Here is a 103,737-nt window from a genome sequence, read left to right as displayed (position 1 = left end):
AAGCGGGCACGCGGCTCAAGCCCGTCGGTCAAGTCGTGGCTTTTGCTCCTTTGATGGTTGCTGTACTTGTCTCGGGGATCGCCGACTTGGCGGAAGTCCCACCTTCCAGCTCGTTGACCGACCCGACCGCCTAAGAGGGGGGCCAGGTCTTTTCTCTTCTGTTGGGAGACTGGCGTTTGAGCCCAGCGTAGATTGGACACTTCCGCTCGGTGGTATTTGACAGACGGCCATATGTTGCTCGCATTTTGCTATGCGACCTTCCCAGTCCGGTATCTGTAGCGCAATTTTCTTCCAATCGTCGACGTCTTTCTGAAGCTGCTTGATACGCTGGTGAGCTTCATGTAGATTTTGATCCTTGATGTAGCTTTTCTAAGCCTGTCACCAAGTTGTCATCCGCCTTCGTCCAACGAACATGTTCAACTTCGATCTGCTTAAGAAGTTCGAACCACTTGGGGCGGGGGGTATGATCCGTCTGCGGTATCCACTGGTTGCGCACGAATTGATAGTTGTCTGGAGGCGGAAAGGCAGCGAAAGAAGGGTCGGTCTCCGCGCTCTGTGAAGTCATGGCTGTGGCTGATATCTGCTGTGCGGAGATGGTGAAGAAAAATGGCATAGGCATTGAAATCTACCTCCGGGTCTTCTTGCCCTTAAATATCCTGTAGATAACTTGGCCAGCTATATCAAGAGATGCCGAGCAGATAGATCGTCGTGATGTATTGGCCGGGCGACCCAGGAAGTGTTTCAGCGGTTCCTTGGGACCACTGAATAGATTCGCAGTAAGAAGCTGCTTGGGACAGAAGTCTACACGTGAAACCATAGTATCCGCCCCAAAGACACCTCGCCTGGATCCCCGAAACCACAACCCTGGTTCTGGGATCTTCAGTGAGCGTCCTAGGAGCGCTACAGCTCCCAGAACCGGTCAAGATGATCCTCGCACCTACCAAACCTTACATGGGATAGGTCTTTGGTGGTCTGCGACTGATTTTGGTTCACCAAGTCTCCATCTTGCTTTGTACGCTAGGCCTTACTGTTGCTTATCACTTCCATCTCGTCACTTGAAATTATAAATTCATGGTCCTTCCCCCTGCGCTCCGATCTCAAAAACCACCGCTGCACTAAGTGTGGAAGCTGAAATGACTACCAAAACCTATGATTGTGTGGAATTGCCTCCGCTGGACCTGGCTGTAGAGAAATCCACATATTTCGGCTGCGTCAGTCGCCCAAGCCAATCTTCGCCAGTATCATCTAATCTAATCTATGCCTCCAGGCGTTTTTTCCTCCATGTGAATCCAAGCTCGACGAAAATACATACGGGGATCGATGGATCAGATTAGAGACAGGTGATTTGCACAAACTCTCTTTGGCATTCACCACTCTGCCTGACCAGTCCCTTCAGTGGCTGCTGGAAATCGGAGTGACCATACGCTATCAAATTCCCCTCACCCAGCATCAAATAGCTATGAGCCTTTGTGGACCGCCTTCCTTCTTGATCTGTCCCCTTTTTGAAATTGCCTGTGCTGGCGAGGTTTTGTCCCAGCCTCCAATATACCTGCAGTCACCTCTTCGCGCCAATAAGGACATGAAATACGAGAATCCGCAGTGAATTAGATTTGCTGGGGGCTCGAACAGCTCCACTTTCCATGTGGGAGAGACCAAGTTCTTCAGAAAGCTCGTGAATGCCCCTGGGAAATATTTGCGCCCCTAGCTCTTTATGCATCCAGATTGGTTCGGTTTCATCTCTCTTGCCTTGATAAATTGGAAAAGATTCTGGTTTTCGATCGGCATGTCTGTACCAATGAAAAGTGTGAAAATCGGACTTTTACGTTCTTATAATGTGAGTCCCGAAAAGCAGCATAGACAAACATCAGGTATAGAACTATAGTCATTGGGCGCCACTTGAACTTTCAGCTCAGTAGATCAACATAAAAGGCTCTCTGGATCTGACGACTAGCAGTGACCTAAGCCCGGCTTATGGTGTCAATCATCGATGTGTGTTGTCCCGGACGAGTCAAAGTAAGAGCCGTATTACTACAGTCAATTGGCATGGCTGCATTCTATTCAGTGGAAATCTCTTTAGTGGGCGATGGCTTAGACCCTGAAAAATCGATCATCAACGAATGAGGCCACTTCCTCAGAACACAGCATGATCGTCGGCCTCTATTTTGAATAAACAGCCAATGCTGAAGTTCAGATGATGGGGATAAAAGCACATGCTGTCGCAGTGGAGCGATGATCGCTGCCCACCGTTTCAACTGTTGAAAGTACGGTCGTTGAGACAAGGTTGAACGTTGATCAACGCTCTTCAGACAAATGATAATTAAATATGAAATTATTTTATTTTAATAATTTATTATTATTTTCAAATTCCAGAAATTGACTTGAGGGCATAACTCACCCTGACCATGACCGTTCATTTTTCACCGGCCTGCACTTGGATATTCTCTCGCCCGTCACCTCCATAAGTCGAGGTTCAACAAGCCTGACTTTGCACAGGCAACTTCGATGCCCCCGAAAACAATAGCCCTCCAGAAATCGACAGATCAAAAAGATTTCACCGCGGTAGTACAAGCGGGCGGCAACAAGGCCTGTCAAGAGACCTATAAATATGGCCTCCTTCCCACATTCTCTGTCAAAATAATTATCTTCCTTACCATATCTGACGAGTTCCTCCAAGCTGAAACCAAGGCGCCCTGCTACAGCAGATGATGGGTCACTTTTCTTTGACTCCAAGCATTCGCTGTGACTGACATCCTCGGTGTACACAAAAGCCACCAAGTCACCTGCCTCTCCCTTCCCACTGGTGGTTCACTCCACTGTGCCGGTCTTCGTGCCTGCGGGCCAGAGCTTGGGCCTTGACTGGCGACAATCCTTTGGTGAGTGCTGTACTCATGTGCCTTGTCGAGTTGAGCTAATAGTGTGACTTCTGACTAGCTTCTTGACCACAAGAGTGCAAGCGAGGCATCCCGCAGGTAAGTCCCCTGTCAGCCCCATACCCGTTGGCCAGTGCTAAAACTCCCCATGTTACGACCATTCAGGTCTATACCACAGCCCCAAGTCAGCACTCCAAGGTTATACAACTACTTGCCAGTCACACCGATAACAATCATCATGAGACCAACTTTGGTTCCACTGCTGTCATGTGCTTGTCGAACAGTGCCTCTAGCGAGATCATCTGCGAGACCTTTGAGTATCGAACACCGCCATCATTAAGCCCTTTCCGTGCACATGTCGCCGTTATCCTGAATGTTTGATGTTCTGATAGTGTCTCAAGCAAGACTACTCGTGCACTTCATCGCGGTCACAGGTCTCATGCGGCTGGATGTGTGTTGAAATATGTACGCCTGTTCGGTGCTTCTGCCCCATCACCACCCGTTCATCGTCAGCCATGATCGTGGCTGGGTACAGACAGACCAAACCGACCTCATGGACCTAAAAGAGGGAACATGCGTTGGGTCGGTTGGAGTTGGGACTTGTCTCCCCAAGACGACCCTTTTACTGTCTCGGCAGTGTCGTCCGTCGTTGGTGCAGGGTGAGACGAGATAACAAGACCGTGAGTGAGCCCACATTATGAGACACATGCTGACTATCTTGCAGAGTCACTAGTCAAGACGCTGCGAGACATGTCATGCAGCTGAACGAGCCTTGCACCGTCGCCACCTTCCATGAAGCGATGTATCTCGCTTTGGAAAATGTGCCGAAGTGAAGAAGTCGACATGAATTAGGCTTGCCCGATCACTCCACTCTTTCGCCTCACCCACTGATGCCCCCTTTTTGAGAACATCACTCTATATCTCTGGGAAGTTGAGGCAGCCATGCGACCAATGTACCGGCCGCCAACACACGGTGCATGGTAAGGTGATGAAGCCTCAGTCTGTGGATTTCGAGGAACCCTTTCACGGTGGGACCGGCTTCCTCACCTGCGGAGGGTGCGAGTCAGAAGAATGCGGGAAGTCCATCCGATGGGTGGACAGATCTTGCTTTTCGGGATAGACGTCAATCGCCATGGACCAGTCCAAGAAGAAGGCCATGGAGCAACCAGACCTGCCACAAGGCTTGTCGCTTTCTGCTTTGCTCCTCCCCCTGCCAATCTGGTGGAAGCCATTGTCACCAGAGGTTAGAGTCATCGCTTTCGACGACAGTGATTCTTTCGAAGAGATATGCGGCTGTCTGCAACAGCAGATCGCAGGCATATCGTTCATCAATCTTGTGCAGAGCCAGCGACAGAGCCTGGTTTTTGCGGCCCAGCAACGAATGAAGCGACCATCGCCCCCGCTAACCAATCGTTGCGTTCCCTTCTGCCTCTTACAACTGCGCGAGACGTCTCCATTGGTAGCTCGCCAGATTTATGCCTCCTGAGCGCATCACAAGTCGTGATCCATTGTGCATGTGTTGCCCTACTGGGTGCTACCACTGGGCCAGGAAAGTCATTCGAACCGTTCTGCGTGGCGTAATAGAAGCGGCTTTGGGCAGACTCGTCGATACAGCGCTCGTCATCGCCGCGGGAGGAATGGGCACGACCTGGATTTGCGAGCCTGTATCTTGACCATAGCATCATATGCGGACAGACCGCTCTATTTTCACAGGCCCCTGATTCCAAGATAAGCTCCAGTCCTTTGATCTTCGGTGTTGGTGCTCACTGCTCACTGACACGGATCATACACCTCCCGAACGATGAAATCATCCAACTCCGTCACGCTGTTGATATCGCCATCACTCGTGCCTATCAGCTAGGGTCAAAGTCACAAATCTCAACCGCATCACCATATCCCGCACGTTTGACACCTATGAACCTGGCCACCAAGCCGACCAAACTTTGCCTCTCCTGGCTTCTTTCAAATATGACAGCATGAAAACTTTGTCTTGTGCAGCTATGTCCCGGCCAGCCCAATACCACACGAGACTGCGCTGAACACCGAACTTGCGGCCAGCCCAATCCATACTCAACCGCCTCAGGTTAACACTACAAGGGTGGTACAACTGTCAGCCCGGTCCTGGAAAGGTGAGTCAGAAGTCGTTTCCTGATCCAGTCACTAATACCGTGCCCAGTGGGACATGCCTACAGGCACACGTCGAGCAAATGATCCATGCTTCAGGCTACGACAGACTGCCACCTTGCAGCCCATCTTTTATCAATGCACACTCGGCCAATATTTCGCGATTTGAGAATCGAATCAGGGTGCCAGACAAGTCTACAAACCCATTCCGCCGTGGACAAAGAGGTATGGTGGAGCAATTTATGTACGGGCTGAAGAGTTGAGGTCCAAGATGATAAATTGTGAGTGGTCCCATATCGCCGGATGTATACTGACATCTTTGGAACAGTTTTTGAACAGTCACTCGTCAAGTGCGTTACATTGTAACGACACAATGTGCACATACTCGCTATCCTCGAATAACGCATCCTTCCCGCGGGGAAGATCATCACTCGACATGAACATAGCAGTGGCAGACGAAAGTCTGTGGCATTAGGCTGCTCGGAAATCGGCGCGACTGCAGGACGCTTGATCAGCACGATCAGCGTAGCAATCTCTTCGATGAATCCGATAATGCGGCCAGCCCATTTGGCGAGAGACATGGGCTCCTCGTTTGAGCATACCGTGTGACGGGTATGTCGTCTCAACATTGACACGCGAGCTCGGCGGCATGTAATCAACTGCAGTGAAGTGGCAATTCCCCTATCGCCTCAAGGTCAAATGCCGACACCGAGTATCCCTCGCCAATCCCGACAACTGGGGGGTATCAGTGACCAACTTTCAACCGAGATGCCAATTATGAAGACCGCATTCACACTACAAATGGCTGGCCGGGTGATCAATGGCGTCCAATCTATATCCTAGGCACTCTTGGAGCCCTTGATTTTCCCGCAAACCACATGAGCAGCTTTCATCATGTAGAGTGAAGCGGGGTTCATCACGAATATAGTCTGCCCTCAAGCCCAAATATTGAGCATTCGGTCTTTTGCCAGGCCAGGCTTTCCAAAGGATCACCTTGACGATTGGGCAGTCCCAAGATGAGATTTTTCACTTTGGGATTCTGCACTCGTCACCCATTCTCCAATCGCCCGTCAAAACGCTGATCCGTCATCGGATAAATGTGAGTCAAAAGTCCCTTTCCTGATCTGTGAGCTAAGTTATCCCCAACAGAATTTGTCCCGGTGAAACCCAAAGCACGCCATCACCGCCGCAGGCATTTGACTGCCTTATTTCGGAATGCAGCTCATTTCAAAGTACACGTTGTCGGTTTCTCAAACGAAAGTGCATGCTGAGCGACATTCTCACGAAGGACTGACCGCCACGGTTGGCTGGTTCAAGTCAGTGCCATGGCTGGACTTGGTCGGTCTTAAGTCAGCTTTGTGGGAGTTTGCTTGTGGGAGTTTGCTTGTGGGAGTTTGCTTGTGGGAATGGGCTCGTGGGAGTTTTCTTGTGGGAGTTGGCTTGTGGGAGTTTTCTTGTGGGAGTTGGCTTGTGGGAGTTGGCTTGTGGGAGTTGGCTCGTGGGCATCGATTTGTGGGAATCGACTTGTGGAAGTTAGCTTGTGGGCATCGGTACGAGAAAAGCGGCTCGTGGGAGTGGGCTCGTGGGTATTGATATGTGGGATTCGGCTCGTGGAAGTGGTTCGACTAGGACTAGGGGGGAAGATACCTCTGCTCGAGGTATGCTTCATAGCCTTTCTTGTCGGCTACAGCTCTGATATCAACTAAGAGAAAGAGAGAGAGGCCCAGCGCGATCTTGAAAGATTGACTAGAGCGAGCATTGGTCGAGTCCAAATTTGGACACCAGCAGAGCCACTGCGTGGTCTGTGTTATCTACCGGGCTTCATCAGAGGGATCAAACATAATATAAAGTCGAGTATTACAAGCGGTGAGGAGATCCGATGTCGACTGACTTATTTCAAACGGCCACTGTCATGTGCAGACCAACTCCGCCGGACGTCGCGTAAACAACACTGCACCGAGCGTCTGGGACGGCCTCACCGCCTTTGTCGTCGCGTCAGACTGTGGACGGGAACGCCAGTCCAACCTCTCTCGCTTTGGAGACATCAGGCTGATTTCCATCCATGAGGGTGCGAGTGCCGACACCATTCGACATTCTTGCTCGACAAGCAGCTCAGCTTGCGAATGTTTATCATTCTTGGCGACCCTGCCTCCCTGCTGCGCGACCGACTTTTACCGATCTACGTACACTGCAGTAGTCGAGCGAATATGCATTCCAGGCTGATCCAGTCGGCATTTGCGGTGACATGCAAGCAGATGCCGTCGCCATGTCCTCGGTCCGGTCGAGAGAAGACGATACTCGAAACTTGAGTAAAGGTTCAACACAGGGATTCATTTCATGCAATAAGAATCTTGATGGATGTACTCTCTTCATGGGCTGATTGGACGTGACTATCAAGCGGCACGTATGACATTGCGCCCGCTGGTACTTGATCTTTTGTCGGTGGAGCGACATGTCCAAGGGTGGGTGAGATGAAGCCACATCTGCCCAGCTATGCAGTGCAGTCTGCGAGCTCGGCAACTTTGGCTCAACCCAAGCCCTTCAGAAGCCTTCCGTACTGATCTTGTCAGTCGTTCTGAGGTCTGGGAGGTCTCAGATAACCAAATTCCGCCGTCCCTCGCAGTATCGGTCAAATTGCGGTTCTGCTCGAGCTATTCAAAGTGATTGGAGGTCTCGAAATGCTTGTGTCCTCTCAAACGGCTTTGTCACGTGACACGTGCTACGGCCCCGATGCTGCTGAAGAGAAGTCGATTTGAGCTTCCAAAAATGCATGCCCATTTTATTGGCGAATCGAAAATAACGGAGAATTCCGTACTCGGTTATATCGGTTTTGCCCAGGAATTCAGTCTGCTAGGTGTGGGGATCTATGAAGAGGAAGCTATCATTGTGTAAGGCTACCCGTCGAACTGCCATGGCAGAACAAAGAAGGGGTCTTGCGCATTGGTGCTTGATATCTAGCTCCGTTGCCTGTCATTGAGGTACAACAGTGGGAGTTGCGCTACAGTGATGTGGTGTGAGATGCGAGCTCGCCGTCTCTACGTTGCATCATGACGGCACGCGTCCACATCGCAGTCTTGAGCATCTAATCATGTAGCTATCTCTTTCATCCCGATGGGCAGCTTTGCGTCGCTGTGTAGCTGATGTCTTGCGATGCATTGCTCCCACAAGGCTTCGAATCACGCGTGAGCTGCTGACTCACGAAGCAAGACTGCAAGGCTCTTTCGTGGCATTCTCAAGTGCTTTCATCTAGTTCTAAGACGAGTGCTCGTCATGCTGGGCAAAGTCTAGGCCGGTGATGCAGGGCTCATTATGCTTTCGTCCTGCATGCTGCTTTTTCAACCGCCTGCGTAATTCCCTGATAACACTCGATAATGTATCCTTTTCGTAGACTGATGACTGCTGCTTGTGGAACACATGCGGTATATCATAGCGTTCGATGGCCGGGATGGTAGCCTTGTCAGTGTGTGGGACAGGGGAAGCTCGCAACGTAGACGTACACAAAGGATGTGAATGGTGTCATTTCATCGGATCTAGGGCTCACGCGCAGTGATGTGGGACTCAACGGTCGGGCTGCTGAGCATTAGTTTCATGTTTGTATCATACGTGGTCGACTTTGAATCAACTTGATCCCAATTGTCTCATGATGTGTCGCAGTCGTACTCAGAGGAGACTGGTGTAGTAGACTTATTGGTCATATTTTTGTGAGACCGCTAGAAATCCCAGTCACGCATGCGATTTAGATGTCATACAGTAGTATACGTAGTGCTAAAAAAAATGTTGTTCGTTCATTGGAGGTGTCATATACTGTACACATGTGGTATATATATCGGGAAGTTTGAGCCGAGTGGATTCTTGGTGTAGATTACTGGGATTTTTGACGTGATGTAGCTTTCCGTATGGAATATAATTATCGACCGTATGTCAAAACTCTGTTACTTGTCCGGGAGGACTTGACAACCACTGTTGGCCTATGAGAGAAATACAGTGCTGTGGGCGGGATCTTCCTCCAAGTCGGACGGAGCGTGCGCGAGGGAAGACACACCGCCTGAGCGCCTCACCCCGTTTGACAACTCCAGACTCAGCTTTTTTGCCCGACGACGCATCGGCACCGTCATCATCGACAAATTGTCTTCAGTGCTGGCCACTATTTTCCAGGCTGGTCACGGTTTCAAGCTGGTCACCATTTCAAGCTGGTCACCATTTCAAGCTGGTCACGGTTTCAAGCTGGTCACTGTTCATGAAGTCGTGCTCGATTGTTTACCAACGCTCATTCAACTGTTTGCATAGCATTTTAACTGTTAAAAAGCCGGTGAACTGTTTGGAAAGCCGGTCAACTGTTGAGGAAGCCGTTTAACCGTTTAGACAGCCGGCTCAACTGTTTACCAGAGCAGACTCAACTGTCTACACACGCTCATTCAACTGTTGATGAGAACAGTTCAACTATTTACCAGGCCCGGCTCAACTATTTATCAGAGCAGACTCAACTATTTACGCACGCTCATGCAACGGTTCACGACGCTCAGTCAACTATCACCGAAGCAGGCTTGTTGCCACCATGGACTATTGATCACCGCATCTACCCGTCACCACCAAAGCCAACCTCAACAGTCATCATGGGTTTCCTGACCTCTGAGACAGACGTGAGTAATGCGTTCTTGCCCAAGTATAATGATTTTTGAGCGACCGATCAGCCTGGACGTGTGTGTATACATCCTTTACGTGTGTATACATTTCGTGAGACCAGATTCTGGACATGATACTACAATGCACGGCGAATTCGGTAACAGCAAAATGCTGGGTTTATTCGTTCTCTATACAACGCTATCTTGGAGTGAAAATAGGCCCTGGAATGCGCTCTCATGGCCCTACTGCCAGTCTCTTCGCCCGTGGTCCGAGCCTACACAAGTGAACTATCGATGTTGGCGCAGGTCTTGGCTTCTTCAACTGTAGAGCGAGAGTTGAATACTGGTCTCTAGCACCACGTAGAGGTGCCTGCGCTTTGCTAGAGTTGCTTGTTCTCGCAGCACCCCCCTGCGAGGCTTATTGATGACGCAGACCTATCCTGCGGGGTAGTCTTGATCTCGCAGCACCCCCCTGCGAGGCTTATTGATAACGCAGACCTATCCTGCGGGGTGGACTTGTTCTCGCAGCGCCCTCCTGCGAGGCATATTGATAACGCAGACCTATCCTGCGGGGTAGTCTTGATCTCGCAGCACCCCCCTGCGAGGCTTATTGATAACGCAGACCTATCCTGCGGGGTGGACTTGTTCTCGCAGCGCCCTCCTGCGAGGCATATTGATAACGCAGACCTATCCTGCGGGGTAGTCTTGATCTCGCAGCACCCCCCTGCGAGGCTTATTGATAACGCAGACCTATCCTGCGGGGTGGACTTGTTCTCGCAGCGCCCTCCTGCGAGGCATATTGATGACGCAGACCTATCCTGCGGGGTAGTCTTGATCTCGCAGCACCCCCCTGCGAGGCTTATTGATAACGCAGACCTATCCTGCGGGGTGGACTTGTTCTCGCAGCGCCCTCCTGCGAGGCATATTGATCACGCAGACCTATCCTGCGAAGCATGTTTGATAACGCAGAGCTTATACTGCGGAGCCGTGGCCATGGAGACTCTCAAGCCTGCAGACAAGAGATGGAAACCATGACACGGGAGTGTGAGGAGGAAAGTCCTGATTTGTTTTGGGCCGGAAATCTCGCGCCTTTTATGTCAAGTCGGCTACGTCTCTTCACAGAAACCCCCTGCGCAAATCCATAGCAACGGCCACTGATTTGGGAGGGCATTGGAAAAGTTACATGGAAATCTTTGGCCAGGAGACACCCCCCCCTTGATCCGTGGTTGGCCTCATGTTGCCAGGGGTAACTAGCCCTTGGTTCCATCACACCGATCATATAGACTGTTCATTTCTCGCGATGGGTTACATTGGCGACTGGGTACCAGAATTGATGCAATGGATTCCATGGATACGATCGCTGTGGCAATGAAATTGCGTTACATTGCAAGTTGCGACAGATGTATTACAATATAGCATTCAAAGAGGGCTAAACGCAATGGCCGCAAGTGCAGTCATGGGTACTATTGCGATTAGTGTCGCGCATCGATCATGAGCAGCTGCAGCGCACGTTGTCCTTGTTTTCGCCAGACTCTGAGAAACCAAACAGTGGTATTCAGCAAGATGCACGAAGGACTGGACCTTAGACCAACCCACGTGCTATTTAAGGTTTAAGGTGCCGGCCGATCATTTCGATCTCGCCGTCCCACTTTCCACCTCTCATATGCACTTTCTTCCTGACAATGCTTTGGCCATTGGTAAACTCCTGATGAGAAGGTAAACTTCTGATAAGGTCAATTAATTGCTAGGAATGCTATAAAGTATCGTCTTGCTTATCTCTGTAGTTGACGCGCGTGGTAGGGCAAAACCCGAGACTTCACGAGTACTTTGTAAGTACCCTGGTAAGTACGCGGACAAGACTTGGGCTGATCTACGGGCCCTGCTCCTACCGCTCAAACTTACCGGCCACGGACCCGCTGCGCTCCTGTTTCCAACAACCTTGATTAGTGAGGCATCTGCAGTCCATCATGACTCACAACCCCACCGCGCCTGACCAACCAAACGCTAGCCTGTCCTCTGGAAAGGCATCGATCACTTTCTAGAATTTCCATGTGGCGCAAGACCCACTATTGATGTTACATCCTGGACCACGAGCCATAGAACTACATCCTTGACCGGACTTACACGCTAGCTCTAGAACCTTGTCTCTCTCTAAATTTGATCATAACAGCGAGCTCGTGTACGCATGCTGCTCATAACATGTTCTCTGAAAGCGCATAGATAAGACACCTGATAGTCGGGAATAAAATTACACCTCAAGAACATTCTCGATTGCTAATGCGTCATGGCCTGTCTGACTTAAACCTCTATCGCATCATTGCCCTTCGCACATATTTGGAGCAGGGATGTGACTTGCATCGTGGCACGCGGGTTTAAGGGAACCGAGGTTTGACGGTCGCAAATTGCCTTCTGACCTCACTCGAGCCAACGGAGTGATTCCATCAACACCTGACATTGTTTATTCAAACGAAGCCGAGTAACCCGATCAGCTCGGTATTGGAAGTCTTCGTGGCATGTAAAAGGACAGATTGACCCCTTGATCTCGATCGACCCTAACTTTGGACCTCGAGAGCAGACACTCGTGGATCTTGACGTTGTTAGGCTGATCGCATGCATGAAGCTTCGCAGCCAACATGAGGGGCGTCTCCCCCCGATGATCGGGACAATCGACATCAATCAGCTCCTCTCTGGCAAGGCTTGCGACAGCATGAAGGTCTCCGTAGATGACAGCCAGGTGCAGGATGGTTTGGCCGCGGTGATTCTTCTCATTGATCTTGGCCCGAGGATCCCGCAAGAGCATTTCCAAAATCTCATACTGTTGATATTCTAAAGCCACTAGGAGTGGCTGCTGGAATTTCTGATCTTGACTGTAGAACTCAATGTCTTTGCGGCTGAGCAGCTGCCGTACGATTGAAACACTGCCCTGTGTGATGGCCATCGACAGCGCAGTCTGACCGTAGGCATTGCATCGAGAAGCACGAAGATCATCATACTTTAATAGCAGATCGATAGCCGCGTGATCTCTGGCTTGCACGGCCAGCATCAAGGGCGTGTGTCTTCCATGTATCTTGTTGATATCCGTGGTGCACGTGCAGAGGTACTTCTGGAGCGCATCAGGCTGGGAGAATTGTTGCTCCAGTGGAGGGCTAGGGTAGGATAAAGCGGGTGACATGGTGGTGGTGAAGATGGATGTATTGGACAAGATATGAGGGATCAGGTATTGTTAGATTGATAAAGGTGGTATCAAGATCTGGATGGTGGTTTATATATGCTTGCAAGGACATCCACCAGATCGTTGAAAAGCAGTCCATATATTCAAACATAGTCGGCTGCATTCTTGAACAGATATGTCGAGTCGGGATGCACAGAATGAACGCTGTGTTCTGCATTCGTTCGATGAATTCCACCTAGAATTCCGATGGTACCCTGCAAAACTGACCATGACGATAATGTTTGGTGGCCAAGAGCATAGTACATATTGGTGCTAGAAGGTGATATTTTGAAAAAAAAAGCAGATCTGGCCCCAGGATCTAGCCCTGTGCTCCGAAAACCATACATGACATCATCTGGGATCTGAGGCTATGATCCCAAAAGGAAGATGCTCTGCCAGCCCTTGCCTCGAATGGGGTGGCACTAGTTGGGTTCTAGAGATCATGCAACGACTGGCTCGTGGCAAAGAATTCCGCACACATCGCAAATGCTTTTTCTTTACCGTGAAATGTCTATACAGACTATGCTCTCCACAAATTATTTGTACCCTAAGGACGCATTATCCGCAAGGAAAAGAAGAGGTTGGATCATACTCACTCAAACCATACGATTTTAATAGGCAGATATCTTGAAAACAATGTCGGACCTACGACTGAAGTTGCACCATACTAATGAAAACAGCCGGTCCTTTTCATAACCCAATTATGCTTTGAAGGGCTTGCTTGTCTTGCTGACCCAAATAAGGCGAAGCACGGGTAAAAATTAACACTCTGTTGAGTCGTCATAAGCCATCCTTTTCTTGTCGAATCCCGGACCAATTTCTCGAGAAAGATCCAAAATTGAGGCCAATCTCGAAATCTCATCGCCCGTATCAAAAATTGTTTGTTGCCAATATTACCATAGTGAGGCACAGTTCAGCACAAGAAAAATCCAGTGTGGATCATTATCTTGTTCTTTTTTTTCGACATTTGGCCCATTTGGAAGGGCATTCGCAGCCACTTATACCAAATTGGCTGACCATTTTTTGACTGCAGACTTTTCAGCTAATACCTAGCCTTGAGTCTGGGGTATATAAATCATGAGAAATCTTGATTCCCTTCATTACACCTACCAGCCTTTTCCTTTTCAGCCAAGAAGTCCCCAAGCCTCCATCAAATCCGACAGTCATTTATCTCCTTGAAATGGCTCCAAGAACTCGCTCGTGTAAGCACCAAGAAGACAGGAACGATCCTGAACGGGTGACTCTTCTGGGTGATACTTGCGACTCCCCAAAGAGAACGGCTTCCCTTCGGCATGGGCGAGATGCTTCCGGTGTTTCCCGACGGATCAGAATCCGGGACGCAGCAAAGATGACTATTCGAATGCGGATTCGGAGCCAAGCCCGTGAGCAACAATTTTCGCTCCTAGTCGGACGGCCGGACATTGACCGAATTGGTCCCACCAGGAATGATCGATCGAAAGAAGAGACGACCACCCCGGAAGCTCTGAGACTAGACTGGATGCGCAGACTCCGCCCCAAACCGCATCGTCGTGTCTAGTTACTGGAAAGAGGAGAACAAATGGGAGAGATGACGGGATATACACCCAGGAATAGCGAAGGCCGTATATCTTTGTCCTTTGCAGCAATGCATGGGAAATGTTTTTGCAGTGGCTTTTGATCAAACTAGTCTAATCAATGAATGATTTTTATTGCCCTTGCTTGTCATTATCATTCAAGAGCTGCGGAAAATTGATCATTCACAAACTGTGAAGTAAATGTAGATGCGTTTGAAAATTATAAACATAATACTTCTCCAACAAACAAAGTCTCTTGATACCAGATGTCTCCCCAACATGTGCGTCCAGCGTTGCCAAATAGGTTCCAAGGTTGACCCAAGAAGAGGATAATACAACCAGTTAGACTGGTTTAATTCTTACTTTCCAAGACTGTGAAGGGCCATAATATTGAGACAATTTGTATGCAGATCTCTAATAGAGATCGCAGTCCTCCAGCAACCACGAAAAGCCCCGATCGTAATCGAACCCTTCTCCTCAAAGCCCACTGTCATTGGAATCACATCTCCAGACAACAAACTTCATGAGCCGTACCGCTCACACAACTAATCTGTCGAGTGATGCCCAGATGAAAACGGTGATCAGCTGAGTCTATCTCTTGTCAGCTTCACAGCCATTTGCAGGACCAGCGAACTTACCTCAAGTGCGATTATCCACGATACCCGCAGAATGCCGACGATTGCAATGACCAGTAATATCAGAGTCAGACCCGCTAAGTAATACGTGATTCGCCTGAAGGTGGTCTGGCCTTCGTTCTCGTGCTGAAGGAGCCACCAATACCACATCGCCGCTGCAAAATAGTCCACACAGAGAATGAAAAGACCGCCTTGGTGAATAGATTCTTGAACGAACGCTCCCACAAGTGCGACTGCCAGTGTGGCCACGGTAGAGCATATGACGAGCAATCGGGCCAGGATAAGGAGCATTCGCGGTGCCCCTTTATATGGCCGTGGCTGAGAGTTGATTCGAAGGAACTGTAACGCATTAGCTCCGAAGGCATTCTCAAAGGTCCATGTAACACGTACTACTTGAAGTGGTGGCAGGATGGTCGAAAACCAAAGCAGGACTCGACTTCACACCGGAGATCGTTCGGTCCAGAAGAGGCCTAGAAGGACAGCAAAGAGGTTGCAGGACGTCGTACCCACCGCATAATCGATCTTGTAAGCGGACCACTTGGATCCAAAACGATACAAAATAAGTAATCTGATGAGACTGAGAAGGAGAATCACCGCCATCAAAACAGTTGGGACATTCTGCTTGGAGATCATATTCACGGTTGCGGACGATTACGAATCTTGATTTTCTCCTAGCACGCGAGAGCCTTTATGTACCTGAGAAGTGGACACACGGATGCTCCTTCATTATAGTCCCCAGGAATTTGACTTTTCACTTTCATGAGGCTTTCTAGCTTCTTGGTGTGTTTCTGCGTATTGGCAAAAAATTCAAAGTAAGACCGGTACCTGAAATGTGGCCTCCGAAAAAAAAAAATCAGGGCTCAGTTTGCTGACTGCAGCGGCGCAGCGGAATTTTTTAAATTTTTTTAAAGTGTTGTCGGAAGGAACACTTTCTGACATTCCTGTGCCACGTATTCTGAGCTTAAAATTACTGTAAGACAGGATTTGAAGACAAGACGAGAGAGGACACATTTGTGCTAAATAGCCTAGACGTGCATGGAAAATTGATAGTGCGCAGAGTCAAGCCATTTGATTGGCAACCCAGGGTTGATCAGAAAGAGCAGGGTATTAAATTGAATAAGACGAGATTTCATTCACGAGCGATGAGGATAATATCAATAATTGGCCATAGGATGTACTGTATAACTGAAAATTGTGTCAAACAGACAAATTTAAGCCCGGATTTGATTTATTTGATTTGAGAGCAGCGCTGATCTCTCGTTAATTGTTCCTCTTTATATTAAGATCCTTAGATAGATTGAATAAATCCATCAAAACCCTCACATGCAGAATATCAACCCTGGTGTTTGGATCGCGTTTCTGCATATGTCTAGCTGTCATTACGCAAAATATCTGCTGCAATCTTCTCCGCAACAGCATCTAATAATAAGATAAGTTAGAAAACTGAAAATTTTTGCAGGAGAAGAGTCCTATCGTCATTAAAACTTACAAACTGTTGCCATTGGATGACCGGGTGGTAGGAATGGAAAGATGGAAGCATCAACAATTCTGAGGCTACTCACACCATAGACCTTGCCTTGGGTATCAACGACAGCCATGGTGTTATTCCGACGTCCCATAGCGCAAGTGCAAGCCGCATGATATATGGTGTTAAAGGATTTCTTTATGATGTCTTCAATTTGTGCATCAGTCGATACATTCAGGCCTGGGAACGCCTCGCTACTTTCAACGCGGAACGGTTTCAATATGGAAGAACTCCAAAATTGACGCAACCGTTTATAGCCAGCAATAGCAACCTCAATGTCTGCTTGGTCGCTGAAGTAGTTAGGGTTGATCTGCGGGTGTACTGAATTATCTGCTGCTGTAATTGTGAGGTTCCCTCGCGAGCGAGGCATACAAATCGCGGCAGCCAGCGTGGCATAGTTAAACCCGTCATTAGGATCACTACCACGCGACTGAGATTGGTAGCCAAGGTAGGCACTAATGCTGAGATATTCAAGTTCGGGCCAGTCAGCAGGGTAACGGTCCAAGGTGCGTAGAGTCTTAGTAGATACAGTGCTCCGAAGTGGCTCAGGGACTTTCTCCCACCCAATGACATCGGTGGTGGGATTTGTGTACATCCCAACAGCTAGCTTGTTGAATTTTTGAGCTGCTTCTGCAGCGAAATTGGGGTCCTGGAGCGCAGACATTGTCTGTGCATTCACTCTATACGATGGACCGAAATATACATGATCTTGCATATTCTGACCAACACCTGGGCGATCAGCGATCACCTCAATCCCGAGTCGACGTAAAATCGCAGCCGGTCCTATACCAGATACCATGAGAAGCTGTGGTGAACCAAATACACCTGCTGAGACTATGACCTCTTTCTTTGCTAGCAGAGTATATCTTATACCTTGGGTATCGAGTAAGACTCCCGTAGCAGTTTTATTTGTTCCAAAGAGGATTTTCTTCGCCATCGTCGATTGATACACTGTATAATTGGGATATTTTAGTGCTTTTCGCAGGAATGAGGTCTCAGACGACTCCCTGGTCATAGTCGTAGCGTTGATGGTAAACATGGAGTACGACTGGCCAAGTAGTGAACCACTCTGGAAACCATTAATAATCGGGATCCCGATGGCGAGGAGGCCCTCAGTCACCCAGGACCCAAAGGCTTGTGCGTAATTCGGAAATGTAACCGATAATGGACCCTTGCCATTGCCCATGACGGCGGCATCATACTTTGGAGTCGAGTTTTTGAAGCGTAGCTGCATATTTGGCGGTGTGAAGTGAAGGCTATTTTCGAAGAAGGGCAGTAGTTGGTCCAATGCATAGCTTTGATCCCCAACTTCATCAGCCCACTGCTGATATGACGAAATGGTGCCGCGCTGATAGACCATATAGTTTCTTGCCGAAGAGCCGCCTAAGCATTTTCCACGAGGATAATGCAATTCAGCCCCATAGGCATGCTATAAAACGCGATTAGAGGAAGCCTTCACACCTTGCTCGACCTATTAGACTAACCTCTTGAGGAGTCGTCATGAATCCCCAGTCAACAAGGGGTTGCCAGTCATTCTTTCCTTTACTATCAAAGACACCGTCATATGCTGGTACTTCGCTGAGGTTTCCATTGGAGATCTCATAGAAACTGCCTGCCTCGATGACTGCCACGTTCACACTCCGCTTTTCTGCTAGCCGGGCTGCAATCGCAAGACCGGCATTTCCACCCCCAACCACAATGTAGTCGAACGTAGCATTATCGCCAGGAATTCCAAACGATGACCCCAGCAGCTGACGAGCCTTCAAGTGGAAGGGCGATTCGTAGTTAGCCACTGCAAACGTGGCGAAACTTGCGACACAGGCGCAAAAGGATATTAAATTCATCGAAAGCACCCCTAACCCGTACCTGGTGATGTAAGATTGTGAGATGTATATTAAGGTGGGTGGCAGATAATTTACTTTTAACAACAAGATTATACCCTGCTCCCTGAATTATGATGGTCCCCTGTACGCCAGCTCCTGACTGTTATCGGGGCCCGCTCTGATACCGCCAGCGGCTAATTAGAGCCTGCGCGGCGAGATTGCATTCTCCAATTACATTCCTCGTCAGTGGCGGTGTGCCGTGCAGTCAAAGTTAACGAGCCAACGCAAAATTCGCGACATTCCTCCTCCCTAGCCGGCTCTGGTTGGCATTCGACACCAATGCTCAGCCAGAGCGCCATTAGCTACTGAATCTAAATGGGAGTCCAAGTTCCACTTCAAGCGAGACTAACTATATAGGCTTAGCGGCAGACTAAAATTTGCGAACTGAGGACCCAGCCGATCGAAGCTAGGTGTGATCTGATCGTCATGCCGTAGCTTTGAGCTCAAGCGGCTTCCAGTAGCGAGTTGATTCGTGGACAGCAATATGAATAGTCGCTGAATTACGGCTACAGAAGAGGATATTCCAGCCGTTCAATAGTAACCCATTGATAATAACTTTGTATTACGGTAGCTAGAAGACCATGAGGGTCACTTCTGGTAGCACGTTGCACTCTACAACTGGTTCTACAAATGGTTAGACTTAGGGCATATTTTTTCCACCCTCATGTGATTAGCCAGGGATCCACAAAAGCTCACTCGTAGAAGTCGTTCAGCTGGTTTCTAATAAACTCGATTTTGACCATTCCACGTTAGTAGAAGAATGGCCGGGACGATATCGGCGTATGTGAAGCAAGATTTTATGGGCTAGAATGGAAAGATTTCGAACAGAAAGAGTAGAGATTGCGACATGTATCAACTAGCGACGTCACAATTTCTAACTCACGGTGTAACTTGTGAAGATAATGGCTATCAGCGGCGCGGGAGATGTGGGCCCTCTGAAAACGTCCTCGTAATCCACTTTGCATGCATGAGGGTAGCTCAATCTCCGCGAGTGGTTGAGCAACGGCCCTTTTATTCACACTACATCGGCACACACCCTGAAGATCTTCGGAATCTGTTGGAGCACCTGTATTTATGGTATTGTCCTATCACCCTGATACGCACTACTCATGCATTAGGGTTGACCTGTATCTATAGTATTGGGTCGGGACCCACAGAACTCCACAACAATACAACTACAACTACCATACACATGCAACAACAGAATGACAAAGCCGAGCAGCACCCGGCCGCATTCGGAGAGAAGGCGGACGCAGAGTGCCAAGTCCATTACGTATTGACTAATATGTACCCTTTTCCTCTTTCAATGTATGCAATTGAACAGATTTTACAATATTCCTCCAATTTTTCTTCAAAATGCTCATCACTATAATAGGCGCGGGATGGAACGGCTGTCACTTAGCCTGTGAGCTCTCTGAACTTGGATACCAAATCATTCTTATAGATCGTGAGAGCCAAATCTTCGCCGGTACTTCTGGGTTATTTGGCATTCGTCTCCATCGAGGTATTCCATAGACCTCTCACAAAGGTTACCCAAGAGCACTAAATTAACGCAGATAACAGGGCCACACTACCCTCGTTCCAAGGCAACTCGTGTTAACTGTCAGAAGAGGTAAATTCTTGTTTAATGTAACAATTTAGGAGCGACACTAAGAACAAATAGCTTCGACCATTTCCGCGAGAAATACCGCGGCCTTGTTTTTGAACACGAGTTTTCAATTTATGCCAACGGACTTGTTGACTCAGAGAACTTCCCGTCCAAGGTCTCCGATGATACTTTTCACAAAGTTTGTATGGAATATCGCGGATGTAAAAAGGTCGACCCCGCTGTGCATTGTTTAGACGGGATAAGTTCCGCCTATGAGCTTGATGAACCGAGTGTTGCAATCGGATCATGCGCGCGGAGCTGGTTTGAAAACAAACTGGAGAAGGCCAGGGTATCTGTCATCTTGGATACAACTGTTTTACACATTAAGCAAGCTGCTATCCCCAACAAGACAAAGCCAACCATCAGCATCACCATTCAACAAAATAAGACTGCTGGTGAGAAGACGAAAGTAAGGCACTCCACCTTCCTAACCGATGTCGCGATAAATTGCACTGGGTTCCACGAGTTCGTCCCTAAAGCCATATCCGATCCTACATCCCCCATTTACTTTGAGTATACATACCAAGTATGTCTGGCTCTAAGGTTCAGGGATAATAGGCCAACTTCCAATAAACCCGTTTCGTTCACCTGTATGGATGGCTGGTTTCCGTGTCTTATGCCTGCTATATCCGACACTAAAGACAGTATGAAGCCCCAGCGAGACTACATCCTTACTCACGGTGCCTATACAATCTTGGGCTCCTTTAGCACCTTAGACAAAGCCCATCACCTTCTCTCCAACACGCTTACAGATGAAATTGTTGCAGCGAATATCTGTGGTCCGGCTGAAAGCGAGATGCGGCGGTTCTGGCCTGAATTCTCTTGTCGTTTTACCTATGAAGGCTGGTATGGCACTGTTCTGGCTAAACCAAAGTGCCCAACTGAATTTCGGAGTGGCTTTACCTTCGAACACCAGGGTGTTATCCATGTTTTCCCCGGAAAGGTTAGCAATGTCATTGATGTTTTCAATGAAGTCATAACCTTGTTACGAACGAAGGATGTCACGAGTGTCTCGAGTGACCTCATTTTACAAGACCGTGGATTCCGTTTCCTTGCTGGCGGCGTTTTCCATAACGGCCTAAGTGAGTTGCAAAAGAGAGCTCTGAAAAACGACCGCAGCACGAGCAGCTTGCAGACATTGGACCGCATTTTAGGACGTGTACAAGAAGAGTAGCTTTGGAAAAATTAAGGGTCAATGATTGAGGTAGGAAGTGAAGTGTTTATGAATGGAATGTTGTTGACGCATTTTTATTAGTTTGACAGCATTTCTCTTGATGTGTTCTTTTGAGGACTTTTTCACTAGCGTTAAGAGGCGAGTAACGCATTTCACCCCTGAATGGGTCAACATTCCGCGAGTCACCCGAGAGACCAAATTGCCTTCACCAAATAAATATTCAGTAAATATCCAAATTAATTAAAAATTAAGTTCCTTTATGTAAAATGCATTTGTTTTTTGAATGATCTGAGATTCTACAGATAGAGCAGCGTCATGGCGTCCGTTTCCTTGGTCGTCCTACATCACCAGGCGGTTCTGCTGTGCCTTGTTCTCGTGTAAGTTGTCCTGAAAGTGGTATGAATTAGTTTTAAATAGGTCGGTGCCTTCTTCAATGGTTAATCCAGTATCATGATATATTCTGCGCCGGGATCTACTGGATTTTTGCATTCTCGTTGCCACCGGCGGTTACAGCGAGCTTTTTTTATCCCACGACAGCGAATCGCTTCAAGCCTCACTCGGAATGGTGAATTCGTACGAAAATAACTCGAAATTGGTTTAACCAACAAATATATGATGACTGTTTTCTTGTCCCGTTGCCGAGACATGAGTTTAGAAACTTTTTATAGAGTTGTCTGCTTTTTACTGAGGGCTGCTGTAAGTTGCTGGTTGTGGAAAACGTGAAAGTTACTGTATAGTACGTTGCGAAAGTAGTACAACTACTCCACTCTCCGATTGACTTTTTTGGTCCTTATGCAAAAACCCACTAGTCTATATTTGGAATTCTTTCGGGAGGTACATATGTATTCCTTCGTACGTAGCTTACAGAATAATTTCAGGCATGTATACTCTTGTAAATTCAATATATTGGTCTCCTCCCTGCCCCTCTTCTGAAGCCGGTTTCCCCAGGAGGCACCGTTTCACGATGAATCACAAGTGGTCTAACCAGCAATGGCTCCAAATCTAGCTTCTTCCAAGCTTGAACTTATCTATGATATGAGATATAGTGGCGAACTATCTATAAACAAGATGGTATAGGCCGCTGGTTGCAACAAGAGCACAATCTCGAGAATCTTGTCTAATATAAGAATTTTTGGTAGCGTCAAAGCACTACCCATTAAAGGTGGACGAACCCGTAATTTCACTCTAGTTATGCTTGAGGCTTTATGTGATCATCTGATTGAAAAGCCTGCCCTATATTTGGACGAATTCGCACTTTATTCGCACTTTAAGCTACGAAATGGAGCATCAGTCGTGCCCTTATGTCTAAAGGCTGGTCTGAAAAGACTGCTCGTGTTAAGGCCTAAGAAAGTAACCTCGACCTTTGGGACGAATACTGTTATTTTATCTTAGACTTTAAGTCTTACTATCTTATCTATGTCGATGGATCTGGATGTGATAAAAGGATAGGCTTCCGGCGAATGGGCTGGTCCCTAAGAGGAAAGCCAAGAATTGGGGCAGGAGATCCGCTAGATAGGTTTCTCCAAATTATCTCATCGAGTCTGCCCTGCCCGAAACTCCGACTATGAACAAGGCGTTTTCGAGCCCGCCAGGTGGAATGCCGTCAACTTTCCGAGGATCCCAGGCACCTCGGGCTAAATCCTCTGGATATTTTTGGAAGGGAAAAAGACACTCTGCTCCACAACCTCCACGTCCAAAGCACCAAGACTGAAAATTATCTAGACGGAAACCATGAATACAAACCTCGGGCCCAACTCAGCCAAAAGAACCGCCGATCTTCGATGCCCTACATCTCGTGCGACGACGTCAGCCCTGAAAGAGCGAAATTCCTCGAACGGATTCGCGCTGCTGTGAAGTTCCGCTTCAAGAAAAGCAAGAGTACCGACAGATTCAAAGCGTGTTGTACAGCGAATCTGCGAAGCGGGATACTATGCTGGCGGAGGCGAACGTGCTTGAAGAAGAGATCTGGTATCTCAAAAACCAGGTTTTGAGCATGTAACAACATGTGACTACCAGCAGATCAGCATTCAACTCGGGCTGATGGCCTAAGATAAGGTGCTTGGAGCAGGCGCCAACGCAAGACAACGCCCATCGACGTTTTCGGTTACTACGAGGTCCGACGGGTCGGCGGGTGGGAAAAGTAGTGGGATCGAGTCACAGGCCCTTCCAATTGCTGATGATCCTGAGCACGGGGATTTCCCAGACAGTAAATTTGATGGCTTCATTTACGTGGCATATGCGTAGCACGTCTTCCACTCAAAAGAAGCGCCGAGCGTGGACTCGGACGATTGAGAAGGCTAAAGCACTGCATTGGAAACAGTTCCTAGATGAAGCGGGTGAAGGGAAGCTCTGGAAAGCTGCGACCTATATGAAGCCGCGAGAGACCTGGGGCTGCGTCCCAGCACTACGAGTTGGCTCAGAGGAGCTCACCCAGAACGAAGATAAAGCGAAGGCCTTTCTTGAAGCGTTCTTTCCCGCAATGAACACACCCGATCCTAGCCGACCAATGTCACCACAGCAGGACCTTCAGTGGTCCCCGATCACCGAACTTGAGATTGAACGATCATTGAAAGCAGCAAAAGGGACGACCGCGCCAGGGGAGGACAACCTGCCGATGCTGGTTTGGAAGAAGTTATGGGTATATTTGAAGACCTTTATCACGAGTATCTTCGCAGCGTGCATAGACTTAGGACACCACCCAAAACCATGGCGGAGCGCGAAAATCATTGTTTTATTGGTGACCTCACGCAGTCAAGAGGAGCAAGAAGAGTTTAGTTTGGCCGCAACGGGTTACTTGTCGCTGCGGTCGTAGACCGTGGCGTCAGATAGGCCCCGTCCGCGCTCCCTTGAAGGGAGGCAATGTGTCTGTATTGTAGTGGATTCTATATACAGAGGGAAGGTGGGAGGGACAAAATTGACACTTGACTGCCTGAGAGATGACGAGCTACCCGCAGAGGCCATCAACTGACTCTCGTGAGGCAGTTGTAGGAGGAAGAGGCCCTCGGAAATGTCGGTGTAGATATCACGTGAGGCTACAGACATGGTGAGGCTACAGACATGGTGAGGCTACAGGCATTGTGAGGCAACCCCAATAAAACCACTCCCTTTATTGGTGACCTCACGCAGTCAAGAGGAGCAAGAAGAGTTTAGTTTGGCCGCAACGGGTTACCTGTCGCTGCGGTCGTAGACCGTGGCGTCAGATAGGCCCAAATGACCCGGGCCAAACTAGGATGGTGGAGGGGACGGTGGTGGAAGCAGCAGAGACAGCGGGGCCGGGGAGCCTGTCTGGAACTGGTGGTTGAGCTTGTAAAGGACTGACGCATTCGTCGTAAAATAGACCCTGAATGCCTCCGAGGTCCATCTCCCTAGCATCTGAATCTGGTCGTCGAGTATCCCACTATCGTGCGCATGCTGAGCCGCACCCTTCCGAAAGCTGTGACCTGAATATCCGTGTGTCGGTATCCCAAGTGCTCTTAGCTTAGTAGATAAGGTCGAGAGGAAGTTGTTGCGGCCAAATGGTCTTCTGCCGAAGGAGAACAATGGGGCGTCGGGCCCTTTGGGGTCGAGAAGTAGCAGTTTCCGAAGGGCGTCAACTGGGCATGCGCCGTCTCCCGTCTTTGCAAGAATAATTTGCACCCCTTCGTGACGGCGGTCCGTCTTACTGCGCTTGAGTGTGAGTTGCGCGTGGTCTAACGAGGGCGAGAGTCTGACGTCTGAGCGCGTTAACTTTGTGGCGGAGAAGATAGAACGTGTGCGGAGGTCTTCAGTCTTATAGGTAAATTCTCCGAGGCGGAGAAACCCAGCAAATGCTACCCGACACGCGGTTGCGAAGTTCAGGTCGTCTAGGAGGTTCGCAGTCATCTCTAAGGGACGTAACGGGAGTGTGGCGAGGCCTGCGGATAGTTTCGTGATAGTGTCACGCGAAATCGGTTTTCTGAGCCGTATTTTTGTCATGGGATTGAGTCTACTCGCGCCGTCTATAAGACGTCGGAAATGCTTGTTATCAAAGAGTTTATCGTCAAGGAAGTTGTCGATATGGTAGGCTCGGAGAGCGGCTAGGTCGGCGAGTGCGGTATCAGGCTTGACGGCCTTTTGACTAGCGTTACCAAGAAGTCGTGCGCTTAGCCATGAGGTCAATGAATGCCTTGAAACTGGCCACGCGGATAGATTCTGTAGCGCGCAGTGCTTTTCGTAATTACGCTGAACGGAGAGGTAAACGGAACGTGTGTTAGCGCTGAGTCCGTTCCAGAGCAGTTTCAGGTGGCCTGCATTGAGCTGAGGAGCTCGTGAAGAGAACCACGCAGGCGGTTCAATACCGAGAGGTCCTGCCAGTGGGGACAAATGTTAGCAATGTCTTCAAGATTATTACGTGAGAGCGCATCTGCTAATGTATTTTCCCGGGAGGGGAGCCAGTGTGGCACGATGTGGATGTCTCTCGCCGCCGCTAGGATAAGTAGGCTCTTTAGAGGTGCGTTAGGCGGACCATGAAGGAAGCCTTTCTTGAGTCCCATGTGCGCTGTGGAGCTATCCGTGTGGATAACGAGAGTATGATGGAGCCAATGGTGGCTGAAGAGTAGGAAGCCTTGGAGGATGGCGTCTACTTCTTGAGTATTGATGTGCGCGTGTGCGTCTTGAGCAAGGGCCAATGTGGCAGCATTGCTTTGATGAAGCTGGTGACAATGGGCCAGCCAGCAGTCTAATGTAGACTTGGATGAGAAGAAGAAGAGCCCCTGGCCTATACTAGAAGCATCTGTGTAGAGATGCGTGATAGTGCGGCGGCAAGGGTCAATCAGGAGTACGCCGTTGAAGAGAGACAAGGAGTCCCTCCACCATTCCAAATCGTCACGTACCTCGTAGGGGATACGGCGGCGCGCGCTACTCCCATGTGGGAAAGCGGCTTGGAAGGAGTATAGAGACTGTAGCCTTGTTCTCCCTAGCCGGACAACTCTTGAACAGAAGGCTAATAAGCCTGCGAGGCGCTCTGTTTGCTTGAGTGAGAGACTCACTGCCGTCAGACAAGTTGCGGCGTCCAATGTGGCGCTGCACAACTTTTCTGGTGGCAGACGAGCTTCCATTGCAATAGAGTCGATCTGGATACCTAGGACTGTAACACAGGTCCCTTGCTGGTCCTTTTTGGTATTGCGGGGGATACGTAGGTAGTCGGTGACCCTGTTGTAAACCTCGTCGAAGGGACCCGTAGGCTCGGACACCGAGGGAGACCGGGCAATGACGATGAAGTCGTCTAGGTAATGATTGATATGGAATGCAGGTAGGTGGCATTGGAGTATCCAATGGAATGCCTCGGCGAAGAGATTGAACAGAAATGGGGCCGTTGCGAGGCCAAAGGGGAGACAGCATTCGACGTAAGTCGAGTCATTCCACTGGAAGGCAAGGAGATGTTGGTTATCCTCGGCAACGGGGACTATTCGGAAGGCGTCCTTGATATCCCTCTTGATGATTGTGCAACCCCGGCCAGCTTGTATGACCTGCTCGTAGATATGATCAATTGTCATATATTCGATCGCTGACCAGGAGTCCGGTATGCCCTGGTTAAGGCCCTGTCCAGGCGGCCAAGATAGGTCACGGATGCGGCGCCATCCCCCATCGTGCTTAGGAACCAACCCAAGCGGTGAAACAAAGGAGGGCCTAGAGGCTAGTCTAACACGGCCGAGGTTGAGGTCTTCTGCTAGTTGGGCCGTGATTATGCCGGGTTCGTGTATGTGATGGTTAGAGGAATAGCGAAACTGCTTCTTGCCCCTATAGCCAACCTGGGCACCGTAGGTCAGAATCCCAGCGATAGTGGAGCCCAGATCGCCTGGATAGTAGCGCAGAAGATTGCTCCAGCCTTTCGCATTGAGTGGTGACGGAGAGGATTGTAATCTTGGGAGCTCTGGGTTGAACACGGGATATTGAATAGCAGTGTTTGGTCTAGGTGGTTGCCCCTGCGGTGTGAGGCTTAGGGACAAGGGGTTAAGAACAACGTTGCCGGTCTCACTAGTGCAGTTCTCAAGGGCTATCGCTTGCTACTTCTTCTTGCGGCAGGAGGAGGCACCATGCTCGCTTAGGCCGCATGCCGTGCACTCATGACGTCTCTTGCAGCCTTCCCAGGAGCACCCTATCGTATTGAACTTATCGCAAACCTCTGTCTCATTATTCGAAGACCTGGTATTCCTGGCTTGACGAGGCCGGGCTGGAGGATTTGTTGGTGACTTCGCAGGTAGGGTGAGATTGTGGCGGAGGTATTTCTCGCGAAATGGGCCTGTGACCAGGTAGTTGTCCGTCGATAGCTCTCCTTTATCCAGTATGTATTGGTGGAAATTAAGGGCAAGTGGGAGAACTGCCTCCGACCACTGATAAGTCTGAGCGAAGTCCAGGATCTGCCTCATAAACATGAGGAGGTTGGGAATTGCCTTAGGATGGTTCTCGCCGAAGAGGTACCCTACAACGGCCAGATAGGCAAGAAAGCAAGTCGTCCATATCTGAGGGTTAGGGCCCCAGTCCTTAAGCGACGCTGCTGCCTTCTTGAAGCCCACTGTGCCTCCCGATTCGGTCATTTTGAAGACTCTATCCTCCTGATCTAGCTCGGTGACTGACTTCTCTTTGAAGCGTGTAAGTTCAGTCGCCTTCAACTTCCTCTCGAAGACGCGGATAAGAAGGGCGGCGGAGACACCCGGAAATATGTCGATGAGTGATTTGACCTCAGGGGGAGGCTCACGGTTTTCTTCGAGATTATCGTCATCTTGCAGGTCCACATGAGGTCTTCTGCGGCGTAGATCGGTCTCTGCTACATCCAATTCAAGGCGTCTAGCCCTGTCTTTCTGTATCTGCCCTAACCAACTGGCACGGTCTGCCGCACCCATAGTCTCCCAAATGTGGCCCGGTGGCCAAGCGGAGTCGAGCGGGGCAGGAGTGACACTGCTAGACTGGCTGAATGTCATGGTGGAGAGAGATATAGTCAAGGCTTATCGGTGCTGTTGCCGTAGGGAAGGACGTGAAACACAAAATTGACACTTGACTGCCTGAGAGATGACGAGCTACCCGCAGAGGCCATCAACTGACTCTCGTGAGGCAGTTGTAGGAGGAAGAGGCCCTCGGAAATGTCGGTGTAGATATCACGTGAGGCTACAGACATGGTGAGGCTACAGGCATTGTGAGGCAACCCCAATAAAACCACTCCCATTAGGTCGTTTTACTCCTTTTCGTACATTTGTTGACCCTTCTTGTAATTACACGGAAAGAGTCGTCGCAAAGTATCAAAGACTGGCTTTCAAATAATCCTGACGCAAGAAAAGCCTGAGTTGAGACTGTAATACGGCTACAGATCAGACAAGATTCGACACGTGTGGTGACCTAGAAGCCGCCTTCGGATATTTTCTGCCGAACCCATTTTTGGTGATGAGAACTCGGGCCCCCACCAGCCAGCTGATCACCCTGCCAGGATCGTCTATCATTGACGAGCGTTTCTCCTGAGAGCCGCCTGGTCTGCGACGGGATGTTGCGCGTGTTTGATGAGGAAGCGGGCGTCCAAGCGGGCCCCGGGTCGGGAACAGTCTCGGACGAAATTGGTTCGAGCGGATCATCGTTTGTCCACCACAGGCAAGAAGGTTCCACATCCAAGTCAATCAGCCGGAGGTGACCACTTGCTCTGGTGTGAACGATATGACGTACAGCTGCACGTATTGGATCGCCTGCGCATACTACGATCAATCAGCGTTAGCGTAGCCTCAACAGGTACATGCTGGTGGCGACTTACCTGACACTGCGGTCATTCCGCCAGTATTATCCGGCAGGCGCGCCAAGTCCTTGGCAACGTCAATAGCTTCAAAACGGTACTTCAAACGCGTGCGGTTGCGATAACGAAGTTGATCCACTGGTCGCGCGCCAAGGATGTGTGTGGTGAATTGCAGGATCTGCATTTGGGTTAGCCCCACCCCTCACTCATATCATCAACACGGAAGGCGTCACTCACATCAAATCCTCGGTCATCCCGATGACCATGTTCGGGACAATCGTCTCGGTCAAACATCCGGTCGAGTTCCAGGATCTGTGTGATTTCATCGCCGACCCAGCGAGGATGGTCTTTGTGGTCAGCACAACAACGGGCAGTGTGTGAAAGGATAGGGCACTCACTAAAATCTTCCAGCTCCACTTGCCACAGAACTTCTAGCCGTCGCACGGAGTTTCGCCGACTTCGGCTTTCGTGAACGAGATGCCGAATGAAAGGCAGCACACGGAACAGCCCAATGCCTTCCAATACAAAGATCACGGTTCCATATTCGCCCAGGGGAGGCGAGTGTCCGTAAGGACCCAGCACGCATATCGGAAAATGAATTGTCTCATGCGCGCGATCCGCAGCTTGTGCGATTCGTTTTGTCATGCCTAGTCGAGGCTGGGTGACTATGCGTATTACGCGGGTTGTTCGCGCTACTGACGTGCTTTCCACGGTATCCACCGACGCCACGTAGAATGCAGGAAGCTGCAAGCATGCTCTGAATCCCCAATGCGGTGCCCAGAGCTGTACGTACTGCCCTGGACGCGCCGCCCACTCCACTGGCACCGTAATGTCAAGCCATAGGAGCCGATTTGAAGACCGCGCCACGGCTTGTCGAGAGGTGATTCGCCACGACCTGTGGTGCCACATGGCATGCAGACACGTCGCGATAGTCCAGATCAATCCAGCGCAGATACATCGCAGCAGGATCCAACGGTAAAAAGACCCCCGGTCAATCAAATGATACATCAAAGCGCCCATGACAATTCCGGCGAGGATATGGTGGATTTTGAGGCCTAGTTGTGGCCAGCGTCGTACCATCGCAGCCAGCGTCCAAGGTAAGATCAAGACGAGACTGGATCCGGCCTGTGTCAGACAAGTCAGTCCCAGTCAGACAAGCTGCGGGGAATGTGGGAGGCTGCCGTTGTGGCCCGTTTCACGTACCAGGAGTGGAATGATGAGAGAAGTTCCAAGGGCAGCATCGCGGGCAACTGTGCCCACGATAGACCCATGAAGCAGGCAATGTAGCACGCACATGCGACCCAGCCACCGATGGGCCCATTGGAAGGTGGTGCGTTCGACACGGTAGACGTGGGCGGGGAGATCGATGCTAAAACCGGAGCAGAGGGGAACAAGATGGGTCACTGCTAAGCATCCCGCTCGCTTCTGCACGTCCGCCCATTCCTGAGTATGAAGGCTGATCGCAATGAAGTTGGCGATCACCAGGGCTGCAAGCGCGGCGCCGTGCACGTATGTCGGAATATCCAGCCACTGGAGCACGGTTGGCGTTGGCGCCTGAAAGAAGCGTCTCCACGACACTACGCGATACAATCGGAAGGGTACATGGCCGAAGCGGCGGCTGAAGCTGTAGCAGACCCAGCATATCACTGCAAGGAGCCCACACAGCGCGAATCTGTCCGATATGGAAGTCTTGGCCAGCCATTCCGTGAAGTTTGACGCAGGGTGCGACATGCTTTGATGCAGACAGTACCGGGTATCGCAGATCTATTTGATTCACTCCCTGGCAGCCTGAACAACGCCAAGCTGAGACTGTTGGGTGGTCCAAAGTACGCTGTGAGAATGGTGCTGGTGAATAAGATAAGAAGCCTTCCTCTGTTTCACTAGGTTGATCCCCTGTTGGTAGCCACCTACAAATTCTTGGCAGAAGATCGCCGACAGCAGAAAATAAATTATAACGGCATCCAAAGTTGCGTCACGTAGATTTTTGTTTATTGTGCAATGCTTGCCGAGCAACGCAGGATAATATGATTTGAAGTTCCAAGGTCAACACTTGCCAATGTAGCGACAGGAACCTCGTTTGTTTCCTCTTGCTCATTGCACCTATCAAGTTCCTTAGGCTAGTGTTGCCGCCAAATAGGTAGCCTTCTTGCCGAGTCTTGGAAGCACTGACTCTAAAATATTTTCTCGTCCCTCAAAGTTCTACCTCTTGGAATGGATATGTTGGTCCCAGGAGCTATCATACTCCTAGGATCTATGATTTGTGTTCAAAACATCACCCAACGCATGCTTAGCTCTATGATGTCTTGTAATCGCTTCACAAAACCGGAGAACTCGCAAGATTGGCGGCTAGATACATAAATCATGTAATGAAGCCTTTATCTTTGCACCTTTCTACACGACAAAAACACGACATCGCTCTTCAAATACAGGATCCTACCTCTACCACAGATTATCTACGTTGGCCTTTTTACAGTACGATTGATTTTCAAACGAATTTTTATTCCGCATCTTATCAAAGAGTAAGAATATTAATCACGATCGTTGGGAATTTTAGTTTGCTTTTTAGCCAATATTCCTGCTTTCATCAACCATGGCGAGACCTCGCCGGGCCTGCCGACCACATCAAAAGTTGAAAATAAGATGCGGCCACGGACTGCCTTCTTGCCAGAACTGCGTTGAACGGGGTCGACCCGAACGATGTTCATACGAAGAAATAAACGACCAATCGACACAAACCGTAGAGCCATTCAACCATGGAACAAAGACCCAAGCCGAAAGTCGCAGCGGAGAAATACAGCCCACTAGGTAGCGTAGAGCCTCGGAGGACCTTCGTATTGATACAACGCCTTCTACACCAGAACGTGTTGAAGCAAAGCCGATACCAAAGGGGTGTTATCTGGAATCTCTTACACGAAGGGAACAAAAGCCGTTTTCCCACCAATACCCACACGATTTTGACTGATGCTGAAAGGGCGAAGGTCTTCTTTGAGATGTATCTCCCGGTAAATATGAGCGGCAGCCCGACATTTGAGACGCTTAGCGCTGATCATGGTGCAGACTAAACTCCCATCGCGTGTCACGCTTCCACCCTCAGCCTCTGACCCGGCTGTCGTGGACACAGGACCGCACACGATTCACCAGCTCTTGTTGGTGCTGAATTATCTCTTCGTTTCCGCCATGTTGCCTTAAGATAATGGGACCTTAGGGCGCATTTTCAGTCGCAGCGAAAGTGACTGGGAGGACAGCTTTTTACTGCAGTACGATAGAAAACTGTGGTGGCTGCTGTCTGCACGTTACGCTTTGACTCAGGCGGAAGATATACATAGCATGTCTTTGGAAGATTTAGAATTGCAAATCGCGTACCTCCTGTTCGCCCTGGGGCAACATGCGACGCCAACCCGGAGTTTTTTCCACACCTTCCAACGGCCATGTCCGCCATATCGACCTTTTGGGGTAAGAGCGAGCATCGCGCTGATTTGCTACACCTTCATGAGCATCCACGCTGCAGAGATTGGCGGATATAATCACAAGGAGATCTGGATACGTGAGCAAGAATTCTTCTCCACGATGAGCTCCCGGCTCCAGCACTCGCCACTCTTTTCAGCAGAGATTTCAGCGCACCAGTTGCAATCAATCATCCTGAGCCTTCAAAAAGCCTTCCAGCATGAAGAAATCCGAGTTGCTTGCACAAAACCTCAATCAATCTGCATTGGAAATGTCTCGGACCGAAAAGAGTACTACCGACGAGCGTTCCTGTCTTTGCACCTGATGCTATCATCGAGTATCTTGACGATAGCACTCTCAATTGGGCCAATTGGTGAGACTACGGTCCACGATAGAGCGATTCGCTATGCGGAGACTTTTGATAAGTCAAGTCCAATAGAGGATTTGAAAACAGCTTTCCAAAAGGTGCCGGAGATTTGGCAGTCAAAGCCTGACAGAATAGTAGTCACTGAAATGTTTCACGTCAAGGCATTCCAGCGAAAATACCAGGATGGCCATCTTAGTGAGTCACCAGCCGGCCCGGGCAAGAGAAAGACTGACGAGGATAAACAACAGACGGCTCGTCTCGTGTTTTGGTTTTTCATGTTTCTCTGAGCATTGCCAGGTAGTCCCGTATTGCTCATGTGTCGTCTACAAGGAAAGTTAATCATATCAAGTCGAAAAGCATCAAGCTCTTCGGTTTTGATCGAAAGACAATGGATATGGTCTGCATGCTTTTTGGGAATCAAATAAGTTCTTAACAATGGAGACTGAGTGTGTCGCGGTGATTAAAACTGGCTGTCAAGTCTTAAAAAAACCCCTGACTTTATGATACTCTATGCAAAATCAACCAGGGAAAATGCATCAAGTACGCAATTGTACATTAGATGTCGAAAATATGAGTCCTAAAAAGTGGCACGTTTTATCACCATCTGGATTTTGAGAGTACTGTATGTGAATAGGTACAAGTCATTGTCGTGCAATGTCCCCACTCTCCTAGGCCAGATCACTGAGTGGCCACCCATGCGGGGTGAGCGATCCGCGAAAGTAAGGATCAAAGACTGGAGATGTCTTGTCCAGAGTGGCCACATATCGATTGCGTCCTCCATGTGTCCCATGAGTGGTGTAATGCACCTTAAGGTTGTCGCTACGCGAGAAGCTGCGTTGGCATCCAGGAACCCAACAGACGTGGAGTCGTTCTTCCCTATGTTTTTTGCGATGACGATCAAGATTTCTTTGACATTTGAAATACTGTTTGCAATCGGGGTAGTCGCATGTGAAAGGCGATCGGGCAATATTGATTGCATCAGCACGGATGCTCAACGTGGAAGGATCCAGCGTGCCGTCCGAGGGAGCGGGACATTGATCGTAGCCATGACAGAACTTTCTGGCCTGAAAGCTCTGGTGGGCATGTTGCGAATCTGCGTCTCTAGAGTAGCAGGCGCTCGCTTCATCTGGCAAGCAGGTTGTGGAATTGTCATGCACATGCGCAGAGCAACCGGCAGATCTTCCTCGCAGAACCGCTTTCAGAAGCTCTGCACCTGAGGGTGAGGAGCACGGAAACCAAAGGACGACGCCCTGACACTGGGAGGCGATCCGACTTTGAATAATAGTGCAGGTCGAGAATTGGCAAGAATGGCTTTGAGTCCCGCCGGTCGTGCTCAGCATTGGATCTATGAGAATCTGAGTGTTGGTTGCATTTCCGTCCCGATCATTCTGCAAAAGGTCTGTGTCTGAAGTTTCAGCACAATCCGGACATATCGAAGCGCGTGAAGCGCGTGACTTGTTGCTACCGTAGAGTACGGCTATGTCATTCGAGAACAAAGCACTGTCTTCGGATGTGCCCATTTGCGAGGATTGAGCTGACTGATCGCAGCTAGTTGACTGTGGAACGTAATCTAGCATCATCTCTGAAGGATGGATTGGAAGATCGAAAGGCTGTTTTGATCGAGGCTCATCGATCCATTCCTGAGAATCCTCTTTCGAACGAGGCTCCGGGATGCAAGTTTAAATATGGGCAGATCTCTTTGAAATTTGCATATTCTGCGCCTCGGGAAAGGAGCTAATGTCGCCCCAAGCATTAATTGAGTCCTAGAATGGCATCATATTATCTCACAAGGACAAGAACAACAGAGAAAAAGAGAGGCACAAAGATGACTTTTCTCCAGCCAACTGGCTACCGCTACTTTTTGAGACGAATATTGCACATTCAGAGAATTGTTTCATGACGGTCAGCCAAGCAGAAGAATCGTCACTCCACTGTTGAGACAAAAAAAGATTTCTCCGGGTCTGCTCTCTTCCAAAGACGATTCCAAGACTTGATTCTGAATTGACTGAAAATGAAGCGTGGGTCAACGGTGAGCGTGTAGGACTCAACGTTTGAGAACCTTCGTCTTCGATCATTTCTCAACATGACTTGATCTACAATCTCATTCAATTTTCCCCGTTCATACTCATGATGGTTCTGACGAAAGGCCACCATCTCAGGTGAGATATCAACGAAGTCGAGACAGTGAGCTTGTTCAACACCAGTGATGATGGTGTTTACAAGCCTGATTCAACAAGTAACTTATAAAACGCCGTTCTGCAAGATGATAGTATCTTCTACTGATATTGTTACAATATGTCGAACGCAATGGAGGCCACTGAACCTATGCAAGACCAAAACATGGCGCAAGACTCTCAGCGGAATGGAGTCCTTCTCCAAAACGAGGAAAATACTTCCCAGCCAAAGCCAAGCCCCGAACCACCGCTGGTAAGTCCACCAGAATGCAAAGGATGAATGCTGGGACTGACAATCATTGGCTGTAGGAAGCAATCCCGAACGACGCATTGCTTACCGGGCCCTTTCAAACTGTGTTAGAGACTCTGGGAGGTCTCGAGCGTGATGATCCAAAGCTCGCCTTTCAGGCCTCTCGGCTGGTCGGAATCTACCGTCGCCTGTGGGAGTCGTGCGTGGCAAAGCACCGTGAGTGCGACAAAACGATCGACACCAATATCCGCTTGAAGCAGGATGGTGTGCAACTGAGTAATGAGAGGGACAGCCTCCAAGCTCGTCACGATCAGCAAGTAGCCCGGCTGCGCTTGTTTGACCAGGCTCTGAGATCGTCTCAGGAACAAATGACTGGCATGCTCATTCAATGGAGTCAGGTTCCCAGAGGGGACCTCGCGGACTTGGTTGTAGTTAATCGCAGCGAGTGAAGAGTTGGTTTCAATTGCTTAGTACATGGCTGGATTTTTTTTTTTTGGGAAATGTATCGGTTGAAAATGGCATGTATGTCCTATAGTACTTGAATGAGACACCTTGAGCTGCTCGTTATCCAAGAATGAAAAATGAAAGACCTTTGATGGCTTGTAGACCATAGGAGCTCTCATTGATACTCAAATCTTTCACCCATATGAGGTTTCACTCTCACATTGCTTTACTTTGACGAGTAGTTTCCTACCAAGTCATGTACAAAAAATGATGGGTCCAGGGCTGGCATCATGGGCAGTGTAGCTAAAGGGGAAAAAATCGAGTGACTAGCGTACGGCAGGGGCTCCATGCGTGGCCACAGAGACAATCGGAAGCGGGAGGTTCTCGGTGCAGTGGAACTTTGCGCGATGATATCGAGCATCTGTTCCCGTACTCGGCGTAGGTTGCGCATGACTGTCTCCATTCGGGGCAGAAAAAAAATGTGCTCGCCCATCATGTCTCCAGTGATGAGATCGAGACGGGTCAGTCGAAATTCCACCCAATGTATCTGCTCTGAGAGACAGAACGCTGACAGGTGGAGGAAAATCTCCTCAGGCTGGGTTGAACGTGCAAGAGGGTCGGGGCCAGTCCAGTTGAAGCCAGGCGTATGGTCGAGTCCAAGGTGAAAGCAGCATTCGACCAACAGAGGCGGTGGAACGTCATTTCTGACAAACTGGCGGAGGTGGTCGAAGTCATGGGACCCATGGTCCGTGGCAAAACAGGGAGGTGGTGTCGGTATACCAGAAGACTCTCGCCAGATTGCGTGAAGATCGAGGTCGAAGTCGGATTCTGTGATATTGTCAGCATATACCTATGAAAAGTTCTGGTAGAGCTCTTACCATCATGGATTAGAGAGGTGGTCATGTTGTATCGGTCTTGCGCCACAGATGCCAGGTATAGGAGATCAATTGCTGACTTGCGATATGGGATGTTTTGGACAGACAAAATTGGAGAAGGATGTCAAAATATATATAATTGGACCATGGCAACAAGGGCGATGGAAAAAATTAATTTTCAAAAGGCTAGCAACAAGTTACCACATCATTGGTCAGAACTGCTTTTCCTCGAGTTCAACAGCACATAAACACATCTCACCAACGGTGGCATTGACAAAACATTCCAAACTGTGAATCATCTAGCATTGAGTGCAGATCACAAACTCCTTGTCCGTGCAGTTCATGTCAAGTAGTCGGTCTTGCCAAAGGCATATCGGTCGGAAAAGCCGTTTCACCACTCGCCTTCAAGACCGCAGCGATGCCGGCGTGAAGTTCACGAAGCACCCGCTCACGACTCCACATCAGTAAGGCTTGCTCATTGCAGCGCCGCACGAGGAGATCGTTCTCGACCTCCAACCACTCGTTGGACTCTCGAAGCTCCTGCTGTTCTTCATCCAGGTGAATCTTGTCGGCCGATTTCACGACATAGCTGTCCCAGAGACAAAAGTAAAAATCGAGAATTCTGATGATGGGCATGGCAAGGTCCGTCTGGCTACTAAGGATCTGCATCAGCTGCGTTGAGAGTGGACCAGCCGGGGGGATGTGATCCTATGAGTGTATGTTTAGTGATGTTCACCCGCTGCTGGGAAGAACTAACCTTGAGAGCAACCAGTGCATGACCTGCCTCTGCATGACTTGCCTCTTGTTGGCAACCTTTGTTTTGACCGTCATCCATTGGTAGTTCGGACAGTCGGCGCTGTCTTTTGGCGGGTCGAGATGGAGAAAGAGAAAGCGGGTGATCCATTGGGTTTTGGCCTGGATGAAGAGTATTGAGCTGCTGCCGGCGTATTTATACGAAAAGCGAGGTCCAGGTCGAAGGGATGGGCTTGCGAGGCGGCCAGTAAGGCTGTGAGAAGTTTCAATAGCATTGAGTTGATTTGAAAACAATTAAAGTATCATTTGTTGATTCTCTATCTTAGGCATGGCCTGGTGAAATGAGCAAATGTCAATGTCTGGTTGCGTGCAATATAGAAACACTCCAGATGAACATTGTCATTTCTCTATATCAACATGTTGAGTTTGAATTTTTCTAGAGGTTTGCCGCACGCGCTCTTTCACCCGGTTTCAGCTCTACTACACACCTGCCTGAACTGCATCAAATCTGCACCGAGGTGACCGCGGCAGCTTTCGAGCGCCGGTGCCACCAATCTTGGTCAGGATCGATTGTCGAATAGAGTCGTTGTTTGAAGAGTGAAGGGCAGCGATCAGGCTTTGCCGTAACAGTCGCCCATCCAGCAGAAGTGCCTCAACCACGTTTGGGTGCGCGTTTTGCGCCGCGAGAGCTAAAGGCCCCTGACCCGACCAATTTTCCAGATTGAGATCTAGCTGATCATGATGTAGCAGAGCCCGGACCAGATCCAAGCTGCCATCCCGCGCGGCGATGCAGAGCGCTGTGTCATGACCCGTCATCGTTTTCCGATTGACCTGCAGACTACCGCCCTGCTGAACCAAGAGGCGCGCGGCTTCTACCTGGCCGCCTTCCACCGCTTGACAGATTGGCGGATGGCCCAGGCCACTAGCATTAATATCTACGCGGTCTGCACGCAGCAACACCTCCATCGCATCGACGCGTCCATGAGCGCACGCGAGAGCGAACGGCGACTGGCCCGCCGCGCAGCGACCGACGTCAATGCCCGGCACGGCCACAAGACGCTGTAGTGCACCTGTGTCCGGCCTAAGCACAGCATGGTGAAGGGAGGTCGAGGGTGTCTGGGTATCGCCGTGGCCCCCCACGAAATTGAGATTCACCCTTGGCTCCTCCAGAAGTCTCTCAGTGACAGCGTCGCATGACAGGTATGTAGACAACCAGAGCGGCGTGTTCCCTGCCAGATCCTTACAATTCACGTCGATCTGTGGATGGCTAAACAGCAAATCCATGACTTGTCGGCTCTGACTCCGAACCGCTAGATGCAGTAATGTGTCACCGTTGCGGTCGTGCGCTTCGAGATCGGTGCGCTTCTGTTTCAGCAGCAGGCGAATAGCATCCATGGACCCATAAGATACCGCTTGATGAAGGGGCAGCTCGTCGTGATAGGCGAGATCAAAGTCTATTGGAAACTGAGAGTCAGATCCCCTCGTGAGCGCCTGTCGCATGGAGGGCCGGTTACTGCGGCATGCCCAGTCCCAAGGCGAGAGACCGTGGTTATCTTTGGATTCAAGATCACCGCCCAGGAACAGCAACGTCTGCACCAGTGCAATCCTTCCCGCCCAGACCGCTCGATGGAGCGCTGTTTGACCTTCTTGGTGTCTCAAATTCAGATTCAAATTTCTATGGGCATGTGCCATTTGTATGACCGCTCCGCAGGTGTTGTACTTGATGGCGTACCACAGAGCGCTTTCCAAAGCTGTGCTTTGGAGGTTGATGTCTACCCCGGGCGATTCCAACAAAACGCGAAATACATCGGTGGCACCGTGCTTCAACGCTCTCATGATTGGGGTTTTGCCACAGAGGAACGCATTGACGTCGACGTCGCGTTTCAGCATAGCCTTTGCCAGAGGTAGATTGTTGGTCTTGGCTGCCAGATGCAACAGTTTGCTATTTTTGTATTGCACTTTATACTCGAGAAAGGCGGGTTGCAATCTATTGTACAAGTTCGTGCAGGATGTTCCCAGTGTGAAGATTGCCTTTCCATCAAGATGTGATGCGATCATCAGCAATATTTCATTCTGAAAACCTCGTAACTGCGGCTGTAATGGTAGATGAGTATTAAATATAGCAGGTTATTGGAGAATTCATGCACGAACCATGTTGTGAGAGATGCTGAGAAGAAATGCGCAAAGATTGATGAACAACAGCTGATGTAGTGGCTGCTTGGGGTAGAAAGGCTCTTTATATGATGGTTCTGAACATCTACATCGCTCAGCTCTGAAGCAAGGGTGACTGACGCCGCAAAGCATTGGCATGGACAATGAGGCATGAACACGATGGGATGTGATCGTGCAGGTTCTAAAACCTCGATTAGGGATCCTGGAGTCGTGATCAGTGTTCCTAGGATCAAGCTGCGTCCCGGGACCACTCTGATTGACTCTAGGAATACCTAAGCAGCTCCTAGACTACAGACCTTTCTCAATCGCACGCGGGACCTAATATGCCACAGTGACTATGGAGAGGCAAACACAGGTGCAACGTAAGCCTGGTTCCCTGGCTGAACCCTACTGCACATTCTCAACTCCATCATCCTCTCTGCCCAAGGCATCGTCGGGAAGCCAACGATCAACGACGGCCCTGCAGCAGCTTGCAAACGTGATTCATCAGGCATGCGCTGTGACGCCACCTATCGTCCACGGTCGGGTTGAAATAGCGTATAAATACCGGCAAGTCTAGTCACTCAGTATTCGCCATCTCGAAGCACATATGGTGATCTGCATAAGCGAATAGCTGTTTAGAGTCTGTGGATTCGCATTGTATCGCTTGGACAACGAGCAGCTGTTGCTAGAGAACAAGACGGGGAACAGCCTCAAGCATCCAGTGAAACCAATTGTGCCGTCAAACGCCATCAGACAGATGCCTCAGAATGACCAACCTTCCAGCGAACCCATTCGATCTGGCCGGACTGCAGTCTTCACTCTGCACAATTGAGGGCTGCTTTCTCTGCACGCGATGGCACCGAGATCGACTCGGGAATCCGGACTCTCTACCTACTAGCGCCCTCAGTGACCATGAGATACTCACTCCCAGCCCTTCATGGATTGCTCCCTATATCACGACTGCGATGCTGCGAGCAAACAATGTTCCATGGCGCGTGTCGCCGGCCCAGCCAGCGATCCTTCCATTCTTCACAAATATATGGGCAGGGGTGCAAGACTTGATGATTCAAAGCGTCACCTCCAGCGATGCAGTCGACAACATTCACTGTATGTTTTGTTTGGACGAGGAGGGTGATCAAGTGGATGAACGCGTGATCTTGCGGTGCGTCGAGTGTCGAAGCTTATCGCACCTGGCTTGTACGGAGGAGTGGCTGAGAACGCGCCGTAGAGGACGGGGTTCCTCGTGCTGCATCTGGTGAGTTAAGCCTTCGTTGTCAATTCATTTGTTGAAGAAATAAGAATCGTTCGTGCTGACACGTGTAGCCCAACCAAGACCGCCTTGGACGCTCTCTACCGCCCGCCGCGGGACTCCTCGCTGCGAACCGTAGAACGCTCCGGAGGAACCGTCGCGACGGAGCCACGGTTGGATCTCACATGGACGAGAGAATCAATCCCCCAAGGCGAGACGCGACGGCGTAGCAGAACATCTAGGGCGCCGGACGCAGCACATCGTCCTCGCCGGTCGGCTCGACTACAGAGAAGGTCTGTTGTGACAGAGAGCTCTCACGCCCCTCTCACGCGTCGTCGGTCGGCACGACTAGGCTGGATTTCGAAATGGTTGGAAGAACTAATATGATAGAGTCAAAATGTCGGTCATCCCTTTGCGCCATTGATGTTGAAGTTTGAGTAGTCTAAATTGTACCAAAGCTAGATCAGAACGTACATAACAATCGAATTTCCATTGTGGTGTCAGTCCCCCTACTCAATCACTTCAAAAGATGCGAGACTTTCAGCCTTTTGCACGACTCTAGATACGATGTGTCACTCGGATGAGCCGGGGCCGAGGGTTCTTCGTGTTTGACAATAACAGGCGCAAGCATGGTTAGATCGCATGAAGCCAGACTGCTGTCGTGGATGGTAGTGCCAGGGATCAATGTCTCCGATGGCAGGCTATAGATCGCCGACGGTTCATTCACGCAGATTATCGCATAGTATGCTGTATATTGGTCGACTTCTGCGAACACGCACCACTGCTTTGAACGAGAGACCAGCTGCTGGCGGCATCCACATGCTGCGGAGCTGATCGCAGCCGGTGTTTCGGAGCTCGGCTCAGTCTGCCCACACATGATTGGTGGGGTAGACCTGCCCGTTTCGGAATGAAGGAGCTCCGCGTCAGCGCCACAGTCCCCTGCATGAAGGACGACTTTGTATTCTGGCTCACCTTCACGGGACTGCACTACATTCGCTGGAGGATCTTCCCAGGTGACCAGCAGACCGGTGGCATGAGGGCTGATTTGAATGTTCTGTGGAAACTCCTGCAGCAGGCGTCTGATGTGGCGCATGTACCGGTTTTCTGTGATGCGTGACATTGGAAATGCTGTAGACACGGATGGAATCGAGAGGATCAGCAATTCCTCGACCACTTCTTGCCATGAGGTCGGTGCATTCTGTCCACCGTTGGCCATTGGGAACCCATTGTGGCATGGGGCCCCGGGGTCCACACTGTCCAATTGCCAACATTGATGGGGAATTCTCAGGGTCTGGTCTGCAGCCTGGTAAAAGACATCACGTCTTCCGGCCAAGTCTTCGACATAGAGAACTTGCATCCCGCGGGGGGCGTTCAAGAGTGCCAAGCAGGCCCTGAACGCCCGGTCGATTATCTTTGCAAAGGTCGTGTCGGGCAAGGCGCAGATCGCCGCGTCTTTGCATCGTTGCTGTTGCTCCTCCTCAATCGTTCGGATGGGTGTCGCGGAGCGGAGGAGTTGCCAGAAAGTCGTCGGAAGTGGCGTCGGCTTTTTACCGGTGCATGATCGGATCGCGTTCGCAGTCTAATTCTCGAATTAGCATATAACTCCGCTCAAGTAGGTTCGCACTGACCTGCAAACTGAGGTCCGCACTGTGAAAGAAAAGCTTCTTTCTAGAGACACACAACATATGCTCCCAAATGCGAGCCTGGTCGATGGCTCTACAAGTCTTTCTGCTTGGTCCACATCGCCGAGGTGCGGATACTTCCGGAGGAGGTTGACATAGCTTGGGAGTAGGTCTGTTTCACGCAACGATAACGCATAGTCCTAGATCTGTCGAACGAGGTCCGCCAGGTCAACCTGGCTGATCAGTCCCCGTCGGTCTCGGCTGAACTTCCCACACGCAAAGTTGTAGCCGTACAGGAAAGTCTTGCCGCCCGCAGGGTACATGGCAAGTCGGACCCCATGCAGGAACAGCTGGCCAGAATGTTTTGGATCAAGCAGCAAATCTCCCTGGGGGGTCTGGACCATCGACGTGGCGGAGATGAGTCCATGAATGTTCAGAGTGACCCGTAACCATCGCAGGAACGTCTTGGGTGACACTGGTCGGCTGTGATTGCCCCGGCCAGCGCCAATGACACAGTGACATCGCGTTCTATGCGGGAGCACAAGTTCGCCATATCATCCGCGGCTGTTGACCAGTCGCTGTGAGATGTCTTACGTGCCGCCGTGATCACGCAGCGAAGAGACAGCTGCGGCCCATGCAGCCCGAATTTCCAATTGCAGTGACCTGCGGCGATGCTCATTTGGCACTGTTGTCGTTTCATGACCAACGCAGCCAGTTTGAGGCCATCTCCGTGCGAACCACTCAACCGGGTGTCTCTGTCTCGGGTTGTGTGTCCCATGATGAGAGACTCGATCGGCAGCTGGGCGCATGCATTGGCGAGGGTGACTCGACCGATGTTTTTCTCGTTTTTGATAAACCCTCGAGCGAGGAGGTCCGCGCGATCGTTGGGGGCCGATGAAGCTATGATGGCGAAGTGGCCGTTGTCGTCATGAAAGGACAGCTTCAAGTCGCGGTGGTCGAGCTGGAATGTTTCCAGAATGGCATCTCTCCTACTCGGTGTCAGCAAAGTTCTCAGCGGGTGGCTCAATACGCACCAATTTTGGTATAGCTCGCGAAAGGCATCGGTCGTATCCCAGTCCTTCACGTATGCAGGCGAGATTCCGAAAATCACGGTCTGCTGAGTTGGTTGACCTACGATACCAACGCAGGGAGTGTCCAAAACTTGTCGCAGCTCACCGTGCAGTTGTTTGTCTGCTTCATCGTTGACAGAGCTCTTCGAGTCCATGTCAAAGGAGTCTGATGTCAAATGAAATGACTGAACTGGAGTTCTTTCTAGTGGGTAGCCGACAATTTAGATGACCTTGCGACGATTCTTCTTGTGGCATCTCTGGTGAAGAAAGTGGTGAGTTGAGAAGTGAAGCCATAGTGTTTAGTATTGCGAAGCATGAATGGTGACACACTCCTCGCGGTTTAACATATTACCAGGGTAACCACTGCTGTTGAAACTCGTTCACTTGATTGATGTGTACTTAATTGATAGAACCTGATTGATAGAACCTGATTGATGGAACTCGATCGATGAAACTCGATTTTGGATACACAATGCCCGCAACCCTGTATCTACTTGCTCAGCATGTAACCTTGTAAATCCGTCACATCAACACATCCATGGAGTTCGCGCAAATCGACAGGACCGGTCATCCTTTGTCGCATAAGACACATGCAGAAGTGGAAACGTGCATTTAGGATTGCTATGTGTGCCCCGAGGCCGCATAGCTACAAGATCCATCATCCAAGTGGCGTTATGAACAGTGCAAACGACTAGACGTAATGAGCCAACATGATCACGATCGTGCGATGGGTCTGTGAGTTGACGTCGTGCGGATGTCTCTCATCTCCAACAGCTCGGCAAGTACACAAACTTTCATCCGTGAGGTCCCTCCAAGCCAGAAACGGAGCTTTGCCTCGACGAGCCATGACCCTTGGGTCTCATCATGGATCATCGACAGAAACAAATTACCAAAGGACCTAGAACCGTCGTCCCCTTCCACTTCAAGCCTCGTTGGATCAACAGACGCCGCCATCCAGATATATCCTATGGCGAGATTGAAGCAGGCTGCGTTCACATTGCATGCGGACACAAGGGTATTGAACATGGGGCCAAAGGAAATTGCGGGAAGGCCAATACAGACGTATGCCTTGGCGGCGCTTCGTCCCGCCCGCACCGCTTCGTCCATCAAGTCTGTGCCCTCGATTGATCTGATATCGATCACGACCGAAGCCGACACCCAATATTCGGTGGACCAGCTGTATACAGCCGGTGGAGGAGCAGTACCCACGGGATTCCAGAGTTGGCGCGCCAATTTTCTGATGCTTGAGACATTTTTCGTTCCTGCGATCCCGAGAATAATGAGCTTCCTGTCCTTCTCATTGGGCACGCAGGAGATCCCCAAATTATAATCCAAGGGTTGCAGACTGGTCACTGTGGCAGGTGGAAGGACTGTAGTCTCGCCGAAATCAACAGAAACGAAGCGACAATCCTTGTCTGGGTTGTTGATCATAGTGTGACTGGGTAAGGTCACACATTGCAGCATGGTATTGATACTCTGTCCGCAAAGCTTCAGTTGCTCCCACATCCAGACCAGCTCTTGAGTCTTTGCGCAAATGAAGGGCGACTTGGGAATGAAAGGCGTCTGGCTCGACGCGGAACTGAATTTTCAAGATTTCAGGTCAGCACTGCCATGACTTTGCAAAAGGGAGGGAGAAAGTGCCTTACCCGAGGATCTGTCTCTGGCTGGAACGCGACTGAGACTCACGTGTTGGCATCATGGAAGCGGCGAAAGGAAAATTGGCGTGAAGCATGAAAGAAGATAATCGAATGCTACGCCAATGCCTACTCTTTTGAATGGACCCCCAAGAGACTCATGCCAGCATGTGATCATCAATGTCTCAACATGCAGGGACGTTGTTGAGCGTTGAGATGACTAACATGTTTATATCTGCCTATGAGTGGGGTCGACTAGTGACTCTTGGCCCTTGATTGTCGACTGCGAATGAACTCTCACCACCGCAAAATGTATAAAAAAAGGATCACTTACCATGTCTGTTCATATAGGAGTGAGTCTACGTACTACAGTACTATTCGAGAATAAATGAGGAGCCGGTCGGTGGCGATTGCTCTGGCATGCAACTGTCAACCGTGACCGATGCCACTGAGTGTCACCGCTATGTCTGATGCAACCTATGCAGTATGTTGTGCAGATGCTCATTCGGTACATTATTAGAGAACACTACTGGAGACAGATCCATCAGCATCTAAAGCAAGCCTACGATTACAGTAAATTGCTCGAGGGGTTTATTGTTTTGCTGCCTCAATTTTGCAGCAATTCTGCGAGGATTATTCTACGTTCCTCCATGTCGTAGGTGCTCCAAATCACGAGTGAATGATTCAACTTGTGTACGCGAGCGAAAATGGTGTTAAGGAAGCGTAGAGTCTATATTGTTATTTTTGTTTCTTTATCATCATCAATAATGGTATCCGTCATATCCGATCGTTCGTAAATAGCTCTCATTCATGCATAGTGCGTCAGTTTCTTTTAACATCAGAAGATTTATCTCAAGGGCTTGCACCGGCTCCTCTACTGAGATCCATATTCGCCTCGCATCACCAACCGGCGCTTTCGCGTATAGCAAGCTCCACATGAACCAGTTGCTCTTTTCATACTTTTTGATGGGCTTTTATACATCCAATCTGGATGAAAACTGAGACAGATTCAATTCCAGCGCGGGCAGACATTTTGACGAGGCTGTAGGGAAAGTGACCGAGAGTCGTGTCGACGAAGTGCTTCCAGGGCTCACACTTGCCCCAGTCAACCCTGCACTTGCCCCTCGTAACGCGTCTCTTCGGCCAGCAGAAGATCTCACAGTTTCATCCGGTCTGACAGACACCCATGGAAGGATCTTGTCGGGCAGGCTTGTCTTGCTAGACCTGCGCCAGTCTTGGGGCTCATATGGAGAGAGAGTGGGCTGCGAGCTTGTCAACGACACGAGACGATTGAACACAGATAACTCCAAATTCAGCTTGATGCTGTACACGACAGTCTTGAAGCTCACTTGAATGTAGTGTAGCTTGAACTCCGTAAGAAGCAGCAACATGTTCAACAACACAACGATGATTTTGATCCAAAGCAGATGAATGATGGCATTCCGCCCGTTGCGACCTCGGGTCTGAATCATGGGCTTGAGAGCTTGGGCGGCTTTGTAGATGTAGATGCCGCAGATGATGATTTCCTGCGCGCAGAAGCCGCTGACCTGGATGCGATCGTATATCGCGGCGGGTCGAGCGAAGCGTGCGTCACCTTGGTTTAAGCCAAAGAACAGAACGGTCATCGGAACGTGAAGAATGAAGAAGTTCCCCACGATCATCCACAGCACCCATCGCACTTTTTTAAAGTCGCGTACAACAAGATCCAGACGGGAAAAGAGTATGACCGCCTGACCAGTGACCATGGCGTACCACCCGATAATGAACGGGATAGACTTGGAAAGATTAGACGTTTGAGAAACGAAACGAGCCATGGCAGGCAGTGCATGCACAAGAATGCCCCAAGACGCGACCTGCATGCTCCAGAAATAGAGACCGCTATAGCGCTTGAATGTATCGAACGTGACAATTGCGGATTCGAGGGTGTTGTATGCGCCGATCGCGAACATGGAGACGACCTGGATGATCGAGACATTTTTCATCAGAATTGCCCCGACGTCTGGTGGTAATGTGGTGATGATTGTGTCCATGATAATTAAAGACTTGTCCCAAACGCAAAGTAATTGAAGAATCCGGAGGTGGGCATGGTGAATACACGATTTTTAAAGACTACTGCGTAAACATGTGATCTTCTTGCCATTCGATCATGACGTGGTAGCTGGGGGCTCCTTGGAATGACTCGAGGAGCTGTTCAGATCTTATTGGATCAAGGTATGGATCGATGGTCGCAGACTTATGGCAAACATAGAAGCTGTGACGAACGCTAGGCGAGATTAGCCTCGACCCATTTTCCAGGTCAACCAGACAATGGAACGCTCTCATGAACCTGGAAGTTTGGATGCTGATCAAAAGTTAGAAAGAGAAAGTGAGATTCCCAGCTTCCATAGATATTCGAGTGGGTCTGTGAGCGACTCTTTTGTCAACCCATGGAAACGACCGGTCGGGGAGGGCAGCCTTAGGCGAGGAGAGCGCGATTGTCCTTGTGAGGGCGATCTGAAAGTTGATGTTTGAGAAAAATTCTTAGTAATTGACAATGTTCAGATCATATCTCCTTGACAGAAGAGATGTTCCTGATGATTTGTCCCGTATTAAATTCGCACCGCTTCCACCATTTTTTCCAAAGCAATTTGCCGGTGCTGGAAAGTAACAGTCGCAGGCAAAAGCGGTATCCCATATTAGACATACCTGCGGTATCTAAATAAAGTTTGGATAGGTCAGAAACCTCTGGCCTACGACGTCGATCCTTACGTTTTCAGAAGCTAATCGGCGTCCGATTCGTTTCCTATTTATCCATGTAACTGTTTTATCCTGCCAAGCATGCACGACCCTGAAAGGGCTGTGGCTCTGCACGCACGATACACCCAGGCCAAAAGGATAATCATCAAGTGGAATTAAGGTTTGGGAAAAAGTTTCGATACAGGGAAGATAGCTTCTAGAACTTGCTTCCAGAACTTTCTATCGAATGGATCGACAGAATGTTTGCCCCAGTAACAGTAACGTAGAGAAGATCTTTCTCCCTGTGGAATCCTTCAAAGAGGGGTCGCAAATCATTTCACGGCATCAATTTAGGAGTAACCTTGAAAGCCTTGTACCTTGTGCTCCCGAAGCTTTAGTCACATGAGCCCTCTGGATTAGAAAAGCGGTCTTAGTAGACATTGGTTGTGGAGGCATACTCAATTGCAAATCCGTTTGTCAATCGGGTCGTGAAGTCTTCAATAACAAAAAATGGGTAGTTGGTCAGTTCTCGGACACGGGTCTCCTTGCCAGTGTTCCCTTCTTTCAAGGCCCTAACAATTATATTAAGACGTATTCCCAGGTTAATTTCAAGTACATTGTTGCCCTATGATATTAAAACAACGTTGCAATCTCTTGCATAAGAGAGACCGTGGCAAGTACCACAGCGAATAACAGTCACAACCAAACTCCCTATCGCGTTACTATGGTGACTGGCCGCACTCAGTGTTCCTGAACCATAGAAATATCAAGCTTGACGCTATGTACTTCACCGAGCAAAGTGTTATTCATGAGAATATGGAGTTTAATCCCACCCACGTGTATTTTCTCTGGTATGAGCCAAGCTCAAGTAAGAAAAGGTGTATAGAGCTGCTTCTGGGCGGATGATGATCTGCACTTACAATGCAGCAAGTTATCATGTTCTATATAAACATAGCCTCTCTATTGAGATCTTTTAAGACCTTTCATTCATGTACGCAGCACTTATTTTCGTGCGGGTCCCTATCGGTACATCAATAATGTATCAAGTCTGATTTCATGAGACATATGGATGTGTTGCAATAGAACATCCCACGCTTGAACAATTTGGGTTGCCGGTGTAAACGCACATTGGCAGCTCTGGACTCAGAAAACTGGTACCGAGCTTTCCTGGCACGGACACAAATTATTGTGCTTCGTTACAGATCATCGCTCAACAGACTTTCCTCGTAATAAAAGGCACAAGTTACAACCTTCGTTACAGAAAAACATTCTCCTTTCACTATTCTACCACAACACGCCTCTCGGGATATTTGATACCATGGCAAAGCAATCAAGCTCCGCCCCAAAGAAGTTGTTTATCGGAAGCAGGGCAAGAGTGACGCGTGCGAGGTCCCGCGTCAAATCTCCCAGCCCTGCTTCGTCGGGAGTCTCTGAATCTCGTGCAGACGGCTCTTCTCTGCGTTCAATCACGAAGTCATCCAAAGCTCCAGTATGTTGAATGTGGTCCATGTTCGATTTTTCAATTTTCGAATCTTTTCGAATCACTTTTCACGATGCTCAATACTGCTGATACCAAGCGCTTTCGGCTGACCATACTGTTTAGGGTTATCTCTTGCCAAAGAGTGACTGGAAGAAACAGTCTAAGGCTATCCATGCGAAGTGCTTTGATGAGATGGATAAAATTGGTCGGGAGCTTCAATTGGCCCTTGCGGAGAAAACCGACCAAAAAGCCTACGAGTCTCAGTTGTTGCAGAGAATACAAGCCATCAAGGCTGAAGGGCGTTCGAAATTGCAGCAAGCTATTGCGCTAAAAGAAACCGCTCTGGCTGAGAATGAAAGACTTCAGAACGAAATTCGTCAACTCCAGCAGCAGGTGGAATTGTTGAATGCTTCGACACAGGATAACATCCCGTGGAACGACGTTCAGCCGATTTTGCATCAAACACATGGCGAGCTAGTGTCCGCGACCACGCGATACTGGAACGCGATCGACGCTCTCCAGAACCGCAGACTAGCATCCTATCTACCCGGCTCTGGAGTGATCCACGGAAATTGGACGGAGCAATGTGTCCCGCTAGGATCTTTGGGACACGATTCACTTCCCGGGCTCGCCGAATCGGGCAATCCCTCTTCGAACATCCAGCAAAAGCCTGGTGCAAACAACGTGTTTGATTCCTTTGTGTGAATAGTTTTGGGGGCCTTGTGGGTCCGATCCAGACCAATGAGGCTATGTTTGGATGTCCGAAATTATCACGCACACAACTATCTCCCGGTCGTATCACCTACTTCGGCCTACAGCTTTAGTACAATCAGCCTTACCATGTAGAGGAATACATGTCATTTTTGAATGGGGAATTTTGAATGGGGGTCTTCCAAAAAGTAAAGAAATTAGATGAGTCTTTGAATTAGTTCTGTTCACCGCCAAGCGGGGCCCGTCGCCTGGGCCCGTCCGCCCGGTAGATCATGATCGCCGTTCTCCTAACGCTCTGATTTCCGCTGCTCGGATATTTGATCCAATCACGGTAAGCCTTGGCATGCTAGATGATCTACCACTCAGCCAATTTTAGCAAAGTCAAATCAAAGATTGCCACGGCTCATACTATTTGGAATTATCTGCCCAGAGCCCTGAATGTAACGTCGAAAATCTTCTGGTTCATATTCTCGACAATCATTTACCAGGTCGGCCGCGCAAGATTCCAAATCTTGCTTTTGAGTTTGACATTCGCCGTGTGGGCAATTTTAGAAAGTGGGCCGAATTGCACTGACCCACCGGCACAATAAAGCTTAATCGGCATGTGGTAAATGGTTCGTGCAGGTATCAACCAAACCAGATATGATTTAGACCGGTAGCGGTTTTCAGTACTTACAACCGAGACTACTTCGTTTAGCGATTTTATTTTAATCTACTCTGGTTGGTGATGCAGCTGGATTATGTGGCACTTCGGTGGAAACGAATGGTCACGTGAACCATGTAGTATTACTTTGGTAAACAAAAAGTCAATCGCATCATAGTCCGAAACCTCATTTGCGACAACGTGTTCACCCAGTCAATTGTTCTCTTCCGTAGTGCTCTGGGTTTTCGAATTTATGGCCTTCGTTGCTGCCTCCACGGCTACCAGTCGTTGAGCAATATCGTCCAGATCACTGCAAATGGTTCCAGTCTTATCTGCAAGAGTGCTCAGCGAGCTCTGGATCGACCTAGAATGGTATCAGCGGTGTCGCTTCTTAAAAAGACTTCCAACTTACTTCACTCGGGTGTCTAGTCTGATAGATGTATGGTTAGCAGCGAGGTTTAAATTGTTTTCACGGCAGAGTCAGACACTTACTCGGAGATACACTGGAAGGCGATCATGATACGATTGTCCGAGCTTACAGATTCTCCTGCATCTTGCGAGATGCTGCCAAATAAATCCGTCTCACGCTGGAGACCAGGACAGTCGCTCTCCGCAAGAGATTCGATCTCGGTAGTGTCACCCTCTGCCGATGATGAAGAACCCGGTATACTGTCAGAATCGGAAGGTGACAGCGATAAAGCGCGCTCCAATCGACGCCGAAAGTCTTCGTGTTTGTTGGGCCGGGAAACCTTTCTAATTCCACCCATGCTTGTACTAGATGAGTTTGAGAACGGCTACTTTACCAAAGGCAAAGTCGACTAGCTTTTATAAGGTTTGGCCGGAAGATCTGAGTAAGCGATTGATGTCTGTCGGAACAACCAAAACTCTCTCGGAATTTTGAGCTCCATCTGAATATGTAGAGCCACACAGGTTAGGTAATTTGCAAAGATGAGCCTTTCACGGTTCTCAATGAGGTCAAAGCTGCACGAGGGTAATTATCATTTAGAATGTCAACAGGCAAGATCACCATGTAGAATCTCAACAGATAATTCCAACTGGCAAGCTGAACAGGTAGGATCAACAGGCAGGATCACCATGTAGAATTTCAACAGGTAATTTCAACAGGTAACTTCAACAGGTAACTTCAACAGGTAACTTCAACAAGGAAACTCAACATGCGAGAACATGTGAGGTCAACATGCAAACATTGCTCTGAACACATTGAATTTCGTCCAGGTGATGCAATTTGAGCAATGCTCAACATTGATGGTCATTAATGCTCAGGAGTGACGCCAAATTAGAAAAAAAGAAAAAAAGAAAAAAAACCTCTGACCTCTGGGGATCAGAGATTGGTGAAAGTCTGTGATACGAAGCACCTTCCAGGTCAAATATCCTCGATATGGCTTATCAGACCAATCCATGGAACAGATTCTGGTTTGAAAAAGTTTGACAACTTCGCCAGTGAACGATACTTTTGACTGACTCTAACGAGGATTTAAAAAGTCAGCCAACTCCCTTCAACAATCGTTCACAAGTGTCCTGTTGGCATCAATTTAAAACTCATAATGTCTCCACGAGGCATTTTGAGCTGGTCGGTGCAAGAAGAAGAGAACCTTCTGCAATGGTTAGATGAAAATCGTGCATTGCCATGGAAAGATCTACCGGACGCATACAGACAAAGGTTCGGCGTGGACCGAAGCGTTGAATCCTTACAGTAGTTTTCGAAATCAGTTTGACCTTTTACTCTTTTGACTTGATTCCCGGTAAATAAATCCGAAGGACGCTAATCCTATTTAGGATCACCGCTTCATTAGTTAGGCAGAACTCTGCTGGTAATGAAAATAACTCCTCGAGGACGTATTGTACCCATCCTGTAATGATACATCGAATCCCCTAGAACCCCTCGGTAGATCTGGCGATCTGGCAAGATCGTCCGCCCGCTTCCCGCCTTCCCACCAGCCCTAGGTTGCCACTTTCTTCTCATTCTTCCCGCATGCAGCACAGTCTTTCGTGTATCGCTTATACGCCCGCCAGTCATCACACAGAAGGCTGTGCTTACGCTGTATAGAGCTAATCCTGGTAGGGAAGGATATTTACTTTTTCTCCGTGGATCTTATCATCTACGGCGCGTCTTATTTGTGCATTCGTTGCCACTCGAATATAATATGGCTCATCCCGTAAGCTAACATGGACGTTCCAAGAATCGTGATACTTTAGAATGAGCCAATATCACGTCGATCATGAATCTCAATCTATCGAACATGAAGTGTGGGAACACAACTCGGATTACGTGCCAACCCCTGGGTACTGTGTCAGCCCCTACGTCGCACGGTCTGCCCTGAGCCTATCTCCGTCTAGTGTACTTGAGAATAGTGGCGACCCTAAGAGTAACCGTGGCCTATATCCTCTCCGATTCCTTCCGTTGCATGAGTGGGAAGAGGGAAGGGCCTACGATAAGGACCTCCTAGCCTGTATTCACTATCGTATAGAGTGGCGAGTGACAGTTAATAATCGGGAAGTATCTATAGACACCGAGGAAGATGTCGTCTTGGCTCCTAGTGCTTTCTAGCAGCTGTTATTGGAGAAAAAGCTAGAGAAAGCGCTTCGACGGAAAACCGCTCGCCACCGCCGAGTGAGACCCGATGACACTGTTATCGTCGCATCTACAAGTGATCGCACTAAACGGAAACTGACGAAACGATTTGACGACACTAATATTACTTAGTCCTCTATCGAAAAACAACTTCTAATATGGTCCGATCTTTTATCCAAGGGTAAAGAACTTACGCTGAAGATCAGTTTTAACTATATAGACGATCATTATTCTTCTCAGTCCACCGGCCGGAAAGGAGATAAGAGAGGGAAATCCTCCGTCACGCAAAGGATGCTTAGCGAGCGAGACGCACAGCTTGATGCGGAGGAATATGCTTCAGGCGAAAAGCCGATCTAGCGTAGCGTCTATAATTTAATACGATGCGATTCATCAACATATCAACATAGTCCTTATTGTTAGGTGGACCCAATAGGGAAGAAACACTACCCAATCAAAGCCCATCATATAAAACGCCTTATCACTCACGTTGAGAAGGGAGGGGTTTTAGAGGGCTATAAAGACGTGCCGGAAGCGGTACGCGACGAATTATACAGGGAAGAACAAGAGAGAAACGAAAGACTAGGGAAAGAGAAGCGCAAAGGAGGTCCTGTCATTAGCAGTGGAATGCCATATCCTCCTTGCAATATTATCAATGTCCTTCCCCCTCAGTCTGCTGCCCAAGGGCTAGATGTCCCGACCCCTAAACAGGCGGCTAAACCGATGGCTATAGGTTCATTGGAAATTCCTGGCCCTAGAGACGTAGCCGTAAAGGAGTACGGTAAGTGGCAGATGTCTAATATCGAAAATGACACACTCAAATCGGCGTTTCAGCAAGTATGTGATATGATGCTCGACAACGGCCTCGACCTTGAGCAGGTCTACAAGGACCAGGACCCGAAATTCTTCATTGAGAAAGGGATAAAAATAGGCATCGCTCGACGTTTCGTCGAGGACATCGGAAAGTGGGCTGAGCAAGTCAAGAAGGCGATTCCTATATATGAAATACTTTGAACTGGAGTTATTGCTGGCGTTGCGGAGTTCTCTCGGCATATAATGAATAATTTATCAATTAGACTACGTGGCTATAAATTTTACGACTCAGATTTAGCATAGCATGTTGAAACGCATCTTTTACACTTTTGTTATCGGGGTCCTACCAGGAAGATGCCGTACTCTACTAAAGATACGGTGACATGCCTAGTAGCTGCGGTGGTTCAAGCAAGCAGAAAATTCAATGAAATGCAAACAAGACGAATAACAGAGCTCGAAAGCGTGCCTTGTTCATACAGTACGTCCCGAAACCGGTGCGACCACCTCCAATCTTCGACTGACTCTCCAGCTCCAGTGCCAAGAAACACTAGTCTATATTTGGAGGTTCTCCGGAGTAACCCTGCCGGCTGAACGTGTATTTCTTCTTACATAGATTACATAGTACCTCCAGTTCTGTATTGGTTTGTAAATACAATACACCCGACACCTCATTACCCCGCTTTTAAAGCAACCTAAGGTACAGGTATCTTAACCTTCATACCTCCATATTCTACAAACTCAAATCCTATTAAAGATTTTTTTGCTGAGTTGAAAGCCTTCATTCGCCGCGTTTGGCAGTTTCACGAAGAAATTCTGGACCAAGGATTCGATATCTTCCTCGAATGGTGTTTTGACGTCGTCGGTGCAAAGGAGTAGTGTAGAAGGCCACTTCCGGCACGCAGGCCTGACCATAGAGATGTATGGCAGCTACTCAACCGAGTTTCAAAGTAATCTCACCTGTTGACTTCCAAGAATTTTGTGTGGTGTTCAGCGCACATCTCGCTGTATTTCAGATCTTAACACGATCAAATCTGCTGCGCATAGAAATTATTATGAATATGAATGTTATCGCACCAACAAACATGTTGCACTGGTCTATTACATTACTATAAATTTAGTAGCAGCAGGGACTAGAGAACCACTAGCCCAAGAGGAAAAGGATGGTTGGCACCACTGGAAGTTGGCTTCCTAGCAAAATAAGCTTTAATGGAATGTAGCTTTCTCTTCAATCATAGGTGACAAGCTCAGCTTCAACCTTAGCAAAGCTCCCTTTGCTAAATATTCGAGTTATGGTTGGTCTTCATATTACCAGGTTATGGGACATGGCTGTTAGAGGATGTAGCGCATGATATAAAACTAATGTCGGTGGTCATAACTTGAAAGCCCAGTTGTGACCTAATCATATAACTTGTTCCATAAGAATAGTGCCTTCTCGTCCACAGATATATGGCCCCGGCTTTTCAAGTGGACGATCATGCAGGGCTTCTAGTATCGGAGGAGTTATGCTTCGCCGTCGGCGGACGCGAGCAGGGGGTGCTGTGATATTAACGATGGAATGCTTGGTGGGTTCGGCAGCTGTAGCTATTCGCGAGGTAGTCACTGGTTTACTCGATAAGATACTATTAACCATCCCAAGCGTTGAGAGAGGCAGCTTTGGCACTATAATTCGGAGAGACGATAAGAGAATAAGGACGTTGATCGAGGAAGGCTTTAGCTGAGGAGCAATAGGATACCGCGGGAGTGTGATAAGGGAACAAATCCATCTTCTCACCATTTCCCACCCCTATGCTCAATGGATAAATGAAATCGTTTTAGACATGGGTCTGGGGAATACGGGGTATTAGGAAATGCACGTGACCTAGCGATATCATCATAGTCCCCAGGAGCTTGGTGGTCTTGTCCATCTCGAAAATGCGGACCTCAAATGTGGCGGCTGTGAGGACTCAAGCATTCTGCGCTAGAGTAACAGCCACACTGTGAATTGAATCGATACTATCGGGCTAAAGATAAAAAAGTGCCTAAAGGACCGATCGGTTGGAGTTTTCGATGCTTTAGATACGGTAGGTTTCTTCTATGCTAAGGACTTGTTACATATTTGCTAAGTGATCGGATTGAAGTGTGTTAGTCTTAAAACCCCGGTAAACATGTATTTGGGAAGTCACGTGACTTGGTGTCATTCTCTGAACACGTAATCAGGGTCGAAAAGCATGTACCAATGGTATGGGTCACGTATGTGTACTTGTCTGGTATTCTCTAGTCTCTAACACAGCAGTTTAACATGTGGTACGCTGACTAATAAAGCTGATTACATGATCCATTGTGCCGACAGTCATTATTCCCTGAAGCCAAGCTGTTTTCTGGTCTATCTAAAAGCTGCAGACCTCAAAGTCATTCCGATTATAGGATGTATACACTAGAGCTCATCCATAGCATGAAACAAGCCCACCAATCCAATCTTGATTAAATAGGCTGAGCCTGTTGCTAAGATTGATAGTTAGTCGCTGGTAGACCTCGCCATGACCCTCAAACGGGTCCAAGGTCAAGACCCTCCACCCGACCCTTACCCGCAGAGGGTTACTTATGGCTCACCCGCACTCACCCTCACCCACCCGTTTCTGCATAACTTTTCTTAACATTTCCTAATTAGGATAGATAAAATTGATGAGTCATATACATAAATTACAATTACATACAAAAAAAAGTGCATAAGATATTGTTTGACTTGTTTGCTCACCCGCGGGTAACCCGAGGGTGACCCTTTACGGGTGAGTATAATACTAGAACCGACCCGCGGGTAGGAGGTCAGGACCCGTCACCCGCAAATTGGAGGGTCGCGGGTCACCCGTTGCGGGTCACCCACGGGTCATGGCGAGGTCTAGTCGCTGGATCAGATAAAAGCCTATGTTAGGCTATATTTGGGCTTGGGTCGTGTCGATCCTAGAAAGGCGCTAGCCCTATATACTCAACGACTTAATGGAAATCATAATTTGATAAACATAGCCGCGCATAAGATCAAGTCGTGCTATAAAAGTCAAACAACTCTAACATCTTAGTAAAGCATAATTTATACAGTCTGAACAGGATCTTAGAGAGCGATCCTCGGTTTGAAGATGCACATAGCACATGCACTGCTTATGATGATATTCAAGACACTAGTTTAGCTCATTAAGCCTCACTAAGCCCATAGACTTCCCGGTATTTCACATGAAATCACTGGAATCGCACCGACTAAATAATGCTTGATGACCCAGGGTAATTGTTAAGGAGTAACAAACTACGTGCGCTACTATATATATTGGTCCTAGGCATATCAACCTCGAGGGTTGATATAGTGGTCTTTTTGGCTAAGCGGTACGATCATGTGACCTAGGAATGATCCGTAACAGTAATAGCTAGATGCTCTAATCATTACATCAATTTGTCACATTCTTTTTCTAAATTTTTAGCATGTGATGAATAGTAGATAGAAATGGTAGATAATAAACCTGCTTTAATAATATACAACACTACCGAAAAAGTCTGTGGAATTTTTGAAATTGACCCCGCCCCCATCAAATATATATATCTGCGTTCTACTACGCTATACCACCACCCTTTGCTTAATATATATATAATTACATATGCTTATTAATATGCTAATTCCGCACACAAATTTCGCTTAATATTTTGTGTAATATCCCTTCGCTTCTCGTACCGCTTGCAAACGTCTTGGCATGCTTAATATAAGACTATCAATTACACCTTGATCCAATTGCCTCCACGCGTCTACCATGCACTCCCTAAAGTGCTTCCAATCAGCCTTAGATTTTCCCATGAAGACAAGGTATGGATATAACTGGTATAATTTGACCTTAAGCATCCGCCATACCGGTTCAATTGGGTTTAAATCAGGCGAGTGCGGGGGCCACTCTTCAACCCAAATCCCATGGTCTTCAAACCATTCTCGCGCCCCCAAAGAGGTATGAATTCTTGCGTTATCTTGCTGAAATATTGTCCCTGGTTCATAGTGAGGAAGAAACCCTTCTTCGAGCGCGTCAAGATAGGAATTGGTGGTGTAACCTCTTCCTGTCTTCGAATCAGGGTCCCTCTCCATTATCACCAACTCCGTTCGGCCACCAAGCCAGATTCCTGCCCAGACCATCTGGGCTATGTCCTTCACATGTACCTTAGGGTCGATGAAATCCCTCCGATAAGTCTCAGATTCGAATCGGAAGACCCAATGGGTGCCAGAATTCGAGGTTCGTTGCACCGAGCACTCGTCCGAAAACACCCATCTTTCCCAACCCGATATTCTATTCTCCGACTGCCATTTCCGGGCAAATTTTTTGCGTTTTATGGCTAGAGAAGGCCCGATCGGGATTTTCTTCTTCTACTTGCACTTCCGGATCCCCCATTTTAAATAAATACGTCGAAGTGTGTCACGGTGTGGATTTCCGGGTGTAGACGCAGCAAGCTGTCTATAGCTATCGTCCGGATTCCGACGGGCAAGCAACCTTATGAATTGGCGAGCTTGATCATTAAACTTCCGGGGGCGACCGCTTCGTTTCCGTGATTCAGTGGTGCCTAGCTCGTTAAAGCGTTTAATAGTGTTAGTGATTGTTGTTGGAACACACCCAAAATCAGACGCTATCTTTGAAAGCTTGGTTTTTAATACTAGCCTTGCGTAAAGAATGGCAGCTCTGGCAGAATTAGATAATTCTGCCCCCTTACGACGTTTTCCAACAATTTTGGAGCCCCTAGGAACCATGGTTGAAGAAAGAGAGAAAAATAAAAATAGTGGTAGTTGGGGGTAACCCGGAAGTGGGTCCGAAAATTCCACAGACTTTTGCCGGGGATTGTAGCTATCGATTGCTTCTATAGAAAAAGCAAAAAAGAAAACATGTGAATCAAGGGAGGTGAAGAGGAATGTGCACAATGCATGTTGAATATGTAGATCCTTGATCATCTCCCTTCCAGGAATTGCGGTGAGAGCAAATTCATGTCATTATAAATAGCCATCATGGACGGTCCGGAAATATAGGAACAGGATCACTTCAATCATTTTGTTAGACTGCCAATTCAAACACATCAGGGTATCAATACTAATACAGGAATATTGATATTCCGGGGCTATTCCCATTAGAGACAGGTGGGTCTTGGCATTGGGGCCAAAGAAATAGTGGAAGAGTGGAGGTGGTCGCACCAGTTTCGGGATGTACTGTAGCTGAGCCAGTTGCTCATTGAGCATTCTCTTGCATGGGAAGATTTGCTTAGTCTCTACTCTTTCCGTCGCGCGATCGTCGAGCTATAGTCCTTCATATACAGTATTTGAAACAGATCCTTAGCACAGAATATTATGTCATCGTAGAAATGAATTGAGACTGAAACACCACTGCAATGTCTAAAGCACCAAAGCGGCCTTAAATAGCTCAGAACGAGCGTGGTCACATAAACTTCACGACTTTCAGGAGAGGTTTCAAAAAAAAGAAAAAAAGCAGACTGAGGGTGAATGGTGACGTAGGCAGGCGGTTTCCGGCTTTTAGATGTCGCAATAAATGCAGTGGTTTTCAAACAGCAACCTTAGGTGGGAAATTTTGCAGAGCCTTCTGGGAAGCCTCCCGTTCGTCCAATCGTTTCCAGTATGCCAAAAAATTTTCTCGTCCAGGCAATAGCATCCAATCACACACTTGCATTGCCATCATCTTCATCAACCCATAGAAATGAGTATCTGCCGCGGAAAATCTGTCTCCACACAACCATGTTTTTCCGTCTAATTGATCATCAAGCATGTTCAAGGCCTGATTGATCAACACTTTCTGGTTGACCCTAGCCTCTGGGGTCGGAAGTCGGTTGCCTTTGTAGAAATCGACCGTGGCAGGATCGTTCCTGAACCAACTGATAACGGGTTGACAAATTTCTAGATCCATTCTTCGGAGCCACATGCGAGTCTCAGCACGCTGTTCAGGTGTGCTGCCAAACAGGGAAGTGCCTCCAAGGGCGATCTCATCTAAGTACTCGCAAATAGCGGTGATCTCTGTGAGAACAGTGCCATTGTCAAGCCGGAGAGCCGGAACCTCCCCGCGAGGGTTGATTGCGCGAAATGCAAGGCGTCGATTCTGAAGGCTCATGATATCCACAGTTTCGACATCAAAGTTGAGGCCGCCACGTTCAAGAACGAACAAACGGACGGCCATAGGGTTGGGTGCGGCGGCATCAAAAAATTTCATTGTTGCGATTTCACAAAAAGTATTCCGTCTTTCTCGGGGTATCAGAACTTCGGGGTATCTACAGAGGTTTTTATACTCCTGCTCGTGAAAATTCGCATTAAAGCGGCTGATTTCACGGAGATAGGAATTTTTCAAGTGGAGCTGATAGAGATCGTTTGTTGACGGATGCGGCGTTAACAACGGAGTTAGCATTGATTTAACTCCGAAAGAACAATCAAAACGGCGGGCAAAAAGGCGAAATAGATCATGCTCTCCCCTACTACGCGGAGTTCCCGTTACTTGCCGTGGACCTAGATATTCAAGTTAAAGTGAGGCATAGTGGGAAATTGTTCTTTGCTGGTACCTTATCGAATTTCAAATGCCGCCCTCCTGCAAGATTCAGAGGATTAACGAAGTATCAAGGACTTCCGAAGTGCTGCGTAGAAGACATCAGTAATGAGAATAGAACCCGATCAAGCAAAAAGTTGGCCTTGATTTTAAGGATCTGATTAGCGAAGGGAGAGGCATGGTGGTACGGAGTACGGTGTGCAAGGTTGAAAAACCTTTGACCTTGGGAGGCGGGAATTGGCGAGTACATAGTAAATGGACTTAAGGAAGAGCTCGGAGTTAAGGGCCAAGCAACTTTAAACACCGCTCGAGGGCCCACTAATTTATTCCTCAACAGTCGCGGCCTTTCCAAATAATTGCTCTACCAGTTTCGATAGAAAGTCCAAGAAAGTAGACGAGAATTACAGCGACAAAAGTGCCTCTAGAAGCCTTCATTCGACTCGTGTTGAATATTTGCAGTTATTTGGTAGGAATCAGATCTGGTGCACCATTATGGGTTCTATGAATAAGCTCGCTTGGTCTGCAAAATCAGCAGCTTCTTATGCTCAACTATTCAAAGACTTTGGATCCATATCTGACATCTTCGGAGAGTCCCGCGTGGGAAAGTTCTAGTGCCCAGGCTCACTTCATATATAAGAACCATCATCTTGTTCGATAAATAAACAAGTTGTTGTCTCTTCATTAGGCGTCGAACATTTTGCTTGGGTCTCCATGAATTTCATTACCCCAGTTCGCTTATTCCTTACTGTTTCTTTCGGTGGCAGCGTTTTTTACCTGCAAACTCTCGCTTATCCATGCCGTGACATGAAGTTTACGTGGCAGGCGACTCCTGGCCATTCCAAATCTTTTTCTTCACGGGTCTTGAATCCCAAAGATGGCCCTATAGATGAAGAAAGTTACAGTCTCCGTATCCCGACACGTGATCTCACAAGCGGAGTTACCGATGAAGAGCTTCTCGCCAGATTCTCTAAAGGAGTTTTTGGGGGTTGGATCTTCACCCCCGAGAGGTGGATTGCTCCTTTTGCGCAATGCTTCATCGACACAGAAGGTAAGCAATGCCTCTTCTTGAAGTGGTTATTTACTGCTCCTCGTCAAGATTGCCGAAACTGAATTTCTGGAAAGTAGTTACTGCTTCACAAGGCTCTACGCCAGGCCCATCAGCTTATTATATTTGGGACTTAGACTCGCTCTCCCGAAATAGTCTGCCCCCATTGGGAAGTACTCTCTTTGGCCTCCTCACCTTATTCGATGTCAGCACTTGCACTGAGACACATCGTAAATCCGTCTTTCCAGAGTCGGCCACGGTTCCCCGACCAAACTTCGCCTTTGCGGAATACGCAGGACGTACTAAATCATGGAGTCTTGCTGCCTCACACCGATTTGAGGTCACTCGGGAGCACGAAGGCGATGAGGATAGTGTTAAAATAACATTTTCTCATGTTAGAAGTAATCCTAGAACGGGAGGTAGAGCTCTACCGAGCTGGTTTGTTTGGTTTCATGTACTGTATTCGAAGCTACTTTTTGCGGACGGTATCAGAGAGGTTCTGCAAGATTAGAAACTATGTAAAATAGCATACACATATCTCATTGTGTTTCGAATATTTCAAACCACCCCCCCTCCCCCCGGCTCTGCTTCCCTTAATATACCCCATGAATAAATTAATGATTATCTTGCAGAAGTGGGAAAATCTGCTTAAAAGGACAGTTATGTGTCATCGATATTAACAAGACGGGAGCATAAAAGTGGGCGTTGAATTTGTGGGAGACGTTCAGAGCTAATAATTGATGGACACGAAAGGAAAGATTGCTTGGAACAGGGCTAGAAGAGGTTTCAAGAGTCAAAAACTTCTACATTCAGGCCCGCATGTCGAAAATGGCCTCTGGCACTCTCCTCTTTCGCACCAACCACATTGATACACCATTCAAGAAAAGTATCAAATCCTCGCTCTAGGTCTTTCTCGTAGTAGTCCTAGTTACGCTTAATGAACCCCTTAAGCTCAGCAAAAAAATCCTTAATTGGGTTTAGGTCCGGTGAATATACTGGCAAATAGACCAGCTTCACCCCTGCATCCGCGCACATTTGTTCAAGTCCTTCCGACCGGTGAAATAATGCGTTGTCTATGACTAGGACAGATTTAGGCTCTGGCCATCTCCCGCAATGTTGGAGCAGCTAAGCTATAAAGCCTTCAAATACGGTGGCATCCGTAGAACCACGGAAGACACGCGATAGAACAATCCTATCCTGTGTATATGCGAGTAATATCTGGTATCTCTGATCACGATAGAACTGTATTACTTATAAAGGGGACGTGCCACGTGGTGCCCAGCCTTTACGTCTGAACCTAATACGTTTATCACATCCAGATTCATCAACATAGACTAGGTGGTACGATTTGAAATCTGAGAGATTATACAGATAGTAGTCTCGCAAATCGGCGTTTTGTTCTCTAGCACGTCTCCGCGCAGTCTTTTTAGACCAACCTTTAGCGACAAGGGCTCTTCTGATGCTAGAGGTTGTAACCATTGCCTGAAACTCATCCTATATAAATACAACCATCTCTTCGAGGTATAGGCCGGGTTTCTTATATAGGTGATCGCAGAGAGCTTCGATCATCAGGGGGGTCACAGTTCGTTTTCGTCCTGCTCTGGTTTGTGGTGCGTATAAGCTTCCAAATTGTCTTAAGTTGTTGCGGATACTAATGATGGTCTGCTTGCTGCATTCGGCCTGTTCAGCCATTTCAGACGTGGTAAAAGATTCGCTCTCTATCATATCACGGATGAGAATAATCTTTGAAGGTGAGAGTCTTGGAGCCATGTCGCCTGGACTGATGTCGCCTGGACTAATAACGGTAAGCAGGGAGCTTGTCACTAAAGGAAGAGAGGGGTGAGGAGGTACCGCGTGTCTGTCAGTTTCGTGTAAAATACACCGTCTATGGTATTAAAGATGTATTGTAAAGTACGCGGACTATTGTAGAAAGCGGTCTAGGATAAAGTGCTTCAAATAACATCCAATCAGAACTCGCATATTTGGGATTTATTTTCCGCGAATCAAGTCTAAAGAGTGTGGGGTCAAACTGAATTCGAAAACTACTGTACGAGGCAAAAAGTACCATATTCTGCGAAAGAATGGTCGCACGACTGCGCGAACTTGGAAACTTCCAGGTCACCGTAAACGAGAGCCCCGCCGCCGCTCGAGTGAACAGACGGTCTTACACTCAGACGCTTCAGCCGACGCGACAACCCGGAGCAACATCGATCTGTGGTTTCAGACAATTCTTGCGTCTGAATCTGATTCTGCCGAGAGCAGCGAGACAGCGCTGACAAGAGGCTCGATTTCAGGTATGGGCCCGCTCAGGCTACTTTGACGTGCATGCTAACTTTTCTATCAGATCGTCTGACGCCGGCGCTTACGAATCACCGTCCCAAGAGATTACGATCATCAACATGGATCTGGGAGTATGTACATCGTATGTGCGCCACTGGGAGAATGGACCTCTAAGGTGCGTTGTATGAACATGATGCGAGGCATCACAGGAGAGGGCCCAGAGTTACATAGGGATGTGGAGCCAGTGCAAATGAACGTTTAATTCCCAGATATGATTAGATGAGGCATGCAGCCTTACAGGGGATGTCAGTTGCTCCTATTTTTCAAGATCTCAAATAGTAGACAGGAAATTGGATATGAATAAACAATTCTGAATTTACCATCGTTTTTGGCGCAACTTGTTCAAAACTGGAGGACTGGAGGCCGTGCTTGCTTCCTAGCGGAGGGTGGGTCCGAACGACTTCCCAGCGTGCTTGGTCAAGCTGCGCTCGAAAAAGACAGTGCTGTCATTCTGCGTCTGCAAACGGTCGAGGCGGTCTGTCAAGTTGGTATTGCCTCGATTTTGAGACAATTATGCATTCTGAGCTCAGTTCTATGTCGTGCCAAGACCATTCTCCAGACAGTACCTCGGATTACGTGCATAATGACCATACTCGGGTTGAAAATTCGAACGAAAAATCGGTTCCGTCAAAGCATCCTATTCGTCTTAATAATACAGTATCATGGGTTTGTGGATCTCAAACAGCGTCCCCCCCTGCAGCCCAGGTCTTTTGCTACGGAATATCCGACTGAATCTATGATAGCCTCAAAAATCTCACCCAGCACAGGACTTCCCAAAAAAGTATATAATCGGCTGAAGCCTCTCAATACCACCAAGTCGTTAATCTTTTCCACTGACTACACGTGCGAAGTTCGCAGTCTCCATCATGCATCTTTCTGTGCTCCTCTTCACGCTTTGCCCGCTGGTCTTCGGTGATAGCTTGGAGATCATGGACGTGGGTGGTCTGTGTTATATCTACTCGAACAGCACACGAGGCTGTACAGGATCCTCGGAGGTTATTGCGGTATTAAATGGCACTTCTTGCTCCAGTAAGTACAGCTACATACGGATGAGTAATGGCGCAATTCCACTGACAGCCACCAGATCTCAGCACGATAGGGCGCAACAAGCGCACCGAGACAAACGCAGTCAATGTGACCGTCTGTGGTGCTCAGCGACAAGCTGGTCAGGAGCTTGCTTGGATCACAGCTGACAAGAGCGGCCTTCTGACGTTTCAGAACATCGGAGGAGACACGGCAAACTGTACAATCGGCAAAGAGTTCGAGGTGGGAACTTTCTGCTCTGCTCTCAATGGTAGTTCGATTGAAACAGCCACAGAAAAGCCTACATTGATCTCATCTACCAAGGTTATAGAATTCAGCACTGTTGCGCCCTCGAGCATGAATCTGGTGCCGTCCAAGGCCGTCTCGATGGATTGCTAATCAACCGGAGCGGGAGCCTGTACGATTCGCCTCATCAACTCAATCTCTACTGCCCCCATTGCATTCAGTTCGTTTTGACGTTTGGATTCCAGTTCTAAGGTTTGGTTTCTGGCCCTTTGCGGATTCATTCATGTCTTCTCGCCTGGCTTTGGTCTTGACATATTCCTTTGATGTTGCTGGAGATATTTTAATTTGAAGAACGTCAGTAAAACTTCGAGTTGACTCATAGCCAAAGTGAAGCTAAACGTCGTAATTGCATTGAGAGATCCGATAACGGCATAACTTCCAGCTGCTCTGCGTTCTCTCGGTGCGACTTACTTTTCTAAGCCATCTATGTACGACACAATATAGGAAGAGATTGAAAGGTGCTTCAGACGCTTAGGTGTAGATTCCAATGGAGCTGTAAGCCGTAGGAAAGCCAGCGTCAACAAAAATGAACATATCACGTCACAGACGGTCACAATTGTACACAATGGCACTTCTGGGATTCGAGGAAACCAACCTAATTTGGGGTCAGTCTATGATTTAGACCATCATTGTATTTGCTTGGGTATAAATCGGAGAGTCTCCAGCTTCTGCGTACTCCAGCTTTTGCGTACAGTCTGCCACGCGGCCGGGATCAGCTTAGCCGTGCATTCTCGGGACGTAACTCCTGACTGCCCTGCTGAAAGTGTGATAGCACTGGTATTGGCTGCAAAATAGCATGATAGAGGTTTCGCAACAATAGCCACTTTATCCGTGACGAACTTGTTGCGTAACGTTCTCCCAAAAGGCGGTGGGCCTTCTCCGCCGAGTGCTTCGGGGTTAAGCCAGGAATCCCAGTCAACGGCATCTTCTTTCGAGAACTCCGGACCATCGGGTTGGCATATCCTTTCACTTTGATGGAACCTTTGGGGCGATTTCGGCTGTCTGTACAGGACAAGAAAGATTGGGATAAAAATAGCTGCAGGACATTTCATCAGTAAAGTTGGCATGTTCTTTCCACTGACAGACTTACTTGGCAGCTCGCTTCGTTCCATTCTGAGCACAACCAGCAAATCTAAGTCAAAGAGAGTTTTGTGTCAGAAGCAAATGAATTCGACCGGGATTCTTTTTAATGCTTTTATGAAAGATAAAGGGGGAAGCTGGGAATACCAGGAGAAGTCTTCATCGGTACCTGAGGACAGAACAAGACCACGAATTTATGGTCAACTTATCAAGACCTGTAAACAATATTGTAGTCAGATACGCTCAATGACTTACTTGTGCGATCAAAATTATTGATAGGAGCATCATCTGTTGGAATGCAAAGAGAGAGTTTGATGAGAACAAGTGAAAATATGGCAAGGGTGTGTCACGTCGAATCCGGGCTTGGATATTGTAGAAACTCGACTTTGCGGTTATCAAATTGCGAATTCTTTCCACTCCAATCGAGATGCTTCTCACCAAGGCCCAAGCTAGGGGGCCTCGCCAGCGACCAGTGTGATTGGTAACATGTCCCAGATTTGCTTTCAGCTTCAAAAGCTCATCTGATATTTCCATTTTGCTACCACTGATCATCAATGTAAGACAACTAGTGCTCTCAAAAAGAATGCGTGGGGATGAGACCAATGATCATATTATTACTATGAGTACCATGTTAAATGTAGCGTCTCACCTAGCACTAAAAATCGGGGTATGTAGCCCTAGACAGATCTCGCATCAACGCCTCTGCCTCTTCAGTCGACTGTGCCTGCGCAGCAAGTGAACAACTTTCGAATGTCCCCCATGCTCTGCCCACCAAAGCGCTGTCCGTCCTCGGTCATCATTCAGGCTGATGTCCATATCAGGATGTTTCAGCAACGATTTGGTCACTGCCAAATACCCATTGGATGCGGCAAAGAAAATGGCTGTCCATTGTTGAGGACCACGGGTATTGATCTCGACCCTGTCTCCTTGTCGGAGAAGCAGAGATACAATGGATAGATGATTCAGAATGATAGCTACTTGGAGCGGAGTAGTTCCAGTGGGGCTTTTCTGATTGAACTCGAGTGACCTGCAACGAAGGAGTATTTTTGCCGCCTGAAAGTTGCCTACGCGACAAGCAGACCAAAGCGGAGGCACAATTTGCCTAGTCTGCGAGTTGATGCATATTTCCGGCTGTTGCAGTAATAGTTTTAAAACTTGCAAGACAGGCATCTCAGCAGCTCGGGCTAATGGCGTCACCCCATATCTATCAGCATCATTCAATCTCACATGCCTGTGGCTAACAAGTAATTTCACAAGATCATGGTGTCCATGATCTACAGCGTGCCACAATGCTGTTCGCCCGTCGGAGTCAGATATGTTCACATCAAGGTCGGGATGTAGGAAAAGAGACTCCACGATGCGAACTGATTGCTGTTGATTGAGCATTTTCGCAGACAAGAGGAGAGGTGCATCATCGTAGGAGCTCTGGTGATTGATATTGATTCCTGCCTGTCGTACCAGCATCTGCGTGGCGATATGATCCCCTTCCAGGGTCGCAGATTGCAGGGGCGTCCGATCGAAATGATCTGCAAAGTTGACATTCGCTCGGGGGTCAGCAAGCAAGAGATGCAAAATATAGTGCTCGCGATGCTTCAGCGCGTATGCTATGGCAGAGAACCCGTCCAAGCATCGATCATTGACATCAATCTCCTGTGATTGAAGAATCCGCTCAACGATAGCAGTATTTCCGCCGATAACTGCAAGTGACAAAGGGCCTCGGCCTCCAGAATCGCAAGAACAGCGAACATTGGGCTTATATCGCAGGACCAGATCCACGGCCTGTGGGTATCGTAGCTCAATAGCTAGGAGGAGCGCGTTCTGCCCTGCGTACTCAGCGTCGATATTCACGTGGTATTCCTCGATCTATCGCGCTCCAATGTCTAGTTTTTGGGCTTTCACGGCACGAAAGAGTGGCGGAATTTCATTAGAGACAAGGCACACAAAAAGCGCCTCAGTGAAAATAGAATTGGTTCGACGACTGACCAGGCATAGACTCAGAATGTGGTCTGTTTGGAGGGATTTGCAAATCCAGAGCAAGAGCTCTTTTGGAAGTTCGCAAATCATGAGAGTGTACTTTTGCCGTGTTGGGTTGATTTAGGGGATCAGTATCAGCTGATGGCGAAATTGACTATCCGAGGTCTCACAGCGCCGTGTGTGCTCTTCCTTTTATGCACTCAAACTCTAGAACACTATTCAATTTGAGGTTCGAGGATCAGGTTCTCCACTCGGGCCAGAAGTCTGCACGTGAATCCAAAGTGCCTCTGCCAGGGATACCCTACTTCATTCCCTGAAAGCGAAGGTCTGGCCCTAGGATCAAACACAACGGCTCCAGGACATGGCTCAAGAGCCCCAAGAGCAGGCTAGCTCCCAGGGCCAGTGATTGCATTCCCAGTTTCGGTTCAGTCATTCGCGGGATCAGTGATTGAAATCCCAGGACCGGTGTTTTCACTGCGTGCTTGAGCCAGGAGTCTGCACGTGAAGCCAGAATGCCAGCCCCGAGAATACCCGCCTTGGGTCCCCGGAAGCACAACCCTGGCCCGGGATCTTGAGTGGGTATCCTAGGAGCGTTACAGCTCCCAGGACTGATCAAGATGATCCTAAAATCGACCGTGTGGGATATGGGAGTCGGCTTCATGAGTCTGGAACTAGCTTGTGAATTCATCAACGCAAATTGCCACATGGCCGCAGTAATCACAAACATGAATGTCTGCTCTCATTCCTGGCCTACGCCTTGTATGAAAATTCATTTGTAGCGCGAATGATGGGCTATGCAGAGATTGGCGCTGGGTTCAGGGGATCACTCAACCAAGAATTATTTTGAAGATTCAGTCAAGGGTATATGCGTTTTTCCAAGGTGGTGAATAAAGTTATTTCTACAGTACTAGGAAAGAACAGATCTAGCGTTGCCGGTATTTCTCCTTGCTAGGTTTGTAAGATCTCCGGCTCATCTACATACATAATAAAATCATACATACTGATCATTATGCCAAGCCGAGTGAAGGTGTCTTCCTCGCAAGGTCAATTGACTCCAATTGGTGAGGGAAGTTGTCTTGCTGTTCTCAAAGTTGTTGACAATTTCAACCACCGACGTGATTGTTATTTGTTCATTCAATGAGCAGTAAGTACCACTAGCGAGGAGAGTAAATCAGTGCATCAAAGTGGAGCGTCTCTCAGCTCAAGGTTTGGTAGATGTATTTGGCGTAGTATGTCTCGCGAATATACCAATTTATCTCACTTAATATTATCAACAGTAAGAGAAGTACACAATCAGCCACGTAGCCATAGATAACCATGGTATTATTCCTGTCGGAAAAGACGTTCTACTGGGTATAGCGAGGCTCAAACATGACCATGGCGACAGTAGTGGATCTCAAAGTAGGCTGTAGACAAGATCACCAGGAAGGCTGTCGATCTTGATAGAGGCTCTCGATACATCAGCTACCGCTGTGACCTTTTGAGACAGGATCGTTCATCGTTCACCCAACCTCTTCAAACTTTTGTACGGTATTCGGATTAGAATTGGACACCATAACACGCCAGACCCCGGACAGTAGGTCCCAGAGATCGCTTTAGAAAATCTATGAACCTTCACACAATATTAGGACTCTATTAGACATGTCCATTACTATCCAGTGCATCAATCCCTCATCCTGTTGAATACCATAGCGAGGCAGCCCCGACACCGGAGCCAAACTCATGTCATCCACACAATGACTCAACATTTACTGTACCAGTCGTCGGTAACACCTACTGATCAACTGTGAATACAAACGACGGGTACTGCCCAGTGAAGCCTTTTTGTGCCACGTGGCGAAAATACCGACCTCCCGTATCGAGTGAGTAATGACGGGACGGGCCGCGATGCGAACCCCTGATCCGCCCGACCGCGATGAACGCGAGGATACGCCACCGCGATCGTCGAGACCGAAGCGCACCACCAAACCACCGAAAAACTATGCTCGAGAGCAAGAGATCGACAACGAGCAGAGGAAGACGCGACCGCTACCAAAGAAGAGAATCGAACCCGAAGACCAGCCTGACGTGGCAACTTCGGACGACTCTGCGACCGAGAGCGACGACCTCGATGTCAGCAATTTGGTGCAAGAGATCGCCAAACTCAGGAGGGAGATCAGACTCCGCAATGAGATACATATGGAAGAACTACTAAAAGCCCAAGCAGAGTTTGGTGCCGCTCTCGCCCAGGTCCGACACGAGCTACAGAACCTGACTGATAGACCCTTGACACCGCAATGCCACTCCGAGGCATGCTCTCAGAACAACCATGATGCGATTCTCCGCGAGATTCAATCCTGACGCAAAGAAATTAGCGTCCCCGCTCCCACGAGTTCCCCATCCTATGCAGATGTCGCGCGCACTCCTCCAACCAGTTACCCGACACTAGGAAAGATACTCGAATCAATGGTTGATATCGACCAACATAACCCCCACCCCTTCTTCCGACCCTACTTACCCACCACCTCGTGCTACACATGGTAGACGCGCTTCAACTGCCGAAGATAGGATGTTGAACACTTGGAGAAGCGCCTTCAAGCCAGCCTACTAACCCACTTACTAACCCACGAGAAACTCGCTGCGATACTGCTTTCTGGAAATGTTATATGTTCTAAGGTTTTATGTATGGGCTTTCAGGAGACACAGCATACACAGATGGACATGTACAGTAGATTAGTGATAGTTGCCCTTTCGGCTCAGCCGCCGGGCGTTAATGAATTGATTGTTTGTATGCTCAGTGAGACAAACAGCACGACACTAAGCCCACCTCCCAGAACAATGGCTACGTAGGCCAATTTGACGTTATGGTTGTTTGCCATCTCCCTGTAACTCATTATATGGCGTTTTATCAGCCGGCGGTTGAGTGCTTGTCCAATTTCATTATCGCATTCCTCAAACACAGACTCTGCATAGTTAGCTTTGAAGTAGGCGAAAAATTGATTACCAGGAGGGGAGCTGTCCGCGAAAAGGCGACGTAAACAATGCAACGGGGCATCGGGGAACGAAAAAGGATTATAATGTGTGGCTCAAAATAAAATCCAGGCGGAGTGTCAATGGGAAATACCTTGTGTGACATGCCACACTGCGAGTATGAGCAATGTAGGGAGACCCAACCGCAGGATGTTGAAATTCTCAGTTGCCTACACATCCTCCTCCCGTGTATTCCGTCTTGCGCTTTTCACTGCATCCCTGTACTCTGGCTAGACCTATGCTCGAGATACGGGGTGGGCCAAATGAACCATCCTGGGCGTCTTGGCAGGTTCAAATTGAGGGTCCGGGCCAGGTATATATCCGGTAGCAAGTCCATTCTTCGTATTTGCGAATCTCAGGAGCGAGAATTTCATTTCTTGCTGTGCCCAACGTGTTGGGCCAACAGGTGGGGCATCAGCTGTTTACTGGTGAATCCTGATTTGTTGAAATTTTAACACTTAGCGGTCGTCTTACTAGCTCATAATGTAGAAACTTGAGTCCCGTCTATTGTATAAATCTCTCCGTTGCGGCATGATTCCTTTCATCCAGCAAGCAAGCCCAATGGACCACCCACCTTCTCCTTCTTCTGCAGATCGACCCGCTAAGAGGCAGCGCCGGCTATCCAAACAGCCAATGGATGATGTCCATGTGAGAGATTTCCAGTCAGAGATAGGTCATGCAGCGACCGCTCCCAAGGTCAGTCTGTTCCCGACAGCTACCGTAATGAACGACACTAAATACTCACAGACCCCCGTCAACGCGGCCGGTCTTCTTACAACGCAGCTCATGCAGATTCTGCGCAGTCAGGCGGACCTTGCCGTGCCCGCTCTCAAACTTCTCGACCTTTTTGTCTCTGGGACTGTTAGGTCGTGAAATCCGCCGAGAAGATCCATCTGGATGAAGAACAGCAGGAACTTCGAGAGTCCAACGAGTGGCTGGAAGTCGAGAACGATCTTCTCGTACAGCGCTGTAATGAATAAGCACTATGGTTGTGGAGCCGCGAATGCGTGCTTCGTGAACTTCATGCCGGCACAACTTCAGTCCTGAAAGCGAGTGGTGAACAGACTTTTCGTGCCGACATGCCTTTGGCAAGACCCGAGTAGCTTGAGAGGAAAGGCAGGGGAGTTTTGGGGGGTTTTGCGTATCTCAAGCTCTTTGATAGCCAGTTCTTCAATGTCTTGATCAATGTTGATGGTGGTGAGATGTGGTTAAACACTGTTGAACCGGGTGAAAGATATCAATTCTGACCAATTATGTGGTATTTTATTGCTAGACTCGTGGAAATGGAAGCTTTTCACTGCCCCTGCTGCCACGCTTCGAAGACATTTAAGCTGTCAGTCTCTACATCAATCTTCTTTCTTTCAGCTATTCTACCTCGCTAGTCAATAAATACCTGGTCTTCTGCACCACATCCATATCAGTAGGATAAAATGAACATGAATGATCTAGTTCGGGATGGTAAGTACGCGTGGATTTCTTACCAACATGTGCTCACGGTAATACAGACTCTGACTTCGACCTTGATCTCCACGCAATCTGGCGAGAGTTCTCTAGTATACCGACACCACCTCCCTGTCTTGCTGCTGACCACGGGGGTCATGCATTTGATCTTCTCACCCATTCTGCGAGAATGGACGCTCTGCCACCCCCCTTGATTGAATGCTTCTTCCACCCCAGCCACGATGATGCATCCGGCTTCCAATGGACCGGTCCGGATCCTCTGGCTATGTCCACGCAACCTGAAGATATTTTTCTCCACTTGTCGGCGTTCTTTCTCTCGGAGCATATACACTGGGTGGAATTTCGACTGACACGGCTTGATCAAGTCACCGGGAACATGATTGGCGAGCATCTGTTCTTCCTGCCTCGGATGGAAACGGTCATGGGAAACCTACGCCGAGTACGTGGGCAGATGCTCGACATCATCGCGCAATCCGCCGTTGGACCAAGGGTCTCCAGTTTCCGATTGTCTCTATGGCCGCGCATGGAACCTCTACCATACTTCAGTCACTCGGCCTTTCCCCTTCAGCTACACTGCCCACGATGCCAACCCTAGACACGTCCTTCTTTGTACGTAATATGTTGCCAAATTACAGTCAAAACTAGAGCAAGTTTTGAATGAAAGTCTAGTGATTGACTATTGCTCCGCTATAAGCGGAACTCCAAAAATTGGCTGTAGTGGCCCCTGACCGTAATTATTGCGCCACATTCCATTCCACATTTTTTCGAAACGAGCAATTTATAAAAGTTTGTCTCATTCAAGTAGATACCTACATACTATATATCAATCTGATAATTTTGACATCAGACTCAGCACAGTCGAGCTTTCCCTCACTCACAAAGATCGACATCAACTAAGTCCGCTAGGTCACCTCTCGGGATGTGATTCCACTGGTTAAGCATGCCAGTCATGTGTTCCTGAGATGTTCTCAGTGCCTGGTCAAACAAGCGCAGTCGGGCTACTTGCTGGTCATGGCGAACTTGAAGGCTGTCCCTATCATTACTTAGGTGCACGCCAGCCTGCTTCAAGCATTGGTTGGTTTCACTTGTTTTCTCGCAGTCGCGGTGCTTCGCCACGCAAGACTCCCAAAGACGACGATAAATTCCAACAACTCGAGAGGCTTGAAAGGCAAGCTTCCGGTCATGACGCTCGAGATCTGCCAGTGCCTCCAGTACCGTTTGAAAGGGCTCAGTCAGCAAGATGTCAATATTTCCATATTAGTTGCCTTGCTGGTAATATTGCATTTCAGGAATGCCCCGTCCTATGTAGATGCATTATCTTAGTCTCGATCGGCTATGCTAGCCTCTGTTGACCCGAGAATTTTGGGGGAAGAACTTTCAGACGTCGGTGCTGGAGGACTAACAAAATACCACGAAGTCTGCTGCTGCATTGACTTGAACATCTAGTTAAAATTGCTCACTCAAGTAATACTGTACTTGCTCATTCTCATCAAATGTGTTTTTAGCCTGGAATTCCACCCCTGCCATAGCTGAAATGATATATAAAATATGAAATAAAAAAAACCCCCAATAATGGCCGAGTCACAGAAGAACCCAGGTCATTTGGAAAATCCGCCAGGGAGCATGAGCGGATTCGCACCTATATCTTGGCTGGCCAATCATGAAGTTCAACCGTGGGGTATATGATCGGCTTCAAGGTCTTTCGGTACTGTGTAGCCTGTTCAAATGCATATGAAGCACCGATAACTCTAGCATCATCCCACCTACGGCCTACGAATAGAATGCCAGTTCTGGAAACGAGAAAGTCAGCCATTGCTGTGACAGCAACCTCAACCCGGGAATTGCAGTCACTTACGGGATCTCAGGTCCTGTTGAGATGAATTCATTGTGCATCTTTTTCAGAGGCCAGTCTTTGGGATAAGCTTGTAGGGGTACGGATACCTGTGGACAGCCGCCCACATTTGCTGCTGTCTCTGTCCATGCTGGTGCAACCAGTATATCGCAATCATAGTGGTCAAGAAGACTTCCCAGCTCCTTGCCCATTTTCAGCCGAAGAGAGAGTGATTCTTGATACTCCTCTGAATTCATACCGTAATGTTGGGCTTGTTGGGCTGCCGTGTCGAACTCCGTTAATTGATAGTCTTCCGCTTTTTCCTTGGAGAATTTTCTTGTGTAGTTCCTGATATCGTCAAGAGTACGAATACCTTGCGAGTTTTCAGAGAATGAGTTCAAGAATGATTCAATATCTAGCACAGATGGAGAGTCAGCTGAGAACAGAAATGTGAAATCATCACGGGTTGTGCCTCACTCTGTTTCAAAAGTAATCGCGACGCAAGTTTCCACTTATCCCCGAAGTGTTTGGACATGTTTAGCGTCCACGAAGAAAATTTAACATCATCAACGATCGTTGCACCGAGGTGCCTCATTTTACTAAGTGCTTCATTGAATTTCTCGGTGGCAAATTGATCCCGCTTCATGATGTGTCGTGCGACCTGTCCTGTTTAGCCTCATAAGCCACATAAGCGTGATGAAATTACTCCTACTGCTACTCTTAAGTTTTGAAGACCAGAGGTTATACAGTGCTCTACAAAGTTAGTGCAACCGAGGGGTCGAGGGACGCTATGCAAGTCTCGTGGGTCAACCTTCTCGCAGGAATCCTCGTCTTTTGGGTCTGTACAGCATCAGATTATACCTAGACAGAAACAAAGAGGAGATCGAATGACTGACCGGCTATAGCGGTGAGTATGAGGGCTGCATCTTTGACAGTTTGAGATAAAATTCCCACGCTGTCTTGATATTCGTTGGCAATGAAAACTCCATCTCGGGAAGTTAAGCCCGCAGTTGGTTTCATCCCGATAATACCGCAGCTACGAGCTGGCGTTGCAATGCTTCCGGAAGTCTGATGATTGTCAGATCAGTGCGAATATTCGAGTTCTAAGCATCTAACCTCTGTACCCAGTGCCGCGGCCGCCAATCCCAGAGCTGTCGCAACAGCACTCCCCGTCGAAGAACCACCGGCATCCTGATTCGCGCAGAAAATACCGGCACACTGGTCGCCTACCGGAGACCAGCCATTTGGGGCAATACCCGGAGATCTGAAATTCAGCCACTCAGACATGGTTGTTTTGCCAAGAATGATGGCCCCTTCCTCGCGCAGTTTGCGAACCACAGTTGCTTCAAGTGTAGGTTTTGCGCCTACCAGACCGCTGAATCCCGCTGATCAATATCGATAGCGTTAGCGTATTGGTGAAAATATAAATAATCTGGATGCAACGATGGCCAAGATGTAGAAAGATCTTACCTGTTGTTGACATGGAATCTGTGGTAGAAAATACATCTTTCAAGAGAATTGGGACACCGTGGAGCATGCCACGAATTTGGTCATTCTGACGTTCATCATCACGCTCTCTTGCGATAGCCAAAGCATCTGGATTGATCTCACTGACGGCATGCACCTTTGAATTGACTTCTTTGATGCGAGCAATGTATATCTGAGGATATTAGACAAGTGATCCTTATTCTCTGTTTGACTCACCTCAACTAGTTGAACGCTTGTCAATCTCCGTTCCTGTAACTCCTGGAGAAGCTCATCGATTGACGCATTGCTCAGCCGTAGCCGAGACTGGCTCATTTTAGATGTCAGTCTCTGCAGCCTGGATGAGACGGAAGTGGCTAGGGTAATGACGCAGGTTGCTAAATGAGGTCTTGAGTATGAAAGAAGCCGTTACCCCGGATGTGATGAACTTCGTGAACAGGAAGTTGTTGTTGTTCAACACTATCAGTTTCTTTGTGCTTTTTTTCTTTCGTGATGTTAGGTGTTTAGGACTGTAGAGGAGAAAGAGCGGTGGTGACATTATGATCGGGGTGTGCTACCTTTTATACAAAGTGACCGGGTGACTCAGTATAGGGTGATGACGCGTCTTTCGGGGTGGAGACGATTTCATTGGGTGTCAACGAATGTTAGTAATAGAAAGATGCCTGAGCTATCATCCCTTGGTTCTATTTAGATTGACAAAACTATGGTGTGTCCTGGCTCACGGGGCGGCCCAGTGGACCTAGACCGAAAAGCGTACTTCAAGATGTGATGGCTTACCATTGATTGCATTAGCGGTATTTCACGGTGGCGTAGGGAAACTATCGATTATTCCTAAAATAGGTTGATTCGAGCAAGGGTGCCGAGATGCTCCGAAGGCATACATCAAGTCTTGGTCTCATTCCCTGTACCCTCGGCCAGGTTATCCGTATTGGGTAACGCGAGAGATACCACGCCCCACATCGCACTGAATTACAAGAACGTTTTATCTCATTGCAGCTGTACTGAGTTTCTCTTCAACGAGGTAGGAAAATCTCATACTTTCAAGGTGTTAAGACTGCTTTGAAGCAAAGTTTGATGGTCTTTTGCGGGTCTCACGTTTCGCGACGTGCAAAATTAGAAAAACCCACTTATTCAAAAATTTCCATACTTGATCAACAGTGAGGGATATTTCCATCATTTTTTACGTACTTGCGCTATTCCAAGTCGGCCGATTCTTGTCCACGAGGACAAGATTTGACTGATTTAGAGTAATGCTCCTGCAGCCCATAATCTGAAAACCACCCTCGTACTCCTTTCCCTTTACAGACTTTTCTGTTGTTTTATCCCTTTGGAGCTTCACGTTTCGCTCCCGCAGGAGATCTGATTTCTTTCCAGCTGTCGATCGGCCATTATATTTCCCGAGTCGTGACGTGTCTGTTATCCTCTTCACTGCTCGTGGTCTCGACGTCCGAGCGAGCTGCAATGAAATGGTTATCACAAATGTGAGCCTGCTTTGTGGGTCCGAGGCGCAGTCGTTGTTGCAGTTCCTCGAGTTTTAGTGTGAGTGGCTGCTGAGTGCCTGCGTATATCTCGGTACCGTTTACAACTACCCCTGCGTTTGTGCTCGAGTCTCAGTCCCAAGGGTACAATTGATAAATGGAGATGTTTTTTTACTTTGTCTTAGACCGTCCACATCTTCATGAGATAGACCTATCCTGGCTTTTCACTATCTGCTGTATTTTTCTTGGTCCTTCATTTGCGTGTATGTATCTAAAGAAATAGTTGTGGATTCCAGTATAAGTGATGTTTTTATGTGAGATTTTATTGAAAATGTACACAAGGTGAGTTATGTCAAGAGAGATCACATGCCTACTGGGTTCAAAAATCCTATCATTCCATGGTGTGGTTTAAATCTGAACTCCTACAATACAAATATATTGCAACTTCATAACCACCTTCTTCCGTACTAAAAATAGCGTTGCCAGCAGAAAATACTATAACTCACTTGCACACACCTTTCCAAAGTCAATCTGATCGATGAACAGATCTCCAGTATCTATCCAGCTTGTCATAAGCTCTAAAGCCCACCCAGTAATATCTTCATTCACGACCACACGTCGTATTGCATATTTTTCTTTTGTGTATATGCTGAGTAGCTCCTTGTGGGAGTTTCATCCCAACCGCTTCTGTGGACTCCCACCGGGGCAACTGCTGCAGATCTGGCGCTTGTGGCAATTAAAATTGCCAGGGCTTACAAGGCGGAACTGATACCTACCCTATTCCTGCGAAAGCGTGTCGTTTGCAAGTTATGAACTTGCTTGCGGTGGCGCTGAAGAGTGTCACTGCGTGTAAAAGCCCGTCCGCAGTCAGTAGCCTCACAAGGATATTGCTTTTCTGTCGAATGATTCTTCATATGACGATCCAAATACTTTTGGCGTTTGAAATGCCTTTCGCAGCCGGGCTCTTTACAGCGGATACGCGGGGACTTGGAGATAGCGCTGGGTCCCCTTCCATTTATGCTGTCAAGTTGGGCTTGTTCCCCTTGTTTAGAGGACTTAAGATCCTGATGGAGAACAAATCCACTTTGAGCTGACTCTTCACAAGGTGAAAAGGTCGTGGAGGTCCCAGTGCTCGATAGGGATGCCGTGGTAGACAACATTGACAATTCAGAGGAGGGGAGCTGCTGCTTCAGATGCCGAGTACAAGGTTCGATGACTAGAATGTGATGAAGAGACTCTTTTTTGGTCAAACCCTGCCGTGTTATCGAGTTACGGGATGATATACCCTGCAGTATGTCGAATACGGGCGTCGAACTCAGTATGGGTTTTGGCTGGGTAGAGGTCATCAGGGACCCGAAGGAGAGATCTGGAGACTGAGAGTACCCATTCTCTTTTGACCATGAGACCTGCTCTGATGTAGAGCATTCATTGTTATTTTGAGCACCTTGAAAGCCAGTGAGTATTTCGGGGATGAAGTTTGGCTTGATGGATATTTGGCACTAACGAGATAATCGAGTCAATCTCCATATGTCGTACTTGCGCACCGAGAGAGCTTGTTGGAGTGTCCGTCGGGTTTGTGAACTGATATTGGTTGTTTTCAAAGATGAGTTCAACTCCGCCAAAGATACTCCCTGATCTCCACACATAATATAGAGGAGAGTTTCCGTCATCTCTGTGAATTTTAGCAAGGATAGAAAGCCATAATCAGGTTTTCGTTACCTACGCTCTTGAGTCAATAGTTGCCGATTTATTAGATCATTGTTCAGGGGCCAGCAAGGATTCTTCCAGTGAGAGAGATTTTGATTTCCTTCTACTGTTTTCATCCATTGTACCAGAATTTCACGGCTCTCATTGGAATCCAGGTCGTTGAGTATGAATTCATATAGAGCTGTTAATGACTGAGGGCTTTTCCGCGTCGACAAATACATTCGCAAAGAGAGTTCCTTGGTCATGCATTCTATCATGGCGAGCTGCATTTGGTTGAATGGTATGTCGAATCCTAAAGCGCGCGTCAGAATGGCTTTTTCCAGCCAACGGCCAGGCGGATTACCGGTCGGATATCTCTCCATTTTTGAAGCATTCAGGACCATCTCATCAGTCTGGATGAGAAATCAGAAGATGACTCCTGATCGAAGCTTGCAGCTTTTGAGTCAATTCTTGTGCGAGTGGGCCACCATCATCCCTCAATGGCTAAGGCTAGGCTATAGAACCCCTGAGAACCTAGTAAAAGTGGTTCCTGATCTTCGCCGATCGGGCAGATTTAGGCTTAGCAAGGATATTGGTATGCTATACCTAATCAGTCATATCTTGGCCGAGTGGACAACATTTGATAGTTTGGGAATAGCGTAAATTGACTAGCTGCATATACGAGTAGTGATCTTAGGGAAACGTTCCCATCAAAACTTTCCCTACGATCCCTGTCTGAAGTAGCCCAAACTACGAAAGTTAATTTCTTTTCCAACTTTTTGAATGTTAAAAGGAAGTAGCACCCGACGCAGTGAATGTACTGAGAAAAGTATCCTTCGTATTATATGTATCATCTTGCAGATGATCGCGAAAATCTGGTTCTCTGCTGCTTTCCATATAATCGATCACCCTCCTCTTTAACAAGTACGAAACTCTGATGGGAATCCTATCACAAACGAGTATGTATCATATGCCGAGACCACTGTCTTACGACCTAAAATATTCTATGGTTAGGCCTATAACTAAGAGTTATACAAAACCAACGACGCCATATCTCATCTCAGCCTGTTCAAAAGTGGTTTTGCCTAGTCAGACCACCTGGTTAATGATCCCTGCAAGTCCATTCCGTTTTAGGCAAATGTCTTTGTTCCAGAAGAGATTTGCCTAAAACGGAATGGAAGGAAATTTATCCAGCCCTCTGAAGTCTTCGTAGAGTCAAGTGGGTGAGGTAGAGGCACGCCCAAAGACGATTGAACGGTTCGAGAATTTGGAGGCTCCAGAACGTCTTCCGAAAAAATTATTGCCTTGTATGCACAAACAGAAGCAAAGACCGTAAGTTACTCGGGTAGAGTAGTAGGTCTGATGCTCTTAGCCGACAGAAAATCAAGTGGAGGTAGAATTTGTCCCAATGGTGACGCGTCTTTGGAAAGGCTCGACAAATAGTAAGACCAGGCCGAGACTGGTGGAAGGCATCCCGTTGAAGGAGGGTAGGCATTCTGCGCTATACTGTTCTGGGGGAAATGCTACAGCCATCCCTCTGTGGCGAGGAATAGACAAGATGATTTCGCCCTGCCGTTCTTGGCATTACAATACTGATTTTGGTCGCTGTCCTCGGTTAACGAAATTTCAGAATTCACGGCAGCATCGATTCGATCTGTCGCAGTCAAGGCTATCGGGGTGGCGTTTGAGGCCGAGGTACTGACTTGTCTGCCTTATGGTGTTCTTCAGAGTTGGCTCCTGCAAGCGCTATGTACCATCAAGCTAGTGGAAACGAGAACTACGGAATTTATTACAAGAGTCTCTATGGAGATGGCAGAACATGTTCAGGATAAAATAGAGATGGATAGCCTATATTTTTTTGAGCTAGACTGCTTATCGGCATTTCCCCAGGCGCCAATCGGTCTAGAAAATCGGTTTAAGTGTGTTTCATCTACGATGCACATCAGAAGCGAGGCAGGCATCTTCTGGATACGGTCGGTTCCTTGGTATAAGCATACTTGTTCAATATGTAAGAAACAACGAGTCCACCCACGAACATGGTCCCATGCACGGCTGGAATTAACCCTGGTCCGCATCCCCTTTGCTTGAGCAGGTTCGTGCGCGTAGTGGGGATATGAGCCAAAGTTCGGGAGTGATTCTGGGGCCACTGTTCTAAAACAGGAAAGAGATATTCATGTGAATGTCCAACAATGGTGTTAGACAGTTAGTGACGTGGTGATAGGAAGGTAATGGCGCGGTTTCCCACATCGGGACTTCCTTTCAAGGCTCCCCGGTCTTTTGGAGTGACACCTTCCTTTCTTGGATCTTATGCTTCGGTCGGTGAGTATGGTTCGGTAAAGGCTGGCCAGGCCAATGGAAACAATCTTGACTCGACTGTGACCTTTCTTATATGATCTATTGACAAGATATTGACTAGCTGCAGGCTTGACTAGAAGATTGACTATGCAGTATTCAGATTTAAGAATTAGGCTTGAGATTACTGCTTAACCTATGAAAAAAACCGAAATTCTCTAGATCGGCCCAGAGCTGAGGCTTGAGATATCATACTTGAACTTGTATGGCCTGTGTTCTACTTTTCAGGCGAGCCCCGCTACAGAGTAAAAATATAAAATAATAGTTAACTAAATAAAAATAAATAAAAATAAAAAAAATGATCTCGACGTGCCGGAAGGGGAATCAATGCCAAAGGTAGGGCTAGAACACTGGTCTGAGCGGAGTTCCTCCTCCTATTCTTTCCACTCCAGCCTCGTCCCGTCCCGCGGGTCTCGATAGTTCTAATGGTCAATGAACTGTAAAGTGGGGGGGGGCCCTATCACCGGACTTTGATGCAGCTGTATCACATGGCTTGGGCTCGGTGCGCCTCAGTGACCGACGCCCCTAATGTGTGACCAGGAAATAACCAACGTCCTAGGAGGAGCGCACAGGGCGGTGTGCCAGAATAGCTTTATCATACATATATCTTCAATGAGCCCTCTGGAAATGAAAAGTCAATCTCGTGGATAGATTTCAATTTTGTCTCCTCCATTATTATCATTCCCCGATTTAGATCATTCGGTGCTGTGGCAAAACGTCGAACAACCACCGCATGAGCATGGCTGGCGCCCAAAAGCAACACAGTCGTGGTGGTAAGAAGGAAGACGACAACGATGCATTGATGCGTTTGGTTAGTTGCCCCTTCAGCTTGATGGAACATCAAAGATCAGACCATAGAAAATCTTAACTGACCTCTCCAAAGCCCGACAAGGAAATTGCAGGATGCATCAACGATATTGGAATCCCGTTCACCTCGACCGACCTCGCGAATCCGAATCCGCAACATATCCAGATAGTCTTCGAACGGTTCGCGGAACTGCTCATGAATGTGACTCGAGAAACTGTCGAGCCAGGAATGCATGCAGCTGCAAACGAAGTTTGCGGAGACTATCCAGATATTTTTCCCAAGGAGACCCGTAACCTCATGGGGCTCCTCATTAGAATCCAAAAGCTGTTGTCGGAGGTATGTCACAACGAACGCCTCCACAAGTGTTGGCGAAGAAAATTAAAATGCGCGCAGTGCGGTATTAACGACTTCACTTTCACCGACCTGAACAAACCAACCCATGATCGACTTGTGAAGGTCTTTTCCTACCTTATCAACTTTGTCCGGTTCCGTGAATCGCAGACTCCGATCATTGACAAACATTTAAACGATACTGAGGAGATGAAAACGCGCATCCAAGAGCTCTCTGCCAAAAACAAGGAGATGCGACAACGCCTAGCAAGATCGCAACAAGAACAGCGGATAAAGCAGCCGGAATTACACGAAAAAGTGGCACGAAACGACGAGCTCAAGGCCCGGCTTTTAGATTTACGTCGTGAGCAATCGCAGGTAGCGGAAAATATTGATCATATCAAGTACCAGCGAGCACGGAGGCAGCAACAGCTTGAAGAAAAGACACAGAGATTGGTTCGAACTCGGCGTGAAGCTGAGAGGCTGCAACCTTACGCTTTGGAATCTGCGGTCACATTGCAGTCATTATTGAGTGAGCTAGCCGGAAAAATTAGGCGGGAGAAAAGCCAGATTGATGGATTGCAAAAACGAGCACGAGAATTGCAGACCTCGTCAGAATTGTTCACAGTGGCCTCAAATAATGTCCAGACATGTGTCACGCTACTTGAGGAAATATCCACCGAGATGCAGAAGGAAGATGAGGAAAAATCTCGCGCCGCCCGGAACAAGGAAGCTATTTCAGATCAAGGTGCCAGTGTACGAGATATTGAGCAGACAGAGAAACTCCTGCAACGCCAACTAGCTCACTGGGATGAACGAATTGGACACCTTCATAAGAATGCCCAAGAAAAGGCAGAACTTGCACAGACCAGGATGGAAGAACTTCTAAATGTACAGCAACAACTCCGAGAAGAACGTGCAGAGAAGCAAATTCCTATGGAGCAAATTCGAATCCGCACTGAGCGGGCAGAGAAGAAGGTACGTATTTTATGCCTGTTTGCATTCGAGAGACATGCTGATTCATCGAACTTCCTATCTAGATGGAGGATCTCAAGGAGAACATCGAGAGCGAGATCCAAGCAGCAAACAGCCGGTATCTCCAATTGGCATCACGTATTGAGCTCTATATGACTGAGCTAGAACCGCTACTGTGAGGCATCAGTCATTGTAACCTCCGTTTAAATTCAAAAATTCGGCCTGAGACTCAAAGATCCCCGAAAGAATGTTCATATTCATGGATTTTCATCATGTTGCAGTGTTCTGCTCTTGTCGTCCATCAGTATAAGCTTGTCTTTTTTTCATCAAGGGTCTCCATCAAAGCAAGTTGTTTCATGGATATATTAGGTCCGGCCCAATTTCATTCATCACAAATTCGCGCCGAATAGTTTAACAAGGGAATCTGAGTATCCCATAATCGGTTTTCCCACTTAGTACTAGGAAGATTTACGCCATAAACATATTCACCGAGGAGCAAATCTCTCTCTACTCGCGAGGCTGCTATGGCGGTCGCGGCTAAGGCTCTGAATAGCCCTTGACCCGCAAGCTCTGTTGTAATAGTAAACGCTACGGCATCTCGTAATTGAAGCAACTCATCTCCAACAGCGATAACCAACTCAGGCGGAAGGTCAAGAAGCCTCATCTGGTCTAGATTCTGGCACTTGAAGGAATGCATGCTTGGGTAGGCGGTACTTTGTCGCCCAAATGACCAATGTCTTTTGATGTACAGTATGAGAAAGGAAAACAAAGAAACGAAAAGACACAAATCGGTACATGGTTCGGCCTTTTATCTCTGGTAAGGTAGATCAATTAATGAACTGGCATTCTCTGGGAGGTTATAAATCTCTAATTCTTTCCAAAACACACGATCAAGACGTCAACATGAAATACTAAGAGAAAATTTTGTATGTTCTAGGTTGTCTTATATGATTGTCAGCATAAGTCGTAAGGCCAGCTACAAGCACCAGTACAAGAAGTCATTGATCAGGCCAGGGCGGAGATCACAGTGTCACAATTGAGTTTTCCGGAAGGACATCTCCTTCATGATGGAAAGTCCTTCATGATGGAAAGTCCTTCAATTCCCAATATCAATCCCACATCCAACCCTTTTTCTTAAAAGAAGTAAATAATTCATCATTCTCTTTTTGAGTAAGGGGCTGCCAGGTCAAATCTGGAAAGTTTTCTCGGCAGATTTTGAGCCATTCTTCAGATCCTAAGGACATCCGGAGTAGCAGCTGCGGTGGGCATCGAAAAAGCACATGATTTCTTTCCTCTGGTGTTTCTGCCTTGGCAGCGATGCAGAAAAAGAAGTCATCGGGCTTTTCAGTGCCAAAGCAAAATTCGTAGCATTTAGGACAATTTAAGATTTCGTATGGAATAAGCTCGTAGAGATCTCTCTTTCCGACCCCAATATCGTAGAGAATTTCTTTCTGGCGAAGCAACCGAGCTTCGATCTCCTCCTTGCTTGCAGAATCGTATGTGACATTCCAGAGAGTGCTTAGCTTTTCTGGAAGCCAGGTATTTCCCAGAAGACTTCGGACACGCATTCGCAGGCGGAAATCCTCTTTCACTTTCTCTTGAAGGAGGTGGACAGCCGTATGCGATCCTAAAGGATCCCGAATAGCATCCTTTAAGGCCGTGACAAGATCCTCCGATGGTTCGCGAACTTCCCCAAGAGCAGCATTTGCAGGCAAAGTCTGCGAGGCGCTTGAAAAGGAGGGCATCTTATTGAGTTCAGGTGATTTTGAGATGAAGAGCTGAAAGGGGGACTTGTAAACGCAGGCAAATTGGCTCAGAATTTGGCTAGCTTTACCTTCCAGCTCTCGCCCAAGTCGTTCTCTGGGATACTGAATGATAAGAAAACTGAATGATTGGAATACCTAAACCCTGAGGGCTCTCTCATTTAAATCGTTTGCAGGATTTTCATTCATGATCTTGTGGGCCTTTCTATTGGCCGTCAAGATGCCAGGAGCGCGAATTTGTCCGTCTTCTATATCCAATAGCAATAGGTATGTAACCGCCAGGCCTTTCCAGTCTTGAGTCCTCACGCTCAAGTGCTCAGATGCATGTGTGTGATTGCAAACTGCCATACTGCAGGCCACGTCAGCAGGAAACTTAAGTTTGGAAGTTCCTGGGCCCTGTGGCTCAAATCCTTGCTCCATGCCAGCACTGATTGCCTCTACAAGCATGCTAGAATAGGCTGTAAGTGACATTATCTTCTACCTTCTCGATGCTTTCTCCTATAGCCTACTCGCGAGTGGCCCAAGGTCCTAGTCTACGTGCAAGTCCCCAAACATGGAAAAACATAACATCCTGCACTCATCCAGTCCCTGAGTCGACCCGACTGATACTGGCTTAAAGTATCAGCCCCTCACATCTTATTTCATGAAAGACTGTTGGAGATAATGGGCCGGAGTCTATTCACCATCACGAAAGTTTTGTCGAGCCGGGTGAAGGGGGCATACGCATGCCCTTGCCCTAAGATGACCGAACGAATTTTGCGAATTTTTTGACTTTTCCCAAAAAGAAAAAAACAAAAGGCCGTCTTGGTAAAATTCTGTTCTATGAATGATGCGTCTTTGAAAAGTACCCACACAAAGCAACATTCGGGCGGAATTTGGGAGAGACATGATGTTGAAGGAGGGTATGCATTCTACGCTATACTACTTTAGGTAAGATTCACTGGTCTTCATGGCAAGAAACAGCCAAGGAAGAGGCAAGATGACCTCACTTTGGTCTTTGTGTTCAAAAGAATTTGATCCTCGGCTATTTCTTCAGTCTACGAGAAATCAAGACAAGCCGCGGGACTATCGACTCGTCACAGCCAAGACCATCGAGATGGCATCTGGGCCAAGAATGACATCAATTTTTGGCGGTTTTGATAATACATGGAGTCTGCGAGCGCTATGAATCATGAAGCCAGTGTATCATGCCAGTGTATCTATGTTGAAAGTCATTCAATTCATTAATGTCAATGAGAGGATGACTTACAATGGAGGTTAAAGACTATGAGGCTATCAGGTTTTAAGCGGGATTTTTCATTGAAATATCAACAGATGACAATCTTATTAAAAACTTCGCAGTACATGTGCCTTGTCATTCGGCAGAGCTTGAAGGATGTGCTTGTCTCTCCCGTCTTAAAAAGTCGCTATTCGCTGACTCTCGTGACCACTCCATCCACAATGTTCCCCTCCAGTGGGAGCGGCTCAAGATCAGCATGAGTGTATCAAAGTCTATATCACCATTGACAAGAAGACTTCCGTTTGTTACTGTTCCTCCGGTCATGATATGAGTGCGAGTTATATCCGTCTGTGGGCTACGTTTTGCGTCACCATTCATAACTAGCGATTTGCCGCTGATTCTGGTGCTGACGCGACCTTTCTTAATATCCGTGACGGGTTTTATTGTCTCTTTTGGTACAAGAGAACCGGAGAAAGATTCGTTCAGTTCATGATATAAATTGTAAATGAAAAATCGAGTTCTGGCTGATAGACTTGGTACCTTTCTCATCCAGGAGCGCATTGATCATGGTGGTCTCGGTGCTATCTGACAGGCCTGAACAAAGCATGAATAAAAAGTTGGCAAAATCTCAGGTACGCAACATACCTTTACTAGCAGTGTCATTTTCTGCATGGTACGCCTGGAGATCGAAAATGCTTGCAGATAGTGGGCCGAGTTGCGAAGCACGCTTTTCAGTCATTCTATCATTAGCCTTGTGATTCAGGACTAAAAACATCAAACACAGTCATACCGTGTGATCGTGCTCTTAGTGGGAGTCCTCGGAGTTTGGGTTGGTGGCTGCTACTTGAGCTTCGATCTGCTGGATCCCGTCTTGAGACGGTTTTATATGCTGACGAACCATTTGGAAGGAGCGGTTGAATAGCAAAGCTCTAGTCTGAGGGGATGTTGGACTGAGGGTGAGCACTTTCGTCCCGTGGTGTTGAAGAGTGTCGGTCAGTCGGGGTTGGGGGGAACGGCAATCCTACCAGTGACTTAGTGCACAGGCTTAGGCCGCATTGATAATCAAACAATCCTGCCCAATGGGACTTGTCTCGGGAACGGGCCCACATCGTCTTCTGTTGGCTGTGATAGGGTCAGCCCGACTAATCTAGTCTACACGTAAAATCACATTCTTACCACTTCCCAGGCTGTTATGACCAGTACACCGTTCCGAGAAGGACTTATGCCCCTTTCTTGGCCCGGTAATCAGCCCCAGCACCCATATATGCATCTTGCCAGTATTCCTGCCTATTTTGATAATGCCGGCTTGATCCAATCGCAGACGACCCGTTCTTATTATCTCAAATGAAGGTCATTGGGACCCGCATCTGCGTGGCAAGATCGGCCTTTTGGTATCGGCATACCTGATTAATACGTCCGAAAACGTATTCACCTACGGACATGGTTTCATGCGTGGCTGAAAGCATCCCTGGTGGTCATGGCCCCGTGAGCAGGTTCGTGCGCGCAATGGTTGACATGGATCAAATTGAAGAGTGATCATGGGACCCTTGCTCTTAAATAAGAAAATGATATACCTGCGAATGTCCAACAATGTGGTCCGGTAAGCAGTGCTGTGGGGACACCAAAATTGAGGGAGATAGCGCAGTTTTCGACGTCGGGACTTCCTTTTCGGGCTCCTCGGTCTTTTGGAATCACAGTTTCATTTCCCGGATCAATGCTCTGGCTAGCCGTTTGGTCTCACTTAGGGGTGGTCTAGGTTCGGTGGTCTAGGCTCTTGAGGATACGTACAAACAGGGCGGAACTATTCAATTGTCACCCATGAGAATTCACCAACGAAGGGGCTTGCGCTCCGATTGCCTTGCTGAACTGAATGTGTAGTATGAAGCTTGGAATGCGCTTTATATAAAGTAGAGTCACTAGAAAGTCAAATTGAATCGAATTCCCACGATTGAACTTGCATGCGCTCCTGCTTTCCATTCCGGCGAGCCTAGCTACAGCCGAAGCCATCTCGGCAGAACACCTATTTGACTCATTCTGTGAAACGTTTTGTGTATGTCAGTCGACTGAGTCGACCTGGAATTCACTGATTTCTTTTACAGCATCTTACGAAATCTTTAACCCTTTGTTTTAAGACAACATACGATGTTGCACAAGCCCACGAAGCGGGCGAAAGGAAGATTTCCTGACATCGAAAATGGTCTCCTCACTTGGATGAAATCTCAGCAGAAATTGGGTTTTATCCCAGCGACTGTGACATAAGAAAGAAGGCTTTGGATTTGCGTGATTCTCTAGGATGATCAGAAATGTATGATGAGAAAATTCGCTCTGCTGCTTGGATGGAGAGATTCAGGGTCAAGATAGTCCAGCAATGAAATACTTTATCTGCTGTAGGCAGTGCTTTCATGGCTGCATCTCCAGAAGTCTTCACGCGTTCCAGACACTTTTCATGCCTTATTTCTCAGACCTACATCTTGCTATTCAAGAATATGGCGAGATTTCGTGACAACAGTGTCGCTGGAAGTCGAGAAAGACTTTGCGAGACGCTTCGTTGCATAGTGCTTGCATTCTTTAGATTTTGAAGACTCTTCTTCGGCCATCATGTGTTGTCATTAATCTTTCGTATTCCGAAGCCCATCATCTGGAAATGCCGGCCCGGTACTGGTGGAGGATGCGTTGGAATCGTTTGTGACCTCTGTCCACCTCCCGCCCGTCTAGCAAGATGAAGTGCAGACCGAGGCAGTCTTCGCCTCAGTGGTCTGACTTCGATTGGCTAGCTCAGCAAGTCTTTCCGGGTAGGATTGAGTGGGATGAATCTCCTCAATAGAGAGTTCCACGGCGAAGAAATGTCTACTGTGACCTGTTGGTACCGGCCCTCGACAATTACCAAACAGCCTCATATGAGCATCACCCCAAGAGCTGGATCAGATGGGGTTTGAACGGTTCAAGATATTTTGATTCATTCGCAATGTAATCTGAAGCAGCTTCGATTTATCGAACGTCGTTTCGAGTAGGCTCGAGCAGGGGGGTCTCGTGAATAGATGTGGGGACAAAGAGAGGTAAAAGCCGAGAACCATGATCTGATCATTAGCCCGGATGGCAGGTCATTAGAGAGAACTAGACATACCACCATGTATAAGCATGTAGCATGGCCGGAGGTTTACAACTGTAGGCAAGAGGCGACCACCCTAGACACGTATTGATTTTGCAAGTGTCGTGTCGGAGAACGCTCGAGCAGGAGCCGATGTGAAGCAATGTGAGGACCGAGAGAGGAAACACTGGTATTATAGTCTGAAAATCAGCTGAAGTACGTATGACAATCTATCAGAGTCAGGTCTACCACCGGGAATCAGCATGATGCAGGACCGGGGGGTTGCACTCGAAGACTAGAAGTATTATCAAGCATCGAGGTTGTGATTTGATTTGAAGTGAGCAGGGCGTATTGAATGAACCATGATTTCAACATCTCACAAGCAAGGGAATTATGTCGGCTGATGAAATTGGTCGAGATGATGGAGAAGCGACGTTGGTCTCCAGGAAGGGAATGGAAAAGAAGTAGCACCTGCGAGCCCGGATGGTTCCTACTTTCCCACCCATCACTCCCCTCCACTACCCCCTACCATCCCAGGATCTATTTTCCTACAAACTATCAGCACAATGTCATTTTCACAGAATACCTACCATCACCCTCCTGTGTCACGATCTTGATATAGTATGACTCGCTCAGCTTATTGACTTATGTCATTGTCTGAGCGGGGGATGCTGGGCCCGGTCGCCTACGACGAAGTGATTTCAGAATTTGTCTGTGAGCAGTGAGCACTAGTTCTCGAGGAAGCTATATGCTTCATTTCAACAACTCCGAATAATTGGCAGTCAGGATTTGAAGGCCGGTTTTTGATGCCTTCATGGCCAGGTTGTATCTGACCTGGTTGATTGCCACAGCTGTCTTCTGTCAGGGCACCCATTCAGCTTTAGTTCACATGGTACGTATTGAGCTTCCGCAGAAGTCTTGACTTTACTGAGCCACAGAAAGCTGAAAATCTGATCTAGCACTTCACGCACATCCTCGTACTTTTCACGTTCCCCTTTCCAGTCCACTTCCGACGACCGCTGAGCTCACACGTCCTTCAGAAGACTTGAAGCTCGAGATCAGCACAATCGAGTCACGACGGCATATTTCTGCTAGCTGGAAATAATGGAGGTATCATCACTTACACTCTTTTCCCTTTCCAGCTCGACTAACCTGCAGCTGCAGCCCATTTACGGAGTCGATCGATTCTATTGAGGCAACAAGCAACACCTCGGGCTCTGTATTCAGTAATCTTGTCCCTTGACTGATACTGCCAATTCTAGGTTTCCAAAAGCTTCTTTCGCACGACACGATCTACTTACACCAATCCGCCCGAGTGTATTTCGCAGCAAGCCTCCGCGTGAACGCCGTGTACATCATCTCGAAGTCGCCGACTTTTACCAGATTTACAATCGTGGCACACCGTGTCTTTCTGATAGAGATGAGCACCGATTCAGAGTTCCTGGCCATACAAGAATTCCACAAAGCACACCAAACTTGCTGTTAAAAACGAGGATATTGAGCTAGCCCGCTTTGGTCTTTCAGTGACACATTTACGAGAATAAGGAGGAAAATACATTACTGGGTATAAGCAGATTCAATTGACGTCGTTGAAGAAAGCCAGAACTTGGATCCATGAAGCTCAGCAAGGCTATTCAATGAGCATTCATGACCCTAGAGCTCAAATACGCTAATATCTCTGCATTCCCTAGTGCAGTTCCAGCGGTCCTATCTCTAGCCCGACATGTAATACCTTCCGGGATCGTTGATTTCATCCCAATCCCAAGTGTCTTTGGCAATCATCGACGGCCATTGAAGTAGCATTCTGCGCGGTGGAAACTGGTCATACATTGGAGGGAACTGCTGCTCCTCTCCGGGAGAAGGCGGAAAACCCTCCCAGGTCGCTCCAGGTGGGAAACTCGGATCGGCATATGCCAAGTGAGCAAGATGGTGGTAGGGAATGGTTCTTCCAGGCAAAGCTTCCTCGAAGCTCCACGGCTCGAGAGAGGAATGACCATTGAATACATTCATTTGTCCTCTTTCTTGGACGGGCAACTGACAGCCACGTGAAAGACTGCCCTGTGGTTGTGGAGCTATCTCAGAGATCAATAAAAGATCTATTGCCTGACGTGCAGTCATTTATTCATGTCCAAAGAGAACACCACTTCCATCCTTTGTCAGGCTCTGCAGGGCCGAAATAGAAGTACAGAATACAAAATCAGTGACTTTTTGAACAAATGCCCGCTTTGGGTCGTTGTTGTGAGATCTTCTAGAACTGGACGATCTCAAGTGGTATGGTATATTGTCGTAGACGTCAATTAAGCCTCGAATGGTTTCAGGAGTCAATTTAAAGCCCATCTCATTCCGGGATATCATGTCGATGTGTACGACACGAGCTTGGATAAAGCGGATTTCTGATTGAGTTGCTTGTTGCATCCCGACGTCTTTCCTGGCTCTATAGAAAGCTTGAAACAGATCGGTCACGCACAGTGTCCATATGGCGGTGTCGGGTGCTAGTATCATATTCAGCAGAATACCCTGCCCGGAAGAGTCCCTTCGCCGGTGGATCCTGCATTTTGCCGGCTTTGCGATAGCTATGATCTTCGCCAGCCTTTCACTAAACTCAGGTTTGAGCACTATGAGCGGTTTGTCACGAAAAACAATGCCTTTCACTGAAGCCGGGAGTATAGTGCGTGACATGGCCGGCCTGGGGTACAGTGGGATGAACCTCGCTCGTCGCGTCAAGCGGGCTGTATCCCCTGCATCAGTGGCCCGTGGCAAACTCATACGACGCAATCAAATAGGATTGTCAACCTGGCCAAGTCAGTTCAGAACTAGTCTGGTTGTCTCATTACCGAGCTAAAGAGTGATTCTGGGCCCCAGCAGCTAAAGCGATCCACTCTTCCAAATTAGATACCGCTTATTGGCTTGTTCCGCCAATGAGTCTAGCCTCGTGCCTCGCATTCAATTGCCTAGAAGGGATAATTCATTCTTTTCAGCCATGTTGGATTTTCCTCCAAATATTGAGCACATCAACAAGGGATGTCGATATCGACACCAGGTCTCATTGGAAAAGATCAAAGCATTGCAGCGGCGTGACCTTATCGCCAGTCAAGGCAATCCTGGAGATACTCAGACTTGGAAAAAAAGACTCGCACCCGGTGCGCCGAAGGCAAGAGTGGTATCAAAGGCCGCGGAAACATATTCACGTGTTTCTGAGGACCGGCGAAAAGAGTCAAGATCAACCAGAATGTATTTGCCTCGTATGAGCCGTAAGTACGGCAGCCAAGTAATGTCCTGGACAAGTAAATTTTCACAAAATTCGTCGTATTGAAAGTCTCTGTAATCTCCAGAGCTTCTACGCTCCTGGGAACCGGGTGTGGGCTCGCATATGGTGGCTAATGCACCAGGGCTTCCATTTATAGGCCCCGGGCCCCTTGGAGTTTCTTTGATTACCAAATCATTACAGATGGGTGCGCGCCCATTTCAATGTAAGATAAACCTGCGAGTGAATTGCGTGTGCCGATCGTGGTGAAGAGCCATGTCAATCTCTTCCAGATTGCCCCCTCTTTGGGGCTCTTGCAGTGAGTATCATCACAGTAATGCATACTCCATTCCAGTGGCACCTTGTTCACGCTCTTATTCTGCCACATTGTTTGTCACTTCAATGTCCAAATTTGCATCTTCGTCATCAAAACATGTCCACTATACCCCCTTCACTTCCCCCGACCTACCGCTCGCGAGGTCTCGAGTCCCTTCCCTGGGTTATTTTATTTGAAATTGCTATATTGCTGGACGACCGTGATTTCGTCCACCTAAGCCGTCTTAGCAGGACGCTGTATGCCTCTCTCTGGACTGATCCCATCGCACGCAAGATCGTTGAGGTCAAAAGACCAACCCCCCTTTCGGAAGCCGAAAGCTGACTCTACACAGAACTTTCTCCCGTTTAGCAAAGAGGCCCACTGGGCCAAATATCGGAAAGACTATTCCTACCAGAAAGCTATTGAACATCGTTTAGAATACACGAATCAGTCGCTACGGCGGCGCCATATTCCGTGGCAATCTTAGCCTATGGAACCGACTTTCTCTACAATCAGGGGGTGCTTTGCTACCGGATAGAAAGCGAAATCCGTCTGCTGGATGCGCATGCTGTGGAAAAGCGGGAGCGCGTCCTGGGCTTATCCGTGGCTCTCCAGAGCGTGAGCCCAGAATCGATGGGCGCGGATGCTGTAGGCCGCGTGTCGTTGCTACGCTACGCAGATAACATCCTCGTCTTTCGGGTTCACGCCGAAAATGATCGAGCCGATAACAATTGGGCCGCTGACGATCAATCCGAGAATGATTTGTTTGATGATGACCTATCCGAAGATGATCTGTTTCAGCCCGTGAATGATCGGGCGCTACGCGACTTGATCGTAGTGGTTGACATGACCAGTCATCTGATCCGCTTCTCAAAGCAAATCCCTTTGAAAACTCCCGTTTTTGTCCGGCAAAGTGATACCTATCTTTGGTATGGGATTTTCAGAGCGACCGATATCTCAAACGGTAGATGGATTGTCTATGGTGTCGACCTTCGTGCCGCGGAGCCAGAGCCGATCGAAACTTTTCGTATACAGGCTGCGAACGGTGCTCTTGACCAATCTGTCTGTTTTGAGATGTACAAAAAGCATCTCTATGCCGTATCTATCCAGGATGGAGAACTATTTCTCGTACTACCATTGCTTCTGCAGTGCTCCTGGCGAGAAGAGTGATAAGCTTCGTGTTTGCAACAGAAGTCTGTGGCGCCGCGAGCATTCCGAAGGTTCCATCAATGAGTGGTGGGCCAATATGTCAATCCGGACAGATGAGATCACTGGCCGACCGGTCATCTTGGAATGCCGTCGAGAGTGGGCCGGCAACAGACGCGAGCACCATCGCACCTACTACTCACAGCCACTCCCAATACCAGAGGAATTCCTTGCTGAAACTGGCGAAGAAGCCGCAACGGACGAATTTGAGAGCGATCCTCTCGAATCTGAGCTGTCAAACCGGCACCGCAATGAGCACAGGCCAGCAAAGCGACTGCGTCATGAATTTCATGCGGAATATGAGCCAGCCGACAGCCCAGAGGACCGACAAGAGTTCATTCGTGCACGCACAAGACATTGTAGCTACAATCTAGCTGCTTGCACCTATATTGATCTTGTCAACGATCCACTACCCAACAGAGTGCGGCTCCAAGAACGTCTCCGTCTCCGCACCAGGTCTCGAAATCATGAGGATTTCATTGATGAGAAAGACGCACTACTTCCGCACAACCTACTTTCGAGCACCACAAAATGCAATGAAGGCGAAACCCCCATAACAGGCTTGAAAAAACGCTACGACTCTCATCGCACCTACCTGTGGCCTCCAGAGAACGCGTCAGTCGAGCTTCGCCGGCTCCTCTGTCCTCCCAGTTCCTTCAAGACACTGCGTGCTGTCTCAGATGAGCGTTCCATGGTCTACTCTGTACGATATCCAAATCTACCAGCAAACTATCGGGCTTTGGTTTTAGTCAGCTTTGATCCACAGATTGGTTTCAGCTTTCTGTCAGCATTGGACGACACAAAGGATTTTCACAAGAATCATCGATTTCCCTCGCTGGCGATGATAAAATCACCGGAGCCGTCGCTCCTGAGAGAGACAAACCCGCTTTATGAGCACATCCAGTGGGGATATTGGTTACGATGACGTGGGTGATAGGCCGAGGTTCATGGACACTTCAGCTGTGTAAGATAGACAATGTGAACTATAGAAGCTTCAGTAATGACATATCTGAATGATCGATAGCCTATTTTCTTGAAAAAAGACCATCAGAAGGCTTTTAAGCTCAATTGCAGCGCTGAAAATTCTTACCATTTGCGTTCCAGAATTGGTGCTGAGCTGCCGCTCCGTGCACCACTTGACGACACTATAGCACGCTATACGACTAGGCAACCGCGGAGAATCGGCGGGATCAGGCACCAAATTATCGCGCCCATGACAATATGACTCGGGGGTCTTCTATATTGTCGAGTGAGAGGGCGATGAGTAGGACTGAATCAAGCAACAGCATCGCGGGTACTTGCCAAATCGGGATCTCTTCTGGGCAGACCAGAGCCGATTGGACAAGGAGTCACCTGCCGAGTCTCCATGAATGTGCGCATGTGATCATTTCAGCTGGTACGTGCGAAGGCTAGGAGGCTTCCACGACTTTCTCAAGACTACTGAGTCGGGCCCGGGGCGTAGTGGCTTCGGGACCCTCCTTCTGGATTCTAGAATCCACCTCCTAGACCGCTAACCATCAAAGCTTCTACCCCTACCACGAGATGCATTATCTTCGTCGCCATGACAATGGTCAGGCGCCTTTGTATCACCCTGGTGTGCGTTTGACCGCAACTGAAATGAATGCCCCTATTCATGACCTACAAAGCCTAGCTCCGAATTTATTGTGAGACTTTTAGATCAGATCAGTTTTATTATTAGGATGCTTCTTCGCTTCATGTATCTGTGGTATACACAATAGCTTTCAACACGACACAAGAGTTTATCATGAAGAGTTCAAGTTAACATCTATAAGAACACTGCATGCAAGAAGCGCTCCACTTCCAGCACAAAATACCCCTCAACCCATTGTACGACTTCAATGGTAGATTTTGGTAGTGGTGTGAGTGGAGCCTTCGTTTTTATGTAACGACGTCTGCGCAGAAAACTTTTGGATTTTAAAGGCCGCTCCGGAAACGGGCTGGGTTTCGCAAGCCGGTCTGATTTCGGAAGTCTAGCCTCCAAGAAGTCAAGGAGACGGCAAAGCTTCGCAGGGGACGAAGACTCACCGGTGATCATCACGAATTCAATGGCGACGCGATTCATTTGCAGGAGAGATTCACGATCCTGACTCAGACGATGAACAGCAGCGTGACGAATTGCGGACACTGGTCCTTTCATTCTCAATAGAGCGCGACTCGCTTGGCGGAAGGCACTGTGCTGTACTCGGGTCTTATTCCTTGCCAAAAATATGAAGAATCTGTGTAGCTCTAATTCTTCTGGGCACGTCCACCCGTTCATGAGAGACTTCACCGGCAGCCATTTGTGAGCAAACCGAAATGTATGGAACTCAAGGTGTTGCTGTATGGCTTGGAGGATTCGATTTTGGGCGCGAAAGGGAATTTTTCCTGATCGTATTCCCAAGAGTGAAGAGAGACTCTCCAGAACTGTGATTCAAGTTCGTTAGTTAATATTCGTATTCGCAGAAGATGTAGATTTGGAACTCACTCGAGATGGCATCGATCTTTCTTGGGCGAGACATTGTGATTGGTTTCGATGTATTAAAGAAGATGGAGAGAAGTTAGCAAGCACAATGAATTTATTGTGGCTGCTCACCGTTGCTTCGCAGGACGTGATGATGTGGCTGCGTTGTATAAAGGGCTGTGAATATGATCTCGATTTGATACAGATGATGCAAGTACGCTGCGTTTACTTCCTGGCATATCTTGTCTCATAGGTTGTTGGTGGTTGTGTTGACTTTGCAGAGGAGAAAAATTAACACTGATCTGCAAATGATGTGCGCGGCAAAGACCCCTGGACCACTGAAGCCTGACCGTTCAGGGTTTGAAAATGAGTCCGTCGTGCCCTGACTATCAAGGTGTGATGGTAGCGTTGCAATATCAGGAGATCGACCAGAGATCGACACGGACCCAGCTGACGTGCCATGGTAGCAACGAAGGCTCTTCGGAGTTGGACTCTGCATGGGCGGCATTGTTGGGATCAACGAGATTCTGCCCTCCCGCATCGAGCCAGGATCAAGCCAGGACATTGACATGCTTCTCGGACGAGTATGACGACTCTGCACAGTCCAGAAATGACTGCTTCTCGACTGCTACAAGTCCACTCTTTTTTGCTTGCTCGTAAAGGTAAAGTGCAACTGCTGAAAGAGAGCGCTCGTTCAATCAGAGAATCTTTGGATGCTGCCCAAGTTAGTTCAAAAGCACCATGGAGCAAAGGCAGGGCTCCGTGGTACTCCTTTGAATGGTTCTGCAGTACTCATGGTGGGGCCGCGCGGTTCTGAAACGGGATCGACGCTGCCCGAAAATCCCGGCTTTGGCTCTATTTGCCACCCCTTTCTTTGACGATCTATGGCAATGGGATTGGGACATATTTGCAGGAAGATGAGAGCCATAATATTCCCGAGTGTTCCTACTTCAAGTCTTCCACCGGGAAAGTTCGACAGACCCATCTCTGTTGCTGTAAATGGCCTAATTGTGTGACGAGTGTGGTTCGAGTCTAGCAGAGCTTGGGTCCCACATCCAGAGTGGAGAATTGGAGGGCCCAGAACGGAATGATCGCTCGGGAACACAAAGTCTAAATGACACGTGGTGTTTATCCCATGGGTCAGGGTCCACGACGAACTCATTTTTCACACCGGAAACTTTTTGGTATCCTGTTTCTTGACCCAAGTGTCGCGTTTTTTATGAAAGGCCGCGTAGCAGAGGCAGAGCACAGTGCTGGGATATCTATGAGAAGTTTATTAGTGAAGTAAATTTCACGTTCCCAGTCTGATACCGGTTGGAATTACTACGACGCGCTTATCCGGTCTTTATTGCTCTTCTATGACCACTCCCTTGATGGCTGACACCACAGCTCACAGTCGGTCGCAGTTCTCTTCCAAATAATCACGAAGGTCTGGACCCGGCTACCTTCGTAGTATAAGTAGCATTCGCAATGCTCGATACCTGCAGTGCACCTCACTGAGAAGGATGCACTAAACTTCAGATATCTTCTCTGATCATGAAAACTGATCAAGTCATTGCCACAGAAAAACTTGACACTCGGTTCGCAACGCATCGCAGCGATCGGGTTGTTCCGCAAACCTCACTCTTCCGGAGTGACGCCCGCTCTCCTTCAACCCTGGTCTAAGATCCAGTCGTTTCGAGCATTTTACTTGATACTACTCACTGGGTTTTCAGAAGGACGTAAACAAGGACAACATGCGCTGCAGAGGCTTTTCATCGTTGCGCGACAATAATTTCAATGGTACCTATGATTGCACGTGCATAGCCGTTGCGTTTAGCCCTCTTTGAATGCTCTATTGTAATACATATGTCGCAACTTGCAATACAACTGCGTTGCATTGCCACAGCGATCATATCCATGGTTTCCATTTCATCATTTCTGGTACCCAGTCGCCAGTGTAACCCACCGCAGGAAATGGTCAGTCTAGATGATCGATTTGATGGAACCAATGGCTGGTCCCCTTGGCAACATGAGACCAACCACGGATCCATGGGGGGTGTGTCTCCTGGCCAAAGATTTCCAAGTAACTTTTCCAATGCCCTCCCAAATCAGTGGCCGTTTCTATGAATTTGCGCAGGGGGTTTCTGTGAAGAGACGTAGCCGACTTGACATAAAAGGCGCGAGATTTCCGGCCCAAAAAAAATCAGGACTTTCCTCCTCACACTCCCGTGTGTCATGGTTTCCATCTCTTGTCTGCAGGCTTGGGGGTCTCCGTGGCCACGGGTCCGCAGTACAAGCTCTGCGTCACCAAACATGCTTCGCAGGATAGGTCTGCGTCATCAATATGCCTCGCAGGAGGGCGCTGCGAGAACAAGTCCACCCCGCAGGATAGGTCTGCGTCATCAATATGCCTCGCAGGAGGGCGCTGCGAGATCAAGACTACCCCGCAGGATAGGTCTGCGTTATCAATATGCCTCGCAGGGGGGTGCTGCGAGAACAAGACTACCCCGCAGGATAGGTCTGCGTTATCAATAAGCCTCGCAGGAGGATACTGCGAGAACAAGCAACTCTAGCCAAGTGCAGGCATCTCTACGTGGTGCTAGGGACCAGTATTCAATGCTCGCTCTGCAATTGAAGAAGCCAAGACCTGCGCCAACATCGATGTTTCACCTTTGTAGGCTCGGGCCACGGGCGAAGAGTCTGGCATGGCCATGAGAGCCCATTCCGATGCCTGTTTCAACTTCAAGATAGCATTGAATAGAGAATGAATAAACCCAGCATATTGCTGTTCCTGATTCCGCCGTGCATAGTAGTATTACGTCCAGAACCTAATTTCCCAAGATGTATATATACACACGTAGAGGATGTATACACACACGTACAGGCCGGTCAGCTCGGTCAAAGACCATCAGACTTGGGCAAGGAAGCATTATCTACGTCTATCGAACAGGTCAGGAAACCTGAGATGACTGTCGAGGTTGGCGTTGGTGGTGAAGGGGTAGATGCGGTGATCGATAGTCCCCGGTGGCAAGCAGTTTGTAATGATGATAGTTGACTGAGCGTCGTGAACCTCAAATGAGCGTGCTTGTACGTTTGACCCAGTGGTGGTGAAAATTGGAGTCTGTTTTGATAAACAATGGAGCATATTTTCAAAAAAAAAAAGTGAATGAGCGTGCGTAGACAGTTGAGCCTTTTCTCATCAACAGTTGGATGAGCGTCCATGATCAGTTGAAAGACCATTCGTAAACATTTGACCGGCTTTTTAACAGTTGAACTGCTGTGTAAACACTTGAACTGCTGTGTAAACAGTTGAGCTGCTGTGTAAACAGTTGAGCTGCTGTGTAAACACTTGAACTGCTGTGTAAACACTTGAACTGCTGTGTAAACAGTTGAGCTGCTGTGTAAACAGTTGAGCTGCTGTGTAAACACTTGAACTGCTGTGTAAACAGTTGAGCTGCTGTGTAAACAGTTGAGCTGCTGTGTAAACAGTTAAGCTGCTGTGTAAACAGTTAAGCTGCTGTGTAAACAGTTGAATTATTGTGAACAAACAATCGAGTGCGACTTCATGAACAGTAAAATGATCGTGCGTGAACATTCGACTGAGCTTCCGTAAATAGTTGAGTTTGCTCAGATAAAACGTTGACTGGCTTTCTGAAATAGTTGAGCCTGATCGGAAAACAGTCACCAGCTTGGAATCGGTGACCAGCACTGACAACAATTTGTCGATGATGACAGTGCCGACGCGTCGACAAGCAGACTGTCAATGCTGAGTCTAGACGCGTTGACAAGCGGTGTCGCTCAGGCGGTGTGTCACCCTTCGCCCACACTTCGTCCGACTCGGGAAAAGACCCCACCAACATCACTGTATTTTTCTCAGGCCAACAGCCGTTGTCAAGTCCTTCTAGACAGGAAATAGAGTCTGAACAAAGGGCTGGCAGTTGTGTACAAAAGGAAAGCTACATCATGTCGTTAACTTGGGAGGCCCTACACCAAGAATCCAGTTGGCTAGAGCTTCCCTGTTCATACTTGTTGTGATATAAGGCTGGTGCAGATCAGGAACCAAGCCGAACCACCGGAATTAATCCCGAAGTATGTATACGAAGAACCAAGTTGATTTCCAATCAACTTGATCTTCTCGTTGTATATATAGCCTTATTCTTCCCTCTCAAATAAAAAAACAAGACAATTCACACCTCTGAACTACAACAGGTTATGAGCCCGGAAGCAAAATCTCGGGTGCCATCTCTACTCATCCGAAAATTATCTTAACCATCGTGATTATATATCTACCCCGCTTTCGCAGTCATCACTATGTCTGCTCTGGTTCACGACTCTCCGGACCGAGCCGTCACGGCCATCGAGCCTCTGACAGGAAGCGATAATTACGCAACCTGGAAACGTCTTATGACCTCCTACCTCAAAGCCAGGCAGGTCTGGGATGTTGTGTCGGGCGACCTCCAGCGTCCTGACTGCTTGTTCAAGTACGCCAAGCCTATTACGGCAGACATTCATCCTTTGGTGGAACCGCACCTCGCGGGGGCGGTGAGACAGCGCGCCATTGAGGCGCGCCTCGAAGTGGAGGTCCAGGCATTCGAGCGCCACCGTGAATGGTCGCGCCGCGAAGCTGAGGCCTACCACACCATTTTCCGGTATCTGTCCCCCCACATTAGCATTCATGTTGCGGGACTTGAGACGTCTCGCGACCTCTGGAATGAACTCGAAGAACGGTACCGGCGAATGGAACTGGCCACGTTCTGCGAGTTGTTTGCGCAGCTTCGTGAAACCACTGGCGAGCGCTGCGGCAGTGCCCGCGAATTTGTCGATCGGGTACGGTTGCTCGTACATCGATTGAATGCTATCGTGCCCGGATCCATTGGCGATCGAACGCACATTGCGATCTTACTGACGCAGATCGGACCGGAATACATTCTAGTTGTGGATGCCATTCAGAATGACAAGGATCCGGTGAATCCGACCACGATCGGAAATCGTCTGTCTAATGCTGAGCAGACAGTTCGGAGAAAAGAAGCTCCAACACCCTTGCAGGCAGCATCTGGCCCGTCTGTCAATACGGTGCAGCAGACTGCCAAGAAATGCAACTATTGTAAAAAGCGCGGCCATGTGGTCGCGCAGTGCTGGAAGAAACAGCGAGAAGGACAGTCGTCTAGGGACCATGCCCTGAAGGCTGAGAGGAGTGTTTCCGGCTCACCAAGAACTAACTTACAAAAGATACCATCAAGCCAGGTGGAAGATTGGCAGGGCCCGCCGACTTCCAAGAGACCGAGGATCAATATCGTGAGGGCGAGGGTGACGACCCTTTATACCCACGCACCGCAACCCCGGTGGATCCTGGACTCGGCCGCCACCAGCCACATCTGCTGGGACCGGAGCTGCTTCAGCAGTCTGCGGCCCCACCGCGAGATGTTGGACACGGCGGGCGATCCAGTGGAAGCCGAAGGGATTGGTACGGTGAAGCTCACGCTCCGGGGGAAGTTCAACCAGCCCCTGGTGCTGAAGAACGTGTACTTTGCGCCACGCGTCGGGATGAACCTGATCAGCGTGCCGAAGCTGTTGCGAGACCGCTACTCGGTGGTGGCGCACCCACAGAACGTCTTTGTGCAACGCCGAGGACGAACCGTGGGGACCGCCTACCACGCGGAGGAGGATCTACTGATCCTGCGGTGCCATGTGAGCAAGAGATCTCGAGAGCGAGTCCAACTGGCGAGGGCGCCGACGACCCATGACCATGCAGATTCCCTGGAACCGCAGGCGGTGGCCATGGACTTTGACGATCCTCGGGAGTCAAGTGGCGTAGAATGTACAGCGCCAACCTCTGAACTCGGTGGTGAAGCTGTGATACTCGAAGAAGATGTGTGCACAGGAGTGGACCAGGCCTCCGAAGCGTTGTGGCACGCTCGGATGGGACATCTGAACCGGGGCGACTTGAGGGTGGTCCTTCGGCAGACCGGCACTCCGTACCGACCGCTGACGCAGGCGCAGCTGCTGGCAACGCCGCAGTGTCCGGCGTGCATGTCGGGTAAGCAGCATCAGAAGAGGAACTCCCGCGCAAGACGGCCACGTCTGCATTCAACGAGAATTTTCGAATTGATCCATTCGGACATCATGGAGATGCCGATGGCCAAAGATGGCTCCAGGTACGTGATCACCTTTACTGATGATTATTCTCGTGGCTCGTGGGCCTATGCCATGAGATGGAAGCATGAAGCGCTCCCGAAGTTCCAACATTTTGAGGCCTGGGTGCACCGACAGTTCGGCGCCCAGATCAGAAGATTCCTCACCGATAATGGGAGAGAGTATCTGCCAATTGGAACACATCTCGAATCCCAGGGAGTTGAGTTCGACACCTCGCCGCCATACTGCAAAGGGCAGAATGGGCTGGCCGAACGCACTAATCGTACTATCCGGGAGCGGATCAACACGCTCCTGTCCGATGCGAACCTTTCTCCTTCCTGGTGGATCGAGCTTGTAGACACAGTGGTCTACTTGAAGCTGCGTGCACCAGCATCGATCTTACGGAAGAAGACACCGTTTGAAATTCTATACGGGGAACCGCCCTCGCTCTTGCATCTGCGACGGATCGGCTCCCGTGCATGGGTCTTGATCCCTAAGGAGCATCGAGCCAAACTCGGACCGAGATCATCCGAGTGTCGACTGCTAGGCTATTGTGAACCGAATCAGTATAAGCTCTATGAAATCCATTCAGGAAAGACAGTCTTTTCCCGTGATGTCGATTTCGATGAGAGGACCCCGGTGGCG

General features: G+C 48.4%; 22 protein-coding genes across 22 annotated transcripts; 9 read left to right on the top strand and 13 right to left on the bottom strand.

Annotated features, from left to right (window-relative positions):
• Nucleotides 1-14,007: 14,007 nt before the first annotated feature.
• On the top strand, nucleotides 14,008-14,364 carry N7520_001702 (uncharacterized protein; the record flags this gene model as incomplete). Its single annotated transcript, XM_057135637.1, has 1 exon — nucleotides 14,008-14,364. The coding sequence occupies one exon, from the start codon at nucleotides 14,008-14,010 to the stop codon at nucleotides 14,362-14,364; it is 357 nt and encodes a 118-aa protein (XP_057001573.1).
• Nucleotides 14,365-14,917: 553 nt separating this feature from the next.
• Nucleotides 14,918-15,648, bottom strand: N7520_001701 (uncharacterized protein; the record flags this gene model as incomplete). The annotated part of the gene is made up of 3 exons (XM_057135636.1): nucleotides 14,918-14,971; nucleotides 15,019-15,354; nucleotides 15,460-15,648. The coding sequence occupies 3 exons, from the start codon at nucleotides 15,646-15,648 to the stop codon at nucleotides 14,918-14,920; spliced, it is 579 nt and encodes a 192-aa protein (XP_057001572.1).
• Nucleotides 15,649-16,384: 736 nt separating this feature from the next.
• On the bottom strand, nucleotides 16,385-18,384 carry N7520_001700 (GMC family oxidoreductase; the record flags this gene model as incomplete). The annotated part of the gene is made up of 3 exons (XM_057135635.1): nucleotides 16,385-16,434; nucleotides 16,505-17,969; nucleotides 18,025-18,384. 3 exons carry the CDS (start codon nucleotides 18,382-18,384, stop codon nucleotides 16,385-16,387), a joined length of 1,875 nt encoding a protein of 624 aa, XP_057001571.1.
• A 1,395-nt stretch (nucleotides 18,385-19,779) lies between these two features.
• On the top strand, nucleotides 19,780-21,245 carry N7520_001699 (FAD-dependent oxidoreductase; the record flags this gene model as incomplete). Its single annotated transcript, XM_057135634.1, has 2 exons — nucleotides 19,780-19,927; nucleotides 20,065-21,245. The coding sequence occupies 2 exons, from the start codon at nucleotides 19,780-19,782 to the stop codon at nucleotides 21,243-21,245; spliced, it is 1,329 nt and encodes a 442-aa protein (XP_057001570.1).
• Nucleotides 21,246-25,501: 4,256 nt separating this feature from the next.
• Nucleotides 25,502-28,105, bottom strand: N7520_001698 (uncharacterized protein; the record flags this gene model as incomplete). The annotated part of the gene is made up of 2 exons (XM_057135633.1): nucleotides 25,502-27,258; nucleotides 27,427-28,105. The coding sequence occupies 2 exons, from the start codon at nucleotides 28,103-28,105 to the stop codon at nucleotides 25,502-25,504; spliced, it is 2,436 nt and encodes an 811-aa protein (XP_057001569.1).
• Nucleotides 28,106-44,093: 15,988 nt separating this feature from the next.
• Nucleotides 44,094-44,810, bottom strand: N7520_001697 (uncharacterized protein; the record flags this gene model as incomplete). The annotated part of the gene is made up of 1 exon (XM_057135632.1): nucleotides 44,094-44,810. The coding sequence occupies one exon, from the start codon at nucleotides 44,808-44,810 to the stop codon at nucleotides 44,094-44,096; it is 717 nt and encodes a 238-aa protein (XP_057001568.1).
• A 1,177-nt stretch (nucleotides 44,811-45,987) lies between these two features.
• On the bottom strand, nucleotides 45,988-47,043 carry N7520_001696 (uncharacterized protein; the record flags this gene model as incomplete). The annotated part of the gene is made up of 1 exon (XM_057135631.1): nucleotides 45,988-47,043. The coding sequence occupies one exon, from the start codon at nucleotides 47,041-47,043 to the stop codon at nucleotides 45,988-45,990; it is 1,056 nt and encodes a 351-aa protein (XP_057001567.1).
• A 2,003-nt stretch (nucleotides 47,044-49,046) lies between these two features.
• N7520_001695 (uncharacterized protein) lies at nucleotides 49,047-49,913 on the top strand (the record flags this gene model as incomplete). Its single annotated transcript, XM_057135630.1, has 2 exons — nucleotides 49,047-49,217; nucleotides 49,332-49,913. The coding sequence occupies 2 exons, from the start codon at nucleotides 49,047-49,049 to the stop codon at nucleotides 49,911-49,913; spliced, it is 753 nt and encodes a 250-aa protein (XP_057001566.1).
• An 862-nt stretch (nucleotides 49,914-50,775) lies between these two features.
• N7520_001694 (uncharacterized protein) lies at nucleotides 50,776-51,386 on the bottom strand (the record flags this gene model as incomplete). The annotated part of the gene is made up of 3 exons (XM_057135629.1): nucleotides 51,055-51,386; nucleotides 50,975-50,992; nucleotides 50,776-50,926 (listed from the first exon to the last, which is right to left on the bottom strand). The coding sequence occupies exons 1-3, from the start codon at nucleotides 51,327-51,329 to the stop codon at nucleotides 50,776-50,778; spliced, it is 444 nt and encodes a 147-aa protein (XP_057001565.1). The 5' UTR covers nucleotides 51,330-51,386.
• A 1,394-nt stretch (nucleotides 51,387-52,780) lies between these two features.
• On the top strand, nucleotides 52,781-53,131 carry N7520_001693 (uncharacterized protein; the record flags this gene model as incomplete). The annotated part of the gene is made up of 1 exon (XM_057135628.1): nucleotides 52,781-53,131. One exon carries the CDS (start codon nucleotides 52,781-52,783, stop codon nucleotides 53,129-53,131), a length of 351 nt encoding a protein of 116 aa, XP_057001564.1.
• A 648-nt stretch (nucleotides 53,132-53,779) lies between these two features.
• On the top strand, nucleotides 53,780-54,166 carry N7520_001692 (uncharacterized protein; the record flags this gene model as incomplete). Its single annotated transcript, XM_057135627.1, has 1 exon — nucleotides 53,780-54,166. One exon carries the CDS (start codon nucleotides 53,780-53,782, stop codon nucleotides 54,164-54,166), a length of 387 nt encoding a protein of 128 aa, XP_057001563.1.
• A 5,345-nt stretch (nucleotides 54,167-59,511) lies between these two features.
• N7520_001691 (glutathione S-transferase family protein) lies at nucleotides 59,512-60,171 on the bottom strand (the record flags this gene model as incomplete). Its single annotated transcript, XM_057135626.1, has 1 exon — nucleotides 59,512-60,171. One exon carries the CDS (start codon nucleotides 60,169-60,171, stop codon nucleotides 59,512-59,514), a length of 660 nt encoding a protein of 219 aa, XP_057001562.1.
• Nucleotides 60,172-61,935: 1,764 nt separating this feature from the next.
• Nucleotides 61,936-63,997, top strand: N7520_001690 (uncharacterized protein; the record flags this gene model as incomplete). The annotated part of the gene is made up of 3 exons (XM_057135625.1): nucleotides 61,936-61,981; nucleotides 63,661-63,837; nucleotides 63,888-63,997. 3 exons carry the CDS (start codon nucleotides 61,936-61,938, stop codon nucleotides 63,995-63,997), a joined length of 333 nt encoding a protein of 110 aa, XP_057001561.1.
• Nucleotides 63,998-64,749: 752 nt separating this feature from the next.
• On the top strand, nucleotides 64,750-65,305 carry N7520_001689 (uncharacterized protein; the record flags this gene model as incomplete). The annotated part of the gene is made up of 2 exons (XM_057135624.1): nucleotides 64,750-64,912; nucleotides 64,968-65,305. The coding sequence occupies 2 exons, from the start codon at nucleotides 64,750-64,752 to the stop codon at nucleotides 65,303-65,305; spliced, it is 501 nt and encodes a 166-aa protein (XP_057001560.1).
• Nucleotides 65,306-65,924: 619 nt separating this feature from the next.
• Nucleotides 65,925-66,324, bottom strand: N7520_001688 (uncharacterized protein; the record flags this gene model as incomplete). The annotated part of the gene is made up of 2 exons (XM_057135623.1): nucleotides 65,925-66,214; nucleotides 66,303-66,324. 2 exons carry the CDS (start codon nucleotides 66,322-66,324, stop codon nucleotides 65,925-65,927), a joined length of 312 nt encoding a protein of 103 aa, XP_057001559.1.
• Nucleotides 66,325-66,985: 661 nt separating this feature from the next.
• On the bottom strand, nucleotides 66,986-68,356 carry N7520_001687 (ankyrin repeat domain-containing protein; the record flags this gene model as incomplete). Its single annotated transcript, XM_057135622.1, has 2 exons — nucleotides 66,986-68,155; nucleotides 68,276-68,356. The coding sequence occupies 2 exons, from the start codon at nucleotides 68,354-68,356 to the stop codon at nucleotides 66,986-66,988; spliced, it is 1,251 nt and encodes a 416-aa protein (XP_057001558.1).
• Nucleotides 68,357-74,587: 6,231 nt separating this feature from the next.
• Nucleotides 74,588-76,367, bottom strand: N7520_001686 (Amidase; the record flags this gene model as incomplete). The annotated part of the gene is made up of 7 exons (XM_057135621.1): nucleotides 74,588-74,982; nucleotides 75,045-75,228; nucleotides 75,280-75,407; nucleotides 75,464-75,635; nucleotides 75,684-75,952; nucleotides 76,038-76,227; nucleotides 76,272-76,367. The coding sequence occupies 7 exons, from the start codon at nucleotides 76,365-76,367 to the stop codon at nucleotides 74,588-74,590; spliced, it is 1,434 nt and encodes a 477-aa protein (XP_057001557.1).
• Nucleotides 76,368-82,262: 5,895 nt separating this feature from the next.
• Nucleotides 82,263-83,860, top strand: N7520_001685 (Kinetochore protein Nuf2; the record flags this gene model as incomplete). Its single annotated transcript, XM_057135620.1, has 4 exons — nucleotides 82,263-82,379; nucleotides 82,452-82,712; nucleotides 82,770-83,684; nucleotides 83,747-83,860. Coding segments are annotated over 4 exons (1,407 nt in total), but the record flags the coding sequence as incomplete, so codon positions are not given.
• A 930-nt stretch (nucleotides 83,861-84,790) lies between these two features.
• N7520_001684 (uncharacterized protein) lies at nucleotides 84,791-85,426 on the bottom strand (the record flags this gene model as incomplete). Its single annotated transcript, XM_057135619.1, has 1 exon — nucleotides 84,791-85,426. One exon carries the CDS (start codon nucleotides 85,424-85,426, stop codon nucleotides 84,791-84,793), a length of 636 nt encoding a protein of 211 aa, XP_057001555.1.
• Nucleotides 85,427-87,150: 1,724 nt separating this feature from the next.
• On the bottom strand, nucleotides 87,151-87,402 carry N7520_001683 (uncharacterized protein; the record flags this gene model as incomplete). Its single annotated transcript, XM_057135618.1, has 2 exons — nucleotides 87,151-87,257; nucleotides 87,309-87,402. 2 exons carry the CDS (start codon nucleotides 87,400-87,402, stop codon nucleotides 87,151-87,153), a joined length of 201 nt encoding a protein of 66 aa, XP_057001554.1.
• Nucleotides 87,403-93,428: 6,026 nt separating this feature from the next.
• N7520_001682 (uncharacterized protein) lies at nucleotides 93,429-95,442 on the top strand (the record flags this gene model as incomplete). Its single annotated transcript, XM_057135617.1, has 4 exons — nucleotides 93,429-93,614; nucleotides 93,664-93,742; nucleotides 93,799-94,387; nucleotides 94,461-95,442. The coding sequence occupies 4 exons, from the start codon at nucleotides 93,429-93,431 to the stop codon at nucleotides 95,440-95,442; spliced, it is 1,836 nt and encodes a 611-aa protein (XP_057001553.1).
• Nucleotides 95,443-96,303: 861 nt separating this feature from the next.
• On the bottom strand, nucleotides 96,304-97,036 carry N7520_001681 (uncharacterized protein; the record flags this gene model as incomplete). The annotated part of the gene is made up of 2 exons (XM_057135616.1): nucleotides 96,304-96,941; nucleotides 97,003-97,036. 2 exons carry the CDS (start codon nucleotides 97,034-97,036, stop codon nucleotides 96,304-96,306), a joined length of 672 nt encoding a protein of 223 aa, XP_057001552.1.
• Nucleotides 97,037-103,737: the final 6,701 nt, after the last annotated feature.

The sequence above is a fragment of the Penicillium odoratum genome (genome assembly GCF_028828045.1).
Source record: "Penicillium odoratum strain IBT 22623 chromosome Unknown utg000001l_segment0_segment0, whole genome shotgun sequence".
NCBI classification, from domain to species: domain Eukaryota; kingdom Fungi; phylum Ascomycota; class Eurotiomycetes; order Eurotiales; family Aspergillaceae; genus Penicillium; species Penicillium odoratum.
The sequence above is the reverse complement of the archived record's forward strand: the minus strand, read 5'-3'. Positions and strand labels throughout refer to the sequence as shown.